This window comes from Chlamydotis macqueenii, chromosome 2 (genome assembly GCF_036417535.1).
Source record: "Chlamydotis macqueenii isolate bChlMac1 chromosome 2, bChlMac1.mat, whole genome shotgun sequence".
Classification (NCBI taxonomy): Eukaryota; Metazoa; Chordata; class Aves; order Otidiformes; family Otididae; genus Chlamydotis; species Chlamydotis macqueenii.
The window spans coordinates 159003178-159147356 of NC_141557.1; the positions used below are offsets into that span (position 1 = coordinate 159003178).

At 44.1% G+C, this 144179-nt stretch overlaps 1 protein-coding gene and 1 long non-coding RNA gene across 2 annotated transcripts; one reads left to right on the forward strand and one right to left on the reverse strand.

The window, feature by feature from the left end:
• Positions 1-20510: 20510 nt before the first annotated feature.
• On the reverse strand, positions 20511-106762 carry KCNK9 (potassium two pore domain channel subfamily K member 9). The gene is made up of 2 exons (XM_086742656.1): positions 106174-106762; positions 20511-21352 (listed from the first exon to the last, which is right to left on the reverse strand). The coding sequence occupies exons 1-2, from the start codon at positions 106760-106762 to the stop codon at positions 20511-20513; spliced, it is 1431 nt and encodes a 476-aa protein (XP_086598782.1).
• On the forward strand, positions 106266-113851 carry LOC147601861 (uncharacterized). Its single transcript, XR_015257907.1, has 3 exons — positions 106266-106402; positions 111362-111512; positions 113614-113851. It is a non-coding gene; the product is annotated as an uncharacterized LOC147601861 (long non-coding RNA).
• Positions 113852-144179: the final 30328 nt, after the last annotated feature.

The following is a 144179-nucleotide window of genomic DNA, read 5'->3' on the forward strand; positions in this document are numbered from 1 at the left end:
TCAGTGGAAGGTGTCCCTGTTCATGGCAGGGGGGGTTGGGACTAGATGGTCTTTAAGGTCGCTTCCAACCCAAACCATTCTATGATTCTGTGTACTGGAGACAAGCAGAGCAGTGGAATCAGCTGCTGGAAGCGAACCTAGCCTGTATGTCACACAGCTTCCCAGCTATATTTTGGGAAAGGTCATTTTTTACATATGATAGGGGTGTGTAGGAGAGTTTTCACAAACACACCAGCTTCATTCTTTCCCTCTGTGGTCACTTTCTTTGTGAATCAATTGAGTCAAGCACCACTGAACCAGAGAGTTGAGTCCTCTGTTTGCAGAGGCAGCAGCACGAGCCTCCCAGCTGATGGGACTGTGATTTATCCAGACTGCCTTCTAATAAGATGCACCAGAGCATGGTTTTTGATAAAGTCAATGGAGGTAAGTAGTTAAAACATCGAAGTCAGCTAACTGGAGGAGGCAAAGGGTCTGTGTTCAGCACCACTGCCTGCTGAGGTCTGTAAAGGATCTGTCTCTCTTCCAGTTATACACCACAGCAGAGATCTAAGTCTATCTTAGGAGGTGGCTAGAGGGAAGCTAATTTCTTTTCATATCCTTGATCTCTCTCACTGTATTGAGATTTCTGCTAAGGAAAACTTCTGGCATCATTTTGAATGCTGCTTTTATGACCTAGACACTTGCCTGTCAACAACCTGTCTCTCTGAGGTGAAGTATTGCCCTCTGCCCTAGCATCAGTGTTGTGGTACACAGGAGATAGTTCAGACCCACCACTGAGCTTCCTGGGGACACACAAGATGTGGCAACGCTGATGAGTGCAGTTTTGTCTTTGCCTCTGATTTCTCCAATCCTTTCCCAATTCAGTGGTCAAAGAGCTTATGTCTCTTTATGAATTCCCCTGGAGTCAGGAATTGGGTTGGCAAGGAGAGGCTGACTTGCAACTGTCCTTATGTACAGGGTCACCTCTTCCTCTAGAAGCAGAGGGAAAACCCCAGCTCCCTCTGTCTTGCTGTCTGCTCAGCGTATAACACTGCTGCAACCATGGCAAGGCCATCCATCTCCTGCAGGACTTCGCCTTACCCTGAGTAGTTACAGGGGAGAGGTGTTCAGGTAGCAGTTGCAACCAGATTGTGTTTTCTGTTGCTGTTTCTCTGGTAATCAGACTGCTACACTAATAATCATGTCCTTACAACCCTGGTTCCTGCTTATCACAGCCTTCTTTGAGAATGAAAGCACGCTGCGCCCTGTTCGCTCAGCCATCCGTCACTTCGCCGTCCTGAATGGTAAATGTCTAACTACCAAAGCCTGCACGCAGCTCTCCCTGGGAGGCAGTGAAGCTGCATGTACGATGTTTTGGGCCCGATGGAAGATGGGTGTGAATCCATCATTATTCATGGGTATGAAGCACCACCCAGGGAAGTCCAGGGTGCTACGAAAACGTCCAGGAGAGACTATGCTTTGCAGGAGATTTATTTTAAGTGCTTAGATTATGCTTCATTTAAGGTTCCTTCTAATTCATGGACATCATGACGTACCTTCCACTGTGTCCATTTGAAGTGACAGGTCTATTGTCTCTGGAGAAGTGTTGTTGACATTGAGACTATTGAGTGTTGTTGACTATGTTTAAGTCACTGTTGTGTCGCTGCTGTTATATCTATGGGACAAGTCTTGATTTCACGTGTCTCTTTCGTGATTCAAACACAGAGTCACAGTCTTGTTCAGGCTGGGAGAAACCTCAGGAGATCTCTAGCACAACCTCCTGCTCCAAGTTGGGCCAAAGCCAAATTCAGACCAAATTGTTTGCAGCTTTTTCCACTTCAGCACTGTGGTAGGCTAAGTTTGGCTAAGGGACAAACTCCCTGCTCTCTCACTCCCCCTCCTCAACAGGGGAGAGAAAAGGATGAGAAACCTCATGATTCAAGATAAAGTTAGGGAGATCACTCACCAGTTACTGTCACAGGCAAAACAGACTCAAATCAAGAAAAAATTAATTTAATCTTTTTTTTTTCCAATTAAAACAGATTCTGACAGTGAGAAACAAAGACAAAAAGGTTAAAACAATATCTTCTCCCAACCAAAGGGTCTTTCCCATTCCCACCTTCCCCCCTCTCAACCCCCAATTCCTCTCCCCGAGGGGCGCAGGGGTGGGCTGGGGGCTGCGGTCAGTCCATCCCAGCACCTCTGGGCCGCTGCTCCCTCCTCACACCTCTCCCTGCTCCAGCGCGGGCCCTTCCCCGGGCTGCAGCCCTGCAGGGACACCCTGCTCCTGCCTGGGCTCTCCAGGGCCTCAGCTCCTGCAGGAAATATCCCCCGGCTGCGGGCTGGGGCCCTCCCCGGGCTGCAGGCTGGCTCTCTGCTCTTTACCTGCTCTGGACAATCGCTCTCCCACCCTTTCCATCCCTGTGTTGCCTTCCTAAAGTGTGCCTTCCCTCCCAGGAGTAGATTTTGAATGACAATCTTCACCACAAACAGCCCTAAGGTGGTGTTCACTCCCTCTCTGACACATCAGCAGCAGAGTTACCTGCTTGTGACTACTTGATGTACCGGAACTGCACAATATGTTTTGGGTTTTTTTCCCCTATTATTTCATGGTAACACTCTCAGGAGAGTGGTGCATATTAGCATATTGGATGATAAACGCTTTGAGGGGACAATTTGACTCAGTGTTGTTCACATACAATGCCAAGCTGAATGGCCCCATTTTTGCTTGGCACTAAGCACAATTGTAGCCAAAATAACATGTAACGATTAATATAAGACCAAAGGAAGAATAGAAAGCATTTTTCCCAATCTATCTGAGTATGCCTTGAAGAGTCATGTGTTTAAAACAACCTTAGAATATCTCAAATTTGAAGGGAGCCATAAGGATCATTGAGTCAAATTCCCTTCTTGCAGGACTACCTAAAACTAAACCATATAACTAAGAGTGTCATCCAGATGCTCCTGGAACTCTGACAAGCTTGGTGCTGTGACCACTTCCCTGGGGAACCTGTTCCAGAGATGGACCAGCCTCTCAGTGAAGAACAGCTTCATTCAATTATCTCATGTCCTATCGCTGGTTGCCAGAGAGAGGAGATCAGCATCTCCCTTTAATTCTGCTGGTTCCTCAACTGGGCTCGTTAACTGTGTTTGGGCATCCCATACTTGTTAAGGGCTAGTAGTGGCTGAAATTGAGTGTTTCTGATCCTGCTCAGAATGGAGTTTGAGCTGGCTTCCCTATGTAAAGGTCTTTGACTGGATTTGGAAGTACCCCAGTTTCCTACAGAGACTTAATCGAAGTAGACCAGGCCAGGCAGCTCCCCAGTAAATATGAAGTAGAATATATGTCTCTGTGTATTTGCCCAGAAACATTCCATCACAGCTGACTCCACACAGCACGGCCATGGGCTGAGGAGAGACCCGAGGCCAGGTTTTACAGCTCCCCTGACACATGACAGCTTGTTAAGACACTAACTTTGTGACAGATGTCAATCCTTGTGCTATCTCCCTGCCTGTGTGAGGTTTGGAGAGCTTAGAAACACCTCCAGACCATCGCTTCCTTCAGCTGTTCCACTAAAGGCCCAGACACACAAAAGATAATGCTTTTTTTAATGCAGCTCAAGACTACAGAATCCTTCTGTCTCTACAGCTCATTCAGCCCTAGACCTTATCAGATTCTTTTAAGGAGCATGGGGAAGGAACAGTCACCTGACGTTCCTCTTGTTAGTGGATCTGCCAGACTTGATGGACTTGTTCGTGTTTGGGAATCCTGACAAGACCACATCTTGCAAAGCCGTGTTGGCCTATGAGCTGTTGCAAGGAGGTGGAGAGTGTCCACAGAACAACAAACACGGAGTGATTTGTGTTCTAGATTTCTCTCTCTCTCTCCCCATCTCTCTCCCTTGGGAGAGCAGACACTAATCATTGCCTATAAGAGCACTGGCTGATTAATTTAAGTGATTTAGCACCTGGGGATTCACCTTCACACAGTGATCGATGGTTTGGACGTTTCCTATATTATTACCCTTACAGCAATTACCTTCCACGGATACTTGCTCTTGTGCTAATAAGCCAGAAGCTATTAGCATCCACATCCACCATCTACATGTTTTATAGTTGCAGGAGGGCTCTTGCTTGGTAACCACATCTTCTGGGCAGGCAAATTTACAACATGAATGGAAAGTCTTCTCTGCAGACATTTTAGGAACGGAAAAAAAAAGGCAAATTTTATTATCATTAGAAAGAGAAAGTCTCATGAGCATGAAATCAGACCTAAGGAGAGCAGAATCTGGTTGTCAGTGATGTGAACAGTGCTGAGGTTTACCTGCAAATAGCAAGTAGCCCAGGAAGGAAAACGATACTGGTAGAACTAGCACGGTGTTATAACTTGCACCAATTTGTTGGGTTGACTCAAAAAAGAAAAGTGCAGCTCCAGTCTAGGCTACGTGTAGATTAAACTGCTTAGTGCAGTACTGAAAAATTGAGGTAAGCTCTTTTATTAAATCTAATTAGTTAAGTAATTCAGATTCTATTAATTGCTGCTCTGTGCTCTCCTTTCGTTTTCACTATATCTATATTCATCTGAGTCCTATCTCAGTGATGTTGGCTTTTACAGTACCACCCAACAGCTCATACCATCCCACAGGCTCTTGCACCAAAATACAGATTAATTTAAACCATCAGTCCAAACAGAACCATAGAATAGAATCACAGAATGGCTTGGGTTGGATGGGACGTTTAAAGGCCATCGAGTCCAACCCCCCTGCAAGCAGCAGGGACATCTCCAACCAGATCAGGTTGCTCAGAGCCCCGTCCAACCTGGCCTTGAACGTTCCCAGGGATGGGGTATCCACCACCTCTTTGGGCAACCTGGTCCAGCATTCCACCACCCTCATTGTAAATTTTTTTTCCTTATATCCAGTCTGAATCTATCTCCCTCTATTTTAGAACCATTACACCTCATCTTGTCACAACAGGCCCTGCTAAAGAGTTTCTCCCCATCTTTCCTGTAGGCCCCTTTGAGGTACTGGAAAACCGCTATAAGGTCTCCTGAGAGACTCTTCTTCTCCAGGCTGAACAATCCCAACTCTCTCAGCCTGGCCTCATAGGAGCAGCCCTCTGATCACCTTTGTGGCCCTCCTCTGGACCTTCTCCAACTGGTCCATGTCCTTCTTATGTTGAGGGCTCCAGAACTGGACACAGTACTCCAATTGGGGTCTCACCAGAGTGGAATAGAGGGGGAGAATCACCTCCCTCGACCTGCTGGCCACACTCCTCTTGATGCAGCCCAGGATGCGGTTGGCCTTCTGGGCCGCAAGGGCGCATTGCCGGCTCATGTTGAGCTTCTTGTCCACCAGCACTCTCAAGTCCTTCTCCTCTTAGTTGCTGTTGATCCATTCTCTGCCGCTCTTGATCCATTCTCTGCCCAGCCTGTATTTGTACCTGGGATTGCCCCGACCCATGTGCAGGACTTTGCACTTGGCCTGGTTGAACTTCATGAGTTTGGCATGGGCCCACCTCTCCAGCCTGTCAAGGTCCCTCTGGATGGCATCCATTCCCTCCAGCATGTCAACCACATCACACAGCTTAGTGTCATTGACGAACTTGCTCAATTCCACTGTCTATGTCGCCAAGAAAGATGTTAAACAGGGCTGGTCCCAATATCGAACCCTGAGGAAGGCCACTTGTCACCGGTCTCCACTTGGACATTGAGTCACTGACTGAGTGTGACCATCCAGCCAATTCCTGATCCACTGAGTGGTCCACCCATCCATCCTTCAAATCCATGTCTCTCCAGTTTAGAGAAAAGGATGTTGTGCAGGACAGTATTATTCTGAAATGCAGAGTCCATACCATGATAGTCAGAGCCCATGCACACTGTGGAGAGAGACAGACTAACATGGAAATACAAGCTGGGATCACTTGTACTGCACAGTGTTTCATAACAGCAACGTGAGTCTAGAATGGAGTGAGATTTCCTTTTTGCTCCATCTCTGCTCCTTTTCTCCTTTTGCCTCTTGGGATAATTATTTAAACTCACATCTTCAAAGACAGAGACAGGGACAACATTCCCCAAAAAATCTTAGAGGAGCAGGGTGATTGCATGTCTTAGCAGCCCCCTTTTTATAGATGGAATTTTTTACATTTTAAGAAGTAGAAATAATGAAAGAACAGCACAGCAATAGCACTAAATGTGAACATCATCAAGAGGCATAACTCATAGTTTGAAATCAAGGTCACTCACATTGTGAGTTGGCCTCTTTTCCTCTCACTTCTGTCTACAACACAGCAAACCTCTGTCCTAAAACTCCACAGATGTGTCAGCATCTTGCAGTTTGTCTCCACATCCTACTATTCAGAATGCAGCTGGTAACACTCATCAGACACTACAACAGTGAAACGCAAGATAAAAGCTGTTGCTTGTGATGCACTGTGCACCACAGGACATCAGAGGATGGTGTAAACTGTTCTTCCTTGCTTGAAAAGTCAACTGCTGGCTGTTGTCTAGAGAAGGACACTGGATTAAGCTGACTGGTATGACACACTGAGGAGATGTTCTTCCTGCCCTACAGCAGTAGCAATCTAATGTCTCCTTCTTCACAGGTCCTCTCTAGCAGATAAGTGCAAAGTGGAAACAGGTCAAGGCTCAGGTCTGAAATTCCCTGTGATCAAGAAGTACCATATGCTCTCCTTTTATTCAAACCTAAGTCTAACGTCACAGTTATGTCTTGTTCCCTTTGGGAATATGAAGCTCCTTCATATGACCTGAAATTCTCGTATGAAACCAGTGGAGTATGTTGAGACACAAGACCATTAGTGTATGAGGTATGTAGAAGCAATGAGGCTATCAAAAGATTTTCTTCTTCCTCTCAACCTTGACTAGGAGATAGAGGGGAAAGATTAACCTCCAGGAAGAGTCCGTACAGCCTGAGGTGGCACAGGTCAGTAGTTTCTGTTTCGAGCATTTCCACTGTCTTAGAAACCAAGCAACAGACTCCCATCCCAGCCAGACCTGGAACAAATAACCATAGTGCTAAGGCAGGGTAGCTCATCTGAATCCATACCAAGTGTTAGAGCCAAGAGTTTCCATTAATAGCCATTATGTAAGTGGCATAGTACATTTACTCCATCCATAGGAACATTTTCTTCCTTTCCTTCAACAGTCAGACTTTCCCAGCAGTAAAATGCTGGAGCCAAGGATAGGATGAATATAAGCAGCAACCAGTCTTTTATACCTCCTTCGGCGGCTGAACTTGGACTGATACACTGACTACAGGTCTCCCAGTTTTTGTTTTCTGCCTTTTAATCAAATAACAGGCTCTGAAGATCTGAAAAATATGCCTTTCCTTTTTTTTTTTCTAAAAAACCTTTTTTTTTTTAATAAAAAAAAAAAAGTATTTTCTTCTCTCAGTTCTAAATGTTTTGGTTTCTGTTTAATTGGGTATTGCTTTGTCCTGCGAGAGTGAGAATGCACAACAGGGAAGAGCTCGTTTACCTTTTCTGTACTGCTCATTATTTTGTACACTTCCAGTACAATTCCCTCATTTGTCCGCTCTCAAAAGTCACTGTTTTTACAACGGGCAAGCTGAACTGAAGACATTGCCTTAGGAGAGAAAGATGCAGAGATTTGGTCACAGCAGGATTACAGACACAAACCCATTTTCAAGTGACTGAAATACTTTGTTTCCTGTCAACGAAGCTGTTGATGTGTACTGAGCAGGCTCTTGCATTTTGCTGCAGGATGCTTCATTTCTTTCGTCCTCTGAGACAAGACCCAGGCACACGGCAGCAGCCAAACCCTGAACAATCAGAGATCTGTGACTTTGATTCAGATTTATAGATGTCTATAGATGTCTATAGATGAAAGATTCCCCCCCGTACCCTGAAATCTGACATTCCTGTAGTTGTTAAGAAAAGTTCAGCATGCAAGGTCTTCAAATGCTCCTGGGCATGCTGCTGCACTACCTGGAGCCCTTTAAAATGTGGTCTTCTGGTCTATATTATTGATTGCTTAATTAATTACTCTAAAAGGGTTTTTTTTTTCTTGCAAAAGGGGTGGACTGGGTTCAACGACACTTTGGCTTGTCTGTGCAGGCTGGATAAATTGAGATGATAAAATATGCTGGCCAATAGCACTCCAAAAAAAAATAAATTGTTGATCTTAGTGGCTAACAGAAATGTTATCTCATGAAGCACAGAAAACACATGTGCGATTGCTCGCGTATATTTATCTCTATTGTTAAAGCTGCTTTTCTCCTTTCTGTGCCATAAGAACTCCCATCTTCACCATCAGAAAATGAAGTTTTTACAGGCATTTTTTGTTATTGTTTTAATGCAGGCCAGGGACTAAATATAGGGTGTGTATATCACTGACTGTGTCCCAACACACAGGATATGTTGGCTCTGCACTCATTTGTGAGTCTCATACACAGCAAGAACAGATGAAGGCTATGACAATAAGATATAATACAGACCAATGACTTCCACCAACTCTTTTCTCCATTAAGGCAATGGTTTCTTCCCAGAAGAACGCACAAGGGAGTTGGTCTCTGTTTCTTCCCTGCATGTCATGGCAAATTTTCTGCACCTAGTTTTTTATTCTAATGGTTGACTATTCTCACTGTTCACGTAGACATTTTCTTTCATCAGGGCTGCTGGAAGGAAATATAAAATCTCTCCTTCACTGTTACTGTGCATCTGGGATCAGCTTCTGGCCACAGCATCATCAGGAAAACTTCCTATTGGTAAGATATTTCTCAAATATGAAATACTGGAAACTTTCAGAATTCTTCCATGAGCAGCAGCATGTAGAAATCATATCATAAGGACAAAGCAAGATCCTGTACCTGACTTCTCTTATGACTTACCTGGATGGCAATAACAGCACAAATTGCCCAGTGCTCCATTCCAAATGAGAAATTTTGCTTGCGCCTCATGGTGCACCTGCCAGCTAGAATTGGCACTGAGACCCATTTCCCCTCTTTTGCTAGGAAGCACTAGATTAACAATTTTGTGAGTGAAATGCAATTGAGTGAACCTCGATTCAGGAGAAGTTACGCTGTTCACTTTGGTATCCTAAGATCTTGCCCTTCAGCTCCACAAAGTTAAGGTGAGGGGAATCTCAACAGCTAGCTCCAGTCCACCATGCACTGACTCTGTTCTTACGCCTCCCCTAAGCACTTTCCTTTGGTTCATTTTGCACTGTAGTCTTCTGGGAAGAGCATGGTTGGGTATTTGATGAAGGTTCATACTTCACTCTGCACATACTTTTGTCAAAAAAGCTTTTATTGCAATGCAAAATATCTTCTGTATATGACATCTTTCTCCCCCCCCCACCCCCTTAAATTTAATGAGTCATCCTTTCTGAGTTTGTACATTGTGATTCTTGTGTGTATGTATGAATATATATATACATATCTATATATCTATCAATCTATAGATATTATATTAATACAATCATATATAAATCTGGACCTATATCATTTTATATATACACACATATCACTAGATACATGTGTGTGTGCGTATACATATATATACACTACATATACACTATATACACATATATGCACACACATACATATCATATAATCATAAACATCTGTTGGTCGTCAAGGGACTTTTCTTTAACAAAGTAAGTTCCATCAGTGGATTTTACTTCTGTAGTGCAATTTTACAGGAAGTTAACATTTCCACATTCAATATAAAAGAAACAATATACATTTGAAAACGTGCCATAGGATTTTTAATGAAAAAATTAGAAAAGTGCATTATTTTACAACACTACAGTAAATGATTCTTTTTTTTTTCTCTGTAAAGACATTGTAAAATATATACAGGGTTGCTTAGTGCATTCATTACAAAAGAAAGATGCAATCCCTTGCATAAATTACATATTGTACAGGGGTTCGCTGTCTACTTGGACTTGTAAACATTTGTGTGATACAGTTTTCATTCTTTATGTAAGCTGCAATACTTCTTATTTTCATTTGACTGTTGTTGCATTCTAACTCCAGTACGGCATTCTAAGGCCATATGTGAAGGCTTCTTCTCCCATTATGGAGAAGGCCAGAAAAAGAAATGAAAACACAAAAGAGTCTTTAATTTGGTTCTTTGTAATCAAGTCACAACAAATCACATCTTGATGCTTATGACCTACTCTTTCTCCTTTGCTAGGACCAGCTCAACAAGTATGTTGAAGTTAGAGGTCTGAAATGAGCAGAGAAAACAGCTTCCAGGAGGTAAATTCCCAGTGCAGTCTCCACAGCCAAGCAGCTCCTCTTTCTAGATAACCATGCTCCTAATGCTCTGTGTGCTGCACAGAAAAAGTATCAACCAGGGTGGAAATTTAGAGAGTTTTGCTCTATCTCAGGCTGTTGAGGGCCTTTAGAATGCCGTCAATACACCATCGGTAAGTCCGCATATGCACATTCAAAGAAGTACAAAAATGCACCAAAAAGTGTCAAGAGATCCAAAAGAGACATAGCATCAACACACACTCACAAACACACACATACACACACTCTTCTGTCTGAGCGGGAAGGCTCAGTCTCCAAAGTAGGAATCACAATTTAATTTCAACATGTATGTGTGTTTGGAAGAAATCCAAGAATTTCCATATAAACTCCTTAGGTCCCAAATTGAACACTTTTATCCCTGTTTCTCATAGATGAACAGTTTGTTGAAGTAAGAAATTGCACCTTGAAGAGACAGTATCCACATTCTTTTGGCCTACTGGAAACAACTTTTAAGCCCGCCTCCCATTCCCCATTGACCTATCCAGCTCCAAGTAATTTCATTTGCCGTCATATCGCTAGAATCAAAAGTTTTAGTCAATACTCCTCCATGGCAACAAACAGCCACACAAATCTTGACAAGTCAAGGGAAGAGGAAAACAAAAACATTTATTTTTCTTCCACAGTTCACTCCTGACCTTGCAAAAAAGGAACAGATGGATTATTGGTTGTATAGCATATTATAGGCAATTTACAGTCTGTAAAAAAAAGAGAGATTAGATTTGCATTCTAAAGAATGAGCCAGTCTCTCATCATTTCTGCGTATTAGTTAGTTCTTAAAAAGGTTTGTAGTAGACAGGACTCTTTCTGGAGCAGATACTAGTCCTTTTTTTCATACAGGGTTCAACCCAACAGTACTTACATCCAACCTAACTTTGTGAGGATTAGCCAAACTTGTTAATGAAGTCCAAAAGAGCAGTGCTCAGAGTGGTACTCAGGAAATAACTTTAATAAAGCCAGAGTCTTAAACCTGTTGTAACCTGGACACTGGGATCCCTCTCTTGTTATGCAGGTAGTATACTTGTCTTCCAATATCTGAATAATATTCCTACACTAACAAATTACACAGAAAGTGTCTGCTACAATGTAAATGCAGCTGAGCAGTCTAAAAGGAAGTAAACTGTCATGAGAAGATCACTAGGTTGTGTTGCGCATACCAGTTGTGTTGGTCGGTGGTGACCAGACCAGACTCTACTGTACTGATCTTCCCAGGAGAATAAAAAGGACACAGTATCAACGATGAAGAGGAATTTCCTACTGCTGTCTCTGACTGCAGTATCTCTCCATGTTAGGAATCAAGAAGGAATTCTTCAAAGAAAAGAGAAGTGAAATAGAAAGATAAGTCACTGTAGAGTAACTGGAGCTTAGATGTTGAAGAACATGAAAGGAATGTACAGTGAAGATTAAAAAAAAACCACAACAACTAACTATGCATTGCTAAAAGGATCTCACATATATATCTTTGCTCCTGTGTTGCAGTTGCCCAATTTCTTGGCAAAACAACACCTACCAGAGCAACCAGAAGAATTTGGCTAGGTTCTGGCAACCACAATCATGATGAATAGCTGTGAGCTGCCCCACAGATCCATTTGGATGACTAGCATGAAGACAATAATAAGATGTGCCCACTGCTGCGTGCTGAACAAGAAACTCCAATTCACCCACATCGCCATTCAGAAGGGGGTCTCAGAAGAAGAGGTTTCAAATCAGAGAGATCAGAGAAATGTGGTAGGGACTTTAAAGGAAGCATTAGAAGAAACAGCTATGGAGCTACCTGAAGGCTCTGTCACCAAAGTTCCTCGTCTTGGTTCCTAAGGAGAATGCTTCCCTGAGCTCTTGCCCAGTGTGCACGTTAGAAATCAGCTCTGTCCTCCATCACCATCACCCAGAGGCCGGGAACAAATCCAGTCTTTTGCTCTGCCTTTTTTAACCTTGCTCAGAGAGGGTTTGGGAGAAGGATATGCTATAGCATCAGTGTCCTCATCAATCCAGCTTGTGACACAGAAACTCAGCTGTATCTTCACCATTCCCCAGCTAGTCCAGCCATGTTTGGACATGTATCCAGCAACCCTTCCTCCTAGAAACATAATTTATTCCAGCAGCACAGCTGAGAGACTTCGGCCATTGTACCAAATGGGTACAAGAAACATACTCCATCCTGAAATAGCCCCTTGCTCATCCATCTGCATCATCCCGTCTTTCTAAGATGAAACACTGGTTCTCTCCTCTACAGGTAAGACAAAATCAGGCCCAAAGCCCATCCCCACAAAGACCTTTAAGCGCCTATTTAGTTCACTGGGAATTAAGAGCCTCACTGCATGTATTGGATCTGAGCTAAAATCCTTTCCCCAGATACTCCCATGACCAGCTCCAGTCAACGTGCCAAGATGATGCCTGTCAATAGGACAGCCATGGATTGACCTCGATGTCAGCAGCGATATTACCAAAAAAGGCCTTTTGGAAAGCTTGTGATTTCAAACTCTGGGAGGCCAAAATAATTTACACACTCTACTTCAGCTAATCTAATTAAATACTGTTATCAGATTAATTATCCTCTTAACAATAATTATGATTAAGGAGCTACATAACCACATTGTAGGGAGAGCCAGCAATAACGAATTAATGTTATTTCTCTAAAGGTCAATTTTGATTATGTTTTGACATGTAGGAACTGTCCAAACATGGTCAATATAAAGAGGTTTCTTTCCTATACTGCGACCTCTTGACTTGACTAGCTGGAGAAGCTTAGCATTTCCCACACATTTCTATGGCACAGCTCTGAGGAGATGCTATCAAAGATGGGCAAGGATACCACAGTCCAGGTCTTTCTGAGCCACAGTATGGATCTGCTGCAGGCAATAGGAGGACTGGTGTAACTGATCTCTTCCAAGGAGCAGTAGAGGGAAGATGGTCTAGAAGACACAACTTTCCCTGTTTCCTGCTTGACACCAACATCAGTAATGTGGTCTCACCAACAACAGTCCACTCCACCATGAACCAGTCATGGTCCATCCTTCCCACACCTCCTTGCCACTCCTGATGGGAGGATGCTGGCAGATGACTAGCAAATAGATTTAGCCCAGAAGACCCACGGCTCTTCCTTAATTTGAAACCATGCCACAGACCTTACCAATGGTCTACAGGCAATGAGCCAAACCACTGTGTCTATTTGCCTGCTCATGTCATTTGTACTGCCCTTTCTCCTGATGGCCTTCTCCCAAACAAACACGCTCCCCAGTTTTCCTTGCAGGCTAATGCATTGCATCCCGGCCAGGGAAGAAGTGGATCTCACTCGTGCAGGCTTATGCACTTTGCATTTCCTACTTGATTCCCTGCATATTGTTTTTAATCAATCTGTAGATTTCTTTTCTCAGTAGTAATTAGAGTAGAACATTTCCTTCCCCAGGGTGCAGTTCTGTAGCATAATGCTTTTCATTAATAGATGAGGGGGGAAAGTACAGAATGTGGTGATCTTGGGTCTGAACATACGTCTACGAAATGGCAAGCTAATGAGTTAATGTCTGGGTAGGAAAGAGGGGAGGGCATATGGAGAAAGCCGGAGGGCTGCTGTCTGTGAAATGGATCTCTCTTCCAGCCTCAAGTGTAGTGCTCTGGATACAGCAATTACTGCAAGCTGTTCTACAGACCAGACAAACAATGAATCAAAGCCAGGCTAGGGGTCTAGAACTGATGCACGAGGAAGATGCATTACAGAGCATAGTTTCAATTATTACATTTGCTAACTCCACTTGCGAATTAGCCAGCTATGATAAATGTTATCACGTTGTTGTTTGCTCTGCATTTCTCAAAGTGAACTAAAAGACAACACAGCTTGGAACTGTGGATATTAATTACCAATAAAGTTGCAGCATTAATCATTCTTCCCCCTCTCCCCAGTCTGTTGTGGGTGTTAATGTATGGCAGCACTCCTTACATGGTGAGAAAGCAAGGTGAGGGAGGACTCTGGGACATTTATTAATTACAACATTCACAGAAGGAGAGACAACTGAAGGCTGAAGGCTCAAGGTATAGGATTTCCAGCCTAAAAATTAGCAGGGAGCTTTGGATGACCGGATTCCATAAAGCAAAATACAGTTGCAATTATACAGGTTGTCTGTTGCCTTTAGGTCTTTCTGCTCTCCATTAGGTTTAGGAAAATTTGTTCATGGCAAGCGCTAGTTGGAGATACCAGTATTTTATCTGGCAGTAAAGAGAAAAAGGCTCATATTCCAGTTTCAGTAAAGGAACGTAAATCAGGACTCATTGTGTTGCACCCAAATCAGTTAGGTTACCATCTTACAAATCTGAGTGAGAAAAAAAAAATAGCCTTACAGTGTTTTGATTTCTCTGTAGCTTAACAATTCACAACAATATAAACCCATCAACTTCAGAAAATAGTCCGGCAAGAGCCAACTCAGCAGCTGCAACATCCACCGAGGTTACTTGTAAAGCCAACCATATCTGCATTCTCCAGCATGCAAGGAGGAACTTTGTGGAGCTCCCATTGTAATGGGGACACCAATGCTGAAAGTTCCTCAATTTGAAGCTTTATGTTGCAATCTTCCCCCAAGGGAATACTGATGGGTACATGTACATGACTTGGAAACTTGTGCAAAGGACAATACGGTTTGACTGAGAATCAGTCAAGGGCGTTGGAAAAGCCTCTTTGGAAAAAAATAAGAATCACTGAACAATTTCCAACTAAATGAAAGACTTAGAGCCAGTATGAACAAGTTTAGCTTTAGTGAAGTGTCCCTTGGCTTCTGAGGAAGGTCCTGTCACTCCAGGTTTTAGAGAAGGAAAGAATTTGCTTACATCTTCCTGAGCCCTTGCACTTGGAGCACAAGTAAAGGAAATAGCATCACTAACAAAATATATCACAGGGACCAGCACTGCTGAGGACGGGCTGGCTGAATACAATCTTGGTTTCAATAAGGACAGCAGCAAAAACCTGACTGGAGAATCAGGAACTCCATGAATCTCCTTACCAGCAGTGATCTGTGAAACACTGTGAGGTAGACCTTGACTGAGCAGAAGACATATCCCAGACTGATTTAACCCAGATCAAAGCACAACAGTCTTCAGTATCACCTCATGGTGGTTTCAACTGGAAATAACACTACTCCTGCTGTACTGTTTCTACAACAATTTATTTCCATCTTTCTTTTTGTCCTCCTACTACTTTTTTGGGTGAAAGTTCATTTCCCATGTTCATTATCTACATCTCAAATAATTGCAAACTGAACTATCTTGCTGAAGTTCCCAAAATAAAGTTTAATATTAAAATTAGATGATAGGCAAGCTGGTCAGAAAGGTAATAGTTCTTTCTCAGTTCTGTGAGTATTATGCACCTCTAGTTGATGAAAGCAGTGCTGGTGTATTCTCATTGTAATTTGCGCAATATTCCAGTCGATAATAGTGTCTTGTTGAAATATGCATTAAAAAGTCCATAACATTAGTGTAATGGACACACTCCAACACATCTCTCTGGTCTTGCTTCCTCATAAAAGATTTTTAATAACTGTCTTAATTAGATCCTAATATTAACAGGAATATTAGATAAAGCTAAATGAGGACATAAACTTCAACTGAAAGCTACTTCCACCCAAGCCCCTGCCCTCTGGTCTGCACTCACCAAATCATTCTGGAACATTTTCATTCTCCATCTTGATTCCACTGACTGCTCTTTTAAAAGCTTTTAGCACAAGTGAAGCTTTCAAATCTGTCAGAGAAAACAAGAAATTACCTTGCTCAGGTTTGATTCGCAATAATCTTGATTACTGCCATGGCATTTTTTCAACAGAAGTACTGGGAAACTAATGAGACAACCTACAACACTGTAGATTAACTTGGTCACTTCTTTCTTTTATTTTTTTTTTTTATAATGCAGATTTTGTCCTCATGAGCTGTTACACAGGAGTCCAAACAGAAGTCTACTGCTGAAGGTCACTGTACATCTTCTCCATTCATTAACAACTAAGAAGCCATCTTGGACCCTTGAAGGAACATCCAAACACCCCTTCTAGAGCTGTCCCGTTACAGTCATCCATGTAAAGCACACATATGTACGAAGTTCTGGCAAAGCAGCCCTAGTTAAATCAGTCAGGATCTTCCTTACACAGTAATGAAGACCAAGTGGAGAGTTGTGCCTGCATTGTTCTATCAAGTTTCGTCTTTTGTTTCCATATCACAGCATGCTCAGTCAAAGCTATTCTGGTGCTTCACTGATCAAACTGATTTTTCCCTTTGATGATAATATGAAATATGATAGGATAATAGGGTTGTTATATAATCAAAGTCGACAGCAGGGAGCTAAATTTGTGTTGTTTTGATGAAGAGCACATTAGTGTGACATAAATAGACTAATTTGATTTATTATTATTATTTCTAATGCTTAATAATAGGGAAGAGTAGGGGAAATGAGACTGGGGAATGAGAGTGCATTAGAAGTGATAGCAGATGTCTGTGTGCTACAGAAACACAGGTTAGGTATTTTGGATATTAGAATGTCTTGTCATAAGCAGCACCACTACTATGTGCTTCTAGATCTATTTCAGAAGAATGAGTAGCAAGCAAGAGAGGTTGAACTGAAAGAAATAATGTCTTAAGTGGAATAAAACTAATAATGTATCAGAGAAAATATTCTGTGAAAAGCAGTGTTGTGGGAAGAAAACCATTATTCATGTAGGGCAGTAAGAAGTGAGAGACAGAGCAGACAAAAACCAGCTCACCTTTCACTGACGGAATTTTTAAGTGTAACTGAAAAGCTGGGATTAACCTTGAGCAAAAGCTTCCCTTTCACGACACTGTCTGTTCCAGCTCCAGACAGCCCAAGTCATTAGTCACATACCAGGCAAGAACCACAAAAACGACGGAAGAGAGAGTCATATTTTGCCTGGTGGACTGATGCGTACACATGAGAATTCTTGTACTTGTGGCTGCTCACAAAGCAAAGACCTGCAAGACCTCATCCAAATGTCTGACTGCATGCAGGCTTGCAAAGGAAATATCTTGCCATTTTAAAATCTCATGTGTAACAAAAATATAGATTGGACAGAATTATGGGTTCTTCAGGCAGAAAATAAAAATAAATGAACGTATTTTAAAATCCTAAGGAATGCAGATACATTTTAGCAAAACACTTTCCCACATACACACTCATTACAGCTTTTAGACTAGAAGTATCATTACGGACATCTATTCTCGCTCCTTCATATCAACACACACAGATTTCATAGGATGGTTTGGGTTGGAAGGGACCTTCAAAGGTCACCCAGTCCAATCTCCCTTGCAAGGAGCAGGGACATTTTCAACTAGATGTTTCTTCAACCACATCCATAAACTTTGACTAAGCTAAAGCAGAGCTTTGTTAAAGCTATTCAGTTTTAATGTAAAGACTCTAAGTGGCAGATAACCCACGATGTGCTGAAGTTGTTCCCCTGGTTAAATACCACATGTACTAAAATTTACTCTTCATTTATGGTTTCAGAGGGAAGATTTAGTAACAAAACAGCTAGAATATGTAACAGCTTTGAACTTCTGGAGTTAACATGACTTATATAACATTTAAAGATTATTTTTATATGCAGCAGAAATAGAATTTTCCTCTCCTCTTAAAGGAAAAAAAAAAAGAAAAAGCTAATCAATGTTTTATATGATGTAACCTTTTTTTTTTTTGCAAAACTGTTTAATCTTTTTCCTGAAAGTCCTGTTACAAAAGTTCTCCTTTGCTAGACAGACAGAATTTCACTCAAGTTCTGCAAAACCCCAAACTTTTCCTGCTTTTCTCCAATGTCAAATGTACACAGCAGTTGTACATGATATAGGTAAGTGTGTTCCAGGCATACTTTTTCTTATCTCCTTAGCAGGAGAAGAAACCTACATTTATTTGCACTTCTGGGATGTCACAAGGAAAGACTACGAAAGTGAATTTGGACAGCACTGTGAACCCTACGGGCCACCCTCGTGGAAACCAGCTTCAAGGTGGCAGTCACTGAAGTGGTTTAACAGATCCTGACGCTGCTTTTCTAGGTATGCTTGCTTCCCTACTTCTGCCATCAGCATTTGCCTTAGAACATGGTACCAGCAGCATATCATTAATGCATCCAGCATGCTTTCCTACTGTGCTGAAGGATGTTATCACCACGTTAGGCAGAAAAAGTCCATCCTCATTAAGAATCCTAAGTTATTTCCTCACTAATCTTAATGGAGGTTTTCATGCTACAGCAATTTATAACCCCAAAGGAAGTTGCATAGGGGAGTCAAAGTCATGGATACTTGCTTTTCATTTACTTGTTGAAACACAAATATGGAAATTAGGAGAACATGAACATACTTGATACAGCTAATAATTTAAAGCCAGGGAGAAGAGAACAGAGGAGGAATGGCATTCCTTACTTCTCCCTATTAAAGTTCTTACAGATGCCTCTTTGAAAGGATATCAACATCCATCAGCACACAGAGCTCAGAGCTCGGGATTGTACAAAAACAGACCATCTAGCTTAAGGAAAAAAAAAAACAGGATTATTGCTTTTACACTGAGAGCACAAAATGGTAGAACCAGCAGGAGGTGATTAGTGCCAAAAACAGATGGGTTTTGTATGGTGAGTTAACACGGAAGGCGATTTAAGAGATAGGATTAAATCAGAGACAAAGGTGCAGGTTTATAAAAATTCCCAGTCCTACTCCTGTCAAATCAAAGATAAATCTCCCAAAAGCACTAAATCCCGTGTAATCGTTGCAAATTCCTATTGTCTTAAAAGGGAGCTGGATCAGGCCTCTAATTCGGTTCTGTAACGTCCGTTTGGTCCAGATGAACAACCGAGAGATGGACAATCTCCAAGGAACAATTCTAGGACATGGTCTCAACATCCTCCACTACAACTTGCCAGTGTTGCCCTCCAAACACTGGAGTCAAACTGCTTTTGCCCATTACTGCGAAATGCATTTTGCCTTTCCGCCTGGCAAAAAAGCAATATCACATCTAATCTCACAAGTTCCCAGTGAGCCAAACACAAGATACTGTCCCTTGAATTCTTCCTGAGACCAACAAAGGCTTTCCATTATTTACAAATCAAAAGCATTTAGAGACAATCATCTTTGTTTTTTTATTTAAAACAAGGAATGCCCTGTCGTTATCATATAAGAAAAAATATACATCCACCTATTTATACCCATCCTAATCCAAGCATTCCAAAAAATATAATTCCTATCCATGCAGGTAATTACTGCACAAAATAATAATAATAATAATAATAATAATAATAATAATAATAATAATAATAATAATAATAATAATAATAATAATAATAATAATAATAATAATTTTATAAATAAAATAAAATAACAAAATACACTCTTCAGTTCCAACAATTCTCCCAATTTCTCTTAAAAATTCCACTTGTAAATTGTTGGAACAGTTGAAAATGATAGAAGTAAATATAGTTAAATCAATAGGTTTATTTGCTTTTGATTATTAATTCCATTGCTAGCTTTTCTTGTGTTTTTTATTATGCATACCAGTTTTACAAAGTGCATGCTTTATTTTATTTTTTTTTTTAATTTTGAACTGGCAAGCTAAAATGATCCATCTTTTCCTGCCTTTTTTAAATGTTAATGCAATCTAAAATCTAGCATTAAAAAATTTATCATGATACACCTGGTATATTGACTGCTTATGGCGCATGCTTATCTTGGCAAAAAACAAAACAAATTGGCTCCCCTCCCACCCTCCCCGTTTGTTTTGGAAGCAATCTAAAAGTTAAAAGCAGGCTGGAACACAATTGCTTCAAGGGAAAAAAACAAAATAATACCTGATGCTTTAATTTTTGTCACATGGCACTAGTTGTGGAATTGCACGCACGCGCGCACACACACATACACACACGACACGCACGCAAGCACGCACGCACGCTGCAACCTGCTCGTGAGGAAAAGAGTTTATTAGGTCAGGAGTGCCAGCGGCACATGAAGGCTCCCAGCTGTGTGTGCAACTTTGGATTTGGTACCCACTTCACGTCACCTTGAATCCTCTGACATCCACCGAGGGGGTAATGTAAGGCATACTTTGCTGGAACAGGAATAATCCATGCTTCATGCTCAAGAGCTGAGTCTCAGAGGAGGACTGGCTTTCTCTACTCCCTTTGGCCTCGCTCCGTCTCACTCAAGGAACAAAAAAACCCCAAACAACGGAGAAGAACTGGGGAAAACAAGGAAAGCAAAAGAAGACAAATCCGTTTAAATGGACTTTCGCCTTTTCATCAGCCTGTGGTTATCTGTAAAGCTGTGCAACCCAGGTGAGATGGAGCTGACAGGAGATGGGAAAAGGCTGTTTTTTAATGTGCTTGGCGAGATCTCCTCTATCTTGTAAGAGATGGAGTGAAAGTACTGGGGGTTCAGCTTCGAGCTGAACGAATTTTGGTGGGACACCACCCGGCTGGTGTACTCGTGGGACCTGTAACACATGCAGGAACAAACTGACTGAAGGTCTGTTACTTCGGCCTTGTACCGTGGCCGACCATGCTGAGAGTCCTCTTGGATGTGGATAATCATGCTGTTGCGGTTCCCTGCCAGGGACGCCCGTTCCTCGGCATCCCGCCTCTCGTCCTCGCTGTTCATGGTTAAGAACCTGAGAACAACCAGATTTAGAAATGCCCCAATGACTGTCAACCCCACTAGAATGTACATAAAGCTAAAAGCCACATAGAGAGGCTTCTTTTGAAGGGCCCCTTTGGTCTGCAGGGCCACATAGTCTCCAAACCCTATTGTAGTCAATGTTATAAAGCAGTAATAGTAAGCATGGAAAAAGCTCCATTCCTCGTACTGGGAAAAGGCTGCTGCTCCAATGCAGAGTGTTCCCATGCAGGAGAAGAAACCCACAGTGACCATGTTTTCCATGGAGACCTCGGTGCTCCTCATCCCACAGCACTTTTTGATGCGTTTCAAGAGGTACTTGACGAAGGTGTTCATGCGCTCGCCCAAGCTCTGGAACATGACGAGTGTCAGTGGGATCCCCAGGACTGCGTAGAACATGCAAAAGGCCTTTCCCGCGTCTGTCCCTGGGGCAGCATGTCCATAACCTGGCAGGGGAAATGAAAAGAACAGTCAGCAAGGCAGGTGATGAGCACAACTCCCCTTCACGCAAGCCATGTGAATCGCAGAGACTCTGATGCCGCAGCCAGATCCAAAGCTACAGGAACATTACCATCACACAGTCTTCCTATCTCCTCACCCGTGTCCTGTATCTGAAGCAAACAAGACACAGGACAACAAAGTTGTACACACAGAGGTGGGAAAGATGAGAGAATGGGCAATCCATCCTACCACAAATAACTCTGCAGTCTCCTAAACACAATTATATCACACTCATTCGCTAAAGAAATTTCATGTCCATCCTGTATCACATACAATAGTGGAAACTCTGGAAATAGGTTGACTTGTCCACAGTATTTTTGAGCGGCATTGGTGTTGCCTTGTCCCAAAACCAGCGTACATGGACAGCATGGAGTTAACAACATCCACACACCCACCAACCAAAGAAATTCCTTTCCAAACTCTTCCATACTGAACAAACCTTTCTCCTAGACACGCTGTGAAAGCCACTCACTGCTGGAACACTGTAAGACTTGAGGGGTTTAATGCCTGCTCTATCTTTAATTATTGAGTAATAAACAAGTTAACAGCTTGGTTTACAGTTTTACAGCTGGTCTGGCAAAGGCAATTTTGTCAGGATGTTAAACTAATCCAGGACAGAGGATGTAGCAGGTTTCACAGCAGAGTTTACAGACAGCAAAATCATGGCTAAACCTTTATGCTAAACCAAACCACAAGTGTGGGGTGTTCTGCTTTGAAATTATAATTTCACTTTTTCACATTTCACTGCTTTAGAAATCCTCACTTCTTATAGCTGAGATTATAAGTGACAGGACCAAAGTCTCCAAAGTGGGATGGCTGGGACTCACCATGCCACAGTGTGCGCTGACCATGTGGGTACCGCTGTCTAGACTCCCCTGAAAGTCGATGAATAGGAATATGCACTTCACGAATGCAGTTCCTCCCATCTACACCTAGATGTCTAAAACAGGTCAGTGAGTTATTGTCAAGAGACATCTATTTCTCTACAGTCATTATATAAGAAATCTTGGGAGAGAACTCAGTTCAAGATTAATATACCTAAATTTTGGTATCTACATGTGTGCTACATGTCCAAGTTCCCATTACAGTCAACACAGATTTAATGAAAACAGTGAGTAGTGAGTTAACTGACCATATCAACACTTGTCTACCTTATCGTGAGACAAAATGACACTACTGACTGTTCCATTGACTGTATTCATTAGATCCCCATTAGACTGACTAAGATGTCTGTTGACTGCAGAATTTAGACATCTACCGCACAGGCAGACAACTACACACAAACAGCCAAATGCAGACATCTTAATCATGAGTAGAACTCCACCTTCAGTGACCAGCTCCAATGTAGGTGCCTGCATTGTAGACACTGAGGGCTTAAATAATCTTTCCGGAAAGAGGTATCTAGCATCATTTGAGACCCCTCAGATATCAGGATATCCACAGAGGGCTGGCAGATGAAACACAGCACACAGCAGATTCACACTCTTACAGATTAGAAGCTCGAGGCCAGACAGCACCTGAGATACCACTGAGGCAGGACCATTCCCCTGGTACTGCCTCAGCCCTGTCCGTCACCTTTAGATTCAGGTTATAGACCTGCTGCTCTGAATTTGTCTAATCCTTTTTTTGAACCTGTTGACACTGCCCACCTCCTCAATCTCCTGTGGCAATAGATTCCAGAAGATCACTATCTGCTTTGTAAAAAAAGTACTTCATAATTTCAAGCTGATCTCCTTGTTTCAGCTAGTACCCCTTAGCTCTAGTATTAACATTCTACATGTACCTTATCTACCACCTTCATGACTCTGAGTAAACTCAGCTTTATCTCTGCTCTCAGTTTTCCCCGATCTGAACTGGAGCCACAGCCTTTTTAGTTCATATAGCAGAAATCACATTCTCCATATTATTTCAATGCCCTTCCCTGGACCTCCTCTAGCTCTACCACATCAATTCTGAGGTGGAGAGACCAGACTTTGCATAGTCTTCAGCATGTGGGTGCAGCATGGAGTCTGCACTTTTGCTAGAACAAAGATATGAATACCAAGCAACCTTTAAAATGAATACCAACAGTGGACAAGGAAAATAAAATGAGAAAACCAGCAAGAATGCCCTCCAAAAATCAACAGGTATTTCCTTAGCTTGGTTGCTAGTTGTTGGCAGACAAATGGGATGTAAAAATCAGTCTACAAAAGAAGCACATAAATCAAAATAGAAAATTCTTTCCAGGTTACAAAACAAAGACGTTCACATGTTGTATTGGGACAGGTAGCCTGTTCATCATAAAACGCAAATTTCCGAGTCACCTGGAAAGTGTCTTCAATAGGTTGATGCTGAGTTTGTTCCACCTGACTGTCCCTCAATAAAGGCTGTAATTGCCTCTCATTACTAAGATCAGATTTTGAACTACAGGGGTCTTAATTAAAGCAGGGACATCTTCCTATTTTATAGCTTTAGTTACAGCTGATAAAGAGAAGGAAAGCTTCAGAAAATGTGATTTTCCAGATGGTTGCAAAGATGGCAGTTGGTGGAAACAGCTTTCACTTTGGGTTCTAAAGAAAATGGCTGGGAGTGAAAAAAAGATTTCTTTTGATATCATTATATCCCTCTCACTAAAGATATCCACAGAGATAGTTTCGGGAGATTATAAAACATTAATATTATATGCTTACACACTATTTCACAACTGAATTTCTAAGATTTGTCACAGACTTTGCAATTAACTTGGGACGGGAATCATAGCTCTCCCAAAAGACAGGAATACATCCACACCCCTATTTTACAGATAGGAAAGCACAAACACCAGCAGGCTATAATTTCTCTCCAGTTCACACAGGTAGACAGAGTACCCACAGATTCTGATTTCTGTTCTGCCCCATGTCATGCTCACTTTCCACAAGATCAGATAAATGTTTTTTACCGTATTTTCACCATGAAGCTAGGGTTAAGGAAGGACTTTATTAATGAAGCTGGAATAAGACTTTACAAATAGATTCATATATCGAGGATCAGAGTCTTATATTTCTTCAATACAACATGGCTTTAAGGAGCAGGCACCTCAGTCATTGCCTTCAACACTTTGAAATGAGGGGTTTCAAAATATGCCAAAGAAAGACTTAACTCCCCATTACTTCAGCATTACAGAATCTATCCAGAAACACATAGAGCAATGTAGAAAAAGTAAACTCCAGCAGTGCATGTTCTCTGAAATTCAGTTAATCTCAAATTTAAACCAAGCCCCTGTCTCCTTAACATCAGAGTCTGCCTCGGGGAAAAATGAGGAGGTCAGTTATGATCCACAGAGGATCATTAAGGCCAGGAAATAGCATCTGCAGTGCACAGTTGGTCTCCAGGTAGCTGGGTTTTACTTGTGTCAGTAACAGCAGAAGCATAAGGAACTGCCTCGGTAGCAGATTTCAGCTACAAAATCCAGCCTAACCTCCTCTACATGTGCACACCACTGCGCTTTACCAGAGTATAAAGAGATGACTCCATGTGAAACACACAAGGCTCAAAGAGAAATAGAAAGGTTAAACACAACATTGATATTTCTCACTCTTCTGTGGTGAAGAAGAAAGATCAAACAAGACTATAAAATTAAGTATAGCAAACACATCCCCTAACAAGCCAAGAGGCTGAGAAAACAGTGAGAAAGTTACATATGGAGCTTTACATTGGAACACGCCTAGGTGAATACTATCTATACTACTCCAGTATACCAACAGGTTTGCTGAGGTCCCACAAGACAGCAATGTGATGATCAGATGGCTGGAGCACCTCTCCTGTGAGGACAGGCTGAGAGAGTTGGGGCTGTTCAGCCTGGAGAAGAGGAGGCTCCAGGGAGACCTTAGAGCAGCTTTCCAGTACCTCAAGGGGGCCTACAGGAAAGATGGGAAGAGACTCTTCAGTAGGGCCTGTTGTGACAGGACAAGGGGTAATGGTTTTAAAATAGAGGGAGGTAGATTCAGATTAGATATTAGGAAAAAAATTTTCACAATGGCGGTTGTAGAACACTGGAACAGGTTGTTCAGAGAGGTGGTGGATGCCCCATCCCTGGAAACGTTCAAGGCCAGGTTAGACGGGGCTCTGAGCAACCTGATCTGGTTGGAGATGTCCCTGCTCCTTGCAGGGGGGTTGGACTAGATGGCCTTTAAAGGTCCCTTCCAACCCAAACCATTCTATGATTCTTGCCACAGCAGGCAAGTTTGTCCGATATTGAATGAGATATAATTTGAATGATCAAGGACAGTCTAAATGACTTTCACCTCGATTGAAAGTGATGTCATTAGTACTCTCTCTCTCTTTCTTTTATAATCCCTCCCAGCTGCTTAAGGTTTCAAGACAGAGCTTATCTGGGTTGGCACCAAGAAGAATAGCTTGGCATGAAGAAATGTCATGTCTCAGAGTGTTATTCCAATTCTGGACTGCAGAGCACCAATCCAAGGCAAGAGCTGTCTCCTCTCGGTTATGGAAGGGCTGGGCTACGGACATCAAGCAGAACTGCAAGGGAGGCAGAGGGTCAGACCGTAAGAGCTGACACAAAGTGAGTACTCTGTTGAGGTCTTCCTTGCCTTTGATTTCTCCAGGCCTTGTTCATTGTCCAGTGGAAAACTCTCAAAGACCACACGCATCTAGATGTTGTTTTAGAAAAAAAGGCAATACTATTTTTTTGTTTGCCACAGTGTAGCTATGAAAGTCTGGGGAAAACCCACTCAGCCTCCTTCAAAGCTTATTTTTCCACGGTGCCTTTCAGATGAGACACAGAGAGAAGCTCCTCATTACAATCTATGTGAGGTCCATTTGGGAGGACAACCCAAATAGCTTTCTCTTGCTTCAAAAGGGACATTGTGCTGTAGTACCAGGCTACAACCATAGCATGTAGTGGAACACAGTGCACAGCTACCCTGAATCCAGCAGCGACCACAAGCAGGTGGCTGGGGAAGAGTATAGGAATGGTATAATTGTGTGACATTTCCCCCAGATATTCATGTACCCAGCTTCATCCTTTGGAACTCAGGCATTTCCTAAGCCAGGTACGGTTTCACTGCTTTTAGTAACACACAATGGATTTATGTTCCATGAGCTTGGGCACTGTCCCTTGAATGTGCACAAACTTTTAACACCTACAACATCCTGTGGCAAGAAGGCCCATAGATCAACCCTGTGTTCTTTAAAATATCACCATTGCTTCTTTACTTCTCTCCCATTGCTGCCACCTGGTGTCCTCACCTCCTCTATGGAAGAGACCAGAAACAATCACTCCCTGTTCCCCTTCTTTGTGTCACTCATGATTTTATAGACATTTTAGCAACAAAAATGCCATGCCTACCTTCAAGCCCTACGTACCTCTGGCACTGTACAGCCTCATGTGGACAGACCAGCTTGCTTAGATCTACATCACTGATCTTTGCACCACGCTCAGCTCCAGGGTACGGACAGGCTGGTAACGTCTGTCTCGTCCTCCAACACAAATTCTCTTGAGTAACACTTTGCTTCTAGGGCAAAAAGGGTCTCAATAAACAATTTTGTGCAATTGCAATGATGCAGACTGCCCAGAATAAGTAAATCCATAACAAAAATAAAACATTATGGAAAAAAATCCTGAATTCGTTCGCTGTGTTGCATCTACACAGTAACCACCTCCAATACTGCAAGGCGGTATCGATCCTAGGAAACTAAACTGGGACAAGTCTGTCACCATTCTGTCACCAACCCATGATTGTCCACGCTCTTAAATCATTAGTATAGTTCCCATCATGGCTTTACTCTGGACCAACTAGCACTGTCTCAGGCAAAGTCCATGCCTGGGCCACCCATGGAGGTTAATGCTGGCCAGGGACCACTGTAGCTAAGCACCACTCTGGGGCAGTACGTCTGTTTAACTGCTATGGGCATTCTCCATTGCCATCTCTGCTGGCCTCCGTGTCCTACAAACATAGGTCCTGCCCCACTTAGTAGCATAGATGGAGCCTGCGCAGTGCAAAGCAAAGGTTGTTTTTCTGCACTGGGCACTTTCAGAGATTGGGAGAGGTTTGTCTCTAGATGTACATTGGTACGAGGCCAAATAGATGATCAGTGTTAAAAAAAAAAAAAAATTAAATGTGGCAGTGGAAAGTTATTTATAGGTCGCATTCAGGCCAGTGTGTAGCTGCAGAGCAACTAAGCCTCATTCACATTCAATATACAACAGGTTTTAGATGTCTTGAATCTCAAAGCAACACTCTGTGTTATTCATGAGGGATGCTTTATTTCTCTCAGGAGTAGGTTTCTCCTCTCATTCATCTACACATCATTCATCCCTGTGATGGACATTTGCGCCTGGCTGTCTCTTGACAACAGCCTCCAAAAAGAAATGAACTATTCCATCCCCGTGACTCAAACCTTTCTTACTCATGCTGGCAGCAGCCCTGGCCGTGAGATAATGAAAAGAGGATAACGACATCTGTTACTCAGATGGGTAAGCATAATTCAGATTAAAACATCTTCCTGATGTCAAGGGGTTCATCTACGTCAGAGAAACTGCCACAAAGAACAGGCTGGCTCTCCGCTGGATTTGCTGCTTGTGCTTTCAGCGAGGAGAAGAAACAACGCAGCTTTTGCAGTGCAGATAAAAGAGGTTTCAGCGGGGATCAGGAAGATACTTAATCTAACTAACCGGTAGTAACTCATTTGCCAGGACAAAGGCATTCTCCTGTAAGAAAATCCAGAGCACATCAGGGATGCTGCTGTACCTGGATGAAAGCTGCCATGTAACTACACCAGCCTCCTGGCACAGAAGCACCGCTGACTTCTCCCTCTTCTCTCTCCCAGATGGCTGGGCTCTCCCTCAATCCTGCTGCCTTTCTCCCCAGACACCTCCAGGACCTCCTTTTTCTTTCATTCCCTTGTCAGTTGTTCTCACTGTAGCACATCAACTGAATAATCTCTCTTACTTTGCACAGCTTCCGCTTCCATCCTCAAAGACATCCTCCCCTTCCACGCTCAAAAGACAGTCTCTTAAGGTCAGGTCAAAGCGTGGCACATGGCTCCCTGCAGGAACACACAGCAATATGGGCTGGTATCACGCAGTGTCATGAAGACATGGACATCGTGTGAAACAAGGAAGGATCTACCAACCCCCACGTGCAACCTCAAATCTCAAATCCCTCAACAAGGTCGGCACGGGCTCCCATCCCGGCTCACTCCTGCTCTTCTTGATCTTTGGATTAAACTTTCAAGATGTTTAGGGAAAACAGGTTCAAAGGCAGCTCTGATTGGCTAGGCAGGCACACACATATGCACAGGTGGTGTCCAGCAAGGAAATCATAAGAAATAGCTTCTCTCTGTGATCTGCCGACTGGCAGGTGAAGACACAGCCAAAGCTGGTCTTCTTGTGGGCAGGAGGCCAGCTCTGACCCATGTTCCTCTTGAGTCAGGACAGACAACTGCATTGGCCTTGGAAATTACCCCCGGCACAGCAATTTCTGTAAGCTTACCAGTCATGTTGAATCTACTGCCTGTCAGCAAACTCAGTGTATGACAGCCCAGCAGCAGAGCTGAAGGTCTCATCCAAAACAACTTTTAAGACTGAAAATTACTGCTGAGTCAGCACAATGCCATCTTCCATACCATTCATCCCTCCACCACATTTCCTCACCCCCTCCATTGGTCTGCAGCCATCACAGCCTCCTGCCTTATGAACCCTGAACCTCCCACTCTGGAGCATTACTGATAGTAATTTTTCCCCATAGCTTCTCTTCCAGCTACACCAAGTTGCAGTAAATACCAGTGTGGTGAAGGCTTTGCATTGCCCAAACTGCCTGTAGGCATCAATTCCCTCCCCTGAGCATTACCAGATGTTACTAAACCATGTCCCATTGGAAGATACAACCATAGGAAAACTACTACATCAAACGTGCTTGGGCAACTGCTTAAGAACACAGCCCCAAACTCTTATAGTGATGATGGAGTAAGAACTGAGGCCATCAGCTGTGACAGCCTTCTGGGTAGTCCTCCTGCAGGTCTAGCTTGGGAATACAATATTTTTCTCATATTACCTTAAATGATAGTGGTCCAAAGGTAGCAATTCAATTTTGTGAAACACAGTCATGCACTACCATCCTCATTTCTGATTCAGGGTAGGACTTAGGACTTCAGGTCTGGCTGGTTTCCTCTGGGGATCCCATGCAATACAGTCAGGCATTCCCCATAAGAAGCTGATCCTCTTGAGGAGGCTTCTTTTGGATTCTTAGAAGATCGAGGAAAATAATGTGTTCCAGTCCCAGTAAGGCTCTCAGTAAGGTTATCTGCATAGGACGTGTTGGAGAACTGTGTTTCAAAGGTTGTCAGACTGCTTAGATTGGGCTTTCCTTCTCCTTCCCTGTCTGGACTCCACCACCAGCAGGTACATGGGATGGTCTTTGTGCTGTTGAATGCCTGCCTTGGGGATTGAGGGGACAAATCAGTTCAGTTCATTGGGGCAGAGTAGTTGAAAGTGCTCTCATTCAGTTGCATGGTCGTCAAAGGTGTGTACCCAGGTAGTTTCCACTCTCCTCACAGCTAGGAAGACCTGGCAGCTTCTCTGCTTTCCCTGAAAAAGAGTTTGTATTCCTCCTGAACTTATACCCCAACGGGACACAGGTCCCCCATTTACAGAGATGTTGCTTCTGCCTAGAGGGAAGCACAGATTTGGTGACAACCTTCTAGATACCCATTGGGTTACTGCAGGAAGCAATCGGTTTACAAGTTTAAACCAAGCCATAAGAAATTCTTCTTTCTCTAAATAGTTCTCGTTTTAGTCTCATTTCTTGATAAGGATGAGACACCTATATCTATTTCTCTGCCCATCTGTCCTCCCCAGTAGCTTTGAAGCTGCTCACCAACTTCCACCACCTAGAAGAAGCTGTAATGGGAACTTGATTGTAACCTGTTCTGCTGCACCTGCCATCTGCCCAATCTGTGAATGCACATTAAAGGCCCAAAAAATCAACAGACACATAGTGCAGACCCAGCTGCAATGCGATCAGCTCTTTCTTTGGCCAGTTACAGAAAAGAAAGAGGCGCTGGGGGTCCTGCAAGGTGAGGTAAGACACAGAGGCACGGGACCGAACTACAGGAACAGGATGTCTCCATCACCTTATAAGAGAGTTTACCTATCTGTCTGCGAGGATGAGGATGCAGATCAGGGTTCAAGAGAACTGGGGGATGTTTTGTAGTTGACAGGAAACCAGGCTTGATTACTGCAGCTGCTCTGTAAATGACTTGTTTCTAGCAAAAGACAAAAGTTTAAAAATACTGCTTTAAAAAAAAATGAAAATATTTCAGAGTCCTGAATTTGTTTCGGTTTGTTGTTCTTTTTCTTCTTTTGCACGTGAACCTCTTCCATTGTCAATAAAAAAGGTCAGTAAATGAAGGAAAGTGGAAATTTTCAAATGGCCACGTGGAACCACTGGCAATTTTCCTGCTCATCTGTATGACACAGATATCCAAAACAAAAATCTTGTTTTGATTTCCTGATCATCTCAAACCTCCTCTTGTTGAACTTAGACAGCCTCTACTTCCCCTGCTTAGATAAGAGATGTCTGCCATCACCGGCAATTCTTTCAAATAAGATAACAGAGCATCCGAGGGAATTGCCACCTGGTGTACCACCTCCCAGGAAACCAGGGATGCCAAGACTTGCCAGTTAATTTTGTCCCACCATGACAATATTATCTCTGCTCATCTCTGTGACTTCCTCTGCTACAGAAAAGAGGCTGGGAAGAGGGATGAGGTTCCTCTCCAGCTTTGTGTGGAGACTGGCACTAAAAACAGCAGTGACTTGGGCCATGTTTCTGGTATACCATTTCCCAGTTTCTCCGAAACCAACAGCAGCTCGGTTGTGGATTTCCACCTGGGCAGCAGTTGACAGTTCCCTGAACTGCAGCTGAGCCTGGCCACCTTTCTGAAGAAATCAACAGTGGTACAAATTTGCAGCCACGCACACCACCAGGAGAGCATGTGTACATCACAGGGACACAGCAAGACAGATCAGCCAACAAGCTGGATTTTTGTAACAGCAAGAAGAACAAACCTCTGAAGTCCAAGAAGAGGTAGGATGACTGTGACTATTTGGGTTCACACATCTTGGGAGCTTTGTGGTAAGCACCAAATTATCAGGTTTTCTGGAGCCTGCACACCACCAGCTCAGCGTAAAACCTTTGCATCTGGACCAGAGTGTTTTTTATATCTCCTTGGCACTGAGATACGTGACTGCACAAAGCCCTGTAGCACTTCTGAGTCAACGTTTTCCCATGCTCTCTGTTTCTGACTGCCCCTGCACGCCTTTCCTCCCCTTCTTCCTTCTCCATTTTGTTCTCTGAAAAACTCAGAGGATTGACCTGAGGCTCACATCACATCTAGTCCCAAGACAAATCATGCCCAGAACAAGTTCTCAATCTGAAGAGAATCGTGGCAACCACTAGGAAAAGACGTATCAGGTCATGTTATCCATTCCCAGGGGACGGTATATGATTGTTCCCTACAATATATTCTCCAGGGCTTTGTCCAGTTTTGTTTAAATGATTGAAATAACAGGGTTTCTGTTCTCTCCCTCAGGAAATCATTCTCCTGTCTAGCACATCCAGCTATTAGGAAGGTTTTTTTGATACACAGCCTGTATTTATCTGTGCTGCCTTTATCACAGTGTTCTTTTATAGTCCTCAATCCAACACACCCCATTTCTCTCCATCATTACTCGCTCCTTTACACTTCCTGGAGGTAGTCACAGCTTCATCCCTTAGTCAACAGTAGCTATAAACAGAGCTCTTCAGGCCAGAGTCTGGCAGCAAGGAAGACAATATACCTAGATTGAGATTTTAAGTGTCTCTTCAGAAGCAGCTCCTCATGTGGTCATTTTTATTGCACTTCTTTGAGATCCCTCTTGCTCTTCAGAAACTTTCAGGATCTTTGCTAGAGTTGTGCACAGTCCTCATAGATGCAGGACCATGGTAGCAGGGTTATCAGCTCCCCAGACTGCAAAATGTCCCCTTTGGGGTATGTAGGTCTGACTGGCCAACACTGTAACATAATGATCTCATTGCATTGCAGACTTTTCCTGATGCTGCCACTTCTGTACATCTCAAAGGCTCCTTCTACTGCACATATGTGATTGCAGTATTATTTTTCCTCAATCCCCTCTATAAATGGCCTTCTTAGGCAATTTTAATCATTTTCTGTAACTGTGACTTTGGTTTCTCCCAGTTTATTGGCAATGACCTGGGACGTCTCCATGAGGGAGGAAGATGAAGGGCTCATCACCTGCAGGGTTGGCAGGATGATCCAAACCACTGTGAAATATCAGTGGAAAATACATCAGAAAGAAGTGTAGGGGCTCACATCTCAACAAGAGGCCAAAAATGAACGGGCTGCTTCATCCTTTACTATGCTGTGATGACAGAAAAGGGTCTTGAGAAACCTCTGATTTCTCTTTGTTCAAAGGGTCAGGTCTTTTCAAACGAAAACCACCTCAAATCTGAGCCTTCACAGGGTTAACAGGATTCTGCTCTCAGACCTGCTGAATGCCTGAGACAGCTCTCCGTCTGACACTGCAAGGGCTTGAGAAGCTGGATCTCAACAAAAATCCTGCTAAACAAGCATTACCAAAGGCTGGCAAAGCAGCAGAGCGGCTTGAAGCATCGGGTACAAATCATTCCAGACGTAGTCATCACGTTCCCTGAACCTGTGATGTCATTATCCACAGCAGTCCACAGAGCTCTGTTTGCAAGTCAGTGTGACACCAAATGCCGCCAGAGCTGGCCCGGTAACACGCAGCACATCCAGCAAGGGATGCTGGGTGACACTTAGGGAAGTAGTTCAGCTGTGTTTTCACTGAAATTGCGTTTTGCCTCTATGACTCTCCACTCGATGCAGCTAGGAGACTTAGCAGAGCACAGATAACTTGCCATGTGTTTGCTCACCTATCTGTTTTTATTTGATGCTGTATCTACTGCAGATTGTTCCCATGCAGAAGAAAAAAAAAGGCTATTTTTCAAACATTTAGAAAATACTAATAGGCACATGGTACTTTCAGCAGATTCTCCTTTCTGCTACTTGAGAAACCAAGGCTTCCCCCATCCCAAAGTGCAGCTGAAGGAAGAGTTAGCAATTCCCACTGCGCTCATCTTTGGTCCCTGCTAGAAAAATATGCCAGCAAATCAATTAGGAGACATGACTTTTACTAATACAGATGAAGTGATACAAGCTGTGATCTAGACAAAGTTATACAGCTACAAAAGTGCTTCTTCCAGAGTAGTCTCTGTCTCAGCAGGTGAACAGTCGAGTGTGAAGGAACCACCAATTCCTCTCCCCTCTCCTTTGCTTCTCACTTTCTGTCCCTTCATGATAAGGAATTAGCCAGATGGACACAAGCTTTCCTGCTTCTAGATCTTTGCAATCACGTACTTCTTTACATCAGCTCCAGCATTTATCGCACTCTTCCCTGAAAAAAAAATCACTCCCAAACACGTCTTCTGACTCTGGCTTGATGCAGTTTTGGCCAAGGCTATTTTCCCTGCAGACACTCTAATTTTCCAGCAGCTTTATTAGCTGAAACCTTGCTTCAGTGATCTAACAGTCAGAGCAAGTGGAGTTCATCATAATTTCCCCCATTACATCACATATAGATCAAGCAGTGATTCAACTGGATTTATAGATAGATTTTGCCAAAGGGGTGCAAGTATCTCATTAAAAAAAAAAGAAAAAGAAAAAAAGAAAATAATTTTGTTCAAATGCTTTGGATTAAGCTTATTTTACCAATATATGGGTTTTTTTTTTATTTCTGTTGCTTTTATTCCCAAAACAGGCTTATGCTTGAAAATACAAGCAAAAAGAGATTTCTCGATTTTCCTTTACAAATTTTAAGTGTGTTCTGTCAATTGTCTTTGAAAAACTGAAATAATTCAACCAAAACTTCTGTGAAGGAAGAAGTTCAATTCTGGTTGAGAAAGCATTTTCGGAACTTGAAACCAAGAAAGTTAATGGAAATATATTGCCCAAATCTACTGTCCTGTTCAGTATTCCATAGAGCCAGTACTGACTTTGAGGTACATTTATCCTTGCACTTTGAAGACAGAAGAGCGGAGCTAAAATGTGAAGGTCAAAGTTTTGCAAAATTGTTCAGGGTTGTCTACAGGAAGATTTGCTGGAATTGCAGTATCAGGGTAATTACATTGCTGGAGCTAGACTGGTCTAATTCACCGGGTTGATGCTTTCAAATGAAGCCAACTCATCCTTTTTTTTTTTTTTTTTTTTTTTCTGATAGCAACTTTTATTTCAAAGGAGCAAGCACACATCAGGAGTGTAGAGACTGCCAATACGTTTCTCCACCAAGATGAAAACAGAAGACGTGTTTCTCATGGGATGCTCTTCCAGCCAGCAGAAACTGTCCAAGGTAAGTCAGATGAGCCTAAGAGACATTAAACCCGTAACTTATGTTCACATGCAGTGAAAATCTCGTTCCTAAGAAGATGCAACTCCACCTCAGTTAGGGCTTCCATCTCCACTAATCAAACTGTAAGGCTGTCCCCGAAACTCACTGCCCTTACAGTGAAAGGTCTTCCTGTTTTCAATCTGAACTTGTTCATGCTATGTCTGTTCTCATAAAAGTAAAGTTTTTAGCTCCAACAGCAATCCTCCCAGTTTGTTTTCCCTACTCCCATACATTAATAAAGGTCAGCCATATCTCACCACTCTGTTTTTTCTTTTTTTTTTTTTCCTAGGATGAATAAACTAGCCACTGCTTGTCCGTTGCATTAGACAGTTTCACTTTCATAGCATTTTGCACCTTTCCAACATGAACTCGATTTTCTTGTACATCCACAACCCAAATTTAGATACAGAAACACAGAAATTCAATGCTCCATTTGTACAGACTTTGAATAATATTTCCTACCATTTTAGACAGATCTTGTAGACAGCACTGACACAAAACTTGAAATAAAGTACTGCATCTCAAACCTACCTGTCTTTGGCTCCCACTACTAAAAATCCATGGGATCTCATTTTGTCTCACGGCGATGAAAACAGAGGAATCTTTCTTGGTGACTACGAACTCACAGCACTATAACTCAAGTACACATGAGTTCATGGCTTAACTAGAGACAAGTGTTCGAGTGAAGCTCCATGTTAGTATTAAACAGATGGATGCTAAAAAGAAACTTTCCATATACTGCAAGCATCTCTTCAACAAATGACCCATGAAAAGCAAGACAGGGTTCATGTGTGCTGCTGAGCCTTGAAGCTGACAGGCATATCCCAATTAGTTATTCCAGAAGTGGCTCAGTTTAATCTCCTCAACACATTTCCAGCTCTCAACAAATCCTTCTGCTGAGACCAATCTGACATCTTTCACCTCTCCTTTTATTTCTTTATTGCTTACAGACATCTTACCTTTTCCACATCAGCCCTGATAAGCACACCAAGCAGCAAGATTGCAGGAGGCAGTAAAGCAAGACAACATTTAATGCACCTGACCAGGCATAATCAGAGCAATCCATCACTTCAGTTTTCTCTTCCCAACCAACAGGAATAGTCAAACCGAGCAGGAAGAAATGGGAAGCCAAAACTAAATGGGAAGCCACTTACCGAAACTTCTTCAAACCTCTACCCCTCACCATTTTTCTTTTGCCAGGTGGAAAACAGTGTCCTATTATATTATGTTAATATCAAAACCAAGCATTTTCTACTTTATTTCATCGCTGAACTCTCCATACGAGGCAACTCAAGAAATCAGACTGACAGAATCCCTCATGTGACATTTCTGAGGACTCATAACCATCATTTGCACAGTTTTTATACCCAAGAACCTCCGTTGTGGTCCAAGACTCCATAGTGGCAGGGGCTATACAAATGACACAGAATAACATGAGATGGTCCCTGAGAATCCACAATTCTCCCCTGGCATTGGGAACTACCATCTGCACTTTTCAGACATGGATACCAGAGAGAGAAAGGGCCTAGTAATGAAGAATATAGATCAGATCAAGAATCTGACAACCCTCAGAAAAGACCACGTAATGAGGAAAACTATTAATCCATTCCACAAGGGAGAAAATCCACTATGAAAATGATTTAAAACTGTTTTGGACAAAACCCTGGCTAACATCCTCCAGAACAATTCCTGTAGGGATTTAAGTCTCCACTTCAGCTTCCTTTGCAAGCTTTGAAGCTTATATAAATAAGGAGCAGCAGTGCTGAGGGTCCACTAGAGTTCCTGTCCATGAGACGTAACAATCCTCCATTGCACTATCCCTCACGTGCATACCCTGGACTCCCAGTCTGGTACTATCTCACACTCTTAAGTTCGAGACTGGAGTTGCAGACACCTGCTCATGTTCAGACTCTCAGTAAGGATCTTAGCATAGTTTTGGGGAAGTCAAGTTTCCTTAACTGCACATGTTTTGCCTGGCAAAGGTGAGGCTCCAGAGAGACCTTATAGCGGTCTTCAAGTACCTCAAGGGGGCCTACAGGAAAGATGGGGAGAGACTCTTCAGTAGGGCCTGTTGTGATAGGACTAGGGGTAATGGTTTCAAAATAGAGGGCGGTAGATTTAGATTAGATATTAGAAAGAATTTTTTTACAATGAGGATGGTGGAACACTGGCCCAGGTTGCCCAGAGAGGTGGTGGATGCCCCATCCTGGAAACGTTCAAGGCCAGGTTGGATGAGGCTCTGAGCAACCTGATCTAGTTGGAGATGACCCTGCTCCTTGCAGGGGGGTTGGACTAGATGACCCTTGAGGGTCCCTTCCAACGCTAACCATTCTATGATTCTATGATTCTATTTTGGGGAATCCATATGTATAGTAATGATGAGGTGGGTTGACCTTGGCTGCCTGCTAGGTGTCCACCAAGCCACTCTATTACCTCCCCTTCTCAGCTGGACAGGAGAAAATAGGATGAAAAAACTTGTGGCTCGAGGTAAGGACAAGGAGACACTCACCAGTTACCATCATGGGCCAAACAAACTCAGCCTGGGGAAGATTAATTTAATTTATTGCCAATTAATAACAGACTAGGACAGTGAGAAACAATGCCAAAACTAAAAACCCCTTCCCCCCAATCCTCCCTTCTTCCGAGGCTCAACTTCACTTCTTCATTCCCAACTCTTCTATTTCCCCTGTCCCCATTGAACGCAAGGTGATGGGGAATGGGGGCTGTGGTCAGTCCACAACACTTCATCTCTGCCACTCCTTCCTCCTCAGGCTCTTCCCCTGCTCCAGCATAGGGGATAGGGTGCTTCATGAACTGTTGCAGCATAGGTCCTCCCCATGAGCTGCAGTTCTTCAAGAACTGCTCCAGCATGGTACAGTCCTCCAGGAACGGACTCCTCCAGTGTGGGTCTCCCATGGGCCACAGGTCCTGCCAGAAAAGCTGTTCCAGCAGCTTCTCACAGAAGCCACCCCTGCAGCCTCTGGCTACCAAAACCTTGCCACAAAAACCCCAATACAAATCAACAGCTATTCTTTATTTGCTTGCTTGGTTGCTCATAAGTCTTGGAAGTAACAACTCCACTTCCAGAGTTGCCACCTCATTTGCTGCAGCGTCTCATTTGCTTTGCAAAACGGTAAGCAGTTTGATCGAGCTGTTGCCACCAGCTTCAAATGCCCAGACTGAGGCTGAAGCTGTTTCTGAGTCCTGAAGACCTCCTGACTTAGCAGCAGCAGAATTATAAACCTGACAATTTTTTATTTATCTCTGCAGACGACCTACTCTCAGCTTGAAAGAATCTGTCCCAGGGAGAAGACTCCAGTAAGCATCAGGGTAAGGAAGTTTCTTTTCCTCCTAGACAGATAGGTGGTACATAGCTTAAAGATAGAGAAGCTGAAAATATCCTTCTTGTTGGCCATATCTATTCCTCTTCTTCCCCTGCTCCACCTATATCTCACTCCTATGCCGTTCTCGTGCCTTTCCCCTACTTGTTTTCATTTGCTGTTGTCGCCTTCTTTTTTCTTCCTATTTCAATCCTCTCTCTTGCCTACTTCCACTCCCATCTACCTCTTCTTCATTCAGAGTGATTCTGCTCCTCTACTCCACTCTGGTGAGACCCTACCTGCAGTATTGCGTCCAGTTCTGGAGCCCCCAACATAAGAAGGCCACAAAGATGATCAGAGGGCTGGAGCACCTCTCCTATAAGGACAGGCTGAGAGAGTTGGGGCTGTTCAGCCTGGAGAAGAGGAGGCTCCAGGGAGACGTTATAGCGGCCTTCCAGTACCTCAAGGGGGCCTTCAGTAGGGCCTGTTGTGACAAGACAAGGGGTAATGGTTTTAAAATAGAGGGAGGTAGATTTATATTAGATAGTAGGAAAAAATTTTTTACACTGAGGGTGGTAGAGTACTGGCACAGGTTGCCCAGAGAGGTGGTGGATGCCCCATCTCTGGAAACATTCAAGGCCAGGTTGGACGGGGCTCTGAGCAACCTGATCTGGTTGGAGATGTCCCTCCTCCTTGCAGGGCGGTTGGACTGGATGACCTCTAAAGGTCCCTTCCAACCCAAACCATTCTATGATTCTATGATTCTATGATTCTATTCTATGATTCTCCTCTTTGACTACGGCAAACACCAGCCTCCTGAGGCAAAGCACAGTAGCTAAGATAACTCCATACCCTATAACCACCCTACACAACAGTTCTTCTATGACCATAATGGCCAAGTATAAACCATCAGCCTTATCTTTGCAGTCAAGATTAGTTCTGGCATGGTGCATTACAAAATTAGCCATCCTGGGCAAAGCTACTGGCCTTTAGTTTTCACAAGAACACAATAAAATGGCATTTGCACAGTCAAGCTAGAGCAAAGCTAAGAGCAGATAGACATCATGAAGTTATTAGATTAGGAAGTAAAATAACTTCTTTTTGGTTAGAGCAAGTGTTCGAACACATTATATAATGCTTCAGAGGCAATATAGACAAAATGAAACTGCTCTTAGGCGCTTTCCCTCCTTTCCTCCCATCCCAGCAAGCCTCAGGGAAGCGCAGACAATAACAGCAAATGAGGAAAGTCGCTAACAGATCTCCAGACTTTAGGTTTGCTCAGGAAGTAACTTGTGCCGCACCAGCGAAAAGGTTAATTCGGTGGGGACTCCGGAGCATGCACACAGCTCGTGGTCTTTCCTAATTAAACACATACACACATATCACAATCAGAGCTGCTCTCTCACCCCAGGGCTGGATCTTTGGCTCATCTAAGTCAGCAGAATGCCCCAGAGGAGCTACTTTGATTTATGTTGGCTAAAAGTCCAGTCCCAGAGCCTCTGTGTGTACAAGAGGATGTGTTAACCTAACCGGGGAGTATCTGGGCTTAAAGAAGCCTTGCTCACACACAGATTGTCACTGTGCGGATAGGCACTTGTATATATGTCAGTAGCAGCTCCAGCCTCACCTCTTCTCCAAATCAGCTTTTCATTAGTGATGGGCAATGCTCTGGAGCTGGTGTCCACAAGCTCCATCCTGCTGGAGCAATCTCCTCTTCACTCAGGGATATGGTCCAAAGGAAACAAAATCAAGAAAATTTGCTGAGTGTGTCCCACTTTGTCATCAGAGAGGTCTCCTAAAGTCCTCTAAATCATTGCATTTGGCATGATTTTGGAAGAAAGCTATAAAACAGAGAACAGTTTTAACCCACCACTTTTTTTTTCCTTTTTTTTCACAACCTGCAGCATGGTTTCCTCATGTAAATTGGAAGAGTTAAACATTTGTCCAGCCCCCTTGAAACATCTACGCCATGTTAAAAGGTAAGCATCAATACCACTACTAGGAAACCAAGGATCCTAATGTGGTTCTTCTTTAGACGAGGGGAGGTAAGAGACACAGGCTTCAGGGTAAGATCTGTACTCCTTTGGAGTCTGTAAAGGCCAAGTGTCCTACGCCCTCAAATCACTACACAGTGATAACACGTCCCCTGGGAACTAGGTTCAACTTTGGACAACCCACACAAGTTTTACGTGTGAATCCTGTTCAGCATAGCTCGGTTTCTCCACCCACCCACAGCCAAAGGAGAAGACCGGCTTAATTTACTGCTGTTTAAAAACAGATGCTGGCCCTCAATTTATCTCCATCAACAGAAAAAATATCCAAGCTCCTCAAATGAAAAGCCCTGCAGGACTTTGCCTGTGCGAATGTGAGATGGAGATTTGACAATAAAAAAGACGTTTCATTTGTCTTATTAGTGGCTGACTACTGTGGAAGGTGTTCAATCAATTAGACTGATCTTTGACTCCTCAATTATTGATAGAGCGAGCTGGATTACACTCTCAGATGCTTTTAGCTTAATTGCCCAACCTATCATTGCTTCATTTTCCTTTTCTTATGTATCTAATTCTTTTTGTTGTTGTTTTGGTTTTTTAACTATAGCAGCTTGCCAGCGGCTAACTGCGTTACTTTGCTGCTGTTGCCAGCACTGCCGATGCTGATCCAAGGAGCCAGCGCTGAAGCCTCGGTCGGCCAGTGCTCATCGGGTGCAGCAGGCAGGCAACGTCGAGGTGGTGGCGGCATCCCACAGTGGGATGAGGAGGAGAACATTGGCTTCCTGCTACAAGAGAGACATTTGGGGTGCCCCTCTTCCACCTCAAGCCCACTCTGTACATTTTATAACTCTCAATCCCCTCCATGCCTTTTCTTCACACATCTGCTCCTCTTTGCTTTGTGCCCCCTTTCCTTCCCTCCTAGCCCATGCCAAAATGCAACAGCACAGATCTGGAGCTCATCTTGTCGAGTGTACCATCTTCAGCACCATTCAGGTGCCTGAATGGCCCCTTTTACTCATCCTGACCACCACGGTTCCCCCTTCTTAACTTTCCCCTCTCATTACCACTCTCCACCCTCAATACCTTCCAGTCTCTTTTCATGCCCCTCTCCTCATCATTCCTCAGCTCTTACACCCTCTCTCCCATTTCCCAGATTGGACCCATCCTCTCCCTCCTCCACCTGTAGCCTGGGGTGGGCAGTTCGGTGTGAAAACCATCAGGATTTGGGAACACAAGCACAACAGTTAAACGCTGCCGGCAGGGATAACAAGCGGCATTATGTACAAGGCTTTGAGTAATCCAGTGTGCACGCAAGCCCCGAACCGCGCTGACCTTGATTGTTTAACTCTCGCTGACATAGCGGGACATTAGCAGAGACAGATTCACTGTATTCGAGCACGCTCCGTATTTTATAGGCTAAGCACATCTTAAATGCCTTCAAAGTGTGGTTTCCTGCAACTCTTTTGCAGCCTAACCTAAAGCAGGAAGAGACATGTAAATGGATTTATAAGGATATGGCAGCTATTCCACCGTGAGAAAGGAAAAAGGGGGGAAAAAAAGAGAAAAATAAAATAAGATGGGAAAGAATATGAAAAAAAGATGAAATGAGCAGAGTGAAGAGATGAAAAAGAGAAAGGAGGATATGAAGAAAGAGAAATGAGAGAACAAGAGAAAGCAAGAAGGAAATAAAAATATGAGGAAAACTTGCCCGTGGAAAATGCCAGGTCTGCTACGTGAATGCTTGGAAGAACAAGAACCCAGATGCAAAATAGTATTTCTGTGATAACAGGACCATGATACAATCAGTACAGACCACTGGGAGATATGACCTGAGAGAGAAAGAAAAGCCTTAATGGCAAAACTGCAGCACAGGTGAATAACATGGTAGCTCATATAGATTTAAAAAATGACATCATGCATATAACAGGATCCGTCTGAATGCAATCCATTTTCTGGGAAGCTGTTGCTCTGCCATTGGATCCAGCCATGACAAGAGATCTCTGGGAAATTATTAGAAAGATAAATAATACTGGGAAATGTGTCATTTTGCAATTTTCTAGATGGCAAGTGGAGAATTACTGTTACTAGTGATGCTTGAGCTCCGTCCTTCCTGGATGTAATAGGCAATAGATTTTTTCCCCCCTGAAATAGCACCGGAGCCAGCAAAAAGCAATTCTATTTTCTACTTGGTTTAGATCAACAGTGAGGACACTACGGAGAAGTGTTTGATCAAATGTTCACTACTACTGTTAAATTAAAAAGAAGGATAAGCAAAAGCAGATATCCAAGTTCTTAATTTCCAAGTGCAATGGTGAAAAATTAAATAGATTAGTAACGGAATCACTTGGTATGAAGAACATGGGGATGATAAAAAAGCAGCTTGAGATTTCTCTATGACAAATGCACAAAGAATACCAGGATTAGACTACAATAACGCTTATTGCAATAGATCTTGCAACTTATTGCAGTATTACAGTAATACTCATTGCAAAGGAAGAATTGACAGGGACATTTAAAAGGAACAGGAAAAGGACAAATCAACAAATCCGTGCCTGCTAAGTTTCTAAGTAGGGGTAAGATGAGAACTGCCTAAGGAGCATTAAAACAAACAGAAGAGAGTTCTCTGGATGTGTAAGGAAAGAAGGCACTGGGCAACAAGGGTAGCATGAGGATGAACCATACATTAGAAGGATATGTTGCTTTGGTTTTCAGCAGGAAGAAGTTTACTTAATGCTCAGGCAATGTCCAGATAAAGACCAGTAACTGGGATAGAGAACTGGTAACTGGTAACAAGTCCTGAACAACTTCCCACATCCTCAAATGTGGAAATAATTAATTAAATAAAGAAAAAAAACCCAACAAAACAAAACAACCTGCAGGTGTACTTCTTGTTGCACTCCAGTGAAATTAATTAATATGCCCCACAGGGAATCCCTCGTGAAAATGAGGAAAGCTGAAGAATTAAATAAGAAATGTCAACACGTTGTGTGGGCAGGGAGAGGATCAGCCCAGAAAGAGTTAATGCTGTGTTTTATCACCATTGTTAAAGAGACATCTGTGCAGCTTATGAGCGAGACAAGCCTTTAGGACAAAAACGGGTAAGCGAAAAAATGTCAGAAGGAGCAGCTGAGGCAGGGGGAGAGATCCACAGATCACAGCTGGCTGCAGACTCGGGATGGTGGCCGAGCAACTGGTAGAGTTGTCAAAGCCAAAGCCTTACTGGAGAGAGGTCCTATCCCTGCAAGCACGCATGGAGCTCCTCACGGTGGGGCTGATTTTAATTAATATTTCTATTCCTGGGACAGAAGCATGATGCCAGTGATGAGATGAGCCAATTAGCAAGTCACGAACACATAGAATAGTTTGGGTTGGAAGGGACCTTTAAAGGCCATCCAGTCCAACCCCCTGCAAGAAGCAGGGACATCTCCAACCAGATCAGGTTGCTCAGAGCCCCGTCCAACCTGGCCTTGAATGTTTCCAGGGATGGGGCATCCACCACCTCTCTGGGCAACCTGTTCCAGTGTTCCACCACCCTCATTGTAAAAAAATTTCTTCCTTATACCTAGTCTGAATCTACCCTCTTTTAGTTTAAAATCACTATCCCTTATCCTTTCGCGACATCCCCTACTAAAAGGTCTGTCCCCATCACATCCGTAATAAAGGAGGAATCTGCAGCTGATACCACTAAAAAGTAAACTGGGAGCACTGGGAAGGTCTGTACAGTCACCAAGCACCCCTGAAATTATAGGAGGCGAGTGTCTTTGAGGGCACAGGCTGCCAGCCCCTTTCCAGGGGGGCTGGGAAAGCACTGAAACACAAGGAAAATGGTATCCTGGAAAAGTGTCCGTCTCCCCAGACACAGAGCACAGACCTGGCCCCACTCACTCGTGCCACCCCAGCCCCTATGCCCCTCGTGCACCCCGAGCGACTGGGAAAGCATGGTGGTGTGTCCTTGCCTTGCAAGGCTGATCCCCATCCTGATGATGCACAGGAGGTCCAGAGCTGCCTTTCAACAGGTCAGTGCCAGCAGAGACAAATTGTATGGAAACGAGGAGACACTTTACTTACACCGAAGCACCTTGGAGAATGATTTCATTCACAATAAATCTCCTTTCTCAGCAGTGGTGATCACAAGGGGAGTTTTAATTCCCCTGATTGATGTTAGTCCCGATTTACCATGTTTTAAGCCAGAACTGACTCCAAATTTCCTTTGCTACTTCTTCACTGTATCTTCCTATCTCTGCTTGAGTTTGCCATGGTGCTACGACACATCCTGAGAGATTCAGTCTTAAACTGCACTGTCCTTGGCCACCGCCTTGAGCCAAGGAATATGCAGTGTCTTGGCCACCAAGACACTTCCCCACTTTCCAAAAAGAGGTGCTATGTAGCTGTGGTGAGCTGAAGTTGCTGAAATCATCTGGATGGTCCCAATCTGAGGACAAAATAGCACATCCACCCATTGGTAACACCACCAGACCTAAGTAGGCCTTGCTCTTTCATGGCCTCCTTCCAGTCCGAGGGCTTGCAAGACGCTGGTGCATGGCCAGGTCTCAGATCCCAGTGTGTTCCCAAGTCCATACGTTGCTCATGGCCAAAGAGCAAAGAGATGCTAATTGCCAGGTCCCACTACAAGTCCATGGATTTGAGGTGCTCAGACAATAACTCAGTGGGGACAAAGGTGTCTGTGGGATTAAAGCCATTTGAAATTATTTTGGCACAGTATATTAAGATAGTGACAAAGGAGAACCTGAATGTGAGTTTGGGTAAAAAAAAACATACAGGAATTTTTTTTTTTTTAAATTGAGCTTTAAAGAAAATGGACCACTTTCCCCAGACCATCTCTCAGAAGTGAACATAATTCAGTTCTTATTGGTTTGGGGTTATATAATTTTGTATCCTGGGCAAATCCACGCCCAACATACATCTTTTTAGCCTTTAACATGCAAACTGAAACCCTGATCTTGGTGCAGTGTTCCAGGAGAGGCCTGGTTTCAGCTGGGATGGAGTTAATTTTCCTCTCAGTGTTGATAAACACACTGATGTTATGAGTTGTTGCTAAAGAAACCAAAGTCACTGTCCGGCTTCCCAGATTTCGCTAATGTGCAGGTGCAGGAAGCTGGGAGGGATACAGCCAGAACAGTTGACCCAAACTGGCCAAAGAGAGTATTCCATGCATAAACGTCATGCTCAGTATATAAGTGGGGATGGGCTGGTGAGCTGGCTCACTTTTTTCTCTCACTGTTCAGAATTTTTCTGGGATCTTTTACAGGTTTTTTCTTGTTCTGTGATTGCCGCTCAGGAAGGGCTGTATTGGTCATTGGGTCTTTGGGTGGTGAGAAATTGTGCATCATTATTATTACTATTATTATTATTTTTTATATATCTATTATTATCTTTTCCTTTGCTATCCTAGTAAACTGTCTTTATCTCAACTCACGAGTTTTCTTTTCTTCCCAATTCTCTCCCCCTGGGGAGGGGGAGGGTGATTGAGCAGCTGTGTGGTACTTGATTGATCATAGACTCATAGAATCTTAAGGCTGGAAGAGACCTCCAAGATCATCAAGTCCAACTGTCAACCTAACACCACCATGCCTACTAAACCATGTCCTGGAGTGCCACATCTACACTTTCTACATCTATGACTGTAGTTAAAGCACACAAGTAAAGTATTAGCACCCCAAACCCTCATATTCACTCACTTACCCTGAGAACCCATGAAGAGGTAGCGTGATACAGAAGCCAACTCCTTGGCATTGCGTTCAAAACATCAGTGCAGCCGTGCAGGAGTGGTTTTCTTACACGGAGCTACTGCCAAGCATTTGCCAAGCATTTTCCAACACATTTCTTCATATTACTTAAGCTATTACGACTATGACTCAAGGCATTTCCTGGGACCAGAGAACAGCTGAAAGTAGTACAAGGCACACAGATCATTAACCCTAGGCTGTTGTTACCTGCCAGCTTGAGCATCACAGCATACAAGTCCTCCTACATCCCCGGTCAGGGTCTACAACTGCTACCACAGTATAGATAAATACTACAAAAGCTCCTTTTGCACAAGCAAACACAGAGAAAGGATTAAAAAAAAAAGGAAAAAAAAATTAGTACCCTCTGGCCCTGGTGAGGGAAATGAGGGATACCCAATGGACTGAGACAGAGGAAAGGGTGCAAGGAGACATCAGGACTCTGGGGAAGGTTCATGTTTCCTTTCAATAGCTATCCTCTGCCCTCTTACACCCTTGTGCATCACATTCCCGGGATGCTGGGGGAAGCAGGTTTGTGCCATGAGTGGGAGCCACCTGGGACCACACGGTGCTATGCTCCTTCAGCTCGATAATCCCTGCCGCTGCAATGCCTGGAGGAGAATGCTGAGTGATAAAGTCATAAGGGCTGAGATGAGGTCTTCTACCACCAGCCCTGGATTTTACACTCACTCTCAAACTGGGAGAGTGGAAATATCAGACAAGTGAATCTATTACCTGCACTGCTCAATGAGGCTTTTATGATATCCCCTGTCCCCTTAGGAGAGATGCTTATTATACTCTGGGGTGTTGAGATACATTCATTTCCATTTCCAATTCCCTTTTATTCACCATCCATCTCCCAGCTGCTATACACACATACTCTCTTCTTTCCACAAGCTAAGAGCCTTCTTCCAAGCCCCTGCTTCACAAAAATGCCTCTGACTGGCTGCTTTGAACTTGTTAGCACACCTAGGGTAGGAGCATAGCTTTTCAGATTAGCCCTTCAGCTCCTCCATCACCTCAAACAACCTTGCACCTACTTGTACTAGAGCACCTAGCATCTCCAGTAAACATCTCTTTCAGCTCCCTTTTCAACAGATACATGGTTTATCGTCCCCTAAGTAGCCCTTCACAGTTCCCCTTCTCAATCAGCACTGGGTAATGGTTTCCTAGGGACCATAATACTTAGCAGCACAGTAATTGAATGATATTATTAACAGCAGCAGCATCTGTGTTGTCTGTTTAATTAACTGGAGAGCAAATGAAGCCCTAAGAGTCATTAGTTTGATCCTTTATTGTTTTCCTAATGATCTGCAGTTTCTCTTATTTGATTATTGGCTAAGGATCCCCTTTACCAAAAAATGCACTTTTAATAAAATAATAACAAAGCAACTCTCTCTGCTCCTGAATGACATGTATTACTTCTCTCAAGCTGCAGATTAGATAACTGTAAACTTTTACTCTAAATGCTCCAAATACACCATCTCTACTACTCCTGGAGTAGCATAAAGGTAATAGGAGACATTAGCCTACGTTTCAAGGAAAAAAAAAAAGGACAAAGCTGCAATAAATATTGCATTGCTGCAGAGCTGTTAAGTGACAGAAGCAAAGCTCACCCTGCTGTCAATCGTGGGAGCACTGTCTGGGCAAGAGGAGGCAAGACCACCTTTAGAGACTGCTGGCCACCAAGGAAAAGCTACAATAACCCAGCACTGAAGATCACAGCATTTCATTCCACCTCTGCACTGAAAAAGAGACAGGGATCAAACAAAGACATCCTCTCCATCCCTAATTGGACTGAATTTATGGCAGTCCAGCAGCAGCAGTTCTCATATCTCCACTTGGGAGCTTCCTGCATAGGTGGGACAGCCACTCTGCAGCAGCCCAAGCCCACTGCACAAGTAGTCATGCAACCCCATGATTCTGCCATCACACAGAGGCGTGAGTCGGATGTGGATGTGGAGTCATCACTGCCTCCACATCCATTTAGCAGCCGTCCTGGCCGGGTGTTGGGGCTGAGGTTCATAGCTTAACAGCTGGTTATTGACTTCGCTGCAAGGGGCATATGGAAATTTCCATTAAGATGATCCCAACTGCAGTCATTTAGCTTATCAGGAGGCAAAGGCAATTGGTGTTAACCAATTTAGAAAAAAATCCCATCTCAGACAGGAAGGAGAACTTGCTGTTTGCATGCCTAAGATGTTTGCTCCTGCAAAGTCTGTAAGTTAAGCAGTAAAGGGTTTCAGATATAGACATATACAGATCTGGGGACACACCACTGTGTGTTATATATCATCTTCAATGGCCAGTCCTGGAAATCTTAACACTACATAGTTTTTCTTTAACCTAATCTTGTGTAGCTTGTTAAATCCCTGGTCTGTTAGCCATGACACCAACCACCAACCATCACACCGCCAACTGGATCTATGTCAAAGCCTGTCTTTGCACCAGCATCACACCAGCACCTTTGTGTGCTTACGGACTTGGAGGCACTGTCTCTCCAGGTACTTAATCTGGAGAGCACTGCGCTCAAACATGGGCCTTACGTAAGAGAGCTACCACCTCCTTTGTTGTCATCAATCAACACTACACGCAGATAGAGAGGAAGGGCATGGCTCCATGATTTTGTTCAGGTTTAGAGGTGTGGTTCTTGGGTAGTACATTTTCACCAACATTTGCGGGTTTGGCCATCAACATGGGATCTTTGAACATCAAGTCGATGCTGGCTGCTTTGTTCCAAGTCCCAAATGCATCTCACTGCATCACATCACCATTACCAAGAGGTCAAAGTGTATGAAGACGACACATTAGAACCAAGGCTGCAGCTTTGAGGGAAACTATGGTAGGAAAGCCGCCTGTAATTCCATGATCTCAATGCAAAATCCTCCAGGAGTCATTGCCAGGGGTCATACTTATCTGAATTGTCATTAAGAAGAAAAATATACCCATTTTCTCCTGTGATGGCCTAATTCAGTTCAGTAGAATGTTTCATCAACCAACTTCTGCTTGCACATATTAAATAAATACAGAATGAAGAATGAGCAGAACTGGATCCTGGGGCTTTAAAGAGACTGCGAAAATGTCTGTGTCCTGCGTGTGATGCTAAGAATAAACAGGAAAATCAAATGAGCAAGGAAAGAAAACAAAATATAATGTCTCTTGTCACCACTGGACTTCCCAGTCTTGGGAAAAATTCACAACTGCTCCAAGATTTGCAGACTTAAAAGGGTTGTGGTTCTCTCGACATTTCTTTGGAGCTCCAGACTGACTTCACTAGACCAACTTCTTAGCTAGGAATGGGCTCCTTAACAATTACAGACGTCTCTGCCTCTGACTTGTTCACCTGGAAATCCTGCTCCAATTCTAGCGGGACAAGGGACTTATCTGTAATCCCTGATTTTGAATCATAGAATCATTGAATCATTAGGGTTGGAAGGGACCTTCAAAGGCCATCCAGTTCAACTCCCCTGCAAGGAGCAGGGACATGCCCAACCAGATCAGGTTGCTCAGAGCCCCGTCCAGCCTGGCCTTGAATGTTTCCAGGGATGGGGCATCCACCACCTCCCTGGGAAACCTATTCCAATGTTCTACCACCCTCATTGTAAAAAAAATTTTTGCTTATGTCCAGTCTGAATCTACCTCCCTCTATTTTAAAACCATTACCCCTCATCCTATCATTTGCCGCTGCTCCTTCCCTCCCCGGTGCAACAGCTGTTGGCAGCCTCCTGCTCAGTGCATGGATGAAAAATAAATGAATGAACCCATGAACTTTGTGGCTTCCTGTAAAAATATAGCAGCTCCTTCACACTGGGCGCAACAACAGGTACAATAGCAAGTCAAGAAAGCTGCTGCTTCCTGGATGAAGTTGCCAGCACGATTGCTGAAAGGACCTCAGACACCTCTCCTTTTGAATCTGGAGAACCATCTACAGCTTCAAGTATTTTATAAAATAATTTTTAAAGGTTTCAAAAGTTCTGCTGGAAATCTGACAGGTGCAATCTTTCTCATCATTCAGTTGGAGATTACCCTCCCTCCAAGAGACAGCTTCCTAGCAGCACTCTGATACAGCAGGTTCCAGCAGCAATTGGAAATGAAAAAAAAAAAAAAAAAGCTCCACAGATGCTGCGCATCAGAGAGAAGGATAAATGAAGGATAAATTATAAGAAATAATAGTTTTTTTCAGGCCAGCTGCTAATCAACTAAGTGACTACAGAGAACCTTGGTCTTCCAACTCTTCTCTTTACTGTCTCTATAAATTGGAAACAGTACTACCTGTCCAACAATAAGTGAAAATGGTTGTGGGATTTCTGAACAGCAAACATTGGATATAAAAAATGTTCCAATAAACTCTCCTGATTTGTGATTTTTCTCATAAGAGTCTTCCTTGGGATAGCTGCTTGGGATGTCATCCCATTGGATTCTCCCAGCTCTCCTGTTCATATTATGTATGGGTAAAATACCCAGGGGTCCTCACAACACAGCTTCACATGCATTCATATCTCAACAGATCTGCTCACACACCATTCCTTTCTCCAGATGCCCACTCGCCCGCATCCCTTCTGTGCGCTTACCTGGTTACAAAATGCCAACTAAGTACCACACAGCTCCATGGGAGATTATTCTCTAAACTAACACATCTGACTGCAAATTTGTACTGTACTCAACCTGGATTTTAACCTTCCATAATTTCCCCCCATTACTGCTAAGTGCTGTGCCCTTTGACTAAGCTAAATCATTCCCCTTTTTTTTTCAGTTTTCACATCCATTAAATTTTTGTAGCTAGGTAGCACAAGCCCTTTTACTCATCCTTTGGACAAACTCTCCAGATTTAACCCTCCACTGGTATTTTGCATTACCTTCTCACTGCTTTTTGTGCATTTCCTGGTAATCCACTTTTTTTTTTTTTTTATCCACTGAATATGTGCCCTTACTATGAGCAGAGGACTCTCCTTTCCTAATAGGGCACAACACCTTCAGTCTCTTCCTTTTCTTTCCCAGTGGGTATACTGGTGATTCCTTCCCCTCACCACGCTTGTGCTCACAGGAAACATTGCACATTTTTCATTTTTTTTACCATGACATGAAGCTATCTGTGAAGCCATCTACTCATCTCCTAGCACCTACAGCGTATCTGGAGGTCACACCAAGAGTCCAGGGGGATTCACACACAAGCTGCAATCTCTAGGCTCGTCTGCGTAGCATCTTTCCAGTTGCATTCTGCAGATTTAAAGGCTGAAGCATCTGAAGAAAACAAGAAAGGAATAAACAGGGAAGAAATCCAGCTCTGTGGGAGGGATCCAGGACAGGCCCCTAGAAAGGTGCATTCAAAGGAAGCCCCAGCTTTCTACTAAATAATAAAACAGGTGGCCATGCCACATGCTGCGGAAGAGCCCAGCCATTGCCAACAGGCAATGCAGGGAACCAGAAATCTTGGCTCATGGTCTCCACTCTCCACGTGAAGCCACTGAGCAGAACTACATAATCCACTTAAGCACGAGTTTCATTTTACCATCTCTGGATGTAACGAGGTGGCGAGATCAAAGGGCTCATTGCCCGTATTTGAAAGATGCATGGGGAAGAGCTGTTCGACTTGGTTTTAAAGGGTGTTCCTTCTGCATTTATTGAAAGTGGCTGTAACTAAAACGAGGAGAGAACAATCCCCAATGCAAATCCATCAGGCAATGCAAACGCTGTGCTGGAATCTGCAGGACCTTACTCAGACAGAAGATAAGTTTTAGGTAATTGATTTCCAGAAAACTTGTTCTTTGCCAAAATTACTATCTCACTGGCTTTTGAAGTCAAACAGTTTATTCAGCAGATCTTTTCTGGTACGCCTGTGGGAGGGGGGACTGGTATGAAATAACTGCCCCGCTGATGTGGCGCAGGGCTGAGCAAATGCCATCCTATTCCCTGACAGTGGTTGTGCCACGGGGTGTCACCTCCCATTCCTCACATCACCAGAGCTCTTCCTGACTGACAAATTAGGGACAGTGCTCTCTCATTTTCTGGTGTTTTGGCTGGAGAGCCATGTCACATTCATTTTTGCTCCTGGCCATGCAGGACACAGCTGTCACGGCCTGTCGAGCCCTTCACACTCTGGCTTCTGGCAGTCTGATCTTCCTTGGCTCATCCAAGAGAAGGGCTCCAAACCAAGAGAGGACAAAATTTGACTCAGGGTAGAGAAGGTCAGCCTACAGCATGGTACGGCTGATGACGCTGTGCTGGAGGCTCCTGGGGTGACATGAAATCAGTTAGCCTCCTATTTTCTTTGTCTTTCCACGGAGAAATTACTAGCAAGGGATACCAGGTATGTTTTAATGGTTGATCATGATCTCTGCTTCCTCCTGGCATGTGCTGGCCAGCAAGTTTGGCCACCACAGTCTGTCCTGCATTTGCCCTATTTCTCTTCTCCCACCTGCTACTTCCTTTCCTCTCGATCCCTCTCTTTCCCTTCCCTTTTCCACCGCAAACTCTGTGCTCCTAGAGAGCTTTCCATGTGCACAAAGACAAGCACAAGTGACTCTGAGCTTCCTGAGGTCACTGTGTGAAAGGTGCTGGTGACCCACAGCAGGAAGACTGGCCACCTCCACAGGCCACTGCTGGCTTCTGCAGCGCTGGGCTTCACTCACTGGTGTTTTACAAGTTTTTTCCTATAAAGCAGACAGTCTCAGCTATATAAATGCACACACACACACATATATACCTAAAGATACTGTAGGAACCAGTCTTGCCACCAGCATTCCTCTCTCAACCAAGATCTGACTGGTTTTGCTATGAGCTCAAAGTCTTTAGCAAAACATTTTTCTCCCCATATGGCAACCCCTGTACTTGAGCAGCTCGGGAGCACAAAACAAGGCTGTGTAGGGGAAAGCATCAATAGCAACTGAAGGAGCCTGCAAGCCTGCAGCAGAGTTAGGAGCAGAACCCCGATCCGACAGCTCTGCTGGCATTTAAATCACAAAATTATCCTTCTGCTCAACCACAGCCTAATTGTCTCCTAAGCTGGTTAGCCCCACTTTTTGCCTATGTCCTGACTCCATATGACTGCCTCTTGCATAAAGCAATACGTCCCATCTATTCAGCTTGCATTCAGATTGCCTTGTCTGTGGTGCTTTTCAGGCTGCTCTCAATGACTGCTGATCTCATTCAGATTTACCAAATCACTTTGCAATGCTGAGTGCTCGGTAATCTCGCAGCTGTCTCAGTAGGAACAGACTCAGATCCTTAATCTTTGCTGATATATAAATAATATTTATATAAGCCAAATGCAGTGAACCCCATTGTCAGGTATTAGCCACCAGGTAGAAGAAACGTCTCTCCAGTAAAAAGCAATCAGTTTGCACATAAAGTCCCTCAAAACTTAGCTGTGTGTTACCACGGGGTAATTTGGATTTCTAGTCTGTGCCTCCACTGGAAAAGCATCAGTCACACCTCTCCAGCTCTACCTGCCTAGGTACTTGTTGGCACTTACCTGCACCATGTAATCCATCAAGGATGGCCATAAGACAACCCTAAACACTCAGCACTCCTGCCAAAATCTGCCAGATGTTGGTAATGACAGCCACAGAGGGCTACAACATATATGCTATCACTATTAATCATTTGTATAGCAACAGTCCCCAAAGGCCATGGGCATGAGTCAAGTCCCTTTAGGCCGGGGTTTTAGTAGGTGTTAGAGTATGATATACTTTGCATTAAGACACATAAATTGTGACTAGCACACACCAACAGATGTTGGCAGATGAGCAAATAAATGACTACTGTTTTCAAAGTTGGAAATATCTTTTCCTGCTTTAAGAAAAGTTGGGCCAACTAAATAAGTCACCAAGGGCACTGTGTGTGCCAAACCCTTACCATAACCAGGTTTAAAGAGCTAAGAAGGGTTTGAGGATCAGTATCGCTAACTGGATGCTGTTGTAGTTTAGCCCCAGTGGGACCAAGCCCTACGCAGTCATTCGCTCACCCTCCTTACCCCACGAGGGAATGGGGGAGAGAGAATATAAACAAAGGCTTGAGGGCTGACAGGAAGAGATCATTCAACAGTTACTGTCAGGGGCAAAACAGACTCAACTTGGGGAAAACTATTTCAATTTATTAACAACGAAACCAAAGATAGAAATAGATCTTAAGAACACCTTCCTCCCACCCCTTCCCTCTTCCTGGGCTTAACTTTATCCCAGACTACCTCCAACCTCCCCCGCCCCGAGCAGCACAGGGGGAAAGAGGGAATGGGGGTTACGGTCAGTTCATCACTTGTCACTTTATGCCACTCCTTCCTCCTCAGGGGAAGAACTCCTCACATTCCTCCCCTGCTCCATCGTGAGGTCCCTCCCACGGGCTACAGTCCTTCATGAACTGCTCCGGCGTGGGTCATCTCTTCCATGGGGTGCAGTCCCTCCAGAACAGCTGCCCCAGCAAGTCCTCCATGGGCCACAGCCACCTTCAAGCATCCACCTGCCCTGGTGTGGGGTCCTCCATGGGCTGCAGGTGGATCTCTGCTCCTCCGTGGGCCTCCATGGGCTGCAGGGGGACAGCCTGCTTCACTATGGGCTGCACCACAGGCTGCAGGGGAATCTTGGCCAGGAGCAACTTTTCTTCCTCTTTCCTCACTGACCTTGGCATCCGCAGCCGTTCCTCTCACAAGCTGATCCTCACAAATGGACCCAGCCAGACATCTCTCATGTTCTCTCACATCTCCTCTCTTCCCTCAGCCAGGCCTGGCTAGGCCCAGGCAGCTGCCTCGTGGGAGGCCAGAGGGCAAGGCCTACATCTCCTCCTCTCTGTCCGTGCCTCTATTTTATTTTCCCCTTCTTAAATACGTTATCATAGAGGCATTATCACTGAACATTCTGCCACCAATTGACTTCGCCCTGGCCAGTGGTGGGTCCGCCCTAGGCCTGGCCAAGTCCACCGGACAAAGGGGAAACTTCCAGCAGCTTCTCACAGAAGCTGCCACTGTAGCACCCCCCCACTATACAAACCCAACACAGGTGTTAAGCACAGTACCAAATGTGCCCTGGGTAACAGTCCCAACATGTGTTTTTTGGACTTTGATAAATGTTGTTACATGACTGCAGGGCAGTAGAAACACAGTATTCACACAATGGCACAGAGTTACACGACACACAAACAGGGTCAAGCCTTATAGCGGGGGGGAAATGGCTGATCTCTCTTGAAACCTATGTAAGTCAAAATTTTCCACAAAACAGGAAAAAAAAAAAAGCAGGTCTGCTTCAGTGTCATACTTCTAGTAGCACCATTATCTGACGGTTCAAAGAAGCTCTCCTTACGTAAAAACACTTCCATAATGGGTAATCAATATTTTCGCTGGCAGAGATGTCATCTTTCTTGATCTATGCAGAAAACATTTCATGCTCTGAAATTCATAACCAGAAATGTTATTGCTGCCCTCAAAATTAGTCAACTACAACTCTAAAAATCTGGCCTCATCCACTGAGCAACATGCTGCTTTGCATGCTCATCAAAAGAGGTAACAGGAGGCAACAGACTGATTTCGGCACCTACCGTGACAGGGGAGTAACATTTAATTTCCCCAGCCCCTGATGAGCCGGATTTCTTCCCCTGTCATATAATCTGCAATAAATAACCCATCAATCCTTTCACCGGGTGGCCGGCTGCAGAGCTGTTCAGTTTAACATATGCACTTTACTGTCCCTGTTGCATCGTTTGACATTAGTCCACATTTAAACCATATTTTCCATTGAAAATCTCACCCAGGAAAAAAGACGCACGTCTCTTGCAATCTACATAAGCCACCATCACCAGTGACTCATTCCCCTGCAGCAAATCGAAACAACTTGTCCTGGATAATGCCATGTTTCATCTCTGTTTTGTCTCCAACTCTCTCTGCTCCCCTGCCCTTCTTGTTAACCATTTCACTGCTGCCCCTTTGGGTTAACTTTTTGGGTACTGGTAACCTCTATATACTGAGTGAAGGACAGCACGAGTCAAAATACGCTAAATTCAGTATTTCAGGAGACAAAAGGAACATCACCACCACGCATCCAGTAGTCCACTGTAGAAAGAAAGATGCTGGACTTCTTCTGAAGCAGGGAAGGTACCACTTTATCACTTGCACTTAGCAACCTAAACTTAGCAGTGCTGAGGGCAACGCAGGTCCCTTGCCAGGAAACACACTGAATTTACCTCTAAACATCCTAATTTTATATCAAAATTAAATGTGACTTGACCACCTTTGTGCCTCCAACAGATGAGGAGAAACTAGCGGCCGGCCAGGTCTGCCTGCCATAGACACCTTCAGCAGATCACTTTTCTCACATCACATTGAGGAAGAAAATGCCAAAGCACTCACATTTCCCTGCAAGTCACCAGATGCCTCCACCCAGCCCCTTGAGCCCTCCCAGGGCAAATCAAGGAGGCTGTGGAGGAGCTGAGAGATGTGCTTTCCATGTTGGAATGGGCATAAACTGAAAATAGCCTCCTGGTAGAAGAGCACATTAGTGAAGCATGACTTACCAAGCAGGAGAAATGTTTCACCGAGACAAATCTATTGCCTCTGAACTCTCCCCGAGAGTGAAGCAGCCAGCACCAGGAGCAGCTGTTCACACCAATATGTTTTCCACCTTTACCTCGGGTAACCTCTGGATCCTCATTGAATCTTGCTGGGGCTTTGAGAGGAGAGAGGACGTCAAGGCCAGGACCAGTACACTGTGCTCTACATGATTGATCAGAGACTTCCAGTTTGCTTAAAGTAGTAATTTGATGATAAAAATCCTAACAATATCCTGCTCCCTTCAACCTCAATAGACTATAATCTTATTTAACACATTGGGGAGAAAAAAAAAAGAAACCTCATAGTGAGCAGGCACCAGAGGGAATGTGGGCTAGAAAAGGATATTACAGTATCACTTCAGAGACCGCCATAAATAAATCTTCGCCTGAGATAGGTAGGCAGATCGGTGCAGCACTCCACACAAAATTGCACTGCTCTAGAAGACAGTGACTCATCAACCTCTCCACTTCTGATAATCAGTCCAACCAGGTTTTCATTACAGCAAGGAAGAGAAGCCAGAGAAGGGAACCATCTCTGAGCCTGGCTAGAGAACGTGACCTCACCATCAGAGCGGGGAGCTGGGACATACGGGTCCATATCCTGCCTCCCTGCGTCATTTTCTGATGGACAATGTGGATGCTCTCCAAACAACAGCGCTTGTAGCCAAGGCATCCAGTGCTGGGCTCCCCAGTACGAGAGAGACATGGACATACTGGAGTGAGTCCAGCAAAGGGCCATGAAGATGATTAAGGGATGGGAGTATGAGGATGAGAGCTGAGAGTGTTCAGCCTGGAGAAGAGAAGGCTCAGAGGCATCTTATCCATGTGTATAAATATCTGACAGGAGAACGTAAAGAGGATGGAGCCAGACTCTTCTCAGCAGTGCCCACTGACAGGACAATGCGCGCAAAGTGGCATACAGGAAGTGCCATTAAACATAAGGAACTTATTTACTGCTAGAGTGGTCAACACCAGACCAGGTTGCTCAGAGAGGTTGTGGAGTCTCCTTCCTTGGAGATATTCAGCCCCCAGCTGGATGTGGCCCTCAGCAACCCCCCTCTTGCTGACCCTGCTTGAGCTGAGGACTAGATGATGTCCCTTCAAATCTCCATGACTCTGTGATTCCATGAGTCTCACCCCAGTTCATTGGCTGTTCAAGGATATTAATATATCACCTGCATAATGGATCCAGCTGTTTAAAAGCAGGTATACATTTAAATATCTGATAGGCCTCACTAAACTTGAAATCCAGGACATTTACTCAAGTGTCCCTAAGTTTCTGAGCCAACGTCCAGCCATGTGCCACCAAAGACCCTAACTGTAGAGGTCAGGTGTTCAGAGCTCATTTTATTTATCTTAAAGAATATAAATTTAATCCAGTATGAATCAAAGGTCTCCAGTGAAGACCTATTAGTCCCTGTAAAGGTGTTCTCTAGAGGCCATCCATGTGGTAAAGATCCCTTCTCAGATCACTCTCCCCTGTTCTGGATTACAAATTGTCAAGGAATCCACATGAACACTTTCTATAGTGCCCATCATTATAGTAACCAGACATTGTTCAGGTATACATAAGCAAAACCAACATCCTCAGTGTATGCCATGGACTATTCTGATTTTCTGCTGTAGTTATAGGATGCCCCACATAGGAGATGGCCGATATGTGCACAATCATAGATTGTATACTCCCAAGACAACTTATCTGTTTTCAATTTACTGACGACTTGGATGTGCTCCCTCCTGTATACTCTCTATCAGATCTTTTCAATTCTTTGACTCTACAATAGGAAGTTATTGATTGTTTATCATTTAGGCTCTTTTGTCTTTTGGCTAACGATACCCACCATCTCCTTGTAGAACTAGAACTGGCCTTTCTGCTCCTTGCACTATTTTACATTGCTTCTAAACTCATGTTTGGGCAGGAGTGCAAGAGAAAGAACCAAATCTTTAATCCTCATCCTTTGGAGACATCCCCTGAATGCATTATTTGTTTTGGTTTTGTTTTTTTTAGAAATCATTTCCCTTAAGGTAAACATCACTACTTTGTCTCTCCATGAGCCTAAACAGGTAATTGCACCTCTGTAGAGCCCAGGATAAGTGTGCATTCTGCAGGTCTAAAGCCTGTTATCATTTTGCTTTCCTATTTCCATTATCTTTCTCTTGCTTAGAACAAAGAGACACTGAAGCCAGTTGGAGGCTTTCTATTGATTTCAGAGGCCACTGTGTTAGGCCTCCATTTCACAACAAACCTCACACTCTAACTATTCACCTCCTCAAACTGACAGCAAAATGCAGTCATCCTTTCTTCTTTTGTTTTTCCCCCTAAGCTGGGAGCTTTCTTCAATTAGCCTCCCAACACAGTCAGAAGAAGGGCACACCAGGCACCAGCCCCTTCATCGTCAACTTTTCTTCCTCAGAAGCAGTATTGATCCCAAAGCTCAGGAGGCTGCTCAGGAGGAACTGCATGGATTAAGGAGAAATCTACAACCAGGGCCAGCTGTGCTGTTTATAAGCATTCGACACCTTAATCCCAGCATCCTGGCAGGACACCAGCTGCGGCGAGCCAGTTTTGTGTTATTTCTGCTTCTCCTAAAATTTCCCTTGGAAGTAGCACTCTGAACTCACCCCTTCAAACCAACATGTGGGGCGGTTTATGGCAATGGGACAATAAATGAGAACTTCAGCTGGAATAAATCCACAGAGCTCTGCTGAGGTCATGTAGTTAGGCCACCCCACCCCAGCTGAAGACAGAGCTTAGATTGCAGGGTGCCCTTAAAAATAATTGATGTACTCCACACAGGGGGAAATCATACCCCTGTGATGAGATGGAGAGTCATTAGGATAACACTGATGATTACAAGAACACCGATACATTGTGATGTCACCCTCCACCATCTTATCTGGATACCTCCAAATTGCTACCACTGATGATTATTTTTCAAATCTTCCTGTTTCCTTCTTTTTTTTCTCTAACACGGCATTTCTTCTTCCTTGCCCACTTGCACCTTGCACTAAACAGAGAGGGAAAATTCGACCAGACAGAAGTATGAAATACAAAAACTGCTACTCTGGGCCCCTGTCGACGCTCTTCAGCAGAAGAATAGGGCAATTCATATCCAGGGAAGGAGAGAGGTATGCACAGCAATACGTATCACTTGCTCTGGAAATTAGGTAGTTGATTTCAAAGGAGCAGCATTTAGATGTGCAGAAGAGCTATTTGAGGATGTTCACAGAAGCTTTATGGTTGTCTCCAAGCTCTGGAGAGCTCAGCTTCTGATAAGTAAAGCACCTGGATTTCCAGGTGGGAGGATGCTAATCTAAACCTAATTTTATTACAATACAGCTCTCTGTAATGTTTGCAGAACAATTTCTCTGTAAGAGAGCAGGTACAGAACGAACGTTAGAGGATGGGATAGGAAGAATTTGTCAATAGATGTTTGCCTTCTGCAATTCTAAGCCCCCATGCATTACTTAACCCACGACTCCCACCAAGAGTGTAATTGTCTCTTGCATCCTATGGGGCCACTTTGGCTCCTGCATGACATCCAAATCAGGTAGAGGATAATTTTCAGTCAAATTATCTCACTAACTCTGCATAGTCCTCTTCATCATAGGCAGGGTGAGAGCAAGAAGAGAGCAGACCCAGGTGGAGAATCCACATGAACCCCAGGAATTGCAATCCCAGGCAAGGGGAACAGAGCCACAAGAGGACTGAGAGAAGAACAGGGCATGGCCCAGGAACGGCCTGCCGCATGATCTACGCACTCTGTGCAGCACGGAGCAGCAAATGGAAAGCCAAGGAGCAGCTGCTGTTAAACTACTGCGAAATCAGCTGGGTTATCTCAAAGGATGTGGGGAAGGAAGATGACCATCCTGATACACAGACGCTGAAGGGAGCAGTTTCATATGACAACATCTCCAGACGCAAATCCAGTTTAAAAGATTTCCATGCCCCCAGCCACACGTTCCTGCCTGCTTGCCTTCGTCCATCCCTTTTCCTGCTGCTATATAAAGCACAGTTCATCTCTCCAGCACCCACACTTTTAGAAGGACAAGTAAATGAATATGCTAAAAAAACAAGTCAATCACACCAAGAGACCTCACCATAAGCTACTTACCTATTCTTCACCTTTAAACATAGTGATAGGGATTTTTTAAGCTAGTTACTACTTTCCTATAGCTTATTCATCAAAGGCTAACAGTTCCAGTGGCCCACAGTGAGACCAACATTCAACCAACACTGGAGAGGCTAGAATGGCACTAAGTTCCCCTATTCATCTCTTGGTTTGGATGTTCACTTCCCTCTCTCCCTTTGCTTTTGAATGCTGTCCATCTGGATCATCAGGTCTTCAGATGAGGGACATTTTCTTCACAGAACCATGAAACACCCTTAACCTTCAGTAGGGGCATAAAGGGGAACTCAAGCTCCCATTTCTGGGTCTGTAGCATGAGGCCATATCCCCCCTACCTACGTACTCTTCATGGAAGAGTGAACTAGCGAGTGACAAAGAGCAAGAGTTCAAATCTAATGCTTCATCCTCATGTAGAGATCTCAGTGCTGTCCATAGGACAACCTTGAAAACTGAGGGAAAAACCAAGATCAGCTGCTCATGCTGGGTATTTAGCGCAACCATGCTGCAGGAGCAGGAAGCTTTGCATCCTTGGCAATGGACTTCTGGCACTCGGGCACTGCACATTGGGACAAGCTCTCAATTCCTCGTGAAAGACATTCCTGAAAGGAATTAAATTTTTCTGTTGTTAATTCCATGCCTTCTTTCTTCTGACTTACCAAAATAAGTTGGTAAAATAGCTACTGTGCCAGGTCAGGGTCAGGGCATCCCATGGGAGAAGTAAGAATAAAAGTGCCAGTGCTGGTACTGAGTGTTCACAATGGCAGCGCTCACAAACTTGTCCTGTGGGCACATCAGTGCCCCCATGCAGCTGGGCAGCTGGCACGTTGGTGCGTGCAGACATTTTGAACATGCAGTTACCATATCACCTGCAGAGCCACAAGCATCTGTGTTTTTCCTCGATAGCCCGTCTGCTTTCAGGTTGCCCAGAGAGGTGGTAGATGCCCCACCCCTGGAAACATTCAAGGACAGGTTGAACGGGGCTCTGAGCAACCTGATCTGGTTGGAGATGTCCCTGCTTCTTGCAGGGCAGTTGGACTAGATGACCTTTAAGGTTCCTTCCAACCCAAACCATTCTATGATTCTATGATTCATTTCGAGCCCTGATGATATCTATTAATCCTTCCACCCTTGGTCTTTCCTTGTTGCAGCTCTAAGCAAACAATCTGTGTTTTTTCTTATATAGACGGGCAGAAGGAAAGAGTAGAAGGGCAGAAAGAAAAGATCAATATTAGATGAAAGCATGACATTCCTGACAGAGAGGGTATGTGCACGTGTTACACGTGTGTGACTTCCCATGTTTCTCCAGCCCGGCTCAGTTATGTCCCCTCTTAGAGTCCAAGCACTTCAAGGCAGTCGTCTCCAGCCAGATGCCTCCTGGCATCCCTCCACCCACTTCACACATCTCCAGGACAGACTATACCCACGCATTTACTTCTAGGCTTATTCAGCAGGCCCACAGTGACTTTATCCCCAATTAGCAAAGAAATACCAGTGCAGGGCAATGTGGTTCAATAAAACCTCCCCTGGCTTTCTGATTTTGCTCAAATTCCTGCAGTTTAGAGTTGTCTTCAGAGCTGTTCAAAGGCCAGGGGTATGATGCAAGTCACTGCCCAAGGTGTTTCTAGGATGCTCTATAATGGGTACAAAGTCACTGCTTCTTGGCTGGTTCCTGTGGCTGCCTCAGAAACCCCCCAAAGGCGCAGCAGCAGGGATTGAAAGGTGCAGTTTCAAAATGCCCCATCTCCCGGTGACCTGTCATCTGTGGATCACTGGCATGGCCATTAAGGCTTATAAAGTCAGTGCATGCCTAAGGAAGGGTCTGAGCCACACATCCACACACATGCGTTAAATCTGCAGACGAAAACCATCTTGATGTGATTAAGGCTGAAGAGCAGTGACTGCTTTTGACCAGACCCTTCTTTTTTTTTCTAAGGTTTTAAAATTAAACGGAACACTTCCAAAGGGCATTTATTAAAAGGAGAGACCAATGTCTTTTAGAAACATATTGTAGGGACATTAGAAAGTCCTTATCATTACTAATGCTCAGTACCAAGAGAATTATTCATTGGAAATAAAAGAATGTGTTTGATTCATTTTAGAAATTACCCATGATTAAGGATTACTATTTCTGGATCACTGTAGTGATGAATTTGCATAGCAGCCCTGAAGCGAGGCTCATTCCCCTCAGAGCACCCCAGAAAGACCTGACCTGTCCATAGCACGTGTGGATGCCAATGCTAAGCACGATGCCACGAGGCATGGTGACAAACAGGCGGGAGGAGAGAAGGAAGCCTTGATGAAGGGTCAAGCTTCTGCTTTACACCCAGCGCTGGGATCCAGGAAAGCCAGAGTCAGTTGCTGGCACTGAATTTCTTCATGGTGTGGCCAGGACATTTTCTGTGCCTCAGCTCTCTGTAGATAATTGAAGGATGGTGCATTTCCCTGCCTTCTCAAGCGAAGGGGAGACGTGATCCCTGTCACATTTGATTGGTGTCTTAAGAGCTTATTTAGCATCCAGCTAGACCTTCCCTGTCCTATTTGCTACCTTTGTGGTTAACAGCAATAGTAACAGAGAAAGGAGGTGAGGCAGGAGGACAGCAGATGACCTCTTAGGACCAGCTGGAGGACTCCAGTTAGCATAAGGCTTGGGGCACCAAGCACCATTATGGGCAAAACAGACGTGTAAGGTGCCTCAGGTGGTCACATCTTAACATGCACATGAAGTGGCTTCATGAAAAAAGAGGAGAATAGAGAATATTCCGTCCTCCAGCAAGCCATCCCCATTGCTGACACAGGGAACTGAACATCTCACTCAGAGCAGCCATCCTACCCATCAGCAAGCATCTCGCGGCTGCCTGGAGTTTGGTGTCCCTCGCATGCCAGCACGTGCATGCACAGCGGCGGTGTCCCAGCCTGTGTCAGCACACACAGGAGTGTCAGGTCACAGGCAATTTCTCAAGGCACTCTTCAGCTTTGGAGGGATTTCACTTCACACCTCTTAAGGAAAATTAATCTGGAGCTCTGCTGCCCAAAAGCTGGGATGAACAGACCTGCCCATCTTTCATTCTTGGGGTTCAAACAAGCTCAAAAACTGAGCCCAAGACTGAATTCAAACTGCTGGGTTTCTCCCAGCCATAGCAATACAAAGGAAAAGCCTCCCACCGCTGCCCAAGTCATTTCAGATTGGTCTGGGCCACCACGCTGCGCCCAAGCAACCTCTAGATAGCCTGACCTAGAGCCCAAAATTTCCATCAAATCTGAACCATGTGCAGTTTGGACAGAGGTAACACATGCTGCAGGGATTTTGAGTATGGCAGCACTTGTGAACAGTGTGGTATTTCCATGGTGTGACATCCCTTCTCATTCCCAGTGTGGCACCAGTATGCACACTGAATATTCACAGCCCCAGATATTTTCTTTCCTTTGGAGTAGTAAAGTACTAGGTCTTTAAAGTACTAGATCTTTACCTAAAATATATACATACCCCTATATATATATATATAAGCGTACATTACAAAAATATACAGCTACCTCCAATAAAGACTACTCCCATCGAGGTCCACAGACTGAAAACAGTTGTCATGCAGCTTCTGAACACTTGTCCCCTCTGAAACGAACTGCCTTTAGCTTTCTTTGTACTCCTCTGTACTCATCACTTCACGAGAAGGAATAAAAGGCAAAAAGAAAAACAGGAGAGTGGCAGACGAGCTCTTCCTTATGAGTATTAAGCCTGTAAAATATGTCAGGTCTAACATCCTCATCTTCCTTCTCCATGGACTAAACCCCATCACTTTCCCTTCTCACCATACAGAAGAACCACGTGCTGCTGCCAACCACTCTCACTTTTTTTCCTATTTGCACTGCCATTCCTCTTCTCAACAAAAGGGCGATTGGGACTAAATACAGCAAGTGGTACAGATGAGGCATTAGTTCATCAGATTATTATTAGCCGCATCATTATTATTAGACATAGCTTCCCCCACCTATTTCTTAACTCAGCTGAGTGGTCCTTTCACTGCTGCAAGATCCCGCTGCGTACTGCGTGAATCCCTTCTTTCAGTTGTTGGCAATGACGTTAAGGGTTAAAACGAACACAGAAATCATTAGCCTGTACGAAGCATTTAAATCAGTCCTTTCGAGCAGCATTGTCTTGTGCTTGGCTATATTGAAATCCATGTTGACAATTTTTGAGGTCAAGCACCTTCTTGTAAGATGCTTTTTCAAAAAAACATCTTGAAAATCTACATTAACTATATCTACTAGTTATCCTTTACCTGCTCTTAATCTTCCCAAAGAAATGGAGGGGTTATTAACATTAAAGACATAACTTATTATTTGCATTTGAGTGCTGCAGTGCTCAAAGACATCAGCAAAGATGAAGTGGCAATGTGCAAAGCTCTGAGTGAAAAGTCCCTGTCCCTGCTCCTCCACAATCTTAGCAGATACAGAAATGCAGTGAAAGGAACCTTGACTCTAGAAAATGTGAATGAAAGCATGCAGAATTTTACCCTTAAAATCCATGGAGTTTTGCTACTTTCAACTTTCCCTGGCATTTCAGTGCCTGTTCTTTAATTAATTTCTCAGTTATTCTTTCAGCAACTGAAATAAGACTGAGAAGTCTATAATTCTTTGGATCACCCACAGTTCCTATTAAAGAGATGGTTACATTGGCCTCTCTCCAGTCCTCCTTAGTCAAATTATTCATCATAAATAGTATTTATTATGAATAAAGCTCCATTTTGTTTAGCAGAATCCTTGGGAACCATCCTGATTTTCTTTAAACGTATTGACTGTTTATAAGCACTTGGCAAACAGACCTTAAGTTATTTGCAAACAATTTTCTTAGACTCTTCACTTTTAATGGTTTGTTCCTAGTTGGTTCCCCACATCCACGATCTTTTCTAACCACTTTATTAGAGAAGCCACACACTACACTGTAAAATCATTGATCAATGATAAATTGATTTATCATCACTGGACTTTGGAGACTGGAAGACGCTTTCCCAAATCCTTTGGGGCTCTCAGTATACTTGCAAACAGTGTGACGTGAACTAAGCAAAGTGAAGTGAACTCAAAAGCTGAGTTTCAAAAGACAAAAATTGTACTTTAATTGCATTATTATTCCATTTTTCCAGCTGGTTTTGATACTATATACTACTACATATGGCACAGCTACGCATCTCCCAGGTAATACTGAATTGCTTAGTTCTTTCAAGACATTTAGATTTTCCCCTTCTGGGACCTGGTCTCTAGGAAAAAAATCTTGTGTCCAGCCAACTTCAGTAGGCTACAACAGAGATGTGCCCATTACATGGTCCTTACTGTGCTGCAGCCTTATGATCCCCATTCGTTCCAATGCCACGTTGATTTTGGCTCCCTCTCAGCCTCTGCATTGCCCTCCCCTCCCTAATTATTATATTGGCAAAGCACGACCAAAGAAGCAAAAACTCTCCAAAATGGGATCCGGGATTACCTGCAATCCCAGTGTTAGGAGAGTCTTTCAGTTGCTTTGATGTGATGCGCTCACAGGAGAGACCTTATGTGAGAAACACACTGGCTCAAAGGCACAGAGCTTCGCTTGTGGGAATAGTTCAATGCTACTCAGAAATTAAAACTCAGAAGAGAAAAGGGATTCCCTCCCACACATCTCTTCTCACCCTGCCGCCCAAACCCCTTCCGATTCAATGTGAACACAGCTTTGGAGTGAAGACTGATGCAAACAAGAAACCAAACTCCCCTGCAGTCTGTTTATTGCCCATGATCGCTTCCCTTTCACCTTGACGGTCTAGTATTTAGAGTCATTGCAACTAGCGTGTAACTAGGAAGAAGGAGATTAATCAACTGTTTATTAACCCAAGCAGGAAATGAATTTTAAAATGATACATCACTTGGAAGCCCACAAAGCTTTATAAGAAGCGTGATCGCCTTCACATGAATGAAGCCAGTAGGAGGGGTCTCCACCTCCATGGAAAGGACAGCTATGGTTCCTGGCTGCCCTGCTACAAAACTACAAGTCAGCAGTAGGAATGCTGTATTTCACTGATAAATTGGGGACCATACTACCACCACTGATTACTGACATAGTAAATTTTGCATCTGTAGAATGGAAAAAAAAAAAAGCCCAACAGTTGGGGACTTGATCTTAGGAAAAGTGATGCTGTGTAGCTTCCCTCAGTGCTTCCTTAAAGTAAAGTACAAAAGCTGAAGGGAGAGAAAGGGACATAGAAGAAGGGGAAATGCTTGGGCTTGTTTCCATGCTGTCCACTGCCCCACTAAATCCAAAAACCTTTCAGGCTCTGATTTATTACTGTTTTATGCACCTAAGCTTTCCTGTGACTTCCAGCAGTAAAATCTTTGAGATCTGTGGTCACAAGAGTTCAACAGAAGTCACGCAATCTATGTTTTTATTAGCCAATACTCAATCAGCATGTGTTAGGAGACTCTTCAGCTGGATGTCTCACACCTATCTGTTTGATTTACCCTACAAGTAGATACTCCATCTCTCACACGGCAAACAGCTGCCTGATCACTACCAGGGTAGGAGACCACTAAGAAGACCCCAGCTGGCTTGAGTTGTATGCTTTGCACCTACTTATCTCTCTGCCAAGCAGTGTGGCCAAACTCTCCAGTGCCAGTGCCAGTGCCTTGTACACCAGCTGCAGACAACCACATTCTCAGTGCTGACGAGTGTAAGTTGCCAACTGACACACCCCGAAGCATCAGCTGGATTTTGGCTTTTTCTGTCATGGCTTGATGGCGCACGGGTGAGGCAGCACACGGCAGAGAGAGCTGCATCTCAGAGAGGTGGAAACAACCTGTGCCTCCAAGAGCACATGAAGAGGTGGGACCAGAGATGGGAGACAAGGGCCTCCCATTACAGGAGGGAGGGATTCATTCTCTAGAGGGGAAAGGGCTCCCTAGAGGCAAAGTTCTGAAGACCCCACTCAGATTTTAGTCTTTACTTGCACTGTCTTTAAACTGGAAATCTAAGTAGGTATGTATGGCATCAACTCTCCTCATCTCTCTTTCTGCTTTTGTATAAGCAATTTTAAATCAAATTAGGCTTAAAATAAAAGTGACATACCGTTGTCACTGGGGTTACAGCTCACACAAGAAGGTGGGTTGTTAAAGGAGTGAAATAGCACTCAGCCTTTCACTGGAGGATTGCCAACATTTTATAAACACCAGGCAATCAGACCTTCTGACACCAGCGAGACAGTGAGCTATCTGCCGTGGAGGGGGAGGAGAGTGCTTACACATCCATCATGGCAAGTCAGGATGGGAGGCAGAGACAGCTGAGTTAATTTTTAGCCTGGTCCTCCAATCAGTCTCTCCTGTTTGGGACTGAGATGTTGGGAGATTTCTCAGTTTTCCACTGGTCAAGTCTTGCCTTTCAGTAGCCTACATCAGGGCTTAGATGAGGCACGAATTTTTAAATCTGTATCCTCAGAACAAAACCTTTTGAACACTTCAGGTTAGTATTCATCTAATCAAGCGGAGTTAGCGGGTCTTCTCTTCCTTCAGATAAAGAGAAGCATGCTCAGCAATTTTATAAAGAAGAAAAAGCATCAATGAAGCAAAAGAAATGTTAAGCAGTTATAATGCCACTGCTATGCCAGAGACTCCTGCCTGATGTGGAAAGGGAGCTTTTTTTAGGATCTTTCAGGATGAGAAGTATTCTTTGTGTTTCCAGTGAAACCCACAGTTCGGCAGGTCCAGCAGAGACCAGTTATCCCCCACCTTCCTGCCAACACTCCAGTGAGGCCTCAGCTCTGCATCTTCAGAGTAAACAGATCAGACATCCAGCCATACTCGGGATGACACCGAGTGAGATGCTGGGATCAGCAGATCCTAGAAGAATGCTGCAGGGAAAGCAGAGTGACCATCAGCGCCTGATCTCGCTCTTCTGCAAAGACTCAGCATCTACTACCCGGCAATGGCATCACAGGCTCAGGGGATTAAAGTCAACATTTTACAGTCTGACAGGCGCTCGAGATGTTAGCTTGTGAATTTTTCATGGCCTGTCCACACCTCTATGAGCAACGCTTCACTGACCTGGCCTGTATTAACCTCTTGATCTAGAAGGGATTTTTGTCTTTACTGTTATCCTCCCTCCCATCAAAACTCATTTCCCATTATTCCACTGTGCTACACAGTGCCAGTAGTTCAGACCTCTCCAGGAGACACCAGTGGGCTTGCAGATATTCTTTAACTCCTGCTGGGTCACCTGCAATGTTGTGCAGGATTTCAGTGGTGCATAAGGTGAGTCAGATGCGTTGTGCTGCTATTTCGAGCACGCTCCAAAGATCGCAGCGAGCCCACTTGGGATGGAGGTTGAGAGTTTGCAGCTTCACCCCTCAGATGAGGACACTGCTGTTACCCAGACCTGAGGTGCTGCCAGGTTCCCCCATCGCAGGGAACTCCCTCCGTCAAAGCCTTTTTATGGGAGCAAAACACGGAAATATCGCTTCAATTACGTACCTCAACACCAGCCCGCACATCTTTGTCCCATAATCTGGGCTAGCTTCATATGTCCAAGCGGAGCTCTAGAAACTGAGTTACCCTCTACTAGAGATTTGTTGACCAAAGACATTGGTGTGGTCGTACAGCTGTGGTTAGATGGATATAATTCTTCTACAGTGTGTGCAGTCTGTCCTTGCAAGGGCTGCCAGATGTGAAATGTGCTCTCTTTCCTATGCCAGAACAGATAAGATCTGTGTTTTGGTGATGTCTGCTTCTAACCCAAGAAAGGCCAAGGCCAGGCTTTGGCTTCTGAGTAGCACACAGACTGAATACTTCAAGAGCCACCCACGTTTCAGGAACAAGACCAGGTAAGCCACAGCTCTCAGTAAACTGAGCCCTTAGTTTTACAAAGAATCACAGAATCACAGAATGGTTGAGGTGGGAAGGGACCTCTGGAGGTCATCTTACCCCACTTCCCTGCAGGGTCATCTACAGCCAGCTGCCAAGGACCGTGTCCAGATGGCTTTTGAACATCTCCAAGGATGGAGGCTACATAATCTCCCTGGGCAACCTGTACTACTGTTCAGTCACTCTCACAGTAAAAAAAAAAGTGTTTCCTGATGTTCAGATGGACCTGTGGTCCTGTCACTGGGCACCACTGAAAAGAGACTGGCTCTGTCTTCTTTGCACCCTCCCTTCAGGTATTTATGTATGTTGATGAGATTGCCTTTGAGTCTTCTCTTCTTCAGGCCAAACAGACACAGCTTTCTCAGCCTGTCCTCACAGCAGAGATGCTCCAGCCCCTTAATCACCCTTGTGCTCCTTAGCTGGAGTCTCTCCAGTATGTCCATGTCTCTCTGGTACTGGGGAGCCCAGAACTGGACACAGGACCCCTGAGACTAGCCAGGACTCTTGAAACCAGCCCCATTAGATTACCCAGCAGAGCCAAACGAGTGACCAAAACTTGAGAAACCACCATCATCTCCCACTGTAAACTATTTCTGAATCTTCCCATCCCTTCATCTCCCAGAGACAATGATACATCCCATGGCTCACAGGATTTGCAGAACAACTCGGTATGTGAGTCAGAGGATAAGGAAAATCTGTCGCCCCTATGCTGCAGCTTGAAGAGAAGTTTAAGTTTCTGAGGGAGATTCAGGCATACGCATGCTTTGCATTTACTGGTTAGTTAGAGTCACTTTAATTTTGCTGCCTGAGACCTTGGCTTTCTTGCGGGTACCGATTCTTGCACAGATGCTTCTTTTAAATAAAAGGGCACCCAAGGCATTGGCAAGGCTATAATTCTGTCATCTGATATTTAAATCAAAATCATTCTTTCCATCTCTTCGCTCATTAAGCAAAACAAAACAGAAGGGAAAAGTCTTCAGGTTCTCCAGATGTCTAACCTAGGTGGGAGAAGGAAAAATCATGAATGTCCTTGCTGTCATGAATATCAGCTAACACTTTCCCCTCCAGTCCTGGCAAGCCTCCATCTACCCAAGGAGACAGCGATATGACTCCAGTACTGAACCCATTCATGGCACTTCCCGGAGCCACACGCAAGGCTGAACATATGGGCTGGATTCTGTTTTCACGCTAGCACACATGAGGATTAACCTCACCAAGGTCACGGAGAGCCTTAGCTCCAGCAGTAAGCTACACGCAGCGTTATTTGATGCAGTACCTAAATCACCAGGAAGAATTACAGAACAACGGGACCCTGGATCTCCTTCGGGAGAGGTAATACCTTCCCAGTGCCGTTTTAGCATAAGAAGGGGTGAGGCACCCACAAGCTTCAGTCACAGGCACCAGCCTGTTCATTTTTGCACTAAATTTGGTTCAAGTTTTGGAATGGATGAGGCTACGTCTTGTTTAGACTCCTTTCATTTTGCTATGTCAGAGAAATGCAAAAGAACTAAGACCCAGAAATGTGCAATAAAACCCTGCAGTCACAGGGCAAAATTCAGCACAGCCGCCGTTTCCTTTCATTTTTATCTGTCCAGAGGGTTGGTAAAGCGCCACCAAAACAGGTCACCCCTGTGATTTATGTCACTTTCTGTGCCTGTGTAAATGATGGTACAAGGTGAGAACCAGGTTAGCACGCACTGATTTACAAAGCATTCTCCCACGAGTGCACAAAAGATGGGAAGCTGGTCACAAACCTTGCACTAATCAGCACCTCTCAGATTTATTCGCGTCTCTGAAGGGTCTCTAATTTTGGCTCACCTTCCATTTCCCATTTCCCTCTTTCCTGGAATCATAAAGCCTCCAAGAATATTACCTATCACTCACCTCACACCTATTTCCCCGTAATTCATGCCTAGTTCTGTGCTTTGCTGTAACCCCAGGTAGTTCAAGGTTGAATTCTGTAATAACTCTTTTCTAGCTTAAATACTTCTGGCACCTTAGTGTTGGTCTCAGGTCAGTTAAATCTGAATGAAAATGTTTTCAGACATGTTACAAGAAGCAGGATCTCTGAAAGAAAAAAAAAGAAAGATAAAATCTTCAGGAAACTTGACGTTTGGGAATATGTTAATGAACCAATAGACACCAGGAAACCCCTCTGAATTCCTGTTAAATCCATGGAAATATTGTGTGATTGCCAAAGTATCTTCTCAGCAAGCATATCTCTACAGTAAGTAACAAAAAGTGGTGCCTTACAGACTCCGAAAAGTTTAATCCACACCAATATCTTGCAGTTCTGATCCTTGTTCAGACATCTGACCCTCTTGTTTTTGCCAAAGTGCCCAAAAGAGAGAGAGAGATTTTTTTAAAAAGAGATTTTCAGTATTTCTTTCTCCACTAAAAAAAAAAAGTCCTAAATAAAAACATATTATTTTGCAGAACAACCCAAATTCTCCCGTTCACAAAGCACAGGCAAACCCATGTCACCTGATGACACTCCACACAAAGATCCTCTTCCCTGGAAGCACTTATCCCTAAAGATGGCAGAGGGTCTCTGAGGCTCAGCCTTTGTCCATCTCCAAAGGATCTCACAAACCCTCGTTCCAGCAGTGGACCGCTGGCTGCTGAGGATGCCTTTTTCCAAACCTAAAAACAGCAACACAGGGCTGAAGGTATTTCTTAAAAGCCATTTTAAGAGGTGTTTAGTGTGCAGAAATCCAGGGGGATTGATTCCAAGTAACCAGCATAAGATTAGTCCCTTTGGATCTCCAAATGTAATTCCTACTGAGATGGACCAAGCAGGTACCTTTGGTAGAAAGGAGGCTAAAAAATTGGCCTGAGACTCAAAACATGCTTGAGGTTGAGTATTTATTTATTCAGGAGTAAAATTCAGGAGTAAAACCCAGAAGGTCCAACTAAAAATCTCCATAGTCTGTTCCAAAATTAGTACATGTCATCCTTACATTACTAAGGAAAACGAATACTATTCTCTCTTGGCCCGTCCCTCACACATCACACATACGCTGCTGCTTCTTACACGATTATAAGGAACAATCTTGCTGTGACATTTCGGGTGAGAGCCTTCAAATCTCATGATCTCTAGCTACAGAGTAACAGCAATTAAAAAATGGCAGTTCAGTTTCTCCGAATGTCTTTTTCACATCTTTCTCACATGCTGAACAGAGAATAAAATAGTTTATTTGCTTGTGGGAAGTAACTCCAGTCCCTTTCCCAGGACAAACTCTGCCCTAGACTGGGTCAGAGCCGGTCCTGGGTCGGTACAGCCAGCAGGTGAGGAAGGCAGGCATCAGGAGAACTTCTTTATGGTAGACCTTGTTCTCCATCAGAAAAAAATTGAATTCAGCTTCCAGCCTTCCCTCAGAGCTCAATTAAATCTTCACAGCCTGAAGCAGCCGAACTGCTCCATTTGCCCGTGAGTGTAGCTGTGACAACATCCTTAAAATCTTTTCAGCAACTGTTCTTGAAAGAAAAGACCAAGTCTGGCCTCAGATTACCAGGAAGGATCAGACGTGGGCCTAATCCCTCTTTTGAACCAGCAGCGAGAGGGCTGAGGCAGAGGAAGTCCCATCATATGGGTCATCTCACATTGACTTGAAAAAGCTGGTATGGAATAAGGCCGACTGCGTGGGTTCAGAAACCAAACTGTAGCTCTACAGAGCAAACACCAAACTGAAAACTGGAGGAAGACAGGGGTAGGAAGGAAGGTTTTCAAGGAGATGGCTGCAGAGCAGGCTTGCTACTCCTACCCCATGCAAATGATGGAGGTGGTTGGGGTAGCAACCAGCGCTGCTGAGCATGGCCGATCCCCAACCTCAACCCTGTCTTCAAAGGACAATGAACCCCACCTCAGAGCTGAAACGACCTCTGAACATGCCTGACACTGCCTACAGCCATGCAGGACTGCCAGAGAAACAGGAGCCAGGGACAGGATGGCAAAGCCACTTACATGGAGTAAACGCCATCAATATGCAATTGAAATGGTTGGCAGCCATGAACAGGAGAGGCGTTCTCGCGTGGTAATTGGGATTGGCCACAACTTCCAGCGTTACACCCATCCTGTCTTGCTAATAGAAGCTTTGCTGATGCACATTCAATGGCTGCACTGTGTAATACGTAACAATGTCGGGTTAATAATTCAATGGATGATAAACCCAGCGAAGCAGGACCGTGGAGTGAATTGTTCTGAACATTAGCTAATTTGCCACTGGCCAATTCATCCAGCAAAAAAAAAAAAAAAGAATTATTGTGCACAACAGCATTTCATCACTTGGCTTAACAATTAGCACTTTTGAAGGTATTTCTTCATTCCCACAGAACTGTACCAACATTAACTAAATAATCCTCAGCAAGGATTCAGGAAGGCAGGCAGTGGTAGGTACCGCTGCAGCGAGAGGAGTAAACTGAGGCAGCAGATTTAAGCCACTTGCTCAAAACGACCCAACAAAGCAAAGGAGAGAAGGTGCAAAACTAAGAGGATCTCTACCCCAAATCTACCCGCTGAACCAGACTGTCAGGTCAGGGACTGGCCTCTCAGGAAGGTTTGTCTGTCCCTCTAAATGTTTCTAGAGAGAAAGACAAATCCAAGACACCACCAGTGCAGCTACACTGGCAGTTCTGACTTCTCACATGGCTTCCAGGAGAAACCTTCTCCTTGCAGCTTTTGAGCACTAGTTTAATTTTGCTGCAGGTACAAGATGCTCTCATAGGCACGGGCAGATTTCCTGGAGCACTGAGCAGCTCTAGCTGCCCTCAGGTCCCTTCCCTGGTCCTATATTCCAGAGAGTGGGCTCAACGGGATGCAGTTGTAAGACCTAGGATGCTTCCTGAGATAGGCAGGTAGATGGTGCCAACAAATGAAGACTATAAGGTAGCAATGACTTACAGTCATTTGCAGAAGAAGCAATGATGTCAGTGCAAGTACTTTTAGGGCTACTGTTCCCATGTTTGTGACTGGTTCACAGCACACTTAGGGGTGGGTATATCCTTCCAGCCTCATATCCAGAACTGAGTCCCACAATCTGAGGTGTAGCAGGAACCCTAAATCCCTTCTGACAACACCATAAATACACATTCACCATCTTTCCTGCTGGAAAATTGTCAACAGACAATGTCCAATAGGTACTACAGCAGAGGGAAGTCTGGAAGAACAACAAATAAGGACTAAATGAGAGTTATGTGGAGTTTAGTTGGCAGGCTTCCCCCTGTTGTAAAGTTGCAAGAGCTTAGAGGTGGTAGTGGTAGTGGAGAACCACGAGAACCTAGAGATGCGAAACACTACGGGTTTGGTGTGGAGGTTAGATCAAGACTGACTGATACTCCTAATTGAAAGTGCAAACAGCAAGTATTGTTTCAATTTTAAACATCTCGTAATTTTCATTTAACATTTTAGCAGCACCTTCACTAGGAAAAAAAAAAACAAACACCTTTGTTTGTCTTTGCTAGGATTCACTATTTCATTTCTTCTTCCCACCAAACATCATTTTGCTGAAGATACTAAAAATGGTCTCTTATGATTATGATACAGTAGTGGCACTTCTGAATAGTCAAATCAAGGGAAAAGAGAAGAGAAATGAATCTGTTGATGAAAAGTTGAGTGATTCAGACAAGGGTATTGATTATTTGAATCAATTCCATCAGAATGTGAATGTCGCTGTTGTTCTTCAGTTTCACTTTCTTTTATTGAAACCTTATGCTCTGGAAAGTAAAAAAAAAAAAGTCACTACCTTTACAAAATATCAACAGAGACCTAGTTCTGCATCATTCTCTTGGAATTCCTTCGTCATCTTGAACATGTATTTGACACTATACTTTAAAAAATAACTTTGGTGTGCATTTTCTCATGACTTCTGGTACTAAAACCTCCTTGAGTTGGAAGCAGTGCATCTATCCAAAACGTGTATTTTGCACAAAGTTTTATGCTTTTTTATAGTCTTCTAAATGAAAAGTATACAAGCAGCATTTGCTTATCCCATTTTATTAAATATCTATTAACCAGAACATCATATGATTTGTATTTACTTACTGACACATTCAATGAGGTACAGGGGGTTTTATTTTCTAGGTGTTCCATAGTCACTAAACAGGTCAAATTTAACTACATAGTGGCTAACAAACAGCACATTTTAAATGTAATATTTTATTATGAATGAGATCTACACATACTGAAAAAATTTTACATGGCATCATCGTTCTTTTAATTTAACACAGCATTACTACTCATGGCATCCAGAGCACTTAGCCACCAGCTATTTAATTTCTCTTTACACATCAGTGCCTGAAAGCTTGTTAAGTTTTTACCATTCACCAAAAATTCTGAAATTATACTTTAAAGAAGAAAAAGAAAGGCCCTCCAGTTGCATCCCCACTGACCTTCATCGTACTGAGAAGGAGGCAGATTTGGTAAGAAATGCTCTGGTGCTCTGGTAAGTGTTTTATTGCAACATGTGCCAAAGCCTCTCTGATGTCCACCGGTATTATTTTGCTGCCCAGTAGCTGCAGTGACCCCAGGGCACAACTGTTCAGGGGAGCTGAACTGAGGAATGTAGTTGCTGGAGAACATTCTCCAGTCTTTAGCACTTGAGCCATACAGGGACAAAAGAATTCCTACAGAAACCCCATTGATCAGAAAAACATGGTGCCTAAAAATGTACCTACCCTTTGCTCTCATGCTGTTGAAGAACCTCCTGATGGCACCTTAGATTTACTTCAGGTGACACGTGTAGCATGGAGCAGCCTCCACCACAACACATCTTCTTGCCACATGAAACATGCAAGTATCCCAAGAACATTTTCACTGACAGGGTTACTCAGGGCTTGAGCTCAGATTTCCCAAACGGTCTCACATTGGTTCCCACTCTGCCTCAAAGCTGGAATAAAAAAAAGTTTGCTATCAAGTGAAGAAACTCCTCACCAGACAAGAAGAAACCACCTCAAATGCTACTCCCTGCCCATTACAAGCAGTTAAGTGACTGGAATCACATTGTGTGAGTAATTTCAAGCCTGTGCTCCAGCAGGACAGGTACAGTCAGACTGCATAAAATGAAGAGGGAAACAGAAAATAATCCTTGGTAAGTACATAGCCCATTGTAAAAATCTAGCCCAGGTGCCAAAACGAAATCCAGTAGAGAATCTGTCTTTCTGAGCATGTCCCAGCTGAATACATAATAAACTTAAAAGGAGGAAAGACTGTGTCTATGGAGCGTCAAGCAAAACAAATAGAAGCTGAGAAAGGATAGTCGAAAAGCCACCATCCTGGAATGGGAACTCTCTATAAATAAATTGGCATCCCCATAGCTCCCCAACTGCACTTTGCTTTCAGTTCACTGACTCACCAGGCCTTGGCCAAGGCATTGCTGACAACGCAAAGATTTCTGTCTTCTCTTTCATCTCAGAGAGGCTAATGAGACCGTCCAAATGTCACCATAACGTTAACCAAGCAGTGTAACAGGGGCTTGGGAGATGAGTACTGACAAAGCATTAGCATCTCGTCCTACAATCCCTTGCATAAAACCCATGTCATCTGAAGAGCCCCTAAAACCCACCAATTTAATGTCTGCATCATCCCTCTCCTCCACAGCAGCCATTCACAAGGTTGACCAAACAGTCCCACACCGCAGTCTAATTGCTGCTGTTATTCTCTGCAGCTCATTTTTCTTTGTTGCAATAACTCACCCTTTTGGGGAGGAAAGGAAGAGGAATGGGACGGTAAAAGGAATCGATCCAAAATTCCCCAGTAAAATCAGAATAAAAACACAAGCTTAATCAAGCACATCCCTCAGACCTGCAGAAGTCCTAACAACTGAGCCAGAAACAAGCGTTACCTAGAGACATGAGACTGTGTTCCCAAAAAGTGGGAGTTTGCTTTGGCCAGGAATCCAGAGTCAACAGGAACATCCAATACAAGGATGTCCAAATGCCACACAAGACAACACCCGAGTGCAACCACATCCTTCGAAGGACCATGCCCAAGTGTCCCTTCTGCCTTCCCTCTCCAATGATGACTGGTACTGAAACCGAGAGCCTAAATGAGAAGTGTTTGTACGCTCTCAGCCCCCTGCAAATCTCTTCTAACCTGATCTCCCTCCTAAAAAGCTAACACCAAAAAAAAAGCAATTAAAATTGTTTAAAAGAAAATTTTCTTTCATTTTACTTTTTTTTTTTTTTTGTTATCCTGATGTCCACAACAGGCTTAACAACTGATTGATCAGAGGGTACCTGTGCTTGCAGGTTTTTTCACCTTATTCTAAAAAAAAAAATCCAGCCGTGGGGAAGGGAACCGTTGGGGGCGGGGGGGGGGATGCAAGGCACATTTGTGCTGAAGATCAGAAATGCTTTAGGTGGAAGAAGACAAAGAGGCTTCGAAACCCTGCCAGCGTGCCTCTGGGGGGAGCTCGGGAACCGCGCTTCGTGCCCCCCGGGTCTTTTCCATCTCGCTGCCTCTGCTGCGAAATTAGGAGAGCGGGGGGGAAAACAGCCTTCTGTCTCTCCTTGAGAAACATGCATCCTCTTCCCCTGGAAATTCAGTTAGGAAACGCAGGTATTTATTTCACAGTGTTTTGTCGGCCAGCTCGAGAATAAACAGAAAAACGAGGGCTGAGCAAAGCCACATCAGGCTCTGCAACACTGCTCTCAACACCAGTGCCTCTCTGGGGTGCTACCGGTCATCCCTGCGTATGGGATCAGGCACGCGAGGGTCTGATCCTCGGCCAAGGCATCCCAGGCACTGTCCCGAGTACCAGCAGCAATGCTAAAGTTAGTGGGGCATTTTTCCACCAGCTCCTGCGTGATCTCTCGGAGCCTCAGGCATTTTGAACGATTAAAGTCCACATCTCCCACTTTAGCCACCCAGCACCTGTCCCAGCTATCTCCATCAGGATTACCACTGAGGACCAGAGCACTCCATTCGTACACCTTGGTGAAACACAGCTCCTTGAACACCTCTTGCTTAGAAAAGTCTACAATATATTAAGCATCCCCTCACTCCATGGGGGAAGAGAATTTGTGACCTTCCTGTCCCTATCCCCCTTGCCAGCCCGACTTTAGGCTTGTAGCTGTGATGGTCCTTGATGTTAGCTAAGCCGAGCTTGGGAAAAGCCACGTTTCCAAGGACCAGATGGAAATACGAAGGCAGCTGGTCAGCATGTTGCTCCTCTGTTTCAGCCTGAGTTATAGATGTGGCTCTCGCTTCCAGAAGTCCCCGGCTCAATGCGGTACTTACTGATGCAGTTGCATTCACACTTCCATCAGGGAAGGCAAAATGAAAAACTAAAATCACTGATGAAATATAATTGACGTGAATACTCCGGTGACAAAATGAGAAGAGAAAAGCTCCCCTGTGATTGCTGCTCCTCAGCACTCCCTGCCCCAGAAAGGGAGGATAACTAATTGTGCGGGGTAAGGAAATCCAAAGAAAGCCATGAGAAATTATTTCAACATTGGACAGAACTGACTAACAAGGGGAGTTTAAAACAGTCAAATAAATATATAGTTTGACTAAATATAACCTATGGTGTGGACTTTATAACAGTCTGTAAATACCAGGAGGATGTGAACACTTTACTTGAGGCAGTAAAACTAGCAAGAATTGAAGGAATTTATGAAACACAAAATGCAGGCTAAAAATTAGGAGCTCGCTCCAAACGCTGGGACTATAGATCAGGGCAACAATCCGTCACAGAAAGTGATCTTTCCCAGAAAAAGTAAAGCTTTTATTTAGTGCAGACATATTCTCTCAAAACCATCCGACACCTAGCAGGATTCAGCCGAAATCAGCCGAGGACCCGCAGGCTCCGGCGCGCAGCCTCGCACTAACTGCTTAACGTAGCATGTTTGCAAATTGTTAACGCTGCTGTTACAAATGATACTGTGCAATTTTTTAGCAGCTCTACACTAAGGGAGCTAAAAAACATCACTCCAGCTACAAAAGGCAGCAGCTCCGCTCTGCTTCTCGGTGACAGATCACTCACTGAAGGTTTTCCACTCCTTTTTGCACACATTCATCCAGATGGATTCCCGGTCCCTCGCTCTTGCCCCTGTGACCCTCTGGAAGTGCAAGTGCTGGAAACAGTCATGAGGGGCCTGAAAATCATCAGGACTGGTGAGGGAATAGCTTTGCAGAAAATGATCTGGAGGTGCCAATGGATAACAAGTTGAGGAGTCATCAGCGATGTGCACTTGTAGAAATGAGGGCCAACCAAACCACGCTGCATTAGTAAGGGCATAACTTGGCAGGTGGAGAGAAGAGATTGCTGTACACCTGAAGATGCACCATAAAATGAGAGACAAATTGCAGAGTGAGAAAATCCAGTTCAGTATTAGGATAGAAATCTTCACAACAAAAAACAGAACAGGGGCAAAGAAGATGTGCAATCTCCATCTGGTTAAAAATCTTCCTTGGAGATGATTAAAATGCAACTGAACTCAGGACTGGGTCTGCTTAGAGAAGAGGCTTGGACTGATGACCAAGAGGTCCCTTCCAAGCTAAGCCACTCTGTGGTTCTACGTAAGGAACTCACTGGAACCAACACTGGGAGTGAGATTAGGAGCAAGGGCCCTCAGAAGTGCAAAATGGATTGAGAGCTGTATCACAAACAACTCACAGAAATCATAGAAACATAGCATCATAGAATAGTTTGGGTTGGAAGGGACCTTTAAAGGTCACCTAGTCCAACCCCCCTGCAAGGAGCAAGAACACCTCCAACCAGATCAGGTTGCTCAGAGCCTCATCCAACCTGGCCTTGAATGTTTCCAGGGATGGAGCATCCACCACCTCTCTGGGCAACCTGCTCCAGTGTTCTACTACCCTCTTCCCCTCCCTGTAACACTGCTGAAGACCCAGACTGACCCAGACATCCACCTAAAATCCCAAAGATACAAATGGAAATCCAATGTCACCTTTGCATGCTCCCCTTTGGGAACCACTCTCTAAGCTGCTGCCTTCAGCACATCCCAACCTACAGATTCTGTAATACGTGAGTGGGGAATCCACATGGCCCTCCGAAAAGATGGAAAATATGTACATACATGTGCTTTTCTTCTTCACCACAAAACAGGCACAGAAGCATCAGCTTTTCACTACAGTGAACTTTAAACACCAGTCGAGGAAACGGGAAAAAAAGTTAACCTCATGTGAAAGTAAAAAGCAGCCCCTTCTTTCTTAAGGTGGCATGTCACCAAATTAGGTCTTCTGATTTTGTTTAGAGGGACTGGTTTTTTCACTTTTCATAGCCCGATAGGGTCACTGAGGTGAGGAATGAACTGTTATCTGAACTGGCTCACGTATCACCAATAAAGCTATTTCCCATGTGCTGATTGCAGGATATTACTGGAGGCAACAGTCGTGAGGGAGAAAGCACTGTTTGATTTCCAGAACCCAGCTGAGTTTATACAATTGGCAGCAGGAAAAAAAAAAATAAAAATGTTGACTTGAAAATCAAGCAAACCCAGTCTAGAAGTCATTGAGGGGGAATAAACATGGAGTCCCAGGATGCCTTTTATAGAAGCACTTTACCATGGATAAACACACTTTGGAATGAGGCATTTTTCCAACTCTGTCTTCCTTGTGTCGACGTTACGTTTCTACCAGGAATAAGGAGCTTCTTATAGTTCTTTTTGTGTCAGTTAGATAAGAACTGGCTTTTGCTAAGTGCCCTCATCTCTACCTCACCAGGGACATTTCTGAAGTCCTTACTGCTTGAAAGCCAACTAAGAGTAAATGACTCCGTATCATAACCCGGTCCCAACCCATCAGAGAGACGAACTGTCAGCCTCGTTCAGGTTGGCTGAGTCACAACATCATTGCTTTCGCCTTTGTGATGAATGTCAGGGATAAAAGAAAAAGCACTCCAGTTACATTGTTCCTGCTCACAGGATATTGGAAAATGTATTAGATGGCTTCAAATTGGCTCAACCACAGTACTGGGATCCCTGAAGTTCTTCATAACGAAGTTCCTACTTCAACAGCTCAGTGTATGTTCTGGGGGAGTCCTTGTCTACCCACCAGGTCCTACCTGCCAGCTGCCTTCCCCAGTGCCCAGAATCCCTGTGAGTGCATCCACAGCTTTTTAAACACTGTAGAGTTTTCTTAGGCTCCTTTTTACAGTTGCCTGGCTCACAAGTGGCCACAAAAGCAAACTTCCTCCAGCAGCTGTAATAACATGATAGCTATTTAGATTACCTTTTGGGGCTCCCCTTCCAGAGTGTGGGGAGCAGTCACTCTGCTCCCTACAACACACATCTGAAGTGAATTTGTGAGGACAGGTCTGTCCCCATCACTAGAGCTGAACAAGACGTTCACTCTTCTCTCTTCCTCTCTGCCTGCTCAGATTTTACTGAGGGATGCAGATCTCAGGGTGCACTTCTGGGGTTCCCATTGCATTTGCAGTGACATATTAAGGAACCCCCACTCACCTTAGGAAAAGAACTGATTGCACTGAGATTGTGCTCAACTTACTTTAGGGAACAAGTCCCATGAGGAGCAGCTGAGGGAACTGGGGTTGCTTAGTCTGGAGAAAAGGAGGCTGAGGGGAGACCTTATCACTCTCAAGGTGGATGTCGGTCTCTTCTCCCAGGTAAAAAGTGATAGGACAAGAGGAAATGGCCTGAAGTTGTGTCAGGGGAGGTTTAGATTGGATATTAGGAAAAATGTCTTCACCAAAAGGGCTGTCAAGCATTGGAACAGGCTGCCCAGGGAGGTGGTGGAGTCACCATCTCTGGAGGTATTTAAAAGACATGTAGATGTGCCACTCAGGAACACAGTTTAGTGGTGGGCTTGTTAGTGTTCGGTTAACGGTTGGGCTCAATGATCTTAAGGGTCTTTTCCAACCTAAATGATTTTCTGATTCTGTGATTTAGCACTGGAGAGAGAGCTCCTGCTCCTCCTGGGAGACATACAGGACACTCACCTGAATCCCCTTGCAGCAATAAGGACAGATACTGAATATCCAGTAATTGTCCTGTATTTTTTATTAAAAGTATCAGTTCAGCCCTTTCCATCCTGCTTGGGAATACACCACTTCTGGCATACAGCATTATTCTTAGGAGCAGGACGGAATTTCAGGCTGAAAAGCACCATCACTAGAGTGAGTGGCACAGCTCCATTCACGAAGGACCTGAATCCTGGCACCCCACCATCAGGCTTCCAAGAACACTATTTCCTTCTCTCTCCCTTGGACTTATTCTTCTCTACGCATCTTACTGAGCCATTAGCAGAGAGAGAACATGAATCCCACCCAAGTCGCTATCTTCTCTACCAGACCAGTCCATCCACCTCCTGACTGCTTGCTCTCTTTGAAGCAATGACGAGTACAAAGAAGGATCACCCCAGAAAAAGAGACCGATTTGAAAACCAGGGGAAACCCACACAAACACCATCACAACTGTGGTGTTAAATGCAAGCAGTCACATTCTGCCACAGCACTATTACTGCGCTGCCACGGTCTTCATTACTCGCGAATAAAAAGTCACAGGGCAGGAAAAACATTATCAAATACTCTCAGTTGCCTGTGAAACCTGAAGCCCAGGTCTTTCTGGGAATGTTACGGATGTCCCAGGCTGGCGCCCAGTTTTGTAGGCTATTGAATAGTTCAAAAAGCATTAATTGGCAGTTTGTAATAGCCATCACTGTTCATCTACCAGCAAAAGTTCTAATACATAACAGCTGCCTGCTGTGTAACCCTTCGGCATCAGATCCTGAGCAGAAATTCCATGAACTAGACATAACATGGGCTAAGTATCAAAAAGACAGTAAATGCGGGGGGGGGGGGGGGGGGGGCTGTAGCTTGAGATATAGTTAAAAAAAGAGTGATGCAAAGGGAGTGAGTCTATCAGTGCATGATAGAACAAGAAAAAAACAAGGAGGGGATGATTTCGCAGCCTCAAAGTCTGCAGAGCATAAGGCTACCTTTTTTTTCCAAGATTGGCTCAGGCCAGTTTATTTCCCATTGTACAAACCACAGATTCTTTCCTTTCCCATTTGTCTAGAAGGATGCTTTTTATGCTGTTTTATTCCTGATGCACCAGCCAGCACTGAGATTAACTGATCATAGGCTTTATGAGCATTCTGTACTATGAGTTGGAGACACTGTTAAATAAATGCCATTTATAGCCAATTTGTGGCCACATAAAACAGTAGGCATTTCTCTGACACAGGAGAGCTTCCACCGTGCCCTCGTGCAGAAGACCAGCCTGACAACACAGCGCGCGATGGGGCATTTCTGATTCCACCCAATGCCAATCAGCTCCACTATTACAAACCAGCTGCTTCCTCACAGCTCACAGCACTTTGTAGGGTAAGCGGTAAAATGGTACAGCAATAACTTGAGATGATAATTTAGGTTGCTGCTCTTTCTTAAGTGTCTGGATTTTTACAAGCTGTCTACCTGAATTCTCTCTGCCCATTAAATCCTCTTTGGGGAGAATGAGCATGAATTCGTAAAAGAGAAAAAAAATAATTCAGGAATTTAGAGAACGATATCAGGTGCATAAAGAAATTGAAATAGCACGTTAGTTCATTGGATTTGAGCTGAGCTTGTAAAATCCCAGACAAGCACCTGTATATTATGTACTGCACAGATGTAACAAGAGACAAGGGAAGGATTCTTTCTCAGTGTAGACTGCAGATGTAGGGGAAGATGGATGCACTATGGTACCTATTTCACTTGTAGGAAACTGAGGCACAGTCAGACTAAGGACTGGACATAATAAAATCCTTGAGCACCCAGAACAGAGGTGTAGCAGTGCCTATGCTTTATGTGTCATGTTCACAGAGTAAAATTCAAAACTTTGTCTCAGGGCCTTGGGAGATGTGGCTGTCATGACTATTAAAGTATTTAATGAAATAAAAAAAAAAACAGAATCAGTGCAGACAAAAAGCAGAGTCAAAGACTTCCTCCTCATGTGATCACCATGCTACAGCATCACATGCTCCCTCCCTCGTAGTCTCTCTGGCTGGAACATTTTCTATAGAATGGTTCATTTTTAACAGCACAGGTAGAAAGTGCTGATTTCCCTGCCTCCTCTCACTTTAAATAACCTCTGGTTATGATCCCCAGGAAGCCGAAATGTGTGTTAGGTGTTGGGATTATAAGAGAGGGGTGCTTCTGCATACATGCAAAACTGCAACTGTTGTAACTGGAAGAGCTTAAAAAATAAAGGAAAAAAAAAAAAAAGGCCAAAACAGGAGAGGCATCAGAAGAGTATGGGTTAGGTCACCTGAGCACCAAAGACAGCAAGCCTGAGACATGAAGACACATCCTCTACATCCCAGACCATCAGCAACTACAAAGCCACATTGATTTGGTTTTATGGCAGATGGGAGCTGGGAAAGGGAACTTGCTGGGACATCCTCGTTTTTCTGGGGCTGTATGCCTCAGTTCTGGACCCTGTCTCCCAGAGAGCCGTGTCACCTTTTCCTGACCCATTCAATTTCTCAGGCTGGAATGAATACTGAATTTGATTGTGATGTTCCATCCAGAGCATCTCCACATCTCGGAGAAGAGCAAGCGCGCACCTTGCCCATGTCCTTCATGACTCCTGTAACTGATGAGTTCCCTAAAGAGATGCTTTTCCCTCTCCCCTTTGCATTTCCATCACAGCTGGCCACTTGCCATCACAGAGAAACGCCACGCAGGCAGCACACGGACGGAGCCCAGAGCCTGCGACAAAGCAGTGCAGAAGTTAGCAGAGCCCTGAGATGCCCGTCAATTCTACCATCGCCAGAGAAAAGAGACAAGGAAGCGAATCGCTGAGATATTTCCATTCCACTTTTGAATTTGCCCTCGGCACTACTGACTTTTCACAGGCTTGCACAGATTGCTCTCTACCTTATCAGCACCAGAACTCATCTTTCCGAGCTCGTCCACCCAGCGTGCCTTTTTCAACAATAACACCACTAAAGCAATTAACATTTCCTTTTAAGTTTTTGAGTCAAGGTAAAAGCACTCAGCCTGCGGAGTGCTGCTTTCATCAGAAAGGGCCGTTGTGCTTTTCAAGGGGCACAGGAGGATCGTTAAACAGCTAAATACGCTCAGGCATAGCGAGCGACAGCTTTGTAAGAAATAACTCACACAGTCAGGCTTGGAAGGCAGCACGTAAACAAGACCAGATTGAGGGTCCTGGCAATGGACAACCTAAGAACAGATGAAGGAAGGGAGCGGCAAGCCACGGATATTCCACGCAGGAGCTGAGCAGGAAATTGTAACCTCCAGGCAGCACAAAATAACCTTCTTTTTCACAGCTGCTAAATTTGTGGCAAGTCCTGAAGCTTTTTGCCTGTAACAAAACAGAGCCATGGTATAGAAAAGGTAAAGAAGTGCTGTCCTACCACATCCTAGACAACATCCGTGCTCCCGATATGTCTGGTACACCAGACCCAGGAGAGGTGCATGTCAGCATGTCCAGCCTATGAAGGAAGACGTGCCGCAGTCCTAACGCAAGAGAGCACCGTGCCTTCTAGCTGGCCTCCTTTCAGCATGCTGAAAAGATGATGCCACATGCCAGGCAAAACCACTCATGGGGATGGCTAAAAGCGTCTGACACATGGGGATCGCAGGAACCGATGTGCAAAGGAGAGAGCAAGAAGACAGCCAATCCTACCCTCCACGTGCAGGGCTGACAGGCCAGCAGCATGTCTCCGCGCCAGCCCAGAAGGACCACAACCAAAAAGGAGAAACGCTCCATCTCTGCAGAAGGTGCTCAGGCAGGTGGCATCACACGAGGAAGAGATGAAGAGCTTGGCACGAGCCCTGGAAGGGGGCTGGGCGAGGGGGTGGCTTCGAGTGATGTGAAAACCTGGCTGCCAGAAGTTGGACTGAGATCCACCAACTCATTCCACACAGCTCCCCAAACAGACACACTTCCTTTTCTTAGAAGCACAGATGCCTATATATATTTAAATTACTGCTCTAGTCAGGGGTTGTACTAGCTGTAAATTTTGAAACTGGGGGGAGGGGGAAGGCACTGAAGATTCCAGTATGTAATTTTCTCTTTTTTGGCTTATTAGATTATACCCTTGTTTAAGAACTAACTGTTCTTTTACTTGGTGTCCTTTTGGCAACCATCTCTACCTAGCGATACGTGGGTGTGTGCACTCCCCCAAGTTCGCTTGTACTTGCATAGCAAGTTCAAATGAAATACAGCTAAGAAATTGTACTCCCGCAGTCCAGGAGCAGGAGTATTTAGAGCAATTAATCACTAAAATGAAGAAAAGGCAATGACTGGCACTATAGAGGCAGAGAAAAAAAAAAAAAAAAACATTAACTCAGAGCACTACTGAAACGTGCTCAAAATACACAATACAGGGAGGAAGCGGCACGTCTGCCTTAGCATCGCAATGACGGCAGCTGAGCATCACGGCAGCTTGGAGTTGTGCTGCTCCCAATCAGAAATCTCCTCCGGGGCGACACGGCCAGGAGAGTGGATTTGGCCGGTTCCTTCTTCCCTGAGGTGGTTTTGCTCTCTTCAGTCACACAAGTAATAATGACAATATTTAGTACTCCCCGAGCGTGGTTTAACCTGGAGAACAGCTCCAGGAAGGATTACACAGCCCCAACCCCCGCTTTTCAGACTGAAAACAGAGGAATCAGTGTTATCTGCCACATACTTGCAATAGCAGCTTCCCTCCTCGGAGTCTGTTTTCAAGACATGCAAAGCTGTGAGGTGTCCACAAATCCAGCTGAAATAATTAAGAAGACTCTGGGTTTGGAAAATTAGGATTGCAGATTATTGATTGACGAGCTGGCTTCAGTACCGTAGGTCTAGCATCGCTACTCGGACATTGTCTAATCCTGCTGAGGTACAACCACTTCCACAGCCAAATACCTCCATAGGTCAGAACAGCGGGAAGTGTTTTACAGCTCTCCCATCAGAGTTTTAACCCCAAAGTTTGCGGAAGAGCGTTGGTGATCATTAAGAAGAGTTCTGCTGACGTTAAGATGCTAAACCTAGTGCACAGAGCATGCAAAACCTATAGGTCCACGCAACACTGTGCTGGGACGCTTCAGCCCTGCCTGCGTTGCAGCTTTGTGAGCTGTGTGAACCTCTTATATTGTATTAGACCGTGTTACAGAGAGCTGCGCGGTGCAAACAGCCTGGAAATGTATGGTAGCGCTTACCTCTGGAGGCTTGAAAAATAAAATCTGTAGCTTAGACTCTTTCAGAAAGGATAGTGCATCCCACATCCAGATCCCCACAACAACGCAAGGCATAAAGAAAGCCCTCAGCCAAGTCCAACCCCCACTGGCATCCCAGGGAAGGTCAATCGAGACGCAACTGTTCTAATCAGCACTCACACAAAACGTCATGTTCCATACCTGCAAACTACTCCATTCAGGTGGGGTATGCTCACCTATCTTGAAAAAAAAACATCAAAGGAAACCAGGGTTAACACTTCCATTCTGAAAACCCCAAGAACCTCACCCTTCCATCTCTGTTGGCTTCCCCGTTTCCAACAACTTCTTCAAGTTTTTCATGACCACACATCCCTGCTTCATCTCTCCCAGCTCCCGTTTCTCATCACCCACTTCCCCATCTGCAATGCCATTTGTGCCAGCTGTGACTAGCATTTTTTTGGCTTCTCCAAAAAACGTCTCCAGGCATTGTTTCTCACAGCCTCTTGGACACAAAAGATGTCCCTGAACTAACTCATAAGGCCAGGATTTTTTCTTGGGATAAATTTTTCAGCTAGTCAGTGATGGTGGCAAAGAAGAGCAATTAGGAGAATCTAACTGTTATTATTTTCATTATTTCTTCTCCTATCACTTGTTGCAACCATTTGTGTCTTGTTTAAAAGCAACAGAAATTTCTCCAAGGCAGTGACTTAATCCTGTGTTTTACAGGTATTCATCAAGCTCCTGTGAATATCAACAGGAGGGAATATCTGCATGCTGCCTCATGAGTCAGTATGTAGAAAAAGCCGTTTTAAGTTCTGTGCACAAGCAGACCAGCACCTACTGCAGCTTTCATTAGTATTTCACCTGGTGACTTGCTCCCTCAGGAGTAACAGGAGAGGAAAATCTTCCAAGGGAGGTTTGTGTGACAGGTAGCTGAAGAGGACTTGGAGTTACCAGTCACCTGTAGACTTTTTTTTTTTTTTAGATTGTCCTAAAAGGCATATTTTTCACATATTCTTCAATGACTTCACACTCCAACCAATCTGTTTTCTAAACCCGTATTTGGCAGGTATGAGATTACTTGGCTTGGAGACTTGCCTCCTAAGTGCAAAAGCTACTTTTGAAAATGGAGCTTTAGTTCTGTGGTCTTCTAGACACTTTTCTGAAATTACCCTGAATTCCATGCTGGTACTGAGCCCGGTGCAGCAGCGCTTGAATCCAAGGACAGGACCAATCATCATGACTGGCTCTAAGTTTCAGGGAGCGGCAAATCAGAAGAAAACGAAAATCAAATCCAACTGCAGATATAGCTGTGCTGTTGTCACTGCCAAGTGGAGAGGCATGCAGTCCAGCACATAGCAATGCACCTTCTTCCCAGGTGGGTCTTACAATCTGTGCTGAGTACCGCACCAGCAACAACCCACTTTGGAAGGCTAAATCTAGCAGAGGTACAGCTGCAGCAGGTTGTGGTTTTGGAGCAGATGCACACTGGCATCTTGAAGGCTTCAGAAGATAGCACACAGGCACAAAGGATAGGGTTGCGTGTAAGGTAAGCACCTCCATTGGGTTCCCCATATCAATGGCCCCCACTCTATTTGGAGGAACTCCCAATTATGCCAAATTTGGTGTCTGCCTCACCTTTCCCATCTCACGCTGAACTCTAGTCCATTGCATCACTGCCTCCCTACCTTTTCCTGAAACTACTGTCTCCTTGTTCTGTTGATGGACCAAAGCAAGACCACTGCTGCCTGCCACTGCACCAGCCCTGGTGTTGAAGAGGTCTCAGAGCTCAAGTTCAGCTTAAACAAGAGATGAGTGAGAAAAAGGCGGGCCTATGCATACAGCAGGGTAGGGGCTTCTGTCTACTCAGCCCTGACACAACCCTGCTACTGTTGTCACGGTCACGGCCACCAGCCAAACTGGAACAGCTGGCCCCTGACTCCAATTCCTGTTGCACTGGGACCGAAGGAGAACCGTCAGCCAAAGCTGCACCATCTCCACCTCCTGAGTGCTGCCTCAGGCTCTTGTGCCAAGCACAGCCTCCAGATACCTGGAGGAGAAAAGCCCGAGCCTTGTGACTACGCTCACCTCCACTCATCCCAAACACAGGCTTCGTCCCTCTTACACTGACCATTACCACCTCCCCTTCCTCAAACTCAGGGAACGTTCTCAACAAAGTTTCCCAAATGAATGCCTTGCTGTCTCAGTGAATTGGTATCTTCTAACAAAAATTCACCCCCAGACCTCCAACCAGCTCTGAAAAGGACTTTCACTGATTTCAAAATGCATGTACTACTTTCCAGCTGGATCTATAGAGCAGGTTGATGTTGGCACATGCGCTCCACCACTTTGACCCTTACTAAGACACATATTTGGGATTAGTAAGTGGACCCAGTCATCAACCCATTCTCCCTGGCCTCTGTCTCACTTCTTCTGTTTCTTTTAATCCTCTGTTTTACTCCAACAAAGGAAGAAAGTGGAAATTTTCCACTAGCCCAGTGTCCAACCCTGGGCTTGCTGGTCCCTTCCTAGGGTGCTCTGCAGTAAATAAAGTTTGCACACTGACATGAAGATCAGAGGATGCTTCGCAACTGAATAAATACCTCTGTTCAAGCAAAGGTTGGTCCTTCATTAGATCAGCCCACGGGTGAAATGAAAGTGTGGTGACATTAGTGAACACCCTACTAGAAGCAAAGAAAAGGCTGCAGACCCACAGATGAGTCATGAAATCTGTCTGTTCCAGTGCTCTAATTACATTGCTCATCCAAGAAAAGCCTCTTTCAGAGCTATTAGGTCAGAGTCTTTTCTCCCCCAGCTGTAAATCCCTCATAACTCAGTGAAGTCAATCGATTCACATTGGTGTAAGCAAAATCAAGCGCAGTGCACTTGCACAGCCTTTGATCTTTCCGTCTCTCTCTGAACACAAGCTCACAGAATGCCATTAAAGAGACAAGAAACCCAACCCCTCGGGTCTCACACGCGCTGCAGGCGCTCCGAGCAGCAAGATCGACATCAAGCATTGCAGTCAGGAGGTGAAGGTGAACCCAGAGGAGAGACAAAAGCCTTCTGTCTGCCCTTCAAGACAAAAGGCTGTGGACCTCCCAGAGGGCCTATGGACAATTGTAAAAGGGTTGGAGCATGTCACATTAAAAGGTTACATACAAAAGAAAATAAATTATCCATCTGTCTGTCTCTCTATATGTCTGTCTGTCTATCTATCTATCTACTTATACTTCAGGTAATTCTATTGTTCTAATAGAAAAGCAAACACAGTGAAACACAGCTCCCGTGGGCTCTCTGATAGACTCAGTGAACGTGCACAACTTCTCTGAGATACAGAACTAAAACCCTAGGAGACTGAAGATCAACAAAATTAAATGTTTCTGTTTCAGAAAATCACCTGAATGAAGGATTCCAAGCAACAGTCCATTTTGTCCTAATAGATGTTTCCAGCTGCTTCTTCTTCTTCTTCTTCTTCTTCTTCTTCTTCTTCTTCTTCTTCTTCTTCTTCTTCTTCAAAGTCTCTACCAATGATGTGCTGTGCAGGAAACTTTGCCAGCCTCTCCTTGGCAAAGAGCTCTGCACTGTGAATGGAAGAAAAAGTCACCATTCAAAAGACAAAGGATGTTCCCCCGATATTATGTGTATTAGGGAAGCAACCAAAGAGTGGTCCTAGGTATGGGAGCCTTTCCTCCTTTAAATCTAACACAACTTCCTCTGAGACAGTTGATGACATGGTCTTCTGGTTAAGAAGATCACCAACCACCTGCTTAGTTCGCAGTTCTGTCTGCCTCCTGGATCAACAGGGACATCAAGTTCTCAAAGGAAGAGAAGAGGGAATGCCTTCATCAGCCAAGAGGATGCTTCAATAGAGAAGCCTGAAATAATAGCTTGAATATTACTGATTGGGTTGGAAGACGTGAAGAGTAAAGGAAGAAGGCCATGAGGCATGGACTGGAAAGCATAAGGACACTCCTCCGTCTAGGATTCCCTCCAAGCAGAAGAGCAGTTGAGGAATATAAAGCTTTTAGAATGCACAAGGCTGAAAGGCTGTCCCCTCTTGGACATCCTGAACCTAATGCTTGTTCTTGCAAAGTCATTTTTTTAAGTCAGTGGAGATGACTCAGGAAAAAAAAAGAGCTTTTGAGGAGTTGTTTCTAATAACGTTGTAACACCCACGAATATATATCCATTTTGGATATATATTTACACTTCTTTGGTTCAGTTAGTACTCTTTTGGGAGATGGAAAAGGAAAACTTTTGTTATTTAATATCAATCTCTGTCAGGCCTTCTATCCCAGACTCTATATTTAATATAGGATCTCCAAGTTCTGCAGTGAGGTCCCCTGGGTTATACATTTCCCACAGCACTGAAATGTGCACAGTATGATGGAAACAAAGACAGCGATATAATAATGGCTAATATGGAACTGTATTGATTTTGTTGGTTATATGATGTTTATTTACTTTTTTAAGCCCTGTTTGAGCACATTTTCTGATTCTTTCAGGCTACTGCCACATTTTCCATTTGCTGCAGGAGCTAATATTGATGCTACACCATGCGTGTGTGAATTTGTTGGGTGAGTAGGAGGGGATGCTTCCTTCAAAATACAGGCTCTCCAGACCAGATTCTGCACACATTCATCTCCATTTAAAACCAACAAATACACCAAAACAACCAAGTTCTACAGGATTTACAGAAAGCAACTGTGATGAGAGTCTGTCCCAGTCTCTCAGGATCCACCATTTTTGTCTGTTGGGAAAGATGTAGGTGGTCTCTCCCGCTCCCCATTGATGGAAGGGGGTGGGAACACAATACCACATGGGAATAAAAAAACAGCTTAACGGTGAACTGATCTATGAACAGGAATTAACAGGGTAGTGGGAAGGGAATGAATCAGCCAGTCCCAGTGAAGACAAAGAATTTTTTCAGACACTACCCTGACTCTCACCCACTCAGACACAGCATCTTTTCCTGGCCCCTGTGATACATCATCTCTTCCTCACATAAAAACCTAGTATTGCAGTGTCAAGAAAACCTCTAAAAATGGCCCTGCCAGGAGCAAAACAACCAATCGTACGCTCAACCAGTGATGTACACTCAGCCCATGTGTGCCACATCAAATCAAGGCATTCAGAATTTTTTTGTGAGTAAATGAAGCCCAGACCAACACTGAAGTTTAGAAATGATGGAACCCAAGCAAAGTTTGGCCATAGGCACTTCCAGAATTAGGCAAAACATCCAAGCCGTGGAACATGAATCATAGAGTCATAGAATGGTTAGGGTTGGAAGGGACCTTCAAAGGCCATCCAGTCCAACCTCCATGAACCATACAGTCATGATCTCAGGGCTGCTTCAAGAGTGGCATGTATCTATCCCACTGTTATGGCACAAAGGCCCAGACTTGAAGCCCATAGATGAGGAACAAGGTTTTGAAACACAAAAATGGAGTCTGTACAAAGGCTTAGAGGGCTCTTCTGGAAAAAAAAAAAGTGCATTTGGGCTTAAAATCTGGTAGTAAATTATCTGTTCTCCCCTTGGTGCAGGCAAGTAATTTCTCTCACTTTAATGGACAATTTTATGGCTGCTAATAACATTTGTAGCTAAGATAATGACAAAGATAATCAAATCCCATGCTTGAGGGCATAAACTGATTGCTGCGGGGGTTAGCAACGAAATCACCATCACCATATATTGCACAGGTGTATTATGGGATATATTTCCTTCCTCCAAAGTAGAGAAGCATTGCCGTCTGCCAAGATAACAGATTGGATGATTGTCTGTGTTATGGAAATCGCTGGTTTATATGCATGGGATTTAGGGAAAGAGGAGAAACCTCTTTGTTTCAGCATGACAGAATTTGTAACCTAAAATGCAAAATAAGTGGGGATTGCAAGATGCATATTGATGCCTGTTCTAGCAGAACAGCTCTCTTAAAGGCAGGTTCAGCGTTGACCGTAATGAAGTCCACTGCCAGATAGCAAATGTTGCTGTACATTTAGCACAGTGCTCAGAAACATCCACAGAGCACACAATCCCAGAAGTTAAGGGCTGGGAGAAACCTCAATGAACTATTTGACCTGTTTCAGGATGCTTAGATCCTCAGTTCATCACTTAGGGGTTACTCAACTCATCAGTCAGCTCCTGTAGAGTAGCTATCAACCACCCACTCCCAGGAACACATGGTTTGGAGGGACCTCAACAGGTAACGCAGTCCACTCGGATCTGAGGCAGGCTGAAGTATACTGCCTCCATGTGTGCTGGGCAACTGTTTAACCCGTTCAGATAAATATCCTAGTACTGGCACTCCAGAGATTCCCTGCAGATGATGTTACTGCTGTTTGCACAGCTGACAATGAACCTGCTGTGATAAATAGTAAACCTTGGGTAGATACACAGAAAAAACTATCATCACCATCCTCTTCATGACAACCTTTCACATATTTGAAGACTGTCGATATTCCTCCCTATACATATTTCTTTTCCAGACTAAACACTTTCTGTCCACTTCACACTGAATATGGGGTTTTCTCTTAATTTTGATTTTTCTGTTTCTTTCTCAAAACTGGACCCAGTTTTCAAGCTTAAGTCTTACCAATACCAACAAAACAGAATAGCTACCTTCTGTGACTTACATCCAACACTTGCCTGTTGTGAACATCTCACATCATACACTCATATTTAGACTGTAATACACTTTAACAGCATGATGTTGCATCTAGTCAGATCACACCATTTTTCCATGTGTGCATTTGATAACTGTAATACTTTGCTGAATTTCATTATATTGATTTCAGACCATCTCTCCAATTTATCAAAATCATTCTGTTGTCTGATCCTGCCCTCCAAAGTGCTAGCCACCCCTTGCACAATTAATACGCATACTCGCTGTTCCATCAGCCAAGCCATTAATGGGAAAACTGAATAGCACCAACCACAAGACAGACCCTTGTAAGTCTATACATGTTATCTCCATCCAATTTGACAGAAAACTACTGATAAATATTTTTCCTTTTTTTTTTTTTTAATCCTGTTGTGAAATTATCCGGTGGCAGATTTAGCAGGGGGCAACCAGGTTTGTATTTTCTGCCCCACTGACAACCAGCTGCGCAGTGTATGAGCTTTGCACAGCCACAGTCCACGGTGTATGTGCACCCAGACCTTGCACCCACCTGCGGTAAGTCAATCCAGTCCATGTTCTTCCACTCTAATTACAAGAACTCAATGCCATCATAATGCCACATACATAATAAACATCAAGATCTACTGCTCCCCCACTATCAGCCAGACCAGCCACTCTATTGAAAAAAAAAAAACCCAGACAAGTTTGACGTGAGTTCCTCAAGAAAAAATTGTGTTTGTTCCAGCTTGTCCCTTGTTATCCCCTCGGTACTTTCACACTGATTGTTTAACAGCTTGGTCAAATATCTTCCCGAGTATCAAATTTAGGTTGACTGAGCATTAACTCCCCGTGTTCTCTCCTGTCCCTTTTTTAAAGATAGGCAGCGTGTTTGTTTTTCCCTACAACAGACACTGGTAGAGCTGTTCAAACAGCAGCCATAAAAACCTGGTGACACGGCTGACAGTGAGCAGTTACTGCTTAGAGGAGAGGTTTGATTCTTATCCAGATATTCAGCTGGAGACAAAATTGTAGAATGCACAGATAATCCCTCAGGGAAGCAAGAACCTTCAACAAAAAAAAAGACAAGATAATCTTGCATAGATCCCAAGCAAGATCCAAGACAAACTTCAAAGAGTCTCTGTGTGTACAGAACCATTAAAAATAAAGCAGGAGGAGACCAGTCCATACCTTGCCGCAAGGCAGGACAGTATGCATAGGTCATTCTTGACAGATGCTCGTCTATCCTGTTTTTCAAGACCTAGCAAAGGAGAGTCCACACCCTCCCCAGGCAATGTATTTCAGTGTTTCACTAGTAGCATCACTAGAAATATTTTTTTTTTCTCTCTGTGGCCACTCTAACACTCCCTTGCTGCTGTTTAACAGCTTTTCTTATTCACTGTACCGCACTCAAGTTCTTCAGGAACAGACCATGGGTTTGATCAGATTTGAAAAGCTCCCCAGGCTTCTTTTCAAAGAGATCATGGAAATACTTTCTAACTACTCATCACTCAACCAGCAGTCAGGTTTCAGCCAGTCATCCAAATCAGGACCACATACACTCAAGAGCCAGCAGCTTCCATTGTGATATCTATCGCTAGATATTCAGAGCCAAGCTGGCATCCCATGCATCTACCTCTTCAGGACCGCCAGTCTTTACTGTAGCCCATCTTGAGACAAGAAAAAAACTCCTGAAAGCTTCAAAAAATAAATCTGTATCACACCAGAATGCCAGCAGCTGACCTACCTACATCATAAGGACATTGACTTCAAATGTCACACAAGAGCAGCGACGTAGTAAGACTGAGGCTTTATGAAAAATTATCTCTGGTGCCAGTCCAACACGCCAAAGCAGAGCTGAACGCAACCCATACAGATTAAGCTATCACAAGCATAGGAGTGGGACAAATGCTTCTAAATGAAAATACATATTGGGGATGGATATTTGGGAAGAAAACAAAACTGAAGCCATTCTGAATCATATCTGGTGCTTCTCAAGCACTAAAATAAAACTCTTGGATTCATGAACTGACTTGTAAGACTGCTAATTTGCCTCTGTTGGCCTACATCAGTAGGTACCAGCTTATGTTGTTTCCTCTGACTGGCAGAGTGCACTCATTAAGGCAAACACATTGCTACTAAAGCCCTAATTGTTTTGAAAAGTGCCCTTTAAATAACAGGCCTTTTACTACTAAGCAGGATGTGTTTTAAGAGCAAATCATGAGCTTAAGCCTTTGCTGCCAAAAAAGCAGATGATCATTTATTTGTTTGTCAGACAAAAATACCAGAAAAGAAGGCAAAAGCTGATAGGGCATCAGCACTATCAGAGCTACCATCTCCTTCCTCTTCTTGGGATGTGCACTCCCACATGAAACAGCAAAGGAGAGGAGAAACTCTGAAGGAGATAGTTGGAGAAGATCACAGAATTCTTAATGTACCAGTTGAAAGGTCAGCTGAAGAATTGAGGTCAGATCTCTGGGATTTCCAGGTGGATTCTGATGGCACAGATCCACTGTCACTGTTTTAACAAGCTAGTTGCCAAGAACTAGCTTATTCTCAATTCTAACACACCTAAGTAATATTGAAAAAAAGACTAAAATGATAACTCATATTTGGTGCCCAGCAGCAAACAAACAGTAGATCAGGGACTTTTACAGAAGATGTGGAGGAGTGATGGTGGGTAGATCCCTTCAAATGTTGGGAGAGACTCTCACTCCTCAAATGTTGGTCCCCAGACTTTCACATCCCAACATACGCTTTTTTCCTCTTCAGCAGTTTAGGGCAATCCAGGTTTTTTGACAGCCTAATATATGTGACAATCCTGAATAATGCTTAAAGGGCATCTTTCAACTGCTTCTAGTCCTCAGCAGAAAATACTACACACTTTACCCTGTTAGGAACTCTTCTAAAACTCCTGGTCTACCTCTAGAAGCCCTAGAAGTTCCCAAAAGCCAGAAAAACGGTGGGGGAGCACTGAGACTTCAAGTCAAGAAGTGTTTCTCTGATGCAAGAGATCGTAACGGCGAGTTCAATCATCTTTATTTCATGAGCAGCTTTAAAACATTTCAGATGCAGTATCTTACACGACACAGTCTGCGTGCACAGGTCAGGGCTCCGCATCCTTCTTGCTGCTGGAGTTCATTTTATTGCAGGTCCTCTAGTTTCCAGAGCAAAGTTAATCTAAGTACCAAAATGCATTTTTTTTAATTATTACTGCAAATAACACTTATTTCCACTGAGTGAAGTCAACCCTCTTTCACTGTACAGTCCAAACTATTAACAGCTAACAGCTAGACTCAATGATCTTAAAGGTTTTTTCCAACCTAAATGATTAAATGATTCTAACAGCAACTGGTCATTAGTTCAAATAATGGAGGTCTAGACCTTCAAAACAAGAGTATTCAACACCTTTTCCCACTGTGTCTGGTCCAGAAAAGTTCCAGATTGGTGTGAAAGGCAGCAAAGTGACAACTTGAAACTCCAGGTGGTCACAGGTTCATTACAACAGTTCATTTCTGACACCGTTCCCATAGCAATGACCTGTGATGGTTTAAACACAGGAGGAGGACATCCTCTTTAGAGGACATCAAAAGAAAAGAGAGGGGAAGAAATAAAATATTCCATCTGCACCCAAAACGTCTCTGTAATGAGCTAATGGTGGCATATGTCGGAAATTGCTGACAGCGCCAATTGCCTTGGGAGTAGATCGCTTTTATTTCTACCTTCCCTTCAATATGTCAAGAATATCCCTAAATTGGGAGGCTGCGAACATTTCCTTGTACCTAATCTCCTGCACGATACAATTAGAGAGAGCTGCTGCAGGTTCCATTCATCACTCTGTGCCCTAAAGCTCTCCGTGAAAATTTCCTCTCTGAGAAGGCTCCAGCAGCTGGCGAAGGGAGCCATTCCCTCTGTGACGGGAGGGTAAGGAGACAATCAGCTTCCCATCAGATATCTTTTAACCCCACTCCTGGCCTGCTTTTCTCTGAAGCTCTTCTTTTGTGCTGGTGCAGGGAATGGAAAGGATGATATAGCCTATTTCCTCCTAATCATCCTAACAAGTAACCAATACATGAGTCCTTAATAGAGATATATCTTTCACTGGCATGCCCTCATCATCTCCATAATGAAAGCAGTTTAAAAGGATACTGAACCCTTTAACCAGCTGATGACTACATAAGCCTCTTGTGGCAAATGGCCAGAAGTAAAAAAAAAAAAAAAAAAAAAACACCTTATAAAGAAAAAAAATTGCTAAAAAACTTAGGAGGTTCTTCCCCCAAAACAGAAAAGAAGGAAATGCACAATACACTTTATTTAAAAAAAAAAAAAAGCAGCTCAGTGGATCAGAAGGGGTTGGATCAGAAGATCCAACTGTCTGATGGCGATAGAAGAAAGTAAAATTAAAAAAAAAAAAATCACCAAAATGAATAAATGGAATAAAAAGCATCAACGTTCTTCCTCAAGATTTCTCTTTGCTCTAGGTTTAAGGTATGCAATAGGCAAGTAGTTTAGCCTTTCAATTTAAAAAATAAAAATCAGTATAAATGCCAAAGTCGACACACATTTTAACTCCACAAACTCTATTTGCTTCATTATTAAAAAACAAATAAATCTGCAAACTGCTATTACAGATCTTTTCCAGGAGTTAGTTTGCTATAGAATACAGTATTGTAGAATTCATGTCAAATAATGGACTGATCCAAAACTACTGTGACTCAAAATATTCTCCCCATTATTCACAACAGACTTCGGATCAGGCCTTAATTTCTCAGGGGGTTTTGCCTAACATTTCCTAATCCATAGATCCTCTCACTTTAATCAAAGAAACTGCCGTAGCTACCGCACCAACAATATCAATGCTAGTTGTAGCTAATCAACTTAAAGACATTTGGTAGGGTACAGGTAACCCGGGGGAAGGACTCATTTTCACTTGAATTCAGTAGATTCCACGGACTATAAACCAGAGAAGCCAATGAATTCAAATTAATTTGCATCACAGCAATCTACGTAGGTGAAATTTCGGACATAGTCCATGGGCTTCACTCAGAAATATCCACAAGCCAAAAAGAGATGAATAGACCTGCTACACACAGCAAACATCTGTTGCAAGTCCACAGTAACCTCTTAGTTCAACTTAGAAGCAGCAAGGACTCCTACCGATTAGTTCTGCATCACCAGCAAGTGTCCTTGGTAGCATCTGTTACAGAGGAAGGGGATATTTCACGTGGCCTTTATCCGAATCCAGTAAAATCCATAGTAACTGGGTACCTAAAAACCTAAAGGGCTTTTGACAGAAGACACATGGTAATAACAGAGATAATTACCCAGAGCCGTATATGCTCCTTCATGTAGTAAAGCTCCAGGTTCTGCTATTGTTGCATGTCAGAAGACCTAAGCTGCAGGAGTTCGCTAATACCACCTTGAATTCATTACGGATCTCTGCCTTTGGTTCATCTTCACTGTTCAATCTGGCTATAAACTAATGCCATGTGGTCTGAAAGAGAGAGAAGTGAGCTGTTTGGCAATTAGAAATAGCTCCCAACCTGAATCTGCAGAAAGTCATTTTATCTTCTTGTCTCTAAATTGAGGATAATTTTTACACAGAGGTGTTGTGAAGATGAATCACCTAATGTCAGCACAGCATTCTGAATATAAAGTGCTGCGTAACTCCAGCTCGAAGCCGCGAGTGTGGCTTTCAGCATTGATGAAGGAATATGCTCTGGCACTGAAGGGACTAAGCGCCTCGGCTCGGATCGCCTTCAGGGGAACACAACAGCATCCTGGTCCTTGCTGTGTGCCAGATCGGCAGCGTCTGTCCCAAAACTCATGGTGTTCAAAAGGGAAGCTCTCCATTAATTGGTTTTACCTTAGATCAATCCTCATAGTTCTGATGCTGTCCCCAGAGAAAGCAAAGGGATTATTATTCTTTTTACTTGAAGCAGCATAAGCCCATAGCTAACAGCTAAACTTCTTCCCTTATTCTTAGCCTAGAACATCTCCTCTCCCTCCTAATTCTGCCCTATAAATTTCTGCTTGCCATCCTTGTATCAGCAAGATCATTTTCTTCTTCAAGCTAACTTCTTTCCCAAAAGACTCACCAACACCTCTAACTCAGAGCCTTGTCAGTGGGCAAACAGATATTTCTACTCAGACACTTGCAAAGGCATGTAAATGGTTTTACTGCATAGAAAAATACTCAATAAGCAAAGACCATAGAGTGGAGAGAACGGAATTTCAGATATCTTTGGTTTTCTTTCTCAAGAAAAACAAGCTAGCCCTGGAACTATTAGAGCGGGAGACGTGGAAAAAAGAACGATTCAGAAAATCACAGAACATACGGCTGATAAAGACTTCAAGAGGTCAGCCAGTCCATCTTCCTCCCTAAAGGCAAAAGCAGCTATAACTTAACCATCCCTGACAGATTTTTGTCTAAAGTCTTTTTTAAACGCCCCAGTGATGGAGATCCCACAGTCTCCTTAGGCAATCTCTTCGAGCACGCAACCACCCTGACAGCTGGAAAGAGTTTCCTCGTGCCTAATCTAAACCTCACTCGCTTCTGTTCAAGAAAGAAGTTACAAATAGTTAGGAGGAAATAAAAGGGCACCAAATCCTAAAAATCTACAAGACACTGATTTCTCAAGCCTGGTTATGCCAAGGAAATCTGCTGACACCATCACCCAGCGGAGTGGCTGGAGGTTTCTCGATGCTTCCCCAAAACTGTTTTCAGACTCTTACTGGATATTGCATTTGCACTGCCAGTAAGCCATACAGGGGGAAGCCACAGTTCAGCACCGGTTCGAGCTGTATTTTCGCCTTGCTTATCAGTGATTTTTAAAAAGCTTTTGCTGATGTGCCCCTGGTAGGTATGTGAGGTATCATTGCAAAAGCAGTTTTCAAGAACTCAAGAACTCTTTCTATGAACGTGTGAGTGAAGTAGCCACAACGTCCCCTCTGTTTTAGCAGAACACCATTTTGGATAGTATTTAAAAAAAAAAAAAAAAAGGACAAAGAATATAGTGTGAAAAGATCTTGCAGAATATTTAAGTTATGCAGGGAGCAAAATCCTGTGCACAGTTCATCTTCATGTGGCTCGCTGAAGCTGACCTCCTCCTTGCCTGGGAGATACCACCATGAGACATCACAAGTCCTGATCATCCAGTAATCTCCACTGAAGCTTCAGATGCTGTGAATGAACAGATTCATTCTTCAGCGAATCTACAAACATTCGTACCACCAGAAAATCTTGCTCTCTACCTTCACCTGAGTTTTTTAATAATAGAGTGGCTTTAATTTACTCTGTGCTTGTTTGGTTTTTATATATGAGATATGACCTTTGTGGTCCTGGCAAGTCATGAATGCAGCAGTTAACTGACAAAAGCACTGGTGTCTTTGTTCTCTATCTTTCCCTTTCCATACCTTGCCTTCTTCCTTTCTCCTGTTTCTTTCCATTGCAAATGGTCCATCTGCCATGATTCCCTCCTCAAAGCTTTTCAATGGAGTGCCTTGAAATACTACCATCCATCAAAAACCAAGAGCAGACTACACCAGAGGCTGGTCTTAAAGGAGGAGCAACACTGACAAAATAATTTACATGTGAAAACAAGTCTTTTTCTAACCCAAATTAGAGACATCATACCAGCTTGGTATTTTTAATACCCAATTTACAGAAGGGTAAAGTAATGCAGAGAAAGGAAATGGAGACTTAACCACTATCCTGAAATGGATTTAACCATGTCTTTGCTTAGTTCGTTAGTGCAGCTTCAAGCTCCTGGTCAGGCCACCTGCCTGTACGCAATCTCCTCATCTGGATGTAGACAGTTCCTGAGTGTTTAGCTACTCAGGAGCCAAACAGTTGTGAACAGGTGGATATTCCATTCACCATTACAGTACCACACTCAAAAATTATTTTGTCTCTGTTCACCAGGATAGCTGGTCACTACTAGTAGCAGATTTAAAACTGAAAACAAAGGCCTAAAAGCTAGAAAAAGAGACTAGCAATTCACAGCACACACTGTCTGAATTTCGCTCTCCTTACAGTCACTTCTCAGGAAAAAAAAATAAATAAATAAAAATCCTCAATCTGTTTGTTGTTTCAGTTCATTTTAGGGTGACATAAACAGCTTTCAGTTCTTTGCATTCTGCACAAGCCTCCAGAAATATTCAGTGTTTACTAGAGCTCGGTGGTGTTAAATCAAGTATGACTATCACCCTTTAAGGCCTAAACGACAGAGCGATATCCCTACCAATAACACATTTTGACAGTGTTGACACCTGCTTACACAGAAGCAGTTTACTCACTCCTATAAACCTGTAGAAAAGGGCATTAAAACTTAGTAGGAATCCTAAGAATTACCTTTTATTTTCAAAATTTTTTGTTTTCATTCATCGTATCCAGGCTCTTGACGAACTCTGTGGAGTATTCTACAGTATTTCTCAGAAAAAAAAAAAAAAAAACAAGCAGCTGGATAGAGAACTTGATTAAATCACTCGCTGTCATCATTTTGGCTATGTAACTGGAAATGACTGGGTTAACTGGAAATGGACAGGAAATTATACTAGCTAACTCTGAAGTGAGAACATTCCCAAAACAAACTCAGCAACTGGTGAGATCAACTTATTAGTTCTTTCTGATCACCTAAAAACTTTCACAGAATTCAAGCACGACCAAAAGTTTGTGAAAGTAGGGTATTTTTCTTCTGCTGTTGGATTTCCGGAGTTGAGTCTTTGAATGTTGTAGCATCTGCAATTGTTCAATTCTTTTTTTTTTGCTAAGTCAGTTCGGAAAATAGGAAAAAAACAACATTGCACCTGGGGAGTAGGGAAAAGAAAGTGTCACGGGTGAAAAGAACTTTTTTCCATTTACGTGATCAGCCCTGGCTTCTCCGTGTAGTACTCAGCTTGACAAGTGAGCCCCTACCCCACTCTGATAAAAGCCAGACGCGGTAGATCAGAGGAAGCGTGACAGCTGACCAAATCTCAGCGCTTCGCCTCGCACGGGAGCCTTTCCCTTTGTCACGCTCCCCTCCCAACAGGTCTTGAACGACGCCTTTCCACAGGCAGCAGCGAGCCCGGGAGGGTGTCTGATGGATGTTGGGGTCTTTTTTTGGGGGGGAGTCGGGGGGTGGGGGGGAGCGGGAGGCGGCGGGGCGGAGGCGGTGGCGCGGCGGGAGCTGTCCCTTCAGCACCACGGCCCCGCCCGCAGCGCCGCGCTCCCGGCTCCGGCGGCGAGGAATCCGGCTGCGCCGGGCTACCGGTGGCTGCTGGCTCCTGGTCCGCGGCCAGCCGTAAACGCCCGTGATTAAATTAAAGCCACAGTTCTTTAAATCAAGACGGTAAAGCGGTAATCGCTTCGGACACGTTGTTAGCACAGCAATATCAAGGAGAACAATTAAGTTAGACATCAATTAGTTCCCATCATATCCATGTTGCTAGACTTCGCGGTCTGCGATTCCCACCACGCTTCTCCAAAAAGAAGTTTTGTGGAGACAGAAATACCACTCTAGGCAACGGAGGTTTTTATTCACTCTGTTTTAAAAACCAGCTTGCGATGGTTAGCCAGATGGACTTTTGCAAGAGCAGCTACTGACACTAACGCAACACATCGCTGCATGCACTTCTCAAAGTCTGTCTGGGAGGTTTTGGAGGGAGAAGGAAATGTATGTGAGAGCGTTCAGTCAGATTAAAAAGAAGAATCATCACAACAGATTAATATGACCATTTAAAATCACTGCCCCATGCAAGAAACACAGAGAAGAAATCTTCTCTTATTTTCCTGAGAACTTAGATAGAGAAAGTAATTTTTCCCCCCTGTGAACCAAATTAGTTTAGGATAAAGAAGAATTTTTTTTAAAAAAAACCTTCCATGTTCACTTCTACAGACTACCAGTAGATCAGATAACATCATGAATCTACTTTAGTACTGAAGAGATGACACACAAAATAGAAGTGCATTTGGCAAGGTGCAGATAGTAACTATTAATAAACTTTTGAAAGACGGATCACATATCCTCCTGGAGCAGAGTTTTCCCAAATGAACAACTGTTAAAGAACGTCTGTTGTTCTGCACCATTCTTTATTATAACACTTCCTCCCTGTGCTTCCCTGTTGCTACATACATTTTAAATTTAAACAGTTCTGACATCTCAAATCGCCTCTGTCTACAGAAATGCACACTGAGGTGCTCCAAGCTTCCTAAACGAATCCCAGCTCTTTGCAGGGGAAAATGCTAAAGCTTCCCGAGCAAGTTGTACTTGTTTCCAGGTAGAATACGATCAAAACAGCAAACTACTGTAAAAACAGCCCTTTCTATCCAACTGAGCTTAAGAACGCAGAAAGTATCGTAGCCACCTCTCAGGCAGGAGCCTGGGGCACCGTGAGTACGCAGGCGTGCGCGTGGCAGCCGTGGTGTAACCCAGAGGGGCACGGCAGCCCAGTATTTACCGAGCACAAATAAACGACGAGAGACAGATCGAGGAAGAGAGAGTCAGTGACCACAGGAGGAAGGAGAGTTCTGACATTGTAACGAACAGTAGGAAACCTAAGTCATCAGCCAAAGTGACATTCTACTTTATATTCCACAACCTATTAATATATGCCTTTTATAAATATAAAAAGTAACAGAAAAGATGATCCCTTAAAAATCTTATCTTCATAAGGACAAATAGGCTTTATACTGTCAGATGGCATTTCAAAGGGAATTTTTTGCTGCCCCAGGTATAACACAGTCAAATACAAACGTAAGTAAACACCGCTCACAAGGCAGCGGACAGCATGTTCTGCTGGAAACTGCCAGTGTCTTCAGGTGGCAATGTGCAAATTTCTTGTAACAAGCCCTAAACGGTGAAAAGATTGAGTCCGTCTGTGCTAATAAGAGAGTCAGTCTTGGGTGTCCTGTTCAATATAATGCACAATCAAACAGCCACTGAGCTAGAGAGGACTTTTCAGATCTCCCCAGATGTTAGGGGGGAGCATCTGGAAGTGTTGGGAGAAGAACATCACCAACCACCTCAGCAAATCCGCCGTAAGGGCTACAAAACCAGGAAAATCCAAACTTGCTCATCAAACCAAAGCCAGAGTTGTAGCACACTTCTGCGTGCACTCCGCAGCCTCTAGTTACCGTGGCATTTATTTTTACGGCAGGGAAGCAAACTTCACGCGAAAGGCTCCGCTTTAGCTGCAGGAAGCAGAGAAAGTACAAAATGCCAGTCTGTGGCTGTGTCCACTGACTGTCCCTCGAGCATTTGGGGAAGCTGGGCAGCGGGGACGTGACAGCGAGCATCGTTCTGCCTGTTGGACCGCGTGCCCACAAAGAGCAGACACACACCATGACCTGTTGGCACACCAGGCGCTCCAGCTGCAATAAAAACTTCAGGTACACATTGGGAATGTCCAGGAGCGACCCAGCGATGGGACCACAGCTGCGGGAACCCCCACCGCAGCCTTTGCCAGTGCCAAAACAAAGTTTGTAAAAGCCGGGCTACGCTCGGCTCCATCAAGGGCTTTCCCAGCTGATCCAGTTCCCACGCCCTCGTCGCTTTCATCCTCACCCAACTGCCTTTTGCGGAAGTTTTCCCTGTGCCTCTTAAGCAAAGGTGCAAGGAGGAGCACGGCAACAGGGCCTCCTTCTTCCTGAGGGGAACCCCAGGAGACTGTCACCCTGCCTCTCCCCTCTTCTTCCTCGCCACCCAAGCCACAGGTCAATAGTAGCCACCCGGCCAGCACCAATCCCTCCACCAGGCCAAGCCCCACTCCTCTCCAGTTCCACTCAGGTGATGCCATCGCCAGGGGAAGAGGTGCGGGACACAGCCAAGTCCAACAAGTGCCTGAAGAGCAAGGAATTACATAACGCCAGAGGGATAGCCAAAAAAACTCATTCAGCCCTTAACTCTTTGCGTGCCACAGCCCCCCTTGCCCCTCTCCCAACCAGGTGGGCTCTTGCCCCAGCCCCGGCCCTGACCCCCGAGGGCCTCCCCGAGCTGAGACACTCACCGATGGTCGTGATGACCGTGATGGCAAAGTAGAAGGAGCCAGCGAATTTCCACTGGACGCCGGCCCGGTGCGGCTCGGACTGCATGATCACCAACTCCAGCTGCCGGTAGTCCTCGCTGGTGATGTTGTACTTTCCCTTGAGCCGGATCTCCTCGGCTTTGAGTTTCTCCTCTTCCCGCATCTCGTTGTCGGACTCCAGGGCATCAAAGACGGCAGCCCCCACCAGCAGGTAGGTGAACGTGCAGATGATGAGGGACAGGGTCCGCACGTTCTGCCTCTTCATGGCCGCCAGCAAGGGGCGAGTGAGGGGACCATGTCCCCCCCTGGCCGCCCGGGGATCCGACAGGCCGCAGCAGCCGCAGAAGGGGGGCAGCTGCCGGGGGGGCTGGCGGCGCCCGCCGCCGCCGCTGCCGCCGCTGCTCCGGGGCAGCTTGTGCTGCGGCGGCGGCCGCTCTCCGCCCGCCTGCTCGGGCTCCTGGGAGGAGGAGAGGCACAGGAGGCTGCTGGAGCGTCGGGACCAGGTGCCCTGGAGCCGGGAAACTCTGCGCAGGACCTGCCCAAACCAAGCCGTCCCAGTGCGCAGGGCCATCCAGGGCACCCCCGCTCCTCCCCAGCACCGAGGCCAGGGGCAGGGGGTCCCCGCCGCGGGAAGGGGGGCGCTGGGGCCGGCGGCCCCGGGCCGGAGTCCTGCGGCGGGCGGCGGGTCCCCCCCGCGAAGTTGAGGCGGCGGCGCGGGGAAGGGTCCCCCGCAGCCCAGGCGGGGCGCGGCGGGGAGGCAGAGGCCGCCGCCGTCCCAAGTTTCTTCAGGCGGCGCGGAGGAGCCGAGGGGGGCCGGGCGGCGGCAGCGCGCCCATCCGCGGATTGGGGGGTGGGGGAGCCGCGCAGGAGGCGAGGGGCGGCGGGCGCCCGGGCTCCGGCTGTCGGGGGCGGCCCGGCCCGCCCCGGCCCCGGGCTGCCTGGGGGAAGCGCCGAGCGGGCGGGTCGGGACGTGCTGGGCGCTTTTATTCCTTCCGCCGCGGTGCAAGGAGGGCGGCGGGGAGCCGGGTTGCTGCAGGTGGCCGCGGCGCGGGCGAGGGTGCGGCGTCCGGTGCGGCGAGGGCGGCGGCGGTGTCAGGCGGCGGCGGGCGGGGAGTTGGGGGCAGCATCCCCGGGCGCGGCGGGCCGCGCCGCCGCTCCGGCGGGAGGCGGGGGCGCCGGGCCGCCGGCGTGGCCCTGACGGCGGGGAGCCAGCGCCCCGCAGGGAACCGCGCCGAGCGGGAGGAGCGCGGCGCGGAGCCGCCCCGGGCGGGGGGAGGCGGGAGGGCAGCGAAGAGGCGCCCGGCGGGGGAGGCGGCAGCCGCGCAGCACCTGGCCGGGACGGCGGCGGGAGCTGCTGCCGGGAGGAGCGGAAAAAAAAAAAAAACCCGGCGGCTTCCCCGGGGAAGAGAGCGGCCCTGGGAGGGCGGGGAGGGGGCTCGGCCCCAGGCGGACACAAAACCAGAGATGAGGAGAAAAATCAAAAAAAAAAAAAAAAGGAAAAAAAGGGGGGGGAAAAAGCGCTACTTTCACGGCTGCTCCGCCGACGCTCGGGGCTGGGGCTGCTTTATTTCGGATGATTTTAGAACAAAGCCGTTAAGAAAAAGAGCAACCGTCCTCCTCCTCCTCCTCCTCCTTCTCCCAAGCTCTTGACATCATCTCGGGGAAAATCGAGCCCGCGCCCCTCAGCCATCGCCGGCGCGCGTGTGAGTGTGTGCGAGCGAGTGTGTGCGGGTGCGTGCGTGTGCCTGCTCCGGCGCGGGAGGCGGGGGCTCGCCCCGGGCCGCCGTGGGGAGCGGGTTAACCCCGTCGGCGCCGCCCTGTCAGGGAGAAGCCGCCGAGCTCTCCCCTTGCGCGGCTCTTTCCCGCCTCCCCCGGGCTTGGCCACGCCCCGGCCGCCGAGCGGGGCCGGGCGGTGGCGGCGGGGCGGGGCGGGCTTGCGGCGGTCCCTCAGGGACGGCCCGCAGCGGGGCGGGGGCTGCCCGTACCGGCAACGGCCGGGACAGGTGGGCAGCTCCCCCCGCACCCCTGGCCCGGCCGCGGGCTCTGCTGGTAACGGCCCGGGGGACAGCGGCACCGCGGCCCCACGCTGAGGTCTGCCTGACACAGCACAGCCCCCAACACCATAGCCCTACACACCACCGCCCCCCCACACCACGGCCCCGCACAGCACGGCCTCCCCGCACACAGCCCCACACAGCACAGCCTCCCCGCCACACGCAGCACCCCACACCACAGCCCCAAACCATCATGCCCTCCTCCCCCCCCCATGCACACAGAGCTCCACACACCGCAGTTCCATTCACAAAGCCCGCCCCGACACACAGAGCCCCCCCACCCCAGACACACAGCCCCAAACACTACGGCCCCACACAGTGCAGCTCCCCACACCACAGCTCCCCAAAACACAGCCCCACACACCACAGCCCCTCCCTGGTCCCCAGCCAAACACACCACAGCATCCCCCACACGAAAGCACAACACACAGCCCCACACATACTGCACAACCACACCCCGCAGCCCCCCACACCCCACAGCACCCCCCACACCGCCCCCATCCGACACGCACCACACAGTCCCTTTCCCAAAGCTCAGGCCCACACGCAGCATCCTCACACACAACACCCGCACGCACTGCCGCATTCCCAGCCTGGCTCCACGCAACCCAGCCCCAGCCCCGCAACTCCGGAGCCACCCCATTGCTCTGGGGGCTGCAATCCCCACGGCTGCTCTGGGCCCGCTGTGAGCCTGGGGCTTCAGGCCGGGGCGCCTCGCCACATCCTGCCCCACTCTCTCCCACTTCACCGTCAGATCTTCGGTAGCAGGTGTTGCCACAGAAGCCTGGGGCTGCGTTCATGTGCGCCCTGAGACAAGGCTGTCCCTTCTGGCGTCACCTTGCCCGTGGTAGGTGAGGAGGCCATGTAGGCCTCCTCCTGTGTTACAGCTGGGATTTTCAACCTTCACTAAAGGCTGAGCTGCTTCCCAACTTCACCGAGCCTCAGGTGACACTGCCTTGTTCTAGGTCTTTCTCAAATCCTAGGACCCCAGGGCTCCTTGCTGTCATCTTCCATCCCTAAGCAACTCCATCTATCTCGCTCCTGACTCCACGTTGTCTGAAGCCTCCTTTGGATGCCCTTTCTGAGATACAAGGGGACAACGGAAAGCCGGTGCCTTCTAAACGGAGCAAATCTGCAGACTGAGAAGGCAATCTCCGAGACGGAAGCCTTCTGAAACAAGTGCCCCAAGCTGAGCAGACAAAACAGGTCATAAAGCCCTTTCGTGAAACTCTTGGACACAAGAGGAGGAATTCATTTCATTAATTCAACAAACAAGATTTCACCCAGGGCAAACTCTACACCGCATCACCTGAGCGTTACCAGAATCGTTACAGCACCATATGGAGCTGGAAGGTCTCGCCTGCCGATGGAAGCCTGTATGTAACAGCAACAGGGGGAAGGAGGGAAAAGAAGGAAAAAAGAGGAAATATCTGTTTTCAATCAACTCCTTAAAAATAGAAGTCTGATTACTGTTGCCCATTTCTGATTCCCCAAGAGAGAGCAGGAGAAGAAGAAGAATCTATAAATAGTCTGCAACACAGAGAATCCTATAGCAAAGTTGCTGGGAAAGATCAATAGCATGATTCAAGGAGGGCTCCAAATTACATCTCAGGGGAGGGAGGTGCGGAACGGAATTGATAAATGACTTGCAAATGCTGTGTGCGTTGTGTGTATCTAATTAACAGAGGGTGACTGGGATCAATAGCAGCGAAGGAGCTGGTCTAAAAATAGCGCTCCGGCAGGGATTGCAACCTGCGGGCAACAGCTCGGATGGAAATGTCCCCTGGAGTAATTAACCTTTAGCTGGAAAGCGGTGGTTAGCGTGGGGTCAAAGCGGAGCCTGTGGGCAGCTGGGGAGGGATGAGGTCCCGGTGGGACTTCAGGGCACAGAGTGGCGTGACAGTCGTGAAGGGCAGAGGCACGGATCCTCTGATCAGGCAGCAGTGTCAAGCTGCTGGAGAAATATCGGAATATTAGCATTTTGCTGGGGTTGTGGAATGGGAAATATTTGTGCTTCTGTGTATTTGCAAAGGTTTCAACATTGCTTAAAGAAAAACCACAGTCATTTTTTAAACATCTGTTTACGTCTATAAAAATTTGAGATTTTCTTCTTTTTTTTGCTGACCTTGTTGCCAAGGAAGTGTCCACTTCTCGGAGGACCAGTCTCTGCCTATCTAGACCAGCAGAAGTCCATGCTTGAACCACAGAGCAAATGATGTCCAAAGAGCCGTGTCCTTTAGTCCTTTCGTCTACAGCAGAGCAGTCAGGCAGACTTCAGTGAGAAGGACTGACGTTGACTTCAGCGAGAAGGGTTGACGTCGGACAGGATGATCTATGGCTCAGCTCATGGGCTCTGCTGGAGTGCCAGGCATCACTCGAGCAAGAGGCAGAGACACATACACCCTGGAACAGAAAGTTTTTTGTCAGTGCATACGTGGGTGCACATCATGACTGAAAGAAGAGGAAACCATAAAGATGAAGAATCTAGAAAAAATCTCTTTGTAAAACTGGCATGGAAAGGATTGAAGGGGTGAGGGATGAGTCAAGAGCTTTTCTATCTTTAATATAGATGCAAGTGGCTAAAAAAGATCTTTCCTGGCCAAAAGTTTTCTCCATAAGGTTAAAAAAAAAGTCTTATATTCTGTTGTAGACAGAGCTACTGAAGGAGCAAACCTTGTTTGCGTAGTGGTTGCCCTGTCCACTGGCAGCTGTGCTAACCCAACTTTTCACCTACTGTCTCCACAAAAAGCCAACAGGAGTTAGAAGTCTCCCATGTTCAAGGTAAGAGTGTGTGGGTGCGGTTGTGTTACAGCAGCTCTCCTGTTTTAGCTTGAGTTCACTGCGATGACGGTAAGGGCTAGCTGCAAGGCAACTGGCTTCTGAGTTGCTTTTGTGGACCTCTCCAGTCGCTCCTGTTGATCTGTCAGAGATGCTCCTTGAGAGACATCTAATGTCTCTCCCTGTGCAAAAAGGAGCTGAGAGCTGCCCATCCATGAGCCATCTTCCAGCTGAACCGCAGTAAGGAAAAAAAAAAGCCCCTAAACCAGAAAAATAACAAAAAAAAAAAATTATCAAAATTAGAAAGAAAAAGCTAACCTATTTCTTTTTTTGCACAGGTTATCAAGAAACTGATTTCCTTCTCTTGAAACAGTGGCATGAAAATGGTCAGAACAGCAGTTGTGCTTCAGGGCCAAGGTTCATTCAGCCCAGAAGCCTCTCATCCGCAGAAGCTGTAGCAGACAAGAGGGAGAAAGGCGAACAGAACAAGTATGTGTGATTCTTTTTCAGCTCCTTAAATACTCTCCTAATCTCAGACTTCTAATTCAGGGGATTTTCTGAGCCTCAGTTAGTTGCTGTATTTAGTGACCCATGATGGATTTTCCTCCCAAGCACTTGTCCTCTCTCTTCCTGAATCCAGCTAAAATTTTTACATCCTCGGCAAAAATTCTCGTTTCCCCGTAAGGAGGAGTTCAACAGATCTGTTATTCACAGCAGGAAGAGTAATCCCTTTTATTTGTTCAGACCAGTCTCCTTTCAGTGGTCCCCAGCCCCTGTGCTGGGAGGAAGAGCAAACTGTGCAAGTTCTCCACGCCACTCATGGTTTGGTAGAGACTCTGAAGTTCAAGAAGGTAGCCCCATTTTTAGCCACTGTCCCCCATGCAGGGGCGTAACGTGATGGCTCTGTGTAGCTTCCCCATCTGTCTGCCACGGCAAGAAGGGCTCACTTTGCCCTATAAAGCACCTCCAGCCTTTTGGTGTATTTCTTTGAATTACTGCAATAAGAGTATGATAGGAGGCATTGTCCTCTCCAGGGCTGCATGCCCTCAGGAAGCAGGAGATAGGCATGAGCACCCAATGGGTGTTGAAATTTGCTGTGGATGTTCTTTTGAGTGGCAACGGGAGGTGGTCACACAGGAGTGGTTGCTGTCACGCTGTTTACGTGAGAGGAGTGCTTCGGACCTGTAGCAATTCCAGCATTTGGTGAGACTGGCAATGCATAGGAAAAATACTGCCATTTCAGTGATTAAGAATCTCTCACCAGTGGTCCCTCATAAAAACTCTTCCCTGCAAATTTAAACAACTCATTCAGGCTATGATCTGACCATGAATGAAGACTGTCCACGATGCAGCTGCAGCACTGAGGTAAATGTTGCCATTTTAAGAACTGGGAAGTGGCTCAATTTGAAAATGCAGTTCCTGACTCAAAGCCTATCGTAGCCATATTGATCAGCTCTGGTGCCTGATCTGCAAAGATTATCACAACAAGCATTAGAAACTGGATTGCAAGGAGCCACATTTCCCTTTAGCTGCACAAGCTCTCTTCATGTCCTTTGCTTTTGCCAGCTGTGTGCATCCGCGCAGTCGCTGAAGAGTTCGTGGACCATGGGCTTACTCCTGTGAGAGGAAGCTGAGCGCAGGTTACTGAGTGAATACACTTGTGTCCTTAGAGCAGTAGCTCAGGAAAATGATGGAGGAGGGAACCTTCCCTGTGCAGCTCTCGTTTTATTCTTTGTACCTTTTTCCCATTGATGATCAAAAGAGTGCAACCTCTATCAGATGCGCTCAGGCAGGTCTCAAATGATTCAACAGCGTTCCCTTCCTCAAGCAGCAGAAGGTAGAACAGGGGACTGGTGCTTTAATTCTAGCTTCCATTCCCGCCCCCCCGCCCCCATGCCTGCAATATGACAGTCCTCTTGAAAGTAATCAGCAGTGACAGAAAACATGCACGAGGAGTCTCATTGACTTAGGGAGAGGATGCTTGTGTGAAGCAAGTTCACACATGGGAGAAAAAAAGAACAGGATCAGACCTACGCTTCATATTTTTCCCACACTCATTTCTTTTTACAGGGAATTCACTAATATTAAATCAACCTAGGTGGCAGGAGTGTGAGCATCTGGTCCAACCTAAATAGTCTCTTCTGTTCTATTTTTATACTCATGTATCATTTTTATTCTGCAGAGCCTGTGCATGGCGGAAAGGGTGAGTTCACTTCTCAGTATACCGGCCAAAGGTCTCTTCCAGAACTGCTGTGAAGGATTTGGAAGATGTTTCACTCAAACACAGAATTTATATATAGGCACAAAGCTTTCATTAAACATGAGCAGCTAAGGGGACAGCATCCCTCACTGACGGTAATGTATGCACGTCTTGTAGGCACACTATAGAGGAACGGGCTGGCTTGGAGAAATTAATACAGCCAAGATGTTGATTATTGATGCATTTGTTACTGAACTGACTCCACCTAAGTTTCCTGAGCCAACGTGACTTTCAGATCTATTTGTAGACTACCAAATGCTCACAGTGCGACTGTCACTTTTGCATTTACTGCAGCTCATTCCTCACTGTAATATTTGATGTATACTTTAGATGACTACTTTGTGTACCAACACTGCCGCTGAATAAGAGGAGTTCTTCAAGGAGAACCCTTGCAAAGGAGAAAGGAAGATCCCTGGACTGGTGCAGCCTTCTCCATCATCACCACTGGGAGAGACAACAGTCTTGCTGTAGCAACGGGTACTGTAATTTGATGCAACAAATTCTGAATGAATTTGTGGGAGTGTGCATTTTGTTAAAATCACCGTTGAAGAAGGAAATGAATTGCTTAGGGGGCTTCCTGGCTAATGCAATAAGGTGCAACTGTTACCAATGGAATACCACTGTAGAAGGAAAATAGGGGCTATCAGGAATATTTGTTGTGGAATAGTCTTGTCCAGAAGAAAAGACTCCGTATTGCTTGGGATATTCAAAATAAGACAGAATAAAATGTGCTGATTTATCTTGCTGGCTTCTCTGTGTGTACTGCTTGAGCAACAGGATCTAGCTTTTGTCTCTTTTGAATAAAAGGTTGATGTATATGCATCTATTTTTTTATTTGGAATATATTGAGTGGGCTTTTCCACAGCTCCTTCTATTTTTTTTTTCTGTTTGAGGACATGTGAATACACTCACCCTTCAGGAACATCCATAATTTTCAGAGAGCATTTTGTACTAACATAGTTTTTCTGGCCTCTACTCCCATCATTTATGACCTGACCGCCTCCCAGTAACGGAACAACTTTTTCCAATCAACATTTTCCTCCTGTGGATACGATTTTTCGGGTAGGGAACAGAGAGATATACCAAAGCCGTAGAGAAAGCCTGCGGCAGGAGGGGTATCCAGCTGCAGCCTTAGTCTAGATCTTTCACAAACGAAGTCAGACATCCTGTGGAGCATCCCTGCTGCCTCCTCTTGCATCTCCTGCAAACCTGTCTCAGTGGTCCAAGGCCTGAATACTCCGATGTAATCCCTGAATGCTCCACTTGTGGGTGCAACTTTGGCACCTACCTAGGACAGACTAGGGCCAAGCAAGCCAATCTGTTGCAGAGCAAGTGGAAAAACAGCTATTTCCCTCTTCTCCACAGACATGCTGAAAGTATCAACTTTATCTCACCAAAATCAGTAGCTGGACTAGCTAGTAATTAAGAAATTGATGCTAAATATTGTTATTACTGTATCTGACAGTGTTGAAATGGAAGTAAGACCATAGCAGTAGTTTAAGCCCCAGCTAATTCAATTACATTTAGCTGTGCCAGAGTCTCTTACAGCTATTTTCCAAAATAAATTCCAACCTGTATATATACACAAGGCTAAAGTGCTTCTTTGAAAGGAAGATTATAGTTTTTCTTGTAGGGATCAAGCAGGATATATGCTTTAGTGAAAACCTTTCCTGAGAAACTCAGAGAGGCAGGGCAAAGGCAGTACCATCTCATAGAGAGAATTTCCCACCACCCCATATTATCACTTGTTTTGAAACTGGAGGAGGGAGGGAAAATGAACCTTTAATAACTGCTCAGCTCTAAAATCAATTTCAGTGCTCAAGACAACTTGTAAACACACAATGTGCTTTAAAAAGGATTGATGCTGAGGAAAGTGAGGTGCACATTTTCCTGCTGTTGAAGTCAAATAAGGCTTTTAAATAGCTTCCATTTTCAAGAGTGCGTAAGTGGCTCCAGTATTAAGAGCCCTCCTTTGACTGAAGACGGGAGATTTGATTCTCAGCTCTGTTACACACATTTAAATCAGGAGTAACCCACTGAGAATTGACCTGGTGGACATTTGTTATGAGAAAAGAATGGAACAAAGACTTGTATAAAAAAATTCTAACAAGGACATAAATTATGATGATTCACATTTTTGGGCCAGGAGTTGAGAGTCCTTTTAAAACCACAATTGATTGATGAAGCCTCACAACATGCCTGTGATTCAGTAAGCGCTACACTCAGTTTGCAGATGGTTGCTCTGAAGCACAGCATTTTTACATGGTTACAAGCCCAACAAATGAATTAGTGGCAGAGTATGAACCAAATATGGGTTCATACAGTGTCCCAGTGCTTTGGGACAGCATCTCTTCCTTGTAATTTCTCAGTACAGGCCACTTTGGCTGACTAAATAAGGCTATAACAATATCTAAAAAGAGTGAGAATTTCTGTGGGTTTGTCTCTCTTGGCTACCAAAAATGATGACTTAGCATTGTCACAGTGCTGCCGCCTTTATACCTGCACGGTGTCACATCTCATCACTTTGAGAGCCATGGCTTTGCTTAGCAATCCACACTCCATTTAAGTCGCTAAGGAAGGAGCTGAACAACTATGCTTGCTAGTAGGTTTAGAGATGCTTGACTGCTCACCAAGTTCAGTAAGGCCACCCGGAAAGACCAGTCAAGACTAGGGATGGCTGCCACTGATGGCTCACAGTCCACATGTGCAAGACAGAAAAGATCAGTGGTAAGAGCAGAATGCATGGAGAAAGTGAAGAGTATGACAGTGATGGTTGTCGTGCAGGGGACCTAACCTAGATGGGGGGAAAAAGCAGACTGGAAAGAAGGTGTGAGACGCTGAGGAAGGAAGTGGACAGAGAAATTAGGAGCTGAGGATGCGGGGCTTGGAGGCAGATGGTTGGTGCAATCAGCCATTTGGCACTGGACAGGAGAAAAATGCAGTCAGAACTGCAGAAAGTGTTTATCAATGTCCACTTCAGCTGTGTCTGCAGCTTTTCCAGCTGTCTGGAGACTCTGACTGAATCCTCTTGGCATTTTTTCTCGAAGGCAACAAAGTAGAGGAGGGAACAAATAGCACCCACAGTCTAGTTTCCCCCGAGGGGCAGATAGTCTGTCATGCAGTGTTCAAAATCTAGGGCATTTTTGGGAAAGGCACATTATGTTCTGTGAAGTTACCACTGTACTGGCAGAATAAAGTGGACTTTCAGACCTGAACTGTGTTTCCAACAGGCATCGTGCCTTGAAGATTTCTGAGCACATCTCCTGCTAAGGTTTTTTTCTTGCATGGATGTAACACTGCTGAGACTTTTGCTTTTGCTTGTGTGGCAAGCTGATGATGTAAGGAAAAAAAAAGACCCAGGGCTCCACCAACTCCTCAGTTTTCTGATCCCAGCCTCCCTAAGTGCAGCTGGAGAATCCTTGTGTGTGCTAATAGCTGAGGTGCCTTAACTATCTAACACCCCTCACAAACAGCCCTTCCCACCATTCTCCTGAAAAAACTACTCAGGACACACTGTTCGGGAGGGAAAATTCATGTTTAAATAGACTTTCCCCAAGATTAATTTTTATCTACAGTAAATGCATTTTCCTACTGCTAAACTATAGTGTCAGAGCATCTTTGCAAGTATCCGCAGACACCTGTCTGCAAAGCAAGGCTTTGCACAAGCTTAGTAGCTTTTCCCCGTCAGCAAAGCAAGCTGTCTGATTGCAGCACACAGCTTTCACCGTATAACCGCACTGCTTTTAGGACACGGTGCCAGCATAGCTAGACAGTCACGGTTCTGGTTCTTACCTCCTCACACCCCCGGGCAACGTCACTCAGCCAGCAAAAAGCTCGTGGCTGGCGTTGGCTGGAGCTGGCCCTGGTTCTAGAGCACGTGTGCTCCGGGCACTGCAGAATGCCTCCTCGCTGAACCTGCTCTAAAATCACGTTAAATAACAGACAAGAGTTACAGGTCAAAACTATTTGAGAAAAAAAAGGCAAATTGTATTTCTGGCCTGCTGAGTCTGGGAAAGGAGATGGGGAACAAACGGGGTGAGACTTTTCTGTTTTCCCTTGGCAAGGATAATAATTTCTGGCAGATTGGAAAGTCCTGTTGGGCATATCGGAAAGTCCTGAAGAGGCCTGTTTGAGGCCGATTGAAAAGGCAGAATCTGAGCTCTGCATATGAAGCTGCTTGATAGCTTCGTAAGACCACTTACTATCAATCTCATCCTCTTAGCAACTGTCTGAACAGCAGGGCATATGATCGAATGTTTTTCGTAAAAAGGTTGTGAAATAAACCGCACTCCATTTCCTGCTGCAGGCTTCCTTCAACGGTAAATGTCAGATGTGCAAGATGATAAACCAGGGTCTGAGATCCACTCCAGATCGCGGCATCCCCTGCATTTCAAATGTACGTAGAGCTGCCTTTCCACAAGCTTCTCAAGATTGAATTCATCACACTTTCCAGCACACTGCTAAGTAAAACAGAAGACTGATACACTACTAATAGTTGAGGCTTCTTATAGCAGTCTCATCTGTTATCACATCCTCCGCCATCGTCCAACTTCCAAATTCTACTCCCACCTGGCAGTTACTCTGGCCCTCGTGCTCTGTTTATCTTGCTCTTCCTCTCCTGACTCCATGCCTTTTTCCATGCTTCTCACTTTCCTGGATTCAGTTTGCTTGCTGACCCCTGGTGCCACCAGCTCATGCATGTCCTCGGTAAAAATCACTTCTGTCATGACACAAGCCAAAAGCTCCGGACGCCCTTTGTGGGATGTCACCATAGATCTGTGTTCCTGGCTCTGCACAGGGTGAGTGTATGGCATGGTGCAACTCTCTCCATTCCTCTGGGCCTCACTTTCTTCACATACAGGAAGAAGAACCTATAACCTGATGCCGTACCCAAACCACACTCAGGGCAGATGCTTGATTCTCTGTATTTCTTGAGGTCTAGTAAATCAAAATCTGGGTTGGTAGAAATTACTGGTTTCACTGAGAGTTTGCATGAGCAGAGGTTGAGAATGAATGGAAAGACATTTAGGATTTAGCCCAAAGCATCTATTATGAATATGTCATTAAATCCATCCTAGCACAAATTGTATGATTAAGGAATGGGACAGGAGCTCCAAGCCTGACCTGGAGCTGAGTCTGAGGGACCAAAGGAGAGAGGAAGAATTTAATTCTATATAAGATCACTATTAACTGACATACTGTCATGATAATTTAGAGGAAAAGAGGATGATTAGAGGGAGAGCAGGAGTCACAAAACAGCACTTTCATTTTTCAAAACCTTCCCATAGCTTGGCAGAGCAAATGACAACAGAAGTTAAAATAGCATTTTCCAATTTTTCATTCTTTATTTCCACACAGTTCTTCTCTGGAACTGCAATTAGGATGTTTATTTCCCTATCTTGTGCTTTTTCATCACGGAATGTCAACTGGTTTGTTAGCAGATCGAAAAACATGGTTCTTCTCTCCGTATAAATATAAGAATGCATCCCTCTGAAGGACTAGACCCGGGTATTTGTGATGCTCATAGCCACCATTACTCTATTACCTAAATACCTTGCGATAATGGATTTCTCCTTGCATCACTTGAGTGAGGAGAAATTCAGTGCTGAATTACTATCCTCATCTTACAGACAGAGAACTGCATCTTAGAGAAATTACAGCATTGACCGGGAGCACACAGGAAATCTGTGCAAATCAGAAACCTCAGTCGAAAGCAATGCAGACACAAAAGCTATACACAGGAACCAAATCTGCCTCCCCATGTACCTCTGTCAAGTACCTATGGATTTTCCCAATTTCCCTGGGTCTGCTCCCTGGCCAGGCCCACACAAACCAGATTTCAAACCACTACATGAAAATCTCAAAGCCATACTGAATTATTTAGCTGACAGAAAGTGGAGAAAATGCACAGCTTCTAAGCTGCCAACGATGTCAATTTACACCTGCTGAGAATTTGGCCCAGTCTACTCACTGCATCCAATTACACAGACGATAAACCACTAAAATTGTCAGATATTATATATCCATAATATAAGATCAAAGCAGACTTCCAGGCTGTAAGATCTTAGGGAATTTCTCTCTACTGAATTGGTAAGAATAAAAATTTTTAACGTGAGGCAAGGATTCTCTTTTTACACTGCTGCTACTAAATTTACTGGAAACAGGGAATTTCCTTTGTGGGAAAATGTGTTCTCATGAGAAAGTACTGATGAAGAAGCTTTCCTCCAGCTCTGTATTTCCACCAGATATCATTCAGGATGTCTTGGTGAGGATAGTGATTAACAGCAACTTTCCCAGACCCATGTAAAGTCCGCCTAGGGAACAACAGTACCAGGCCAGAGCTCTTAAAGTGATTTTGACCTCTCAGCTTCTGAGGAGAGCAATTGACACAGCTCACTGCAATTATTCGGGTCATAGATTTTCTTCTTGATAAAGACAAAAAGGATTTCCCAAAGAAAGCTTGGAAAATCTGGCTGTAACGTAAGGTACATGAAGCAGGAGTTGGTCAACCTTCAAGCATAGCCAGCCTTCCCATAGCACCACGTCCATCCAAGTGCTAAATGAACACCAAATAATGAGTGACTAACAGCCCTGCAGAGTCACTAAATATTCTTACACCCCCTTTTCAAAACCGTACACCAGAATTTTGGCCCGAATGGTAAAATTGCAGAGCTATGAGGTAACATAGGGAATTTAGGTATTTGTGTGAATTCCACACACCTAATCAATAGCTAAAGCAGGAGAACCCAGCCTATGTAGGAGGAGGTACTTTGTTGCTGGAATGGTTTGCAAATGCAGTGCATTGGTAGTTCTGCTCTGCTTCTGGTATCGAAGGCTCTGTCTCCTATACACTTATTATTCTGTAATTCTATTTTTCTATCTCTCTTAGAAGCCTGTTTTCAGTTAAAATTGTTGTTAGTCTGTTGTACTTGCTAGCCTCTCACAATGAAAGTATGGCTTTATTTATTAAAAAAAAAAAGTCAATCTGTGTGCCTGCTTCTCTTCTTGTGGGAATTTGATCAAATTTAGCTTTACAAATGCAGAAATAATTCCATTCAGAAGAGTATGCAGAGATATTGGTGTGTGTGTGTGATACCCAATGCTTTGTTTCAGAACTGCAGGAAATAGAGGCTCCGTTTTCCAGCACCAAGACTCTTCCTCCCTAACTAAAGAAGCACATGAAACCTTTTCACAAAAATTCTCATCTTCTCCCCACCTGAAGGCTTTTTCAGTCATCTCTGGCTCCAGGTCATGTCCTTGTAGTGTCTTGTCAGCTTTCAGATTGTCTCACCTTTTCATTCCTATTTTCCTTTGCACTTGCTCATTATCTCTCTCCTTCATTCTCAGCAATCTAGTCTTTGGTTTAGGTAAATGTCAACTTTTCTCTCTACTGGCACGAAATGATATTTTAACATTTATGCTCTTGCTTTGCCTCAACTCATTAAAATGACCAAATTAGCTATTTCATTAAAGTCAATGGCCTGACTGCTAAGAGAACCCCTCTTTTAGTATAATTTAACATCAGCATACAGCACAATGAAGGTGCCCAGCACTTATCATACGCCAGCATCTGTTGGAATAGATGCCAGTTAGCTCTGAACCTAGCTGAAATAGTTTGACACAGTTGAGCTGGACAAGGATGGTTTACACCAGTTGCTGTAGTTTAAGAACCCAAGACCGAGTATTCCAGTGTCTCCATGCAACAATATCACATAAGTTCATGGTGTATGTTAAAACAGACACAAGATTGTCAATAAACATCCCACCGTCCGTGAGTAGCCAGCAGGCAGCCCTCCTCTGCCCGTGACCTCCTTTTCCCCCATGAGACCTATCACAAGACCCCTAATATGAGACCTGGAGAGAAAAGTTTGTTTAAAATTGTTGTATTGACCCAGTGCCTAGGAGAGATCCCTGAAGGTTATGGAAAGGCACTAAAACCACCTGCACTGTAATGAGAGTGGGTCTGACTAGTGACATACATGTGCTGAAAATGTCCTTGAAGGGCTAGATTAGCACACACAGGAGAATAAGGGCCTTGGTATTTAACAGTGGTATTGGTATTTAGCAGCTTGCCTTTGCAAAAATGAACCTTTTGATACTGATATATCCTCTGCCTTTTCAGAAATGAACACTCAGTACTGATAAGAATAACTGAACCAAATGTGCCGTCTCAGGGATTTGGTATCCTTTTCTATCTAAGTGTGCCCTATAAAGAGTAAAGCTAATTTTACACAGACAAATCCCAAATACTGTCTACAATACCTGAAAGGAGATTATAGAGAGGTCTTTTCAACCTAAATGATTAGACTCATGGAATCATAGAATGGTTTGGGTTGGAAGGGACCTTCAAAGGCCATCTAGTCCAACCCCTCTGCAAGGAGCAGGGACATCTCCAACCAGATCAGGTTGCTCAGAGCCTCATCCAACCTGGCCTTGAATGTTTCCAGGGATGGGGCATCCACCACTTCTCTGGGCAACCTGTTCCAGTGTTCTACAACCCTCATCGTAAAAAATTTTTTCCTAATATCTAATCTAAATCTACCCCCCTCTATTTTGAAACCATTACCCCTCGCCCTGTCAAAACAGGCCCTGCTGAAGAGTCTCTCCCCGATTCTATGGTTCTATGGTTCTGTGAATATTAGTGACCATAGGAGGGTCTTGCCATTCAGCTATGGGAAAGGGGAGCTGGGACAGAGAGCTGAGAAGCCCCTTGGACAGCTAAACTTGGTGTTCATACTGCCTTCAGGGGGTGAAAAACCACGACCCACATGCTCTAAACCCATCCTTCCACCACATTAGCAAACCTTGTCCATAAGGATTCCAGCAGCAGCAAGTGGGCAATGTGTAATGGTCAGGTGCTCTGCACCATTGGTACCATTAAAGGCCATAATACTGTGACTCTATGTCCCCTGATCTAATCTGAAAAACCCTTCTTGGCAATTACAGTCATTACAGTGACTGGTGTAAACCACACTGAATTTATCCTGCTGTTATATTGCATATGATATGGCCTCTGGAGCAGATTTATTTCCCATAGAACAAATGCACTGCAGTTGCAGTGGGACATGGTGTGATGTTCTATATGGGAATATTTTTATGCTGTGAAAGTATTGGCAAATTGCAGAAAGTAATGCATACTTGAGACAGGTTATGCAATCACTGCATGCACAAACAGAAGTGGCAGCTGTGGTGAGGGCTGGGTATTTTGGAGAGGAGAAGGAGAACTTTACTTTAACAAGGAACATTACAGATATAGAAACTATCCTATTCATTAAATATGCCTCTGTTTACTTTTTTTACTTTTATGTTTTCATGTGTCCCATCTCAGTGATATCTGTGCTGATTGATTTTGCCACTAGAAGATAGGATAATATCTCAATTATTAATTTTATAAGTAGCTCATCTTTGGACATAACCTTATACAGACAATTATTGCTTCCAGTGTTTCATATTTCATAGAATCACAGAATAATTTGAGTTGGAAGGGACCTTCAAAGGTCATCTAGTCCAACCCCCCTGCAAGAAGCAGGGACATCTCCAACCAGATCAGGTTGCTCAGAGCCCCGTCCAACATGGCTTTGAATGTTTGCAAGGATGGGGCATCCGCCACCTCTCTGGGCAACTTGTTCCAGTGTTCCACCACACTCAATGTAAAAAATTTCTTCCTTATATCTAGTCTCGATCTTTTCTGAATCTAGTTTGAGTATTTGCCCTCATTAAAGCTGAAGACTTTATTAACTCCTGAGGGGTGCTGATAGGAATGATGGAGCCAGATTCTTCTTGGATGTGCACAGTGAAAAGACAAGAAGCAACGGACACAGGTTGCAGTGAGGGAAATTTCAGCTATTTGCAAGGAAACATTTTTCACAATTAGGACAGCTAAGCACTGGAATGGGTTACCCAGAGAGTGTATGGTATCTCCATCCTTAGATATATTAAACTCAGCTGGAGGGAACCTCAAGCAACCTGAGCTAATTTTGAAATTAGCCTTGCTTTGAGCAGGAGATTGAACTAGAGACCTCCAGAGGTCCTTTCCAATCTATAGCAAACCCTGATTCTAAAATATATTTGTGAGAAATTTTCATTGTCCAGATTGCTTAGGCAAAGAGCAATACTCTTCATATTAAATGATATGAAAGACAGACCTGAAGGCCTCTATACTTGAGCTCATGAGTTTCTTCAGCTTTTGAGTTGAAGAGCTACCAGGTTCTTTGTGAATGATGGCTTTTGGGAGAGAACATGTAAAGCACTTAAAAAAGCTTAAAAGAACAGCAAAATATAACTGAATCAATCAGCAGGAAGACTCAGAATTTGTGTTTACAGCTGTTTTTCCTGAAGGCTTTACTCTGAGATTTCCTGCCACCAGATGATGGAAAAGAAACAATCCATATAATGGATGTGTGTAGTCAAAGCTGCTTGACCTTTGTCAATCGTACGTTCATAGAAAAAAGTTCATGATAGATGGGACACAGTGGCCGAAATTGTTCGGCACATAATGCCAGTGATAGCGTATTCATGGACAATTTGTGAACAGAAGAAAAAAAAAAGAAAAGTAGCATTTATTAGAGAAATTGTTGATGGCAAATTACTCTCCCAACTCTGCCTGTTCCCTATACTCCATTAATGTTACCCTACCTCACAGCTTGGAGGAAGGAAAGCTAATATATTAGCCAGGCTGCTATATTAACTGTCACTCAACAAATCAGCAAATCATTATATTTACAAACTCTGCAAGCAAAGCACTGTAAGCAATCTTCAGGAACATGCACATTGACTTTACCCTCATGCAACGTTTGGCATGTCTGCAAATAGAACTGGCACTGTTTAATTTAAAGTTTGATTTATCATCACGTTTATGGTGAACATACATTCCTTTTTTTTTCAATAAAAGGCTAAATTCTTTTATATATATATATATATATATAAAATCTGCAGAAATATCTAAAATGGCATCATTACGCCATGAAGGCCTAAATAAAAACTAAGTTCAGACCAAAACGATAAACAAGTCCGTTTTTTTTTTTTTATTTTAAATGCACCTGTTCTATGTAAGCCATGATTACACGAGGACTTTAAATCTTACAAGTGCTCTTACTCCACCCTCCCTCAAAACTTGTTTGATCATGCCAAAAAGCATGAAGTTGTACTCTGGAACACATAGGATGCACTGCAATCTAAAAGAGACTGGAAAACAAAAATAAACTCAAGAAAGTTTGTTCATTGAATAAACGTATCAGAAAAACATCTGGATGTGAGCTCCTTTCAACTGAATTTCCTCACAAGATCCTGGTTATTCCTGGGCTTCATGACATTGTTGGACAGGGATCGGACTACCAATCATCAGGATCTTTAAATACACCTTGAGCTGAGCTCCAAAAATTGCGGCAAACTATTTATCTATTGGACTGTGTATTCACAGGGTTGCAAAGAATTTTGAAGGGCTCTCAGTGCAGTTGGGGTTATGATTTTGAACACAAACAGAAGTAAACACTGCTCTGAGATCATGTCTGGTACTCCTGAACTGCATTTCTCATCAGTGGATTGTCATTGTCCTCTGTTAGTTTCTTCTGTTCCACATCCCATGTTCAGCTTCTCTTTCTCACAGCTGGATCCCTGCACCAGTCCACTTCTTTTCATGAGACAACAGCTCTTCCAGGTGTGACCTGAATTTCCTTCAGCTCATTATGCCATCCCTGACACTGGTCAGAAGTGGATTCCTAAGAAAGAGAAACAACTGAGTCAGCATGTGCTGATATTTGCCCAGCTTCTGTAAATTGTCATCTAGGAATTCCTGACCCAGACATTGTGCCTTTATATTTAACAGTCCTTAGCAGATATTTTCTTCTGTGAATCTGCCTCATCTTTTCCTGAACCCATGTAAACTTTTAGCATCTACAGCATCCCACGGGAAGAATTTCACAGCCTAATTATACATTACACATTCTTGTTTGCTCCAGACCTGAAATCCGCAGCCTGCTAGTTTCATTTTTATCCCCTAGTGCTTGTACTGAAAGAAGATATGAAGGAAATTCTCCTTTTTCACTTTCTCCATACCACCCAGGTTTTTAAAAGCCTCTCTAAAATTCCTCCTCTGCTGTTCCCTTTTGAGGGAGAAGAATCGTAGTCTTTTAATCATCCCTCATGAAGCTGTCCCTTGCTGTGTCACCCTTTCCATGCCTTTCAGATCTACTGTACCATTTCGAGATAGACAAGACGTAACTCCATAGTCTTCAGGATGTGAGCAGTGTGGACTTACACAGGTATGATGAAGTTCTCTCTTATATTGACAACTCATTTTTCCAACATCTGGTTGTATTTTTGACCCCTACAGAGCAGCACAGTTACCATAGAATGATAGAATAGTTTGGGTTGGAAGGGACCTTTAAAGGTCATTTAGTCCAACCTCCTGCAAGGAGCAGGGACATCTTCAACTAGATGTTGATGTTATGTTTTTACGTAAAATATTATTTTACCCTTGAAACTTTGCTCCGAAGTGATAATAAACAACTGCTCTGCAGATGCTCAAACATCTCTTAATCTCCACAGGTTAAGCATCTCCTGTCTAAGCCTCACAAAAATTCCTTCACTTAGTTCACCTGATCTTGACCCAGTGGTTATCCTTGCGTGTTGATCCCACATAAGGTGGTAGAGGCTGTCTTCTGTCCACTACAGTAGAGGATTGCTGCCTTTTTTTTTGCAGCTAGTGGAACATTTTGTTTGCATAGAAAAGATGTGAGAGTCTCTGGAGGGGCTTAAAAGTACTGTCATGCTGTAGTGGAAAGGATGAAGCACCACCTGCAAAACTTACACATAAGTGTTCACCTGTGTAAACCAGAAACTTTCACTGTCTCTTTCTATTGAGCATGTATATAAATAAGGTTGCTACACACCTTCCTCCATGCAGACACACACTTCTGAGGAGTGCAATTTCAAGATCTGAAATGAAATTAAATGAAATATGTGTTAATGATTCGGTTGCCGGGAAAATTTTGCATGGTTCAGAATAGACAGGGCACAGACCAGCACCATCCGTGAATGAATCAGAAAAACAGCAGATGTGCAAGCACCCAACCAGAAGTATGGCTGGGTCAAGTTTGTTTCTCTGATTGTCTGCTTGCCCACTGGTGGCAATGGGAATAAAAACATACATGACAATTCAAAAATGTGTGATTTTTAAGAGAAAAAAAACAACAATAAGGATACCCAGACTGAGTGAGCAGGATGGGGCCCTGGGTGGTCTTGCACTGAGCTACATCTCCTGTCATTTTCTTCAGCTGCTCTGTTTGCTTCCCTGCCCTTTTTTTTTTTTTTTTGTGAAATGCTGTTAAAATGAACATGTGGTATAAGCAGGGATGGATGCACTAAACCACAAGGCAGAGGGACCTCCTCAGAGCCCCTTCAGTTGTATGGTGCCCGTTAGTGTAGCATTACTCTAAGAGTCTTCTTTAAATGGATGCCATCATCTTTCTCGTATCTTCTGTGGGTCCTTCAGCCTATGGAAAACAAACTTTTTCTTGTACTATAAAGACAGAATACTTGAAAGCTTACAGCTTAAGCTTATTATCCAGGCAGACATTTCAATGTTTTGCAAAGGTGTAGTATGCATAAGGCTCCCCTAACCTTAGTCCTGTGTATAAAACACAAAGTGAAGCTTCACCCAAGAAAAATCTAAAATGGCCAGACCTAAAGTGGAGCAATAAATCTTCCAGAACTCCTTGAGTACCTTTGTGTACTGTTCTTCAAATCCAATTTATGCTGGAGCATACCAAGGTTATGATATAGCAGCCATTCTGGATACAAATTTGCCTAAAAAATTGGCCATTGACTGTGGGAAGTGTGGCCGTTCTGCAGATGGCTCCAGCCTAGACTGTGCTGGCGCGGGTAATTCTATGATCAGAAAATTGGCAAAGTAAATTCTCCAAATGCACATTTACTGAGTTAAGGGATACTTTTTCTCCTAATACTTTTGCAATACTTCATTTAGATCATGATTATGGATATCAGTAGGGAGGCTGTGAACCACGGTGTCACAGAGGTTGCAGATCAGCCTTCTAGGTCTTTCAACAGAAAGGTTTATCTTCTTTCAAAACATCTCAGATCCATAAAATATTTCAAAATGCTAGGCTTTTCTGTCTACATCCGCTGAATGGAGAAATGAGTTTGGTGAGCTCAGAGAATACCGGAGAAAAGTATGTGTCTGCCAAACCTGCCAGACTGAGCTGGCAAAGATTTTGCTGAGGACTTCAGCAACTTGCAGCTGGCCAAAGGCCTGTTATTTATCTAATTTACTGACAAAAGTGTTATGTTATTTTCCTTCTTCAGACATTAGGCTGAAGGATATCGTAATGTACTTGGGTTGTAGCCCTATGGAAGAGAGCAAAGATTTGACTTGCTCATCCTATGTCTTCCCCAAAACCCTTGACAGCAATTTTCCACTTTTCCTAAAAGCAAATGGTTCTGGTAGATATAAATACTAATTTAGCTGGTTTATTGTATGCCTGTCGGTTTCTTCACAGGTCATATAAGACCTTGCATCCTTGGGATTTCCTCTGTGATCTGACAAGTAAATGTAATTCAGAAATTCTGAATTCCGTGAGCTGAGCTTAGCTGAATATTAGCCAGTCAGTCAGAAGAAACTGAAGTCCTGGAAAACACAGGCAAGTATCTCATCCAACTATTCAGAGTGCTTACTGAAAGCTGGAAGTCTGTGTTCATTTCTCTTTTCTGTCTGAGAAGAAGGACAGTGGAGCGCACATCTGCTGTCCATAAAAGCACCCTCATTGCGTCTACCCTTTGGGTAAGGTGAGGGACCAGCTCCATCCATTGCCTCTGTTGAAGTTGTTCCACATTGCAATTAAAAAAAAAAAAAAAAGAAAAGAAGGGAAAAACCCAGATCAGATTCACTCAGCACAGAGACAAGAATGAAAAAGAATCACCAATTGAGTGATGAACATATTCCACTGGGAGGGAAAGAGTTTGAGACTCCAGCTCCTCTTCAGAAGACAATATGTTTCGTATATTTGTGTGATGGACACTTTATCTCACATCCCGAGGCTTCCACCACTCCAACACTGAACCAATTACCTGTCAATCAGACTATCAGATTAGTACACACACTTTTTTTGGATGTCACCTCTGGTTTCCATAGAAACTGTTTTAAGCCTCATCCTCACTCAATTAGAACTTTTTATAATTTCTCCACCCTTATGAAATCATTTGTGGTTCCCATGGTAATCACTGAAAATTTGTTATCTCTCAAGTACTGCTTCTTAATCAGAGGCTTCACCAATAGCAATGTCCTGCTGGAGCAGTAAAAGGCATGAGAAGGTTCTAATTCTCTTTTTGAGTGAGGAGTGTGTCCTTTACTCATCCATAAGGCCACATACCAGAAATCCATACTGAGCCTCCTAACTTTGACATCAAGGTTTTGGTCACTGTAGATTTCATTATTTTCACAGAGCACACTACAATGTCCCTGTTTTGTTGATTGCGAGGATGATGCACACAGATTTACACTGATTCTACCCAAGATGCTTCCATAGGCTAAGTTATCTCAACAAAGCTTGTAGGAAAAGTCATGTCTACTGTGCTGAACTTAGCTCTTGTCCAGTTCCCTTTCCACAGGATCATAGTGCCATGCACTCTCATATGAAACCAGTGCCAACGGTCCAAATGCCCCATGTACATGCATTTCTCTTTCAGGTGTTTAAAATACCACATAGTAAATGCAAGCCAAATTTTATATATATATATATACAGACGCGTGCTACACACACACACTGCATTTACAATGCATCTTACACACTTTCCGTCAAGCCTAGATGGTAATTTCCACCACTGTAAACATGCCAATCCACTATAATATGTCCTGCTGCAGTCCCAGACTTAGAAGGCTTGCTTTGATACTAAATGCAGTGGTGGAGCTGATCTCAGCCCATTTTTTTTCAAAAATCAGCCCACATTGCTCCTTGTCTTCAACAGTACTGCTTCGTGTCTTGCTCTGATCCTTTTGTCAAGGTTCAGAAGAAAGGCTTATAGATAGTGTTCTCTGGCCTTTTTGATTCAACTCCCGCATTTCAGCAGCTTCTGTCTTTATCCATCTGTGATACTACTGGACACCTTTCCACCAAAACACTAGTTGTTCTTACCTCTTGCAGCCGATGCTGGAGTTCTTCCTGTACTGAGTGATATAAAACAAATTAACTACGTTTTAATCTTTGGTTTAATAAATTTTATACATTTTATAAAATATAGAAGTGTGCATATATCTTCTGGATGTACAAGGCATTATTGATGTGGTAAAATCCCATCCTCTCCTGTTCGAGTGAAGCCAGGAATTCACTTGGGAGTTTTAAGCTGAGAGAGGACTATTGTAACCAGCTATCATAATTTCCAGCCAGCAACACTGAGTTCCTCCTTCATCTTTGAAATAAGCAATATCTTTTGGAAAGATATCTACTCTTGACCGAAAAAAAATAAAGTCAAAGAACACAATTTTTCCTCTACAGAACTGTCCCTAGTAGTTAGTTACTAGAGATATGTTTTTTGTTTGCAGTAAAATGTGCCATACGACACACATCAATCCTATAGAAATTACTATCTTCTGCATCCCTGTGTGTTCAATTCTCTTTTGCTTCTGCCCTCTCAGCACAGTATATCATCCCACCAAGACATCTCAGATGTATCTCTTTTTTAAATTTATTTTAGGAAGAAACTTACTGTGTCTTTCAAAGGTGGAATTTTTTTCTCAAAGTGACATTAACCTAGGGTCTGAGTTGGTAGGATATGATCTCGGATGCGACTATATGAATATCATTATCTTCTGGAGATTATGTATGGGTTGGGACCTCTCCTCTAAAAAAAAAGGGGAATGCCATCTGCAGCACTTTTCATTGATGGAGAAAATTATAGATAACAACAACCTCACGCAGAATTGCTCAATTTTGTTCATCAGATCAGTGTATCTCCTGTGCCCACAGAAACCCAAGGTTCATAGTCTGTTCAAACACCGTGTCAGGAGTTGCTCTTTATGCTTCACAAGAAGATAAGTTTTCAAGCTGGGATACTAGCTGCCTACTAGAAAGTTTCTTCAACATCCTCTTCTCTCTGTGGTTGGCTACAGTCAGAGATTTCCCATCAGAGGGAACTGTAATTATTTCTACTCTGTATAGCTGGTAGGTTTTAGGAGCTGTTCATTAGTACTAAGCAGGGTATCATTTAATTTTAAAGCCGTATATAGCATTTAAAACAACAAAATCCTGGAGTTATTAGCATACTTCAGAATTTAAGATAAATTTCTGTAGCCTTGTATTCAAAAAGAGAAGACATCTCGAAGCATTTGACACTTTGGTGTGTCAAAAAGGTTAAATTAATACCTGATAATCATGTAACTCAAAACTGACATCCATTTGATAATGAAGAAAAAGTATTTGGAACCTATGGCAGATCAAAAAGCAGCAAAAATATTTTATTTGTATGTTGAAAAGCCAATGTGATGTCACAGTCTTCAAGGGGCTTGTGAACAACGCCTCAGAAGTAAACAAATTGCCGCAGAGGTTTGTTAGCCGCTTTAGTAGACACAGACAGTAACCCCAGCTTGAAAAGAAAATACGAATAATAAAGAAAATTGAATTATTTTGGTACTGCTCCAGGAAGTCAGTAACACATCACAAAGAAAAATTCTTCTTCCATGAAACATCAAAGCTGCAAGTGGGTTTCAGTTGAGTCTAGTGTCTCCCCACAAGCAACAGACCTTATAGAAAGAGCACATCTCTTAGAAAAAGGAATTAAGTGTCAAAAAAACCTCCCGAGCATTTTAAAGGTTCCCAAGGACAAGGTATCAGAAATAGAGAGTTTTAATGCATTAATTGTATCCTGCCCCTGGGAGATAGAGAAGGACTCTGTATACATGCTGCATGTTTGTAAGTGTATGTTTTACAGACAGTGATCCGAAACCAGAAGCACCTTTCCAATGGTGGTATGGAAAGTTTGCAGTAGATGTCTATGTTATTTAAGAGAGATGCTGGGATGAGTGCCCATCTCAAAGCAAGAATCATTTCACCCACATCCATAAATCCAAGCTTCAGAAGGAGAGGTGTCCACCCCTTGTGTCAAAAGAACAAAGGAGCACAACCTTCATTGACCCATTGGGCAGAAGCACAAGAAGGCTGCCCTGACTTCATAGGGCAAGGGGAGATCTGGGTTCCTCTCACTGTTTGCGTGCCTGTTGAATGTAAAGTGTATGACCAGCCCTTTGGAGGAAGATCAAAAGCTAGGTCTTCTGCTTCCCAAATAAGACTGGCAATAGATAAGTCCATTTGGATCCCAGATGGACTTTGGTGCAGATTTCAGCAGCAGAGCACAAGAACAGAGCAGAGATTCAAGAGTCTGGAAAACATTGATGTCAAATATGCACCAACAGAAGATGTGTATGTTTCTAGTGGGATTTTAACACAGAGTTTTAAGCTCACAATTTTGTTCTTTGATTCTTGTTTTTCTTGTTTATATTCTTACTGCAAGAGTCAGCTGCTACTGTTGTTTCACTCTCCAATAATATCTTTTTAAGTCAGCAGGTCTGCTGAGAAAGCCGATAACCTTTTATCCAGATCAACATTTGAACTGCGGGACTCTGACTGCAAGAGTCAGAGTAGGATTCCGGTTATGATTCTGAAGTCAACCTGGGCTTCACAGGTCCTATGAATTTCCCTGGTCAAAACCCCATCTTCACCAGATTCTGCATTGTCTCAGCTGCAGCTGTAGCTAAGCTTCCAGTATTGCAAAGCCTGTGGTGAAATTCCAGTTCTGAGAATAAATAAGTGCATAGCATGAGAGATTCTGCTCAAAATTACACAGGTGACTTTATTTGCATCTGTGTTAGTGAGGTCAGAATGTCATCCAAATCTTTTTGTGTTGGCTAGCAAAAATGTTCACACTCTAACTAAATCTATCTTATAAATTCCCTTGACAGTCCTCGTAATTCAACATAATAGCGTTCTTTGCAGAAGGAATTGTCCCACAACTGACGCAAGGGGATGAACAAGATAGCCTAAGAGGGTTTTATGCCTATGAAAAATTCAATTCTTGACCCTTTTCTTATTCCTCTGTGACTCCACCCGTTCAGGAGCAGTTATATCCTGAACGTTAAGGAGATTTCTCTCCAATAGCTCCCCAGTTCTCTATCCTAGTCAGTATGCTGCGGCATTCTCCTAGTTAACATGTTTTCTCTTTATATTTTTTGCTCCAAGACTCATTATTCTACATTTATCTGTACCGAACTGAATTTGTCATCTTTTTGCCCAATTACTTAAATGATCTAAGACCTTTTGTGTCTAACTGCATTGTTCTTCATTATTTACCGCTCCACAGCAATTGCTGTAGCCCAGAAATCTTCTTTTCAATACCACCCAAGTCATGTCTATAAATAATGAAGCATTTAAAGAGCCATGGTGTAACACTCATAGCAAAATGCCTTCTCAGTTGAGACAAGGAAAATAAACACAGCTTCTATATGTTTTACACATCTTAGTCTGATGCCTTCCTGTCACTCTCTGCTACCTGCAGCCTTCCGATGTAAAAGGCACATATTGAAGCTGCCAACACAAATGTTAATTTATGAGCTGACTATCTCAGTATCATAAATCAAAGGAATACTTTCCAGCCAACTGGACTCCCTAGGTTGGAAAATAACCTTATGAGTACGTTCATGGCTGTGAGACTTAGTACTTATGCAGATCCTTTCTGCTGACTTGATTGGCAGGGAACAGAGGAGATGTGGTGACTTTCTTCAGAGCTACAACTTCCCAGAGCTGGAGAGGACCCCCTTCTCCTCACTGGTATGGTATCTTCTGGGACAAAGCCACATTGTTCAGGTCAAGCTCTTCATCATTCTCAGGGTAACATCTCTATGTAAAGCTTCTGAGGAATGTTTTTGACTGCGCCAAGTGCCAGAAAGAAATGTTCAGAAACTTTTCAAAAGAAATTAATCAATACTACTGGTTTGGGCTACCTTAATTGGACTATATTTAGTCACCCACTGACACCAGATCAGCAAGGAATCACTACACTGGTCTTTAAGGGTATAAAGAAACTAGCACAAAATTTGGACAAACATCAATAAGCCACCTGAAAAGCTAACCAAATAAAAAGTAAACCATCGAGCATTACAGCTTCTTTGCTTCTTAGTTTCTCCCTCCTCCCCTGCCCTATAGCTATGAAATATGGAAAAATCTTCTAATATGTTCATCCCTAATTTCCTGTTCAAAAAATTCCCTTACACATGTGGGTCTGTGAGTAGATGAGTCAGCTGGTACAGCTACATCAGAAGATAACTTAGCTCCCGGTTCAGTTCTGAATCTTGGTCCCTAGGTTGTTCACAAGTTATAAATAGAAGTTCACTCCAAGCCAAGGCTTACCAAGATGAGAACAGAGGAGGACCTCTTGATCATGTCTTCTCTTGTTTTCCTTTCTCACTTCCCATCAGAGTAATTGTAGGTAGCTACAGGGAAGCTGAGAGCTGAGCGCATTTCCTTGGTAGCCCTATTTGGCTGCCCTAGAGAGCAAGCAAGCGGCATGAGCAACCTGTCACTAAAAACTTATCTGGCTCCAGATTATAGTTCATGAGAAGTCTGGAGCTTCTCCTTCACCTGAAGACAGGTATCAAGCCTCGTAAAAACCTGATCAGTCACAAGAAGCTAATTTAAGTGGGAAACACTGCTTTCTGGATGGAAAGAAAATACATCAGGCCACAAGGCACCTGAATTTGAAAACAGAAGAGATACTTTCCTGATGTCTTTTCAGGAGAACTTCAATTACAGTCTTGAAAGACATACTCCAGCAAGTTCCAGCTTCCTGGAACCTTCAGGACTGATCTATAATACATTTTCCAGTGCCTTTCATAGTAGAATTTTTAGTATTTTCCAGAGCTAAGTGGAGACTATAATCTTTCTGTTAGAGTAGTCAAGATGGACATACTGGATCTGTCTACATTAGAGTTTTAATTTAGATCAGGATTTGCTTTGGAAGTGAATTTCTCAGTCATACTTGTTGCACTTCCCTTCACAAAATGGAATTACATATGAAATTTGTTTCATTTTGGGTTGAACTGAACCAAAACATGTTCTCTGGGAATGCACCTAAAGCACTTGAGCCCCATATGGTGAACGTGAGGAAAACAATAGTGAGAGCTATGGAAAAGATCAGATAGCGAGTAGGAGAGCAAGTCTTCTCTTGGCAACCAAAGAGGATACATTTTAAAGTAACTTATGTTCTTTGTGAATGGACAAAAAGAGGGGTTTTTTTACTTTCAAATAAACTCTCATGTTCTGGGAGTGGACAGTAGACCCTTCCTGTTTCAAAAGACAGGAAGAATATGGCCTATCTTATCCAAACTCTTTAGTTTTGGATACTCGTTTCAGAGATGGAAAAGAACTAGCAACACATACACACACACACAAACACCTGACTAACTCACCACATATTCTGACGACTTCAACCCTCACCCTCAGTCCCCCTATTCTTTGCTCTGCTTACAATGAGCATCATATTTAAATTAGGTTGCAAGGTCTTCCATGTAGAAGCCATGTCATAACTATTAATTTTCTTTCTCTAAAACACCTTAACACATTTTTTGGGGGAGTTTACAAATAGAAAATAAATAATCTTCACCTATACCTGTGAAGCCTGAGACCAAGCAACAACTGCAGTAGAGAAGAGTAGGTGCTGGAGACACATCCTTCACTTGTGGTCACCGATAAGTGAGATATTTCGCCATCTGCAGCAATCCATTTCTCCTCAGTCTTCCAAGAATATGATGCTGTCAGTGAAGGACACTTCCAAATAAAATGCATCAGCTGATATTTTCAATTCTTCCTTGATACCCTTCAGGAACTCATGAAAGCCGTGACGGTCACTTACATGGTTATCAGCAGCTACATTAGAATGACAAACATTATAAAATTACTGATGAATTTGTTTAGGCTCCTGGAAATCCCATGCCTAGAACTGACCAGTGCTACTGAATCATCTGGCCTGTTAGAGATCTTTTATAATTTCCTCCTCCAGGTTTTTTTTTAGGGCAAGATGTGGAGATATTGAAGGGACTGGCAGACACCTGTATCCACATGCAGCATCCATTCACAACTGAAGACTGCTTCCCTCTCAACGCTCCTGATGGAAAAAGAAAGCAGGAGAAAAGCCCTACCTCTTGCTTCCCCTCCTCCCTTTTGCAGTTAGGGCTGGTAGAACACGCAGCAGAGACATGCTGTGTCCCATTAAGGGCTGTGGTGGTAAACAGACCCTTCAGCAACACCAGGAATAGTCATGTTCTCATGTGCAGTAGCTAACAAACAGCCGAGAAGTTTCTGGATGAGCAGTTCACAGAGACTGCAATGGAGATTACCGATTTGGTCAGGCTTCCCACCGTCTGTTGCTGGAGATCACTTCTCCGAGGCTTTTGCTAAGATGCTGCTCATTGAGAGTTCAGCTCCTGCAGCACTAAAATGCAGACAGATGACGACCGAGAGACCAGGAGAGCACAAGGCGTGTATCAGGAGACTAGGGAATTTGCTGGTTGTGTATCTGCATCCCCAGTCTCTCATAAAATTACAGAGCTGCCCATTGTTTACTGTCATCCTTAGCTGGTCTTTAGGAAGTATCTCTGTGGATTGACTGTCCTTTCCTCTTTCTTTGGCTCTTGGAGAGAAATGTCCAAGAACAGCTATTTCTTATGCTGAAGAAGTAGATGTATGTCCGCCTCTAAAGGAACAGCATTTCTCTGCAAGCATTTCTCAGTCCATCTTCTGCAGTGAAAGCAACTTCTTCTGGTATCTTTGCAGTTCTTTCTTTTCCTGCCTGTTGGAGAAGAGAGGATCATCCCCATACTTGGCTCTTTCTGGAACTCATACAGGGGTCAGAAGCTGGAGAAAGAATTTAAATTAATTTAGTAGGCTTGGAAGAAAGGAAAATGTAGAGTCTTGAGACACTACTGGTGCTTCACCAATTTCTTCTGGATTGCCATTTTAGCTTCTTGAACATTAGGTAACATCCATCATGAAAGCAAATGGGGGAGGGAAGCTCAGTGCATGTGCAAAGAGTGACTACCTGCAGCTTTTCCTGCTGTTATAAGGCACATTCAAGTTAATTTAACAAGCCTATTAGACAAAATCATCAGCAGAAATTGAGTCTAGAATGTCTAGACCCACAATATAAGCAGATACTTGAATTACGTTGTCATATTCCGCCACTTGTTAGACATGTATTTTAACAGCAGGCAATCCCACTTGAGTTTATCTGAGTCCAGGTCTTATATTTCCTCCTAGAACTGATTTCCATAATTATTCTCCAAATATTTAAAATCTTTCCCTTTAAAAAAAAACACATGTATTTGTTTGAGGGAGATTTATTTCTATCACAGAAATATAAGTCAGTCTTTGTTTAAAAATGTCAGTTTATATAGCGTTGTTCCTTTTACTTTTAATCCTTGCACAATCAAAGTTCCCACTGTGAACTTTGTGGCACTCACTGCGTCTGCCTAGCTTGATACTTTCTTAGGTTTGCAGTTGCTTTTTCTCATTCCATTAGAGGAGCTGGAATGGGCCTGAAATCCCTAGTAGCTTGAGTTAATTTGGGAAGAAATAGTGTCAAAAATTCCACCTAGAAATTACGCTAAACAAATGTTCAGGCAAATAATTTCCCCCTCTAAATATTTTGGTATGGCAGATTCCCAGGACATGTTACTGCTCAGTCCCTACAGTGCTGGACTAATCAGTTACTTCAGGCAAAATTCATCTCAAGTAACTTTACCTGTCCATAGTGTAGAAGTCTGCACCTGAGCTTTTAACCTCCTGTGAAGAACTAGTGATGTTCCCATGGAGAGCTCAGGGTGCAGGATAGATCTGACCAAAGATGTGGTGAAATGTATCATATCCTGAGCTCCATTGACCATGCGGATCAGCTCTGCACTATCTATCAAGGAAGTGTGGCTTTATCAGATGGAGATGGCTGTGTTGTAGATTAACACATTTAGCCATAAGTATTCTAGACAGTTGTACACCCAACCTTCCAACAAGGCTGTGCAGTGAGAGAGCAGAGCACACTCAGGATGAGTAGCATCTTTGCGAAATGTAGCATGCAGGCTCCAATATATCCCTTCTGAGTACATGCAAATAGATATTTCAGCAGCTCATAACTAAAATTAATGGGGATGAATTTTAACAGGAGTAGCAGAAGGCACATCCTTGGCACAACGAGGATGTCATGTCTGCTGTGGAACATCTGGATGCTCGACTTCCCAACAAATCTCATGACCTGGTGAAACAAGCAATTTTTCCATTTCCTCGTTACATCTTACAGCCAAATAATTTTTGCTGAAATGAAGGCACAGGTTTTTAGGGAGAAAATAGTATTAAAAAACAGACCCAAACCAACCAACCAACCAACCAAAAAAAAACCAGAAGGAAGTAGCTCAGAAATAGCCAGACAGAACACTTCAGCCCAAGCAGTTAAAGTTATTCCATGATTGTATGAAAGTCTGGCAAAATTTCTGAGAAGAGGGGTCATATAGAAGTGAAAGTGTTAGGTAGCTTTATAGGCTGCACTGTCAGCTCTGACTGTGCTTGTGCCCAAATAAAGCCCTAGCTGAGATTTAAAGCCTAACATTAAAACTGCTTTCATTTACTCCTTCATTTTGAGAGTGGTTTTCCCATAGACAAGAGGTTAATAATAAGATGCTCGTATAGAAGGTGATTGCATAGCTTAGATTAAACCAAGATTCATTGGTACAAGATCATGTGCTACTGTAATCGCATTCAAGTGTACCTATAGTTGATTGCCCAGGTTTTCCTCAGTAGCACTTTTAAAATGTTGTTCAACTACCTGTGGTGAAGGTACCTATGCAATGAATGGGACTTGATGTTTTAAAACACCTCGTACTGAGCAAACCACTAACAAGGGAGATGTAATCTTGTTTTATTTATGTTTAATGGGATAAAGGTCATCATAGGTTATCACCGTTAAGGACCTTTCTTAGCCTGAAAGAACATAGCTTTAAAAAAATAATACATAGCTTTTACTGTGGTAAAGCCAGCTTCTTGAAAGTTTGTGGGAGACTTTACTTACAATTGAACCCACCTAGGGAACCAGTGTCTTTAGTTTGCTTTAGCCCTGAAACAGCTTTTCATTGCGGGGTGGGTAGGCAGGTGCTGTTCTCCAGCCCCAGGTATCTGACCACTGCTGACTCCTGTGGCATTTGCTTTTCAGTGCCTGCCTAAACTTGCTCCAAAGCTTAACTGTTCCCTGATATGTCTTCACTGAAGACTTCCAGAGTTCTTGCTCCTAGTCTGGTCAAAGGATGTTCCCTTATACATTACCTACACATCAGCTGATGTTGTTAGGAATGATCTTGTATGGAGGCCTTTGATGCATATGTCGGGGGGGAGGGGGGCATAGAGAAGGTATCCAAAGATGTGGGTGATGAGTATAGCAAGCATTCCCTGCCAGAGAGAAAGAAGAGATCACCTCCATTTCTCTGAATCAATGCTTCATTAACTGTGAATTTCATCACTTTCACGTCTTTAGTTTAGCCCCCCATCACCATCTCACCAACCATGATTTTGAAGTGCTGGTAAGCTCTCCTGTGCCCCAAGACAAGCAGTCCTACCTAGTGTCCTATACACACCTATTTGCTAGTAGGTCTTGATGGTATCAGGGACTGCAGGACTGCAGGGATCCTGAGCCCTCTGGGCTACTCTGTGGCATTTTGTTGCACAGATTCATCCCTCTTCATCACACAGAACTCATGAAAGCAGATGTGTCTGATTTACTTGGTTTTCCTCCAGAAGTACATGTCTTTATGTGGGATATTGTTCTTTTATTGACATCAGTTGGGAACTTGCTGTCAGGAACAGTCAATGACCTCAAGAGAGTCTTCACCACTAAATGTGCCTGGGAAAATGTTACCTGTCTCATAATGTTGTACCTGGTGATGTTTTCCACAGAAACAGTGAATATAACTTGCTTTTTGGTGGTTGCTTTATTTTTTTTTTAGAAAGGCTAATATTTTCAGAACTGAGAGACCCAAAGCTTGGTATCTATTTATCAACATTCAGTCTATACCTGAGAGCAAGTGGACAGAGGTGTAGAAGGACATACAGGGCTGACAGATACCTGCTGTTATGTTATAGAATCATGGAATCACAGAATGGTTTGGGTTGGAAGGGACCTTCAAAGGTCATCTAGTCCAACCCCCCTGCAGGAAGCAGGGACATCTCCAACCAGATCTCTGAGCAACCTGATCTAGTCAGGGATGTCCCTGCTTCTTGCAGGGGGGTTGGACTAGATGACCGTTGAAGGTCCCTTCCAACTCTAACTATTCTATGATTCTATGATTCTAAGTTGCTCAGAGCCTCATCCAACCTGGCCTTGAATGTTTCCAGGGATGGGGCATCCACCACCTCTCTGGGCAACCTGGGCCAGTGTTCTACCACCTTCACTGTAAAATTTTTTTTCCTTATATCCAGTCTGAATCTACCTCCTTCTATCTCAAAACCATTACCTCTCATCCTATCACAACAAACTCTTCTAAATAGTTTCTCCCTGTCTTTCCCACAAGACCCCTTGAGGTACTGGAAGGCCGTTATAAGGCCTCCTCTTCTCCAGGCTGAACAGCCCCAACTCTCTCAGCCTGTCCTCACAGAAGAGGTGCTCCAGCCCTCTGATCATCTTCATGGCCTCCTCTGGAGCACTACCAGGTTGAGTGGAGCCACGAGTTCAGTGTACCATGGAAGAATGCCAAAAGGATCTGCAGCATGCCGTCAAATAGTTTCTTTTCAATTTAAAAAAAAAAAAAGTAATTATGAAGCTCCACAAGATCCAGGTGAGGTTTTGCTTTTTTAAAAAGCTCTGTGATCTGGAAAGCTATGGAGAGAGCCAAGGGTTAAATGAAGGGGCAACAGCAAGCAAAATGCAGCCTGGATAGATAAAAAGTAACACATGATGGAGGTGAATCTCCACTTTAAAAAGTTTGGTCCAAAATACATCTTTGATTCTGTCAAAAAACTTCACAGACCCAGAAGTATTTTTCCCCTTTAACATTTTTCTTTTAGCTAAAATTATACTGCTACTGTATTATTATTCTATCACAATTGCATTTTTTTCTTTCCCTCCCTCTCCCTGTGTCACACACATACGCAAAATCAATAGAAAGAAATATTGAAAATGCCCTGTTTTCCCTTTTTTTAATTATAAAAAGACTTTAGCAGCATCCAGAGGTTTTGGGATTTACAATTACATGGCAGTGCTAACTGGACCCTAATAGATAGGAACATGAAACACAAAAAAAATGTTGAAAATTATAACTAAATTTAGGGCGTCTGAGCCTTGATTTTTCAGTTCTGAACTCTTTTTTGAGTCTCTCATGGCCAGTGCAACACTTGAATGGGGCTAGAAAATGAAAAGCCCTTTTTCTGTTCCATCTTTTAATAATTTAAGGGTACCTCCAGCAACCAAAACAAATATATTTATCATTGCACACAAAGCCTTTAGGCGTGAACTCTAAAGAGGCACATTAGTGTCGATGCATCTGGTAAGCTGTTACTTTCCAAGCTTAACTCTTGCTTCTTTTTTTTTTTTTCCTAACACTTGTGTCTGCTGCTGCTTTTTTCTTCCAGAAAAAATAAATATATATATATAAATAATATAAGCTGATGCAGAAATCTCTTGGTAAAATTCAACAGTCTGGCTATGCAGAAGATCAAGTTCAACAATTACAATGGATGCACTTGATCTAAGACCTATGAAATAGCAGTTCCCTTTCACTCCTCAGAAGTCTGTTTGCCTATGGGGACGGTCGTTCCATTTACTAAAAAGAAAAAAAATTATACAGATGCACAACACAATATCCCCTTGAAGGAATTTTCTTGGCTTAAGTGAAAGCAATACATGAAGGATTAGAGCAGCAGCCGTGTTGTAGACAAGAAGGGTGGAAGCTTTAAGCTGAAAGGAGTGAAAAGATATAGCAATGCATAAGTATCCTTGTGTTCAATATCTCTTCAGAAGTTGTATTTCATGGTGGAATTATATTATTGGGATCAGCTTGGGGCGACGTTTCTTTTGCATCATTACATCCAGCAGCCCACTCTAGCTCATGAAGCAAGTCAAGTGAGCAGTAAACTGGAAAAATTACTGCTCTGCATGTTAGTAAACAGCCTTGGAAAGCTGGATTGCTGAGGATCCGTAAACCCACTTTTACAGACAGGAAAATAAAGGCAGAGCATCTGGGACAAGGTCATGTTGTAAGTCACTGCTCAAGGCAGACTGAGATGTCAGCACTTTTGGCTCCCAGAGCCGTGCTTTGACTGGTGAACCAAACCCTCCCATTCAGCAAGAAGTAGAAAGTTAATGTCTGAAGAACGGGGTGAGTTTGCCTTGGTACATCAACAACACAGCAGGTTAATCAGGGTAAAATCAGTGCAAGTTCCGCTCCCAGAAGCCATGAGATGCTGAACTGCAGCTGCGGTCTTACGACAATCTGCAAGGGTCAGACAGTTTGGCTGCCTTGGAGCATCAGGAAGACCTCTGCTAGCCTGCCCCAAAGTGGGTAGCCCACAGGGGAACCATCCCGTATCAGCATTCGCAAGAAGGTCACTCTCCAAAACACAGGCGGATCTGCAGGGCAAGAAAAATCACACCAAGGACATGCTGGTTTTCATCCAATAGACATTTCTGAGCAAACTCAACACAGTGCAGCCCTGGAGCCAGAGCGTGCCTAGGAGGACCGATTTTACTGTCTTTAGCCCTAGTTTCTGTACTTGGTTCTCTTGGCTTCAGTGGCATCAGCCATTATTTACCTTACAGTGAAAGCAGAAGCAACACAGAGGAGGTTTTCCATTTCCCACTGGGACTCTTTCTTGGACAACGTCTCCCAGTCAGGCAGGATTATCAATCTCTTCTACTGAAAGCACTCTTCTCAGGTCTGGAAATCCTGAGATGCTGAAGGTCAGGATGTTTAAGGTACATTGGCAGAACTCTGTATCTCCAGCTTGTGTTATTTTGGGTGCTGGCCAATGCTATCGGTCTCTTGCCAAAAAGGAACAGCTATTATGGCATTGATTTTCTGCCACAAAAAAAAAAAAAAAAACACCCAAAAAAACCAGGGAGAGTGACTTCTAGTTAAGTGCAACAGTAGAAAGTGCTCCAGCCTTTTACTGCAAAAAAAGGCTGTGCCTTGATCTGTGATGGTTGAGACTGACACTAAAACACTTTCAACACCAGTTCTGCACACAGGAGTTAGAAAGAACCAGTAGAAACAACCAGCATGCAAAAAGCAGATTTTAGAAGTTGTTATGGATTATTCCCAAATACCAGTGGCTCCCAGTGTCTGCAAAAATGGTTAGAAAGCTAATAAATTGTGTTGGAACCCTAAAATTCAATGGTAGGTTCAGACCTGTAAACTGAATTATCATAGATGGATACAACTGCACCACCGCAGTGATTCCTTTTTTTTTTTTTTCAGTATGTCACTCTGTTGAAAATAATTTTATCTGCTTGTTAGCAAAAATAAGTCCAGTCCAGGCTACCCCAAACACTTCACCTTCAAACAAACAAACAAACAAACAAAACCAATAGTGACAGTAAACATCAAATAGTCATTAAGTAATCCCTAAGCTTTGTTGACTATCCAGACCACTCGGCCTCTGAGAATGTATTTTCTTACTGGATTTCTAGTAAGAAATCTGCTTTGGGTAGGGACGTGTAGAATCTAAGTTTTTGTTTCTAGCAAGTCTTTTTTTTCAGGGCTTGGCCAGAGCACAGATGAAGAAAAAGTGAGAAAAAGAGAGAGAGAATTGTCAGTACAACAGAGGAGATAGCTAATCTGTTCTGAACCTTAAATAATCATCTGCTTCCATTCAGTTTGAGTCACTGAGGATGTGAAGGATCATCTTTTATTCTTATTTCCACAGATTCAAAGAAGTCAGAGCTAGTTTAAACTCACATTCCCCAAGCTGAAAATGAACCTGAATTAATTGTATCCAAAAGCAACCTAATCATTTTTTTTTTAAAAAAAAAAAAAGGGACAATTCATTTTTAAATTCACAGTGATTTCTGCTGCTTGCGGTTTGTGAATAATGTTGGATGCTTGCCACAGAACAGAGAAAACATGAACACAAACAGCACTTAAATTCCCACGAGCCCCAGTTTAGGAGGGTGCTTCTGGGTGGCAGCGGAGCCTCTGTGGCCTGACCAGTCCACGCCAGCAGCTGTCAAGGTACCATCTGCTGAGATTTTATTTTTAGTTTGAGTAGCACACACGTTTTCCCTCAAAGACTGAAACTAGTTAAATATTTGCAGCCAATCCTGCTGCTGCTGCAGAGGGTTTCCAGTATCACTGACGAGGGTCAGCTGGGGACCAGCAACCAGGTCTCCACGGATTAAATCCTGTCTATGTGGACCAAGGTGCAGGTGCTGAGTTCCTGCAAACAGGGGAATTGGAGCATCCTGCCAAATGTCAGCATCACCCAGCTTCCCCAAGCACATACACTTCCTAAAGCCGTCACAGTGGACACCCTAAGTATCCAAATGAGTTATAGAGATGATACAAGTAGAAGACTTGGCAGTGTTTTCCAAGAGCAAATGCTGTCTAATACAGCATCTCTGTAGGGTCACTTTGTCCAGTGCAAATGAAGTAACCCTCTCTTAATTGCTGTTGTGCTTAAATTGATCTACCCAGATACTCAAGACAAGCTGTGTTTCCCAGTTCCTTCTCTCTTCCAGATGAAATTCAGTTTTGGTTTGACTTGCTGCAATGCACGGTATTGTCATATAGATATGGTTCCTATGGTCTCCATGGTGGCACCGGCAGCACTTGCACTAAAAGATGAATTCAGGTACCCAGGTGGAGACTA

Coding starts and splice junctions, on each gene's coding strand:
- KCNK9 (XM_086742656.1), bottom strand. CDS start 106,762: ATGGCCCTGCGCACTGGGACGGCTTGGTTTGGGCAGGTCCTGCGCAGA. Junction 21,353..106,173: donor CACGGTCATCACGACCATCG/GTGAGTGTCTCA, acceptor TTCCCCTGCCAG/GTTATGGACATGCTGCCCCA.